Here is a 144,179-nt window from a genome sequence, read left to right as displayed (position 1 = left end):
GTCTTTATTTGTGTGGTCCCAGCAGGCCCAGCCATGTTGCCCATGGTGAGGATGGGCAGTCCCATACAGGGGAGCAGGTGGTGGCCCCGCTCCACCAAGAAGTCAGAGCTTGTCCTGGCCTCTCCCTCCTGACCAAGGACAAGACCCCACTCTCCCACTCCACAGGGTTGTAGTGACAAGCTTAAAAAAAGGGAAGGGGAAAAAATCAAATAGAACCCCCTAAGGAATGGATTCTCTGCATAGAAACCTCGTTTAGTTTAAACTAGAATCAGGGGTGCTGTGGGCGGCTTGCTTCTTCCAGGTGGGCTTTCTGCACGGTGAGGCTCTGTCTTCACCCGGGTTGGGACAGATGGGAATGGGCGTGGAGGTGGACGCTGGGCTGGGGTCAGGTGCGCTCCAACCCCCGCCTGCTCCACCATTCAGGTGGCGTTCTTGTCCTTGTCGTTCAGGTGATGGCCGCTGCCCTTCAGTGGGGCAGCACCAGGGTCATCCTCGTCCAGGGACTGGTCGGGCTTCTGTCGCTTCTCATAAATGAAGATGATAGTGACCAACACCAAGACCTCAGCCACGATGCCCAGGAAGGGCCAGAGGGCGGCCAGACGGCTTTGCACACGCAGTGTCATCCTCTCCTGGACAGTACCCTGGGAGTTGGTGGCGTTACACATGTAGGTGCCAGGGTCGCTATTTATGTCCAGGTTTCTGATGATCAGCTCAGATCTCTCCGGTGTGGATATCACGAGGTACTTGCTCTCAGAGCCATTGGTGATCACCTGGTCCCCAGAGTCAGAGGTCTTAAACCAGGTCCACTGAATGACAGGAGGGTGGGATGAGTCAGACTTGCCGATCAATCTCGCGTTCTCCCCCTCACTAGAATGCTCTGACTTCTTCCCGACCTTGATCCGGGGTGGTCCTTCCACAAAGATGCTGCTCCTCCCCACGGGCTCAGGAAGGAAGATGCAGGAATACTCCCCAGCGCTTTCATCTGTGTCCACCGAGTACTGCATCTGCAGGTCAGGTAGCGTGTCTTCCTGCAGTACCTTGCCACCTCTCATCCAGCGGTGGCCAAGGATGTCGACGGCACTGCTGTTCAGAGTGCATGTAAAGTGTGTCTTGGAGCCGGCTTCGCTGATGGAGGTTAAGATGGTACACGCCGCCGCGCAGGCGCCTTGGTGGTCCAGGAGCGCAAAGCTCAAAGCCAGCAGCAGCGCCGCCGCCATGTCACCTCCTCCCAAAAATACTCATTTTATTTCTCCTAAGATTCTATAGTTTCAGCTCATATGATAATGTTTATGACTATAAGTTAATTCTTACATAAAAAGGAAGTCCAATTTCATTTATTGATACTTGGCAGTCAGTTATTCCAGACTATTTATTAATAAAGATTTTTCCCCCTTGAGTCATCTTGGAAACCATGCCAAAATCAATTGACCACAAATGAGAGTTTATTTATGAGCTCTCCATTCTTTTCTACATTTACATCCTTAGCAGCATGCTAGTATCACACTCCATTGCTCAATGTAACTTCATGACAGGCTTTCAAACCAGGATGTGTGAGTTCTCCAACTTTATTTCTCAAGAGTACTCTGGATTTTCTAGATCTTTCGAATTTTCTTATTTTTTATTTTTTTGAGATCAGCTTTTCCACATCTATGAAATATGCATCGGAGCTCTGAAAAGGATTGTATTGACTATGCAGGTGTGTTGTCATCTTAACAACAACTATTAAGTATTTCCTTCTGTGATAATGGAGTAGCTTTCCATTGATTTAAATCTTTGCTAAGTCTTTAGTGATCTTTTGCACTTTATATTTCGGTCTAAACACCTTGTGTTGTTGTTAAATGTATACCTCACGTAAGTATCCTATTCTTTTTAACAGTACTATAACTAGGATCCATCTTAATTTTATTTTTAGGTTGTTCATTAGAGTATATAGAGCAGATTTGTTTCTGTGTATTGATCATGTACTATGTAATTAATTTGTTAGTTATAGTGGTTTATTTTGTAGATTTCTCAGGATTCTATATATAAGACCAATCATCTACAAATAGAGATAGTTTTACTTCTTACTTTTCAGTTTGATGGTTTTTCCTCCTTTTTTTTTTAATCTATCCTCGTTTGATCTTTCAGTACACTGTGAGATTGAACATTCTTGTCTTGTCTTGTTCCTGATCATACAGACACTCTGTGTTGGGGTGTTTGAGAAAGCACCCTTCCTTTCTTAGGGTTTTTTTTGGGGGGGAGCAGTTATTGAGAAAGTTATTAGATTTTGTAAAATGCCCCATCTCTAGAAGGACTTAGGGTTTTGTTGTTCTATAACCCCTAGTCTATTAACTGATTTTTCTCAATAGCGAAATAATTTCATATTCCATCAAAATTCCTCTTAAATTAACACTTTTTATCTTGTGACAAAAGAAACTGAATTTTTAAATTGAAATTCTTTTTGTGCTTATTTTTGAGATTGTATTCTAATTATATTTCTCTTTTCCCTTTCCTCCCTCCAAATGCTCCCATATGCTCCTCCCTACTCTACTTCAAATTCATGGCCTCTTTTTTCATTAATTGTTATGCATGCATATATGTATTTGTATATTGGACATTATATGGACTCAACAGCTTAAATTTAGGAATATATACATGTGTGTGTATATATATACATATTTAGGAACATATATGTATATATATACACATACATGTATATACACATATATATAATTCCATACGATGTTACTTGTATGTGTGTTGCATGTATGTTTTCAAGGATGACCATTTGGCAGTGGACAAACAATTGGTGTGCTCCTCCCTGGGAAGGACACATCTCCCAGCTTTACTCAGTTGCCCACAGTTCTTTGAAATGAATATCTTTTTTGTTTGTTTGTTTTTGTTTTGTTTGAGACAGAGTTTCTCTGTGTAGTTTTGGTGCCTGTCCTGGATCTCGCTCCGTAGACCTGGCTGGCCTTGAACTCACAGAGATCCGCCTGCCTCTGCCTCCTGAGTGCTGAGATTAAAGGCGTGTGCCACCATCGCCCAGCCGAAATGAATACCTTTTTTATGCTACTGGACTCAGTAGTTCATTGAGGGCTTGTGTGTCTATATTTACAGTGGATATGGGTTTGTATTTTTCTTTCCTGTGGTATGTGGCCTGGTGTTGATGTCTGTAACACTGGCTTCCTGGAACCAGTTGGGAAGTACTCCCTAACATTCCCTTTTTTGAAAGAGTTTATGAGAGGTTCTTGCTAGGTCTGAAATATTAAGAATTTGCTAGTGAAGTAACTTGAATCTGATCCTTTTTTTTTGGTGGGGGGAAGGGTTTTCTTTCTGTAATTTATTCAGCCTTCAGATTTCTATTTCTTCCATCAGTTTTGGCAGCTTATATCTGGCACACGTGTTAAAATAAAAAAGCTTATTTGAATTTCTTTTTCTCCATGTCATTCACTCATTTCCTTTATTAGTTACTCTCGTCTTCTCGACAGTGAAAAAAAGGGAAAGCAAAAATGTTCCATATTACAGATCTGTTTAGGTTAGTTTATTATGGCTTCCTTCCACAAAACTGACCTCTTGAATCCTCTCTAAAATTTCACTATGAAGAAACAGAAATGAAAGAAGGAGAGATATCATTCTGCTGAGATATGAATCCACTTTTCAAGGTTTTCATGGGTAAAAGAAAAGAAGCATCAAATTTCACCAATTGGCCTGGCCCAGGAGAACACTGGAAAGCACTCCTAAAATACAATGTAATTGTTAGTAAAGCTGTGATGATTCATAACTTCAACAGAATTGAGACTATGAAGTTCCACACTTTCTTCCTCATTAGAATTGTTCATAAGAGAAATGCTACTTCTTTGCTGAAAGTTAATTGCAAGTTTCTTTCCTCTATTTTTGAATAAAATGTTTCATATGTTGACGGAGAACCACTTTCACAGAGAACAAAATCAAGATCGCACATCTTTTCATTCAGAGTAACTGAATAGATACAGAAGGTAATTCATCTTTTTATTCTTGCAAGAGAGGTCTCAGTTCTGTTATTTAAAGGGAATACATTAGTTACTTTTCTACTGCTGTGGTAAAACTCCATGACCAAGGCACCTTATAGAAGGAAGGGTTCACTTGCAGTTCCAGAGGGATGAGCATGGCAGCAACCAGAAGGTATGGCAGCTGAAGCTGATGGTTCACATCTTGAACGGCAAGCATGAAGCAGAGAGCGAACTCAAAATGGAGCAATTCTGCAAACTCTCAAATCCCGCCTCCAGTCTCCAGTGACACACCTCTTCCAACAATGTCTCACTTCCTAAGCCTCCCCATACATCATCACCACCTGGGGACCAAGCATTCAAATGCCCCCAGACTATGGGGGACATGTCATTCAAACCACCACAGGGGATAAATCATTTCCCCTAATGTACCTTTAAAAAATCACCACCACCAACAAACGTACTTTGCTAACTTGTATTCAAACTGAAGTGAGAAAATCTAACCCTCTCAAATGAACTGCCCAGTTTGCTCCCTCAGAATGACAATGCTTGTCATAACAGTTCATCTCAATGATTACTTATACCCTGTTATACCAAAATGATTTCAGACTTATACAAAAGCTTCAAAACTAGTGCCTACAGTCCCCACATCCCCATCACCTAAAGTTCCCATATTCCCTTTACCTAGATCCCCCAAATGTTAATTTCTTGCCAGATTCGCCTTGTGTGCATTCATATTTCTAAGCAAGCTGTGATCTCTAGGGTGGATTGTGGAATGTGGGTTCTTTTTTTTTTATTTTTTATTTTGCAATACAATTCAGTTCTACATATCAGCCACAGATTCCCTTGTTCTCCCCCCTCCCGTCCCTCTCACCTTCCCCCCAGTCCCCCCCCCCCCCCCAATCCCATCTCCTCCAGGGCAAAGCCTTCCCCACAGACTGAGATCAACCTGGTAGACTCAGTCCAGGTAGGTCCAGTTCCCTCCTCCCAGGCCAAGCCAAGCAATCCTGCATAGGCCCCAGGTTCTTATTTCACCACACAGTAAGCAACAGCCAGCTCTTAAATGTACAACTCTAACAGGCAGATCTGTTGCTGTTCAGACCTCACCTCTCGCTTTCTAATCCTGTTTCAGAACATCTTAGACACATTATCTCCTTATACTAATAAAAACATTGAAGGGGCTGAAAAGCCTGTTTTTAATTATTTCATAACTGAAACTAAAGCAATTTGAGTATATCAGTCTAATACTGTAAGCCACACACAGGAAGCCCAAGTTTAGTCTAGTTTTAGAATGGTAAGCCAGGTATTGTTGCTCTCTATAAATCAAGGCTGTGACCCATGAATTTGCATCAGTAGCTTAACTCAGATATGAAGCAAATTAAGGACAGTTCATTTCTACCTGTGGCGAAGTGACTGTCTCAACATGTAACATATTAACAAAACCCTCAAAGACTTAGAATGCCATGAAATAATTAATTAATAGCTTAAGAGAAATTATAAAGATAACATATGGACACCACAATTATCTTTTCTTTGCCTAGTTCTTTTTATCCGTAGGCTTCGGTTGCGCAAAATTGGATTATTCATTTTCTTTGGTCCATAACTGGTTTTCACTTTGGATCCATACATGACCTATTTTCATTCATTGTTCTCATTTACTTATTTCCAATAACATAAAAAGACCCATAAACCCTCCCACCAACATAAAAGCCAGGGCTACAATAACTGAATGCTAGTTTACTGGCCTGCCTTTCCTAATCCCTGCTTCTCCCCATCCGACATTTAGAATGGCCACTCTCACCCTGGGTCCTCTGCTCATGGTCATGTTGTTTCTTCTGTTTGAGTCTGGGTGTTTTGCTTATTGGTTTGTTGTTATTTTTGAGACATAGTCTCATTGTGTAGCCCATGCTGACCTCAAACCCACCATCCTTGCTCCTTGGCCTTCCTAGTACTGCACTTATAAACACCATACATATTGGTTTGGTTTTTTTCTCCTCATTTCAGCATTGGGAATCAAACCCAGGGCTTTGTGTACACTAGGCAAGTACTCCATCACTGAGCCTCATCCTCAGCCCACCTCTTTTTTTTTTTTTAACTTTCACTGTGCATCTTTTGATTAGAAAGTTAATTGCCTTATTGACTTCAAGTCTCCCCCAGGGTCCTACCAGGTTGTGCCTTACAGCCTTGCATTTGAGGGAACGCTTTTGCTCATCAGTTTGGGGATGACTCGCTCTACATTTATCCGTATGACTAGAAAAGTCAGAGACTAATCTCGTTTCAGTCATTAATAAAACCAATTGGCATTTCTACGGATCACCTTGGTAACGTCACATTGGGACCTCCATGACATGGTAGCTCTGGGTACTATTTCTGAACAGCATCTGGGTCTGGCAGAGGCCAGTTGGAGGCAGTAGGGGGAGCCCACAGAGACTCCATAGTTAGGCCTTATTCCATCTTGACTCAGGGTCAGGGAGTCTGAGTTTGCTTTGCCCCGCAAGACTGAGTAATAGGATGTTTTGCCCAAAGTTGTGGTTACCAGGTGTCTTATACTTCAAGGCTTAATTACAAGATGCTTTGCCATAAGGCATGGTTACCAAGTGTTTTGAAAATTAAGGAAGGATCTATACTTGTTTGTACTTTGTACCTTGACCTTAAAAGGAGGAGGTCTTTTGCCTCCTCCGTTACTGGTGTATAAAAAGCCTATTAGGATTAAACTAGAGGTGACTGTGGTATTGACCCCGAGCCCTCCCAAAGCTGTGTCTTTGTCTTTTTCTTTGTCTCTATTTTTCATATCTATTATTTCTTAATCCTTACTCCTCCTTTCAAGGACTTTTTGACAGGTCAGGCTGGTCCCTAACAAAGCAGCATCATGAGATGTCCTGAGTGGCAGCCAAATTGAGAATCTGTACAGAGTAAGGAGGCTGAGTAGAGACACCCTGGTTCCGGGAGGCTGTGGGTGCTGATTTAGAGGCAGCAGGTATCCCAGGCAGGTTGAAGTACAGTGGTAGATTAGAGACACAACGAGTGTACTTTCAGTTCTGCCATGAACTAGCTGTGTGACCTTGCAGACAGTTTTTACCTCTCTGGGCCTCAAGTTCCTCTTCGGGGGAATAAATACTTCAAAGTTCTTTTAAAGGTCCTTCTAGATGAGGAACCTAGGGAAAAAGTGGTGAAGAGCCTGTCCAAGGTCCCGCCATTCCTCCTTCACCAACTTGGTCACAAGGTCAACATCCATTCCACAGAGCTCTTCCCTGTGCCTTACCACACCATGAAATACTTCAGTGTTCTTTTCCATCCTACTTACTACTGACTTGCCTGCGTGTGGGCAAGGACATGCTTTGATTGTGAACACCAAAGGCACGTACTGGGGCTAACTTTAGCCGAGGTATGGACTTGTGAGACACAGGGGCAGCGAGTAGCTCATAAAAGTCATTGGCAACATTCCCACTGGGACTCAGCACAGTACCACACCTCAGCTGGAGCGTGGAGGAAAACCAGAAATGTATCCACCCATCTCACTGGCCAAGGGAGGGACACGGCCCTGGATTATATCCCCGGTTCTGAGAAGAGGAGAAGGAGGAGAAAGAAGGCGGGAGAGGGAAGGAGGGAAGAGGAGGAGGGAGGGAGGGAGGGAGGGAGGGAGGGAGAGTTAAAGGAAGGGAGGGGGAGGAAGCTCTTTCATCCCAGTTGTCTCCTTTCTTCTTGTCAGCGTTCTTCATTCTCTGCCTCTGCTCAATTCGCTGCTTGGTAGAACATAGCTTTGACAAAAACATTTTATATGGGAAGAGACAAACCTCCTCTCACTCTCTGTTCTAAATTCCTAAGAAGGGTAAATGACCAATTTTGTACCTGTCCCCTGGACCTCAGTCCTACTCCACTCTACTAAAGCAAGCTAAAGTGGAGGTTGAGGTGGCCTCTGGTCCACCAGACTCAAAGACTGGGATGGGAGAGACTCCTGCCTAGGAAAGATCTGGCCTCCAACTCTGTCAGGGCCCATGACTAATGCTGGTTTACTCCAATCTCTGAGCCCTGAATGAACACTCATTACATGCGTTCTGAGTCAATGCACAAATGACGATAACCAACTAAAAGTGAAATTTCTGGGAAAGAGAGGTTCACCAAGTGAACTCTACCTTTTGGCTTTAAAAAGAAACTAAAAGGATATTAACTGCAGAACGTAATGAAGTGAGGTTCCTAGAAGGCAGTGAAACTTGGCACTAAACACTGACCCACCACTGTGTTAGCCGCGTGCGATGGACAGACAGAAGGCGTGCTCCTGCCTCGGGCCTGCATTATCTCCAGAGCAGATGAGAGGGAACTGACGATGGGATGACATTGTTTTTGACTTTTCAGTGACTTTTAGGGGTTCTTACAGAGTCTCACATCCCTTTAAAAGTTCTGACATCAGTCAGGAACAGACAGACCCCACAAAAAGGATGTTTTAGAGTTTGCTTCCTCCTGGTTACAACGTTAAAGTCTGAAGAAAGTATCTCATGGAAAACGGTGGCATTTAAGAGCTCAAATCAGCCTAATCTGGCAATCAGCTCTTCCTCATTTTACAAGAGGCTCAACAACTCTCTATCAACTGGAGGCAGGGACCCCCAACTTCCTGTTCTGGGGAATATCAATCTTCAGTCGTCACTAATGTTGCATGTGTACAGTGCCTAAGGGCTCACATTCTTTCAGAGCTTAGAGTCGGACCCAAACCAAGTTTATATTAGGACCACTCATGGTTTAGTCACCCAGGCGCTGCTTCTGATCCAATCTGCAGTTGGGCCTAGTGTTCACATATCAAATCATCTGTTGATCATATTTACACTGTTCTTAGGTGGTGATGGTTTGACCTGATTTGTGCTTGTAGCTCTGGTTTGGCTAATGAGTGCTATGTTGAAACTGGCGTTTGCAGTCTGATTCCTCAGTGGATGCCTGATAGAAAAGACAGATGAACATTTGTGTGGACAGCTGTGTAGGCAGCGTGAGGAGGCATAGTGGAAGGAGAGGCATGACATGCTATGTTAAATTATTCACACTTACAGAAATATTTGTATTACATTCATATAAATGTATCATATTTAGTGTCAAGTTATATTTAATATTATAAAACACAAACTCTGACAAATGTTCATTTTCCCTAGATTTCATCTTATTCACGTCTTATGATGCCTTCTAAAGGGAAGAAGTCATTGATGTTATCTTCTTTAAAATTTAAGGTAATCATCTTTTAAAGAAAAATCATCCATAAAATATATTTATATATTTATGGTCCATAAAATATATTTAATCCTGAAAATGTAAATCTAATGTGGAGCTCCATGGCATCCTTCCTGAGTGCATATTCTTACTGTGTAGAGAAGTTTATTGAGTTGTATAGACTTTGGAGTCTCTATAATTTTGGTGTGTGATGTTTTTAACTTATTTTCAAGTTTTTTAATAGTAAAGTTTACTTTAAAATTAAAATAAGTAAAACAAAATTCCTCATGGATAAAAGCCTTTGGGAAAATTTTCAGCACCCAAATTCCACCCGTGTTACTGTAGCATGCCTATTAGGAAAGTCAACACATTTTTCCCTCTAAAGCACTGAAGGTATTCTAGAAAAAAAAATCATACTTTCTGAAACAGTTCCCTTTTAAAAATTAACTTGATCTTCCTCTGACTGCTTTTGGTTGACTAATTATAAGAAATCTCCCCATGATGAAATAGTTCCAATTTTGATCTTATCATAGTGAGGAAAAGGAAACTTCCATTTTTTGTCCCTTAAGAGGCTGCCAGTGCTTTACACAGACAGCCTTTCCCTGAAAGAATACATTTCCCAAGAAACAGAATTGTTTACACTTAGACAACTAGTTATTCAGCTGTTTAAATTATAAAGGTATTTCTAAAACTGATAAAGTGGACATGATTTAAAGATTAATCTTGTAAGATAAACGCTAGCAAAAAATATTGGAATAGAACTAAATGTTGTTGCTATAAAATTATTCCTTATTTTTTTTTAAATACATCCATGGGTTTGGAGGATGGTTCTGGGATGGACCTCTAAGAGATCTTTGTGTGAGCATAAGGGGTGAACAAGCCCTTTAGAAATGGTCCTAGAAATGCCCTTCTAGTTGGTCAGAGATGTATGTGTTAGTGTACACACAAGAAATCTGTAACCCCAAGCACTGTGCACTTCACTGCAGGTAAGTTAGACTTCGACAGAAGAGCCTGTGTAAGCAAGTAGCACAGCACGGCTCTCCTGGCTTCCCCTCAGCCCTTGTGCCTGCTCTTGTTCCTGGCTCTAAACTCGCCAAGCACTCAGCTCAGCCCTTTTACAAGTTTCCTGAGGATGGCTGGCATGTCTCCACATGTGTTTTTGTCCACTCGTGACATTCTCTGCCAAGGGGAGGACTGTCTGTTAGTGGACTGTGCAGGGTGCTCATGTACATTCCATCCCAGCCCCTCACCTGATGAACTTGGAGAAACCTAAATATATAGCTATCCCTCTTCCTTCGTCTTAGTCTCATGAACAAGATACCCACTGGAAGCCTTAGTTCAGTAGAAAGTCTTGTCTGGTCAGATCTCCTCTGAGCTCTATCAACTACCAGGTCTAGAAACAGCTTTGGATTAGTTTTGGATGTGGTTTGTCACTGCCAAGCCTCAAGTGGAAACTGGCCGCTCATGAGGCAGCACTGGATGGTGAGGCCCGTAAGAGGGGATTAAGTCCTTTGTTAAGAGTGATTAATGCTGCTCTCATATGACTGAATCAGTCCTCACAGGAACAAAATAGTGATCTCAAGAGTGGATTGTTACAAATAACCTCCCCTTGTACGTGTCCATTTGTGCTTCCATTGTGAGTTACAGCAACATGGGGCCCTCACTAGAAACCAAGCAGGCATGCATGCTGAACTCCAGAAACCTCCAGAACTGTGAGCAAAATGAACCTCTTTTTCTTGTAAATTACCCAGATAAGGATGTGGTGACATTGCCCAAGCTGAAGTGGAAAGGACATGCTTTTGTGGGAAAGCCTGTGCTTGCCTGTAAAAAGGTCACACCTTTATCACTACTCAGCAACTCATCAGTCTTACCTCTTTCATAGTTCCGGGCAGCAATTAGGCTCCTATAGACCCCAGCATTGGAAAGAATCAGCAAAAATCTCTTTCTTCTCTAAAACTAAACCTGCCATACCTTTCAGCCAGGGGAAAGCTCATTACAGAAGGATATAGACTGGTTTTCTATTTGTTTACTTTTAAATATCTTCCATTCTTAAGGAACATCAAATCCACTGTTGTGGTTTGGGTTTTAGAATGCAAATTCATCATCTCCCTTTCCTGTAGAGGCTTTATAAATTAGTTGAAAAACAAATGCAAAAATCAGATACAATGAATCAAACTCTTGACTTGGATACAGGGGCCAAAAGATCTTAAGGGAATTCACGCAAAGCCACTCTTCACAGGCAAGACAGCTGTAGCCTCCCCCAGCAAGGACAGCACCTGGCTCCTTGGTCTTACGTACACCATGGAGGGGGAGGACAGGTGCTTCCTGTTTTAAAAAAAAATGACTAGAGAGAGGAGGGTGGGAGAGACAGAGAAGAGGGGAGTACTCACCGAAGCGGAAGGGGAGCAGTGACCTTACAGAGCAGCCCCGTCCCTTAGTGAGCAGCAGAATCAGCCACATGTACTGAGGGGGCGGGTACAGTGGAAAAGACAAAAGTTCCTTTTACAACTTCACAAAGTAAAGAGTTTCTTTTCCTGGCTGAAGCAGGAGCAGGAGGGACAGGGTGGTTACAGGTCCTGTAGAATGTTGTGACAAGGCCAAAGCTGTGACCTGACTTGGCTACTGAGGTTTTGTCCTAGGGCACCAAAATCTGAAATCCAAGAAATATTAGATGCAGATTTGTGAAAGTCATTTAATCTCACCTCAGTAAGTACCATACTAGTAATGTTGAGTGACACTGGAGACAGAGGGCCCCTATAGACAGGTAGTTTCCTCCTTTACTTCCTCCCGTTTTCTGCTTGTAGACACTAGGACCTCTCTTGATTTATGGTATTTGCATGTTCCTTGTCCAAATGTCAAAATGTCTCCTTAGGCAGAGAGGAAGTGGAAGGTGGACTTGATCAAAACATATCATATGTATGTGTGAAATTCTCAATCATTAAAAAAAGCAATAAATAAATAAATAAATAAATGAAAGAAAAAGGAAAGGAACTAAAGGCCAAAGGATTTTATTTAAATAAGCTAGAATTCTTTCAATGGGGGTACTGGTGAGGAGGAAGTAGGGGCATATCTCACTTGGTAGGATGCTTGACTAGCATGCACAAGGTCGTGAGTTTAATACCCAGCAGTAGGTAAAACCAGGCATGATAGCACATACCTGTAAGCCCAGCATTCAGAGACAGAGGTGGGAAGATCAAAGGCTCAAGGTCATCCTCAGTTACGATCTACCAGTACGAGACCAGTCTGGACCACATGAGACCTTGTCTCAGAACAAAACAAAACAACACACCACAAATCTCTCAACATTTTCAGTGTGCTATATGCTATTCTAGGATTCTTGTAAGGAAGACTGAACAAAACTGAGCTCACATTCTGATGAGAACTGTGGTGACCATGGGATTTATCGTTAGAGAGAATTTTGCCTACTCACATTTGCTGTTCAAGCTTTCGTGTAAACCAGAATGTCAGCAAGCCGGCTACAGCCACTTGGAATCTACTGAGACAATTGTTCCAAGGGATGATCACTGTAGGGGAGGCAAGAGATGTAGATAAGATGTTGACACAGCAGATTTATACAAGTGACTTGTCCAGGCCTGAGAGTAGCCCTTTTTTCTCCTCACTATATGAGTGATTCTGCCTCTGCCTCCTTGAAGCGGGGATTGCAGGCATGTGTTACCTAGCACACTTGGCTTCAGACACTTTCATTCTAATGCAGGAAACACAGCACAACCACAAATTAACTACTTTTTTAGTGATGAAAAAAAAAAGCACTGAACTCACATCTCTGCTTTGTTTTAATCAGGTAGCCAAAAGGCAGTGTAGCAAAGGAGTTTTAAATATTGTTTGTTTGCTTGCTTGTTTTTTGAGACAGGGTACATTTTATAGGCTGGCTTAGAAATTACATTCCTCTTGTCTTGATTGTTTGGATTATAGGCGTGTACGACCAGATTTGAGGAAAAATGTTGAGATTTATATATTTTATTATTTTATGGGTATGAGTGTTTTGCCTGCATTTATGTATATGCACCATGTACATACTTGGTGCCTGCAGAGGTCAGAAGAGAGCACCAGTGTTGCTAGAGTTTTCCTGCCTGGTCCACAGTCTGGACAAATCTCTCTCACCTGCCAGTCCCACAGCCACTCAGACCCGACCAAGTAAACACAGAGACTTATATTGGTTACAAACTGTATGGCCGTGGCAGGCTTCTTGCTAACTGTTCTTACAGCTTTAATTAATCCATGTCTATAAATCTATACCTTGCCACATGGCTCGTGGCTTACCGGCATCTTCACGTGCTGTTTGTCATCATGGCGGCTGGCGGTGTCTCTCTGACTCAGCCTTCCACTTCCCAGTTTTTTCTCCTCCTTGTCCCGCCTATACTTCCTGCCTGGCCACTGACCAATCAGTGATTTATTTATTGACCAATCAGCAACACATTTGACGTACAGACCATCCCACAGCACACCAGCTCTCCTGGGACTGGAGCTACAGATGGTCATAAACTGCCACGAGTACTGGAAATTGAAGCCATGTCATTAGGAAGAACAGCAAGTGCTCTTTACTGCTGAGCCAACTCTCCAGCCCCAGATTTAAATTTCTATTGTTGTAAAATACTCAGGACATAAAAGCTGCCGTCATAAGCACTGGTAAGAGTAAAGGTTGGCAGCATTAGTTACATTCACAGAGTTGTACTGCTACCGTCACCATCATCCAATGCCAGGCTTTCCCAACTTCTTGAACTAAAATCCTGTACCCACAACACAAACTCCTCTTTCCCTCCATATTCCGATCCCTGGAAACCACAATTCTACTTTCTGACTCTACTGATTTTCACACTCTAGGTAAACACTGACAAGTTTAAACTCATAAGGGGCTTTATTTGTTTAGAAAACTCTCAAGATTCATTCATATTGTAGCATGTATAAGAATTCATTTGGAAGACTGAATAATGTTCCATTGTATTGCTAGACTGTGTTTTGTCTATTTATTGGTTGATGGACATGAGGTTTATTACAGGGCTTATAATAAACACTGGGATCTGAATGTCTGACCCAATGTTTTCAGTTCTTTTGTGGTCCATGTCTAGAAACTGAATAGCCAAATTGTGGGATAATTGTACATTTAACTTTGTAGGAACATCACACTTTTCCACTATAGTTGCAGCATTTTAAATTCTCATCAGCAATGTATGTAGATCCAGGATTACCATGTCCTCACCAGCACTCATTTATTACAGCTTTGATTAGCATGTCCCTAGTGATTAGTGGTTTAATGTTAATGACTCATGACCTTATTGCCCATTTATATATCTTCTTTTGAGAAACATCCTTTGCCTTTTGTTTTTAAAACTCACTGGGCTTTTTGTCTTTTTCTTTCTGACAAAAATAAATAGTTGAGTTCTAAGTTTTTATTTCAAGACTTATTTTTATTCTTTGATATTTTAAAAGATTTATTTATCTATATTTTATGTGTATGAGTGTTTTGCCTTCATGTATATGTGTATACTATGTGTCTTGTGCCAAAGGTGGCCAAAAGACAGTGTCAGGTGCCCTAGAACTGGAGTTACAGACAATTGTGAGCTGCCAACTAGTATTGGGAATTGCACTCAGGTCTTCTGCAAGAACAACAAGCATTCTTAACCACTGATCCATCTCTCCAGCTCACTATTCTTCTCCTCCTCCTTCAAAGTTTTAGGTTCACAGAAAAATTTAGAGGAAGGTAAAAGATTTTCTATTTATTCCTAAGGTCCACCATTATCAAAATCCTTCCACAGGTGATGCACACAGTTTATGAAAGGTAAAAGATTTTCCATATATTCCTAGGGTCCACCATTATCAAAATCCTTCCAGAGGTGGTGCACACAGTTTATGAACTCACATGGGACATCATAATTACTCAAAATCCACAATGTACTTTTGGTATTGTGACTTTTACAGGTATCTGCCATTTCATCTATTTTCAATTCCATAAAACACCTCATTGTTTCTAAGAGTTCAGTGGTTGGGGCTTTCATTCAGTTTGTCCATCCATTGCAGTCAAGTTTGGATGCACAGGAGCCAGAATCTAAGTTCTTTTCCTTGTTGCAGTTGCCCTGGCATCTTTGTGAAAGAAAGTGTTTTCCTCCCATTGAATGAAACTGGCACCTGTGTCAAAAGCAATTGGGATCCTCACCTCTCCTCTGCAAGCCCATATGTCTATCCCTATGTCAGTACAACCTCATTCTGCTGATTGCATCTTTGATGGAAGTTTTACGTAGGAAGTATGAAGTCCTCTGTTATGGTTTGGATGTGAAATGTCCCTCACAGGCTCATGTGTTGGAATACTTAATCCCCAGGTGACAGTGATGTTTTAGAAAGTCATTAGGACCTTTAAGATAAGAGACATGACTGGTACTGGCAGAGATGGGTTATGCTGATGAGTCTTTGAAGGTGGTACCCACTTTTGCTTCCTGCCCAAGCTCTCTGTGTCTTGGTCCTTGACATTAGTTTCTATGGCTCTGTGGGCTGAGCCCATGACAAGGAGGACTTGCAGTTCCTCAAACCACGAGATAAAATACATGTTTCTTCCTTCAAGTTAAGATAGGTTTTTCTTTTTCAAGATCACTTTGGATATGGTGGGCCACTTGAAATTCTCTGTAAGTCTGGGTATCAGCTTTCCCATGTTCTCAGTGGAGGCTGTTGGAATACAGAAAGGAATGGGTACATAAACTTGTGTTGGTACTAATGTCTTCGCAATATTACATTTTCTAACCCATGAGCACAAGATGTCTTTATACTTTTTCAAAAAACTGTTTGTAGTTTTCATACAAATCTTTTATCTCTTTGGTTAAATTTATTGGCAGTCAATTGTATTGTAATGATATGTTTGTAAACTGAGTTGTTTTTTTTTAATGTGGTGATTTTGATTGTTCTTTGCTAGAACGTAAAAACATACTCATTTTTTGCATATTGATCTTATAAACTTCAACTATGCCTCCACCGAGGACATGGGAAAGCTGATACTGAAAATTATAGAGAATTTCAAGTGGTCCACAGTAGCCACAATAATCTTGAAAAAGAAAACTTGCGTTCTAGTAGATTCTTCAAAGCTTTAACTGTATGTGTCGGCTGCCTGGCAATGGTTCACTTCTGCCTTCTGATTTCCTTTTTTCTTTTGTCTGATTTCTCTGACTAGAATCTATGATGTTGAATACAGAGGTGAAAGCAGACATTCTGTCTTGAAGGGAAACGGGCAAATCTAGAAGGGAAAGCTTTTCAGTCTTTCACTATTGAACTGGATTCATCTGCATTTTCCACATATGCCTCTTAACATACTCAAGAAGTTCTGAACAAACTCTACTTTGCTGAGTTATTTTTAATCTTGAAACCATGTTCAATTTTACCAAATTCCCTTTTGAACCAAATGAGATGATCATGTGTTCTTTTTCCTTCGTTCTGTTAATTTTAGTTTTTTAGTGGGATGCAAAGTGATGGTCATACATACATCTCATTAAGCTCTTCCTATTTCTCACACTGCCTGTCTCCTCCACCACCTCCTTCATGTTCTACTAACTTAATAAATTTAATATAGTGATTACTTTAAATATTTTTTCAACCACTTTTGCCCTCTGATTCAATGTGCATTCCTTCTAATATGCCATATGATTTCATTTGTTAGCATTAGATTGTTGCATCTGCATTTTTGAAAAATAGCTGTCTGTAATTACCTTGTGTTTTCTAGTTTCACTATATAATGCTGAAATCCTGCCGCAAGTTAAGATGGGTTTCCTCCTCCTTCGCTGTCTCCTCCCCCTTGACCTCCTCCTCTTTCTCCTTCTCTTCTTCCCTTCCTCCTTATTTTGTAAGAGTTTGTAAAGAATTGGTATTGATTATTCTTAAACATGTAATAGAATTCACTAGTGAAGCTGTGTGGTCTTGGACACTTTATTGAGAGGTTTTTCACTGTTGATTCAAACTCTGGTGACAAATTTGTAGCAATTTTCTATTTCTTTGTATGTCAGTTTGGATAATTTTTGTTTCTAGGAATGTGTCCATTTCATTTAATTAACTTATCTGATTTGTTGGCACACACTGTTCCTAGTATTCATGTATAATATTTAATTTCTGCAAAACTGGTACTAATTTCTCTACTCTCGTTTCTGACTTCATTAATTCGTGTCTGCTATTTTTCCCTTTTCTGTCTCAATACACACTAATTTTGCTGAAAAGTCAATAAACTATGGAGTTTATTGACTCTGTTTTTCTGTTCTCAGTTTCACTTATCGCCACTCTAATCTTGCTAGTTACTTCCTCCCTCTAGCTCTGCAGATAGGCTTAGTTTTCTCTTCTCGTGGTGGATATCCTCAAGATGTAAAGGTGCTTCGTTCATTGATGTTTTAACAGGCACTTGGAGCTATAGAATTGCCTGTAAGCTCTGCCTTTGCTGTGTTCTTAAATTTGGTGTGCTGTTTCCGTTTTCAACCACTTCTGATTATTTTCCCATTTCTCTTCTGATTTCTTCTTTGACTCTGTTGTAATTTAAAAACAGGTGATTAATTTTCACACACTTGTGATTTTCCATTATTCCACCCTGCTCTGGGTTTCTTGCTTCATTCCACTGTGGTTGGAGTAGACATGGTCTATCTTAGAGAATGTTCCATGTATACTTGAGAAGAAAAGCATATTCTGTATTTGCTCGGTGCTTTGTATGACTGTTGGATTTAATTGGCTTTTCATGTTATTCAAGTCCTCTGTCAGCAAAGTCATCTTCTCTCTGATTGGTACATCCATCATTTTAATGAGATATTGAAGTCTACAACTCCTGAATATTTCCTCCTTCAATTTATTAGTTTACTTCTTATATCGTTTGTATATATAATTGTTTGTATTTTTAATTGCTTTTTCATGAACCAACTCATATGTTTGAGCCAACACAAAAGTCACTATTAAATTTTCCATCTGTCCCAATATTCTTGAAGATTGCTCATTATGAAACTATAGATTAAGTGTTTTTCTTCTCTCTAAGCTCTCTGCTCATCTCCTTAGTTTATTTTTCTGCTGTTTTTAAATTGTTACTTTGCATGACCTCTCAGGAGTCACCCGAGGATGGGAACTGGGCAGGGTGCAGCAGGAAGGGAGGGATTTAAAGCATAGCATACTGGACTGGAGAAATGGCTCAGCAGTTAAGTGCACTTGCTGCTTTTACAGAGGACTCAGGGTTTATTTCCCTGTGCCCACATGACTGATTATAGCCATCTGTAACTCCAGTTCCAGAAAATCAAATGCACTTTTCTGATCTCCATTGGCACCAGGAACACACATGGTAACATAGATGCAAGCAAAACACTCATATGCATAAAATAAAATAAATATATTAAGAAAATAAAATGTAGCATGCTGAGGCTTGAAAAAATGGCTCAGTGTTTAAGAGTGCATACAGCTCTTGCAGAAGATCTGAGTTCTGTTCCCAGCACCCACATTATGCAGTCCACAATCATTTGTAACTCCAGCTTCATGGGATCCAATGATCTTTCCAGTTCTGTGGGCACATATACTTATATGTGTATATACCCATTCCTGAACTGATATACACATAATTAAAAATAAAATAAATCTTTAAAAAGAAGTGCTATGAGAAAAGTTGGAGAGTATGTACATATTTATTCATTTCCAGGGCTGTAGAGATGGCTTCAAGACTATACACATACTTACACACACACATAGGTGTAGACATATGTCAAAATGGAAAATTGTACCTTTCAATTATCTACAGGTTATTGTGTATCAGCTATACCTATGTCTGAGAAGTTGTTACTAATACACTGAGGAATAGCCTTTTAAAATAGACGTACTTAGTGAGCATTCTGCAATGGGGGAAGTTGTGGAAACCTCTGACAGAAAGCTGATGCTCATGGTGTTTTTTAATGGCATCTTAAAATTAAATGTAAAGTCAAATGCATGAAACTGATATTGGGGGAATTTCAAAGTGATATCTCCCTGTACACTAGTTAGTGTGAACTATGTAATGTGGATATGAGTTGGAGACACCAGTGTGAACTTATGTTCAGCTAAGAACACATGCATAGATATAGAAATGATTATAGGTATTCACGTATGTCATGACTCTGAAAGGGGGTGTGATTGAACAGAAGTGACTGCGCTCTATGCTGTCATGATTTCTAAACACTCTTCAACAAAAAAAGGGGGGGTAAAGGAGGGAGAGAGAGAAAGGAGAAAAAAGAAAATATAACCAAATGTTTAATACCAAAGGACTACAAATAATTCACCCTGTGAACCCAATACAATCACAAGTAAATATCAGAGAAACCCAAATCAGGGAACAATCTACAAATACCTGATAAATTTGTCTCCCAATTATCAAGGTTGCCATAAATAAAGTCTGAACATCTCTCATAGATGCTTTACCTTCTGGGACATGTGATTATATTCCTTTCTTTCTATTCCTTTACTCCTAATAAGTAGCATTTAGGGAAAAGGAGGGACAATAATACTATGGGGAAACTGGAAAACACTTGTCTGTCCAGTTGCCAAGGTCAACATCATCAGTGATGAGTCATGTTGAAAGAAAGTAATTCCAGGATGATACAATGAGAATGACACTTCACCCCTATGTTCTACTCTTCAGATTCTGTAAACCCAATATAACCACAAGTAAATATCAGAGAAACCCAAATTGAGGAACAGTGTACAAAATACCTGACCAATAGGTCTCCCAGTTGTCAAGGTTATCAAAACAAAGTCTGAAATTTTCTCACAGACCAGAAGAGGCAGCTAAAAGTGATGATGGCATTGTTCATATGATCCTGGAACAAAGACAAGACATTCATAAAAAACCTAATAATGAAAAACCTAATCTAATTAAAGTATGCCATTCAGTTAGTAGTGATAGACCAATGGTAGGTTTTAAGTTTTGGAAGCATATCATTGTATTAGTTATTTGTTTCATTCCTAAAGTCAGATGTCTGATAAACAACTTAAAGGAGAGGATGGACTTATATGGGTCACAATTTGAGAGTGCATTCCATCCCGATGATAAAGGCACAGAGGCAGGAGTAGTTCTCAGCTATGGTGTCAGGGTTTGAGGCTCATATCTGGGTGAATCAGTAAGCAGAAACCAGAAAAGAAATATGGTAGAGATGTAGACTCCAAAGCCACCCAGTAATCCAGTTCCTCCCAGTCAGCACTACAATCCAAAGGCTTCAAAACTCAAAGCAACATCACTAACTGGGTACCACAGTCCACATGATGGGAAAGGCATGGCAGCAGGAAAGTGAAGTGCCTGGTCACACTGGCCTGCAGTCAGGAGGCAGAGAGACTTGAATACTCATGCTCAACTTGCTTTCTCCTTTGCATTCAGTCTGGCATCACAGCCCACAGAATGGTACCAACCACATTTAAGGTGGGTCTTCCCAATTAACCCAACTGCAAAACTTCCTCATAGACATGCCCAGATGTTTGTCTCCTAGATCCTTTCAAGTTGACAATCAGTATTAACTACGTAATTGATTAATATTTCATAGGAGGTTAATATTCTTTACCTCCTATGAAATTTTATTTCAGGTCTCCCTGTTCTACTTCACTGGTAGATATGTCTATGTCCTTGCTGGTTTTTGTTTGCTTGTTTGTTTTGTTTTATTGTCAACTTGACACAAGCTAGAGTTGTCTGGGATGAACCTCAATTGAGAAAATACCTCCATCAGATTGCCTATAGGCAAGTCTGTGGGGAATTTTCTTTACTGATAACAGATACAGGAGGGCCCAGCCAACTGCAAGTGGTACTGACCCTAGGCAAAGATGGTCCTGGGTTGTATGAGAAAGAAGCCTGAGCAATCCAGTAAGCAGCATTTCCCCATGGCTTCTGCTCCAGTTCCTGCCTCCAGGATTCTGCCTTGAGTTCTTTCCATGACTTCCCTCAGTGATGGACTACCAAGTGTGAGATGAAATAAAAAGTTTCCTCCCCAAGTTTCTTTTGGTCATGGTGCTTTATTACAGCATTAGAAACCCTAACTAATATGGTCCATCTTTATGAAATTAGGAAACATTAGACCTCCAACTTTTTGTTTCTTTTTCAAGATCTTTTGGCTCTCCTGGGGTCCTTGCAATGTTGCATGAATTTTAGGATATAGCTTCATATTTCTGAAAAAAATATTAAATTCTGTAGGGGTGGCATTAAATCTGTGGATCAAGTTGGGTAATACTGATGTTTGTATAAGCCAGTCTTTTGTATCTATAACAAAATACCCAAAACCAACAATAATAAGAAAAACCTAAAGGAGGGAAGATTTATTTTGGCCCGTGGTTCCAGAGGTTTTAACCCATGGTCCAGTTGTTATAGGCCTGTCATGAGAAAGAACAACATGGTGCAGAGAGCGTGGGCAGAACAAAGCTGCTCACCTTATATGTCCAGGAAGCAGAGAGAGAGAGACAGAAAGAAGAAGGAATTGGTGACAAGAGATACATTCAAAGATAGGGCCCAGTGACCTACTTCCTAGAGCCAAGTTTATGCCCTAACAATGAGCTCACCAACAGATTAACTCATTGATGGATAAAGCTATCACCTTCAGAATACAATTAGCTCTCAGCAGCAGCACCAGCTGGTGCTTAAGTCTTTAGCATAGGCCTTTTGGAGGGACAAAATATATCGTAACAATATTAAGTCATAGTCCATAAACATGGAATGTCTTTCCATATATATATGTATAGAAATGCACACACACACACACACACACACACACACACACACACACATGCATATATAAACTTCAGCAGTGTTTTGTAATTTTATTTACAAGTCTTTAATCTCCTTGGTTAAGTTACTGATTATTTTTTATGCCTTTCAATGTTATCAATAATGAATTTATTCACTTGATTTCCATTTTAGATTGCTTATTTTAGTGTATAATCTTTGTATGTTTACTTTTTTAAAAAGGTGTAAGTGCACCATGTGCATATCTGCTGTCTAAGGAAGAAGGTATTGGATCCTCTGGAACTGGAGTTATAGGTGATTGTGATCCACTATGTGGGTGCTGGGAACCAAACCCAGGCTATCTGTAAGAGCAGCAAGTGCTCTTAACCATCTCTCCAGATCTCAGCAATCTCTCCAGACTCTATATGTTGACCTTTATATATTACTGTTTATATGGTAGTTCTAACTCTTAGATCCTATTTGGTCATGTTGTGCAATCCTTGAACAGTGCTATTAAATTTGTTTTGATAGAACATTGCTAAGACTATTCGTATCTGTCTTTATAACAGATATTATATAGTTTTCTTATAGTGTTGTTATCTGGCTTTGGAATTCATAAAATAGTGGCATCTCGAAATGAATTAGTTAGTATCCTTTTTTTTTTTTTTTTTTTTTTTTTTTTTTTTTTTTTTTTTTTTTTGGTTTTTCGAGACAGGGTTTCTCTGTGTAGCTTTGCGCCTTTCCTGGAACTCGCTTTGGAGACCAGGCTGGCCTCGAACTCACAGAGATCCGCCTGGCTCTGCCTCCCGAGTGCTGGGATTAAAGGCGTGCGCCACCACCGCCCGGCTAGTTAGTATCCTTTTCCAATGTTCTTGAGGGGTTAGAGGATGATTGGTGGCATTTCTTTAAATATTTGGTAGACTATGTCAATGAAGCCACCCTAGGCTTTTCTTCAATGGGAGGTATTTGAATGCTGGTTCAATCTTATCACGTTATAGAGTTTCTTCATGATTCATTCTCGGAAGGCTTTGTGTCTGTCTGTGGGTGTTTGTCCATTCATCTAGGTTATCCAACCTGTTGATGTCTTGTTCATACTTCTCTTTTATAATCTTTTATCTTTCTGCAGAATTGGCAGTAGTGACCCTGCTGTCATTTCTGATTTTAGTAATCTGAGTCTACGTTCTTTTGTTCTTAGTCAATCTAGTTAAAGTTTTATTGGTTTTTGTTGATCTTTTTGAAGAGCCAACTTTTGGCTTCCCTGATTTTCTCTATTGTTTTTCTATTCTCTATTTTGTTTATCTCTACTGTAATCTTTATTATTTCCTTCCTTCTGCTGGCTTTGGGGTTAGTTTGTTCTTCTTTTTCTAGTTCCTTAAAGTATAAATTTAGGTTGTTGATTTGAGATCTTTCTTAATGTAAGCATTTATAGCTATAAATTTCTGTTCAGCAGTATTTTCACTACATCCTGTAAACTTCAATGTTATATTCTAACTGCTCTTGTCATTTCTTCCCTGATTCATTGTTTTTTCAGAGTGTGCAGTTTAATTTCCACATACTTGTGAAGTTTTCAGTTTTCCTTTTGTTTTTGATGGAATGAGGAACAGCGCTCAGGGTCAAACCAGGGCCTCTCATAAGGTAGGCAAGAATGGTGCCAATGAGCTAGACCCTCAGCACTCTTTTTTATTGATTTCTAACCTCTAGTGTGTCCAGAGGAGACATTTTGCTGGATACAAATATTTTTAAATATATAGAAACGATTTTGGTGACATAACATACAGTCTATCTTAGAAAATATCACACATAGTTTTGAGGAAAATATGTACTCTACTGTTGTGAGGTGAAGTATTTTATATGTCAGCTGTTGGATCTGCTGGATTCATAATGATATTTGAACCTTCTGTCTGAATGTCGTATCTTTATACTGAGTGTTATTACTCTAGAACTATCATTTCTCCCTCACAGAAGCTCATGTTTGCATCACATATTTGGAGACCCTGGGAATGTTTAAGATTGTTGCCATGTACAAACTGTTATTAATATGAAATTCTCTTTTTGCCTCATAAATTTTCAAAATCTGTTTTATATGTTATCAGTATACTTTTTCCAGATCTCTTTGGTTATTACTTACATGGCACATATGTTTCATTATTTTATTATCAGTATTTTTCATTTATTTGAATCTAAAGTGTAGATAGCATATAATTGGATCCTACTTAAAATTCTACTACTGCCTGTCTTGGCATTCAAGAAATAAGTCCATTACATTAAAGAATTTTCTAAACAAAGACTTATTTTAGCCTTTTTTTCTATTATTTCCTATGGGGCTTATGGGGTTTGTTTCTTGTCTTCTTTTTGGTTATTTGGTATTTTTGTTTTTATTTTGTACATAAATGCTATAGTTATATTTTGGGGCTACCATGGATCTTACTCAGCTTTCTAGCATTTGGAGTTGGATTTGGATTTACACCTGTTTAAGCTCTAAAGCATACAAAATTTCTGTTTCTACACAACTGTGGCTCCACCTTTAAGTTGCTGATGTTACAAAGTGTGCATACTCAAGAACAAGTCCACACAATGTTTATCTGTGTGCTTGCCATTAGGCTGAAAAGAAAATGCAAAGGGGAGTTTAAAAAGCAAAATTAACTTATACTTGCTTTTATAATTTTCCATGTAAATGAATTCTAGCAGAGAGATTTATTTCCTCTAATGGCCTCCAGTTCTGCCTAACATTCTTTCATCTTTCTTGAAGGACTTCATTTAGCGTTTCCTGCCAGGGAACACACAGTAACAGATCTTCTGGCTTTTGTTTCTCACAAAGCCTTTGTCTCACCTTCTGTTCTTTAAGAATAGTTTTGTCAAATGCAGACTTCTCAGTTAACTTTTTTCTTCCTTTTCAGTGGTTGGAATATCAATGTCTCGCGCTATACAGGATTTTGGAAGAATGTACACAGAAATTCTTAGCGAAGATCCCTTGCATGTGTTTGGTGATGTCTACAGTTTTCAACATTTTCTTCCTCATGACTCTCAATAGTTTGTCATAGGTCTCTTTGAATTCCTCCCAATGAGATTTATTTTGTGCTGGGGGATGGTCTTTCTGCATGCTATAAATATGTGTTGCTACCATTGATTAATAAAGAAGTCGCTCTGGCCTATGGTAAGACAGGTGATAGCCAGATGGGAAATCCAAGAGAGAAACAGGGAGAAGAAAGGTGGAGTCAGGGCAGGTGCCATCCAGCCACCCAAGAAACAAGATGCCAGTAGACTGGTAATGCCACAGCCACATGGCAAAATATAGAGTAATAGAAATGGGTTAATTTAAGATGTAAGAGCTAACTAGCAATAAGCCTGAGCCATAGACCAAATAGTTTGTAACTAAAATTAAGCCCCTGACTGGTTATATGGGTCCTGGCAGGCAGGGAGAAAAGCTTCCAGTTACAATTTTGGGCTTGTATATTCATATCTTTCTTATATTTTGGGTATCTTAGCCACTGATCCTCTAAGTAACTCTCTCCTATTTTCCTCCTGGGTTCCCATGATGTGCAGATGTGCATGCTGGTCTGCACAGAGATGTCCACCCAAATTCTGGCTCTCAATCTTCTTCTCCAATGTTTCCTTACTCGGTAATTACAATTGTCCTATCTTCAAGTCCATATTTGCTTTTGACTCTTTGTCATGACTTTTCAACTTCAGTACTTTTTTAAAAAATAATCTTTTTTTAATTAAGAATTTTTTTATTGATTTTACATACCAACCACAGATTCCCCTCTCTTCCCTTCCTCTGCCCCCCAGCCTACTCCCCTCAGCCCACCCCCCAATTCCCTCCTCCAACAAGGTAAGGCCTCCCATGAGGAGTCAGCAGAGCCTGGTACATTCAGTTGAGGCAGGTCCAAGCCCCTCCCCCTGCATCAAGGCTGTGCAAGGTATCTGACCATAGGTAGTGGACTCCAAAAAGCCAGCTCATGCACCAGGGAAAGATCCTGATTCCACTGACATGCATACACCTGTTCACAACCACACAAACACAAGTTAATAAATAAATGTAATAAAATATTTTAAAAATAAAAGCTAAATGAACTATATATCTTCTCTTGAGCCTATTAGAGACCTGGAATACACAGAAAGAGCCTGTCCAAGGACAGAAAGGACCTTCTGAGAATGGTGCATCAAATGCATTCTCAACTTCTGATATTCCCCATTTATGGTGGATAGATTGGGATATGACCTCCTTACAATTCTAGGATCATCTTTAACTTAGGACTCTTTGGATTTATTTCTCTATAAGTAGAAAATTTCAATGATGATGTAAAAATAGATCTTCAAGTTTGTGCATGAGAATCTTGCAAAGTTCATAGGTTTCTCTCATATAATACATAAAATATGTATTATTCTATAAATATATATTGGGAACATTTTTTGACCAATAATATACCTGCACAGATGTTACTGTGAGGGAATTTGGGGAGGATTGGGAGCCATCTCTCAAAGAAGCTGTGTCTCCCAAAGACTGTCTGATAGCCATGGTTAGGATAATCAGAACTACCACATATCCAAATTAAGATGGATTGTTCCAAGTTAAGATATTATAAGCCCATTCTCAGGTCATTCATTCATCATACATGGGTATCATCAAATTATCTTTTCAAAGTATGGCATCATATGCTTTACTTTCTCAATATTTACTATTGTTTTGAGCTTACAATGTTCAAACATCAGGCAAAGAGGAAGCCTCCTGTGTGACATGATGATATGCTCTACAGTGGCACTTGGGAACTTTGCCTTCAAGCAGGTCTCATCACATCAGGGCTCAGTTGGGGACATTGGAAAGCACCGTGTTTGCACAGATTCTTCATTTAGCACGTAATCTTCTCTGCCACCATGTGCTAATGTAGGGACGCCATCATCACCTCTTCCTTGTTGACCATCAGATTCACCTTTTTCTCTGACCTGCTTATTTCCCAACACTTATGTCAGTACTGTATAAAGTTTAGAATGTTAATCATGTGTTTAAAAATGAGGAAAACAGCATGCTGTGACCTAGCCATGGTGGTACTTACTCATTGCTCACACCTAAGGGACAAAATAATCACTTGGGGGGCATTCAAAATATAATGATTTTACTACAAGCTACTTAACAAAAGAAGTTGTCATTGAATTTAATGGGTTTTTTTGTTTGGGGTTTTGTTGTTGTTTTTGTTTTTGTTTTGTTTTGTTGCTTGTAACATGTCTACATTTTCCACTTGGAGTTAACCCAGAGGCATCCATTGTTTTTCAACAGAACCTGTTTTCTGTCTTTGGGCATGGGGCCACTATCCATGCAGTTTCCCCAAGCTAAGAACCCAGAGTCACCATTGGCCCCTTCTCACTCTCACTTCCTACTTCCAATTAGTCTCCATACCTAGTGAGTCTCCTGCCTTATCTTCTTCAGCCCCTGCCTTTCTGCCCGACCCCTGCTGTCCATCTTGATTGAAGGCCCTCATGGCTTTTCTGTACTGATTTTCTCACTGATTACTTTCCCTTCAGAACCAATGTCCTACCTTGGTCTCAAGGTGTTCATGCTATAATCCAAGTCTTTGCAAGGTTTCTGGAATTGAGTTTGGGAGCACTGAGGACATGTCCAGGTCTCCCTTCCATCCCTCTCCTGCCTCCATGCTTGATACTCCGTACTTAGACCCCAGAGGCACAGAGTCTCTCTTGCGAGCAGGTTTTTGTAGAGATGTCACTCCTTTTGGAACTGTCCTTTTCTCAGGCTTCCTTACCTAGTTAGTGACTGGCCCTCATGGACTGCAATCTTGACAGGTGGCTCTTAGGCAAACAGGCCTGTGTGTGAATGCTGCCTTGGTCATTTGCTTCCTAGATGTTAATTTTTTTTAATTCATTAGTAGGAGAAAATAATAGCATGATACTGTTAGGAACTAAAATGGTAACTATAAAGGACATGGTAGTTTAAAGTACAACACTATGAGACCTTGAAGATACAGAGAGGAAAATGCCATGTTGCATCAAGTCCTACCCCAATGACCTTGTTTTACCTTAATTACCTAGATAAAAGCTTTGACTCTGAATTCAATCTCAAATGTGAGCAAATTCTTAGGTCCTAGTTTAGAATTTCAACACGTGAATTCAAAGGCACACATCAGCTTAATGTAACACTCCTCAACTCCAGCTTCTACTGGGTGCCAACCCATCCATTCTAACCCATCTATTCTTTCTCTTCTCCCCATGGACTTGGACAATCAGCAACCACTGCTGGTTTGTCCTTTGTCTGCTTAGGTTCTATCAAGCCTGACCCACCAGTCATTAAGTAAATCCTCTCTAAAGTTCCCCAGCCTCTCTGGGTGAGTTCCTGCCTGGATGCTGGAGCATGTCTTTCCCACTCTACTCTAACACTTAATGATACAACTGACTTCTCTATGTTCCTTGTGGGTGAAAAGTTCTTTAGAAGTTAAAACCGTGATGTTTACCTTTGTATCTTTAGGTCAAGTTATATCTGCTGTATGTAGATAATCAATATTTGTGGAATGATTTCCTCACTGACTAAGGCACACCTCTTCATACTAGCCTGGCACTCTCCTCCTCACTGACAAAACTACAGAAGCTGAGTTTAGAGTCTGAAGAGTCTCCAGTGTGTCAGACATTGACCCTTTGGTTGCTATAAAACCAGAAGTGGGAGAATTTCTGAGGAGGAGCCAGTGATGGAGTGAGAACCTGAGAAAGCAAACATTCTATTTCTCCTTACTTTATGTGGCCTGAAAAAAGTCACTTCATACTTCAACAGCCAACAGGTTTAGACTAGACTGTGATGATCTGTAGAGGCCTTCTAGTTCTACAATTTGATTTCTGTTAATGTCTACAAAGGCAGATTTGGTGATTTAGATGATTATTCCTAATCAGATCATAAAGCTGGGTTTTTCTCCATAAATGTAGGATAAAAGTTTCTTTTTAAAAGGCTGAGCACTACCAACTTGCACCTGCATAATAAACTGCTTTTACTGTCTAAATTTGTGATCTCTCTAAAGTCCAATGGTTTTTCTTAGAGATGTACCTCTGAGAATCCTATGAAAGGGAAGGCAAATGTATGAGGATGGGAACCCACAACCCCCCCCCAAAAAAAAGCAAGAGTACGTTCTATACAGCCCTTATTCTTCTGTGCATGACACCTGCCTCACTCCCTTCATTATAGTCCCCTTTGGAAAAGATCATTGATGGACTAAGATCTCCAGAACACAACATGAGGATGTGTCTTATATTTCTGACTGTAAGTCACCAAAGCTGTTGAACTTGAAACACATATGGGAGTGTATGTTTGAAAATTTCCTACATAGAAAAAAATCAGGGCCATGGAGACAGCTTTAAAGCTTGGTCAACTCAAGATACATCAGACTATGTATCTTGTGTACATATTCTTCTTTGCAGTAGACTTAACAATGGATGTATACTAAGCATGGGAGAAGTTTTGTTTTTATTTTTGTATCTCCAAATTCTGACACAAAGCCCAGAACATTAAATATTGGTTGGTTCAATGAATATAAAAGATCCTCAGGTGCTTCAGATGGGCACTGTGCCTGGTGCACTTGACACCAAGTCAGAGAGTGAGCTGTGGGCAGCAGACCCCAAAGAGATGTCAGTAAGGATGATTAATTGAGGCATTTATGTGCTAACCCACCAAACGGTGGCACTATGAAAGCCTGTAGGAGACTGTTAATCTTCTTTTCAAGCTGTCATTTTAAGCACTGTAGTCTCAATTTGACATCATCATGTTCCTGGGCTCTCTCATGCTGATTCAGTGATGGTTTCTAAAGAAAACACTCACATGGAAGCAGATGTGAATGTTGGACTACTTTGACAGTGATAAAAATACATTTCTCCCTATCAACAAATACTGATACCCACTTTCCTAAGCCAGCCAGTGTTTCCTTTCCGGAAAGCAGAAGGGTTCTCAGCACGTGTTCCAGGCCAGTGTTGCCAGTGATGGGCAGTGATTGCAGACAGCCATTCTCTTCCTACATTTTACAGGTAAGATTTTCTTAAATGAAAAGGAAAGTGCTTAAATGATTGTTTTGTTTCTCATTTAAAAATAATCCCCATTTCACCAAAACACACCATAGATAGAAGGAAACCAGCTGCCCTGTATTGCTCAGGACCAAAGTGGTTCCTGGGACATTGGATTTTCAGTTTGAAAACCAGGAAAATGTTTACCAAGCAAGAACAAATAAGTCACCTCACATGACACACACCCTCTATCAAGTCAAAGAGCCAAATTATTTCCTTTTGCAGCTGATAAACCATACATCAAGAAGTATTACTAAGCCGGGCGGTGGTGGCGCACGCCTTTAATCCCAGCACTCGGGAGGCAGAGCCAGGCGGATCTCTGTGAGTTCGAGGCCAGCCTGGGCTACCAAGTGAGTTCCAGGAAAGGCGCAAAGCTACACAGAGAAACCCTGTCTCGAAAAACCAAAAAAAAAAAAAAAAGAAGTATTACTAAGTTTAAAATAATAGGGGTAACCTTGCTAACAAAAACCACATTTACATATATTATAAATATCCATATAAAGCACATGTATTATATATCTTTAAAGAAATACAAAAAGAGTGGTAAGGGATTACTTATGTGAAACTACCACATTTAATAACTAACTAGATGACAGGTGTCCTGTTTAAAATGTTAGCTCTGCACACCACTTCATCAGACATTTGCTTCTGTTGCTCTATGGTGCTCAGATACACAACTGTAGACTTTGAAATCAACACCTCTACAGGCCCTAAAGTGCTAGAGTTGCTATCAATGAAGAGAAAACTAAACTTCCTTTTGTAGCAAGAAGCAGCTGCTTGCCATGGTGTGAGGAAAATATCAGCAATGCCAAGAGCCTGCAGCTGTTTGCTTAGTAGTTATGGACACTACGAAACAGCAAGAGTTCTTCTTACATTATGCTCATTTGTAAAAGCATTGTGGATGGGGAAAGATGAAGCATACCACCTAAGTTATGTACCAGGCTGTCTTCCTGCCACCCACTCTATACCTGCATCCCACCCTGCCATTGGGCTGCCCTTCAACCCCTTGGAAAGCATGAAGGGGAACTGCTACTTCAAAGTCGCAGGTTTTGTGTCTAGAGAGACAGAGATCTTACATCACCTTGGAGACAGGATGTAACTTCATTTGAGAAAAATCACCACCAGAGACCCTTTAGTAACATACAAGAGGAAAGAAATATTCTTTTGTTCATTTGAGTGAAGTAGAAGGGGAATTAAGGGTATTACTAAACCAAAAATGAATGTTCTAGTCTGTTCAGTGACACAAGATGTGCAAGACAAATAGGAGGTCTTTGCCCCAGTCCTCTCAGGTCCTTGTGGAAGTATAAGACAAATCAACAATAATCTTGTGTGACTCAGGAATACCTCAGGCCTCCCTTGCTTAATTCTCTGGGCACCAGCTTTCCTTGTGCTAGTTGGTGTCTGGATAAAGGTTATGGAGGTGTGACAAAGCTACGAAAAATCCAGAGCAACTAGAACTTTAGTGATGGGAGGTCATTTCCAGGAAACATGAATTACTGGTGCTGGGTGGTAGCTCTGGGTGAGATTGTGTCTTTTGGGTCCTATCCTTGAAGTTAACAGGCAGTGCTCTGCTAAAAAAAAAATTCTAAGTGTAGCATAGTGGTTAATGGACTTTTGACCCACCATCAACCTGAGGTGTGTTCACTGTGTGATGAGTTTCTCAAACTTATAGGACTTCAATGATGACTGACTAGTCAAAACAATGATAACTATTAACAAAGGTAAAACCCAAGACAAAATTTCAATAGCAACAGTGTTATTTCATGCTAAATGGACTTCCCCGTCACGGTGAGTGAAATTTCTCTTGGGACATTCCATTGTCTCAGGAAAGCCCCTCCTCCCTCTCGCCCCATCCAGGCTGTGTATGCGCCTTCATTTCCAATTGAATTTTGGTTTCATATAGAGTCAATAATTTTTATAAATGAGCAAAACAAAGCTCAAGCCCTTCTTTTGGGAGGAGTTCCAAAATTATATCAGTAGACAAGTGCAAGGTGGCTAAGGCAGCCAGAACCACTTCGCAGAACCACCCTGAGCCAAGGCACCCTTTGCTGTCTGTACTTCTAGGCTAGCCTCTTGGGCATGTGAAGAAGCAGAAGTGAGCCTCAGAAAGGTGGCTGCCTGTGCAGGTACAGTATGTTCCAATGGATGGAGTCCTCTGACCAGGAACACTTAGAGGGTATCCCACTCTTCCCCACATTGCAGCATCTATGATCAGTTTGAATAGGGTTTGATGAAAGTCTAAGGACTGTGCCTAGTGTACTAAAGAGAGGCAGAGTTGATAAGCCTCCTGGTTATGTCTAAAGCCCAAGTGAGTTGGAGTGGTAGCAGATGGGTGGGTGGGTAGAAAAGCAAGGTTCAAGTTGCATCTTATGTCAGTTCTGTCCTGTCAAATACCAAGATGAAGTCAAATATTCTACAGGGGCTGAGAAGACATCAGTGGTTCAGGTATTGCTAGTTGTTTGGGCATAGTTACCAGCCATAAAATGGTTTTGTTTACACATTATACATTTTAAAGAAACAAGTTCATTGTTGCAGAACCCTTCTGGGCAGGCATAGAGAAGGACTTGGGTCAAACCATTCCCTGCAGGGAAAATAACCACAAACAATATCTAAGATGGAAGCGACTAGGCCAAAGTTTCTCATCCAAAGCTCAGACAACAGACCATCAAGGAGTGGAACTCCAGAAAACCATGGGCTCTGACACATCAGCAGTGCACCCAAGAGGGGAGCCCAGCAGTCCAGGAAAGCACCCTTGCAGAATTAGCAACCTCCTCCCCAGTCGGCCCCTCCTCTTCTCTCTCCCCACCTTTCTTCTGCCTTTCCTTGCTCTCCTTCTCCTCACTAACTCTCCCCCTTTCTCTATTAGAGTCACATTGTATCTGTTTTTTTAAAAATGCAAGTCTATGGGAGTTTGGTGACTACTTGATCATACATCCATCACTCTATGGCTCTAGGGAACTGATATTGCTCTAAGGGGGGGAAAGGCAGAGTTGAGTGTCCTCCACCTGGGAGACATCCTCCCAACACTTGGGAGGCAGAGGCAGGAAAATTATGAATTTGAAGAGAGCCCTGGCTATAGAGAAACTTGGAGGATAGCTTGGACTACACAAACTTTCTCCAATCTTGGGCTATCTCAGACAAAAAGAAGGTAAAAAGGAAGAGGAAAGGGAGGGTAGGAAGCAGAAAGAGGAAGACAGGGAGCTTCAGGGTTGACAGAGTGTCTGGTGTATAAATGCATGAACGATTAGTGAAGCTCATGCCTGGGACAACTGAGCAGCATCCTGGCTATGCTTCTTTCCTTATCCAATGGAAATTTCCCCAGACTGGAGGTTTGAACAAGAAAGGCCCCCATAGGTGTGTGTGTTTGGATACTTGGTTCCCAATTGGTGGAACTGTTCAGGAAGGAGGTATGGCCTTGTTAAAGGCAGTGTGTCATTAGGGGTAGGCTTTGGGTTTAAAAACACCAGGCATTCCAATTAGTCTGCTCTGCCTTGTACTTGTGGATCAAGATGTAAGCTTCCAGCTACTGCTCCCATACCACACCTTCCTGCCTGCTGCCTTGCTCCCCGCCTACCATGAGGTCATAGACGCTACCCTGGAACCGTGAGCCCCAAATTAGACACTTTCTTTTATAAGTTGTGTTGGTCATGGTGTCTTATCACAGCAATAGAAAAGTATCCAAGACAGAAATTTAACATCGTCCTGGCTGTGTTCCTTTCCTTATCTAACAAATTTTCTCAGATTAGGAACCTATTTTGTGCTGGATGCCAAGGTCAACAACAACTTTTCCTGGGAATGGCAGTGTAACTCAGTGATAGAATATGTTGGAGACCCTGGCTTCAATCATCAACACCAAAACTAATAAGTAAATAAACAACTGGTCTCTGCCTTCAAGAAACTACAGTTTTGGCAATGGTTGGTTGTGCTGACAATACCAGACATACAGTCTATGACTTGTGTGTTTAAAAAAAAAAAAAAAAGCATGATTTTCCACCCACTGTTAAGAACAAGTATTCTGTCTTTGCAGGACATTGATTAATAATCTGCTCACCGTTTCATTCCTTCCAGGTCTTGCCAATATTCCTGGACTTTACAGGTCAACAGGTTTTATTAACTCTCAGATAAAAGCCTGATAGAATCTCCCTAGATCCCAAGCCCCCCTTACTGCTCCACCCAGTCACCTGGGAACCAGGCCTCTTGCCCCTCTCCTCTGAATCACAGTGCATATACCTGAAGTTCTGGGATCTGAGCTCTGTAAGCCTCTTGTCAGAAAGAAGGAAACTACATTCGGAAGGCTGACAGAGGGCTGGAAACAGGTGGCCTTCTGAAGGACGATGTCATCCTCTATAGAGGCCAACCCTGTGGCTAAGCTATCATGTAGGCTCAGAGGCCTCAAGTGGCCATCTGAGCATCTTTCCTCTGGACAGAGCTGCAGAAACAGAGAAAACAACCTGTGCTTTTGCTTCTGGAGTTCTGAGCTCTGCCTTGTTTCTTCTTTCCACACTAATTGGTATCTGTCTGCCTTTCCTTTCCTTTTAGTGCTTGGGCCAAGGCCTATTGCGCAACTACTCACTTGAGCAGAGGTTTCTCTGAATTCTCTGAAATTATCATTAGCATACCTAATGATCTGACTTGCTCTCTTGAACTTCTGCTTGTGGACTTTTATACGTCATGACAAATATGGTGGTCACAAGACATTTATTGTGTCATGAATACTTCACACATCCGTGATGTTGGCAATGCTGAGGGCGGGGGAAATGGCAGGAAGAAAGGTTGTGGATGCAATCCTTTCATGGAGCGGAAATCCACTTGGCTCTGGCCTTTAAAGCTTTTATGAATGAGGGAAACCACAAGTGAACAAACACATTCTACATTGGATATGAAATACACTAGGTTGGTTTAGATTTTCCCTCCTTTTCATAATCAGAAGCTACAGAGAGAAAAACTCATAGAATTGCAAGAATTCAAAAACAGATATTAATCATGCTATGATGGAGGGAGGGAGGTTCTAGAATGAAGGTAGGAGATGAAGAGAGACAGAAACTCTTGTAAGGGAACTCTCTCTCTCTCTCTCTCTCTCTCTCTCTCTCTCTCTCTCTCTCTCTCTCACACACACACACACACACACACACACACACACACACAACCACACTGTATTGACTTCTGATGTTAATCATCTTTTCCGCCTCTTCTCAAAAATGAAATTTAAGGATTTGAGATGAGTTCTGGGCATGTGAGTATCCTAGAAAGACCCAAGGCAAGTGCAGGCAAGTGCTAAATCTGTCAAGAGACAGGTTAGCTCATGCTCTAAGCTATAATCATAGTAATATTAATAACAATAATAGAAGCATAGGCACACAAAGAAGTATTCCAAGTGGATGGCAGAAGAAAAAAACATGTTTTGTGTTTGTCGTTTATGCGTGTGTACCAACTTAGGAACTAATTGTGCTTTGAGAAGCCAGCCTTTCTACTGGAAACAATGACCAGCGGAGAGTGAAGGAGAGTAAGCAATTGTCTGGTTGTCTTCATAAACTCATATTCTAGTGGACCCATTTTAAGGAGGAAAATGCTGAGAAAGTGCATCATCTTGCCCAAGGTATTCCTAAGGGCTGGGGATAGAAGGTGGTCATGTGATTCCCCTAGTGGAGTCCATTACCTATGCTGATGCTGAGGGTGTAATGGTGGGATGGAGCAGAGGGAAAGAGGGCAGGCTGCCCCTCGGAACCAGGAGGAAGAAGACATGAGGGGGACAGGACAGCAACAGTCCCATAACAAGGAGCAGAAGCAGGCCACAGTCTCACCCTGTGGGCAGCCACAGTGTGAGTGCACATTATGGGAGGCAATGCCTCTTATTGCCCAGGATGAGAGTGTACAAGAAGAAAAATGACACAAGACTGAGCCAATGAGCTCTTCCCACGAGTTTTTAGCATTCTCCAGAAACTCTTAAAATATTTTTGCATATGTTTGCCCTGTGTGTGCGTGTGTGTGTGTGTGTGTGTGTGTGTGTGTGTGTGTGTGTGTGTGTATACACTCACAGGTGTGGTCGGGGACATCTTACAGAACTTGGTTCTCTCTTTCTGCCATGTGGTTTCCAGCAACTGAACTCAGATCGTCTGGCTTGGTAGCAAGAACCTTTACCAGCTGGGCCAACTCAACAGCATTTCTTTTTTCCTGGTTTTTGTATGTTTGTTTTTAGAACCTTCCCACTGGTTTCTTGGCCAAGAGTACATTAATCGATTTAACAAATGTTTACTCTATTTTGTGCTACTTGCTATCCCGCGGCCATATGGCAAAGTAGTGAATAAGACAGAAAGGCCCTTTTCAGGAGGTTGCTATCTTATGAGATAGGTCAATATTAAGCAATTAGTAATTTCTGATCATAGTGCTATGAAAAAAAAAATAAGATGCAGTCATGTTATAGCTACCTGAAGTATCCCTTATAAATTTGGTGGTTTAGTGGAAAGAAGAGTCTATAAGACGACCTTTGTTCTGAGACCTCAAAAGAAGCTATGTAAAGACTTGGGGATTGAGATGTCAGTAGCACAGGACCCTGGGCAAGATCAAGCTAGGAAGCCGAAGAAAGAGCAGCGCAGCCTCCGAGGCTGATCCCAAGTGGACAGAGGGGTAAATCCCAAGTGGACAGAGGGCCAGCAGAATCGGACCTGTCACATCAGCTTGAAGCATGGCATGTCTTCATTCAACAAGTACTTTCTGAGTATCTACTCAGTGCAGGGCATTGTCAAGAACACAAAATGAAAACGAGAAAACTCTAGCTCAGTGGTTCTTAATCTCCCTAATGCTGTAACCCTTTAATACAGTTACTCATGTTGTGGTGACCCCCGCATCATAAAATTATTTTCCTTACTACTTCATAACTGTAATCTTGCTAATTATGAATCCGAATGTAAATATCTGTGTTTTCTGATGGTCCTGTGAAGGGCAACCCCTGTAAAGGGTTGTTGGACCGCCAGGTTGAGAACCACTTCTCTAGCTGAAGGATTTTTGAGCCTGTTTAAAGGAAATTTAAAATTTAGGATGGATGATTGATGGTCCTCAAATAATTTTATTACATGCTAGAATGCAACCTACTCTAGACAAAACCGCAAAACAGGTATGCGGGGTGGGAGGCTTTCTGGGAACAGTCATTTCAACCCATTTCCCTGAAGGAGACCCTCGACCATTTACAGCCTCCAGCGGCCTTCCTCTCCTAGACCAGCCAGGGTCATATCTCTGCAGAGGTGAGTCACCTAGCCCACCTTTCCCAGAGCGTGCTCCTTCTCGGTCTGGGTTGGGTGGGGCAGGGCCACAGGAATCCCCCGCCTAAAACTGTTGGCTCAGAAAACCCAGACAGGGGAGCCCCGAGCCCAGGCTCTGTTTAGCACCTGATTCACCCAGGGAGCCAAGGCCCTAGACACTGCCCGTAACTGGCATCAGGGAGCCCCAGGGGAAAACGCCTTTGGGGACTTGGGTACCCCCTACCGCGGCGCCCGCCGCCACCCGCGGCGCGCTTGCGCGAACTGAACTGCGGGCTTAGGTGCGCGTGCGCGCTGGGCGTCCGGCCGCGGGGGCGAGGGCCGCTGTCCCCGACGTGCGCAGAGCCGGGGCCGCCATGCCGTGTCTCCGGCGGCGGAGCGCGCTGCGAGCGCCGCCCTGGCGCCGCCTCCCGCCGCCCCGCCCGCTCGCCCAGGCACGCGCCGGCTCCTCCCGCGAGCACGGAGCGGAGAGCGCGGCACGGCCATGGGGAGTGGGATGAGCCAGGTAACGTCCGGGCCCGGCCGCCCCTTCCCTCTGCGGCTTCCGCCGCCGGGCCCGGTCCGCACAGTCTGCCCTTTGAGAGCCAGGCCCCGGGCTGGATGTGGTCTGACCCCCTCCCTTGAGACCGGGCCCCTTGACGCCTGCCACCCACAGCATTGGTGAAGCCGGGCCAGATGGGCGGTTTCTGTAATTTCCTCTCCTCTTCCCCAGATTTGTGTGCGCGTGCACAGATAAGCCGCTCTGGTGGGGAAGTTCACGGAAACCCTAGAACTGACCCGGCTTTTGGTGTCTGGAGCTGCTTGACCCTAGGTTACGGGGCTTCCGTAGGGCTACCTGTTGGCTGGCTCTTGTGCGCACTAGGCCTTTTGGAAAACCTTTCCTTGACCCTGTGGTGGTGCAAACCTTCTGGGCCAGTTTCTTCACCCCCACCCTCTAGGCTGAGGATGGTCTGGCGGTGACAGTCCTCTGGGAGGGGGCGGGGGGGGGTCTATTTGTGTCAGACTCAAGATTAAGGAACTTACTGGTTTAAAGGGAAATCTTACTGTGGGTGTAGATACCTGGGACTAAGACAAGTACTTCTGTACACGTATTTTTAAATATTCTTGGGTTTGGTGAGCTTCTGGCCTTGTGTCCCACCCCCAACCCCCACCTCATCTCCGTCTACATTCGCTGCCATGTTTATGGGCTATAATGGTGTGGCTTGCTTTCTCTGTTCTCTTCCCTCCTCTTCACCCTTTCACACGGGTCACTGCTTTGGGGTGAGGGCACCACAGTGGTTTAGTGATTTCCATGAGAATGAATGTTGAGGCAGCGATCCAAGGTAGGGGACTGAACGTGTCCCTGGTGGAATGGTGTGTGCTCCTTAACTCTTTCCACAATCTCCACACCTCTGCATGTTGTGGACCAGTATCTCACTGAGGTATTTTGGTGACTAGGATTTAGGTCACTAAAAATTTCTTTTTGCCAGTGATCAGAAATTCCCTCTCTTGGATGCGTGCTTGCATTATGTTCCCATTAGCGCGGGGATCCGTCAGCACTATGACTAGTGGAGATGTTAGTTAGTCTGGGGTTGGGGGCTGGTTTGCTTTCCCACTGACTGTGGCTGTGCCTCCACTTTGCTTTGGCATTTCTAGTTTGTTCCAGTGGTCACTGCCCCTTTCTGCACTTGGTTTCTGGTATTTTATATTATAATTGAAAGAGTAGATTTAGGTATGCAAATGATTGCCCAAGGAATATTAATTTCACACTTCATGGCAAAAGTGGTAGTATTCATATCCACATTGTGCTATTTACCTTTCAAAGTAATAGATTTCTTGGCTATTTTATTATCGTAACTATCTTGTGCAGAAACAGTTTCCAGAGAAGAAATTTAAAACTATAGGTACAGAGAGATTTATTTGCTTCAGTGGTTCAACACATACTGTGTACTGAATATGGGCCAGGTGTAGTCCTTTTGGGGACAGAGGGAGGAAGCCAGTGCAGATGACAGAAAAGTCCTTCACAGACCTTCTCAGTAGGCCACTGCTAGTCTAGTAGAAATAAGACATGAACCACATCATTTAAAATTTTCTAGTAACATTTCTTTGAAATTTAGAACAAATGATCATCTTACGGTTATTTATTAAGCTGAGTTTATTTCAAGCATTTTAACATGTAACCAATAAGTAAAATTATTCATGCAATATTTTTTTCCTGCAGAGTCTTAAATTCTCATTAGGTACTTGATACATTTTAAATGCTCAGGAACCACTGGCTGATGGCCACTGCACAACGCAGATTACTGTGTCTGTACCTGTCTGTGCTTGTGTGGTGGTGGTGGGGTGCCTCACAACTTGGAAGACTACAGGCCCTAAAGATAATTTCCAGAGTGTGGGGAAAATAGACATCATTCTAAAAGGTGGATCCCTACTAGAGTAAACATGCTCAATCTGAAGTCAGAGGGAATTACCTGAATTACAAGTCAAGGCAGTGATGAAGTAAGTTGTTGGATGCAGGTAACCAAGAGCTTTAACCAGAGTTCTTCCGTGTATTGCTGTGTAAATTTAAACGGGGTTCCCTTTTTTCCCTAACTGGGAAAAGAAGAAAAGAACAGTTTGTTTACAGATTCGGCAGAAGGTGCTAATGTTGTAGATGTGATTCCAAGAATATAAATAAAATGGGTGATGCCTTAGAATTTAAGAGTGTCACTTAGAAGGTGTTTATCTGAGGTTCTTGGGGCAAAATTTCTCATCCTATACAAATTGGTCACCTTTAGCAAAGAATTACAGACTAAGCAATGTCTGCTCCACTCTGACTCTTTGAGGGACTAGCAGTTTTTAGGCCTCATGGTAGATCTTTGTCCCAGTTTCCTATCTGTTATTCAGAGGACAAAAGGGAAATGGCCTATGTATGCTGTCCAGTTAAAGAGGAGAGAAAATAGCAACGGAGAGCAAGCAGTGGTCCATTCTTTTTTGAGCTCGTAACACGCTCTGAGGAAGCCGTTTTCCTCTTTGTGCAGATTGAGAAAGGAGTTTGAGGAATCTAAATAAGACAACTACATCCTGATGCAAGAGCTGGTAGAACTGGGTTTGGATCCCAGTTCCCATTGACTAGAGGAGAATCTCTAATCAAATCTCTTTCTTTTGACCAGGGCTGCCAGTTTGTCTCAAGTAGATCCTAAAAATATGTAAAAATAACCAGAACAGACCACCACAGATTACGATTCATTGTAAAACAAAGTCACTCTCTTCCTTCATGTTTGACATTGATAAAGGAGGCATTAGAGGCAGGTAGCTCCAACTGTCTTTGTGTAAGTCCCAAGTCGACATTCTGAGCTGGCCAGCACTGCAGTCGCCGGTGACTCTGTGGTGCCTGGGCCCTTTAGTAGTACTTAGCTGCCCTGGAGTGACTTGCTTGTTCTTCACCAGCTCCGTGAAGAAGTGCTGTTCGTTCCAGGCCTGTTTTTCACACGAGGCACACGAAGCTTAAGGGTGCAGGGGCAGGAGTTGGTAAACGGCTCTTACTACGCAGGCCTGAGGATCCGAGTTTGATTCTCAGCACCTGTGCCAAAAGCCAGGCATGGTAGCATGTGCTTAGAACCCCAGCCCTGGAGAGGTGGAGACAGCAGGATCTCTGTCTGGGGCTTGCTGGTCAGGCATTCTAGCTAAATTGAGATCCTGTCTCAAAAAATAGGTGTAGAGTAATTCATGATTAAATTAAAATTAGCCACTTCTGCCCTGCATATCCACACATGTTCACATACCCCCATACACATATACATATATACGTTCATGCACACAAATACACATACATGTACACACGAGGACCTGGCCGAGTTACCCACCCGATGAGTGGCAGAGTCTGGACTCAGAGCCAGTTGGTCTGGCTCACAACCACGAAGCAGAGAGCTCATGGTTTGACTGAGGGGCCAGCCTAGTAAATGTTTCTGCTAATCACACCATTGTATGTCCATGTCTTTTTTGTGTGCAGTCTCTGAAAGTCAGTTGACCCAAAGTTTTCTCAAGAGTTTGGACCAACACGTTTTTTTAGAGGGAGACCTCTGTCCTCACTGTCTCTTAGTAGTCTTAAATACTGCAACACGTCATTAAAAACAAAGCCACAACAACACTCTCTTTATTAGGCATGATAGCACAGAGCACTGCCCCCACAAGCTTCTGTGCGTCCTTTACCTTGATCAGCCTGTGCTAATGGCAGGTGGGCAGAAGCTGCGCCGCTGTAGGTCAGGAGAGGAGGACCTTCTGCCTCTGACGTCTGTCCTCCAGTGACTGCCAGTATTGTTTAGCTCATGAACATTCACCTGACTGGTCTGGTGGCCTCTTCCTCCTCCTGTGCCTTGCCTGCTGGGCAAGGATATTGTCCTGGCATTTCGTGGGAACCCTGCTATGGCGTCCGTTGGTATTTTGCATGAGAAGCCCTCGGTTGCTAAGAGGGCAGGGATGTCAAAAAGCCTGATTTTTCTCTCCCTGGATTTATAGATCCTTAAAACTAAAAGGCCTTCAGTGGTTGGCATAATCCAGTCTCCGTTTTCTCTAAAATGGGTAGAACAGTGCCTCTCCAGTGACTACTCACACTCTTGGGAGAAGCAACAGAGAATTTTGGGGGGACATTTTTTAGAAACTGTGAGGCAGTACGTGAGCTCTGTGATTGATTAGTGTTCTTGGATTTGTCCACTGATGAGTACAGGGATGCGTCAGGCTTGGGTATGACTGACATCTGTTTTAGAATGACTCTTTCTCTGTGAGAAGATAAAGGAGTGAAGGAAGGATTACCGTTCCAAGGAGATACATGCCCCCAGTGTAGAGAAGACTTCCTCAGCAACTGCCCGGTTTCCACTCGACTTGTATTTGTTTGCCATGCAAGCCTCTGTGACTCACAGTGAGCTAAATGGCTTTCCAGGCCTCTACCCAGTGGATGGCATTGGCATCCTCCCCTACACTGGGACAGGCCCAAATCTCCAGTCCCTGATGTTTCTCCTGGGGGCAAACTTGTTTCCAGTTGCCAACCTCTGACCTAGTGTTCTATGTCTTAGAATCCCCTGACTCTCATTTGATCTGGGACTGGGTAGTTATTAGGAGTGGACTTAACCCTGCGGGAAGTACTGTTTCAATGTAAGAAGGGGCTGGAAGTCACACATCTTTGTCCTGTTACAGTGTTTCCATCATTCCCAGGTACCTTGGCTATGTTAGTTATTCATGCATCCATCCATTCACCGTTTAAGTTGTACTACTCCACACCTGCTGCTGGCAAGGCTAAGTGCTGGTCCCTGTAGTGGGGTAAAAAGTACCAAACAGGAAGACGCTCCCCCTAGGCATTGGTTCCAGTCCTGGAGGACACCAGTGTAGAAAGTAAACATGTTTGGGCCTAGTGGTTGGATATAGCACCGTAACAGTAGTGTTTTCCTGTACCCCCTGAATCTTGTCTTTACTCATTTTTTTTTCCAAATCTTTTTATATTGGTTTTTCGAGACAGGGTTTCTCTGTGTAGTTTTGGTGTCTGTCCTGGATCTCGCTCTGTAGACCAGGCTGGCCTTGAACTCACAGAGATCTGCCTGGCTCTGCCTCCCAAATGCTGGGATTGAAGGTGTGCGCCACTGCCGCCCAGCCTTTTTAAATCTCCTGTACTGAGGATTGAACTTAGGTCCTCACATATCCTAGGCAAGTGCTCTACCACTGAGCTTCATCTCCAACCATTTTTTATTTATTTTGATTCAGGTCCTTGCTGTCATGGTCCAGGCTGGCCTTGAGCATGTGATCCTCCTGCCCTAGCCTCCCAGGTAGCTGGGATCAGAGGCATGTACTACGATGCCTACTCCTTTCTGCTTTAGCATTACATTTTTATTTCACATTTCACAGAACAGATGCTTAAGGCAGTGTTGTAAGAATACACAGGTCACAGTTAGATATGTCTTTTTATTACTGCATAAATCCAAAGGACATTGAGAAGTCTGTGATATTTCACTGTTCACGGAATCCACCAGTTTTTCAAATGTCCTTGGGTTTGGAACCCAGAAGTCCTTTGACCTTGGAAGAATCCAGATACCACACCCACTTGAAATTCTGCTTTGCGCCAGCTGCTTGATCAGGAGTTTCTCTCTTAACATCTTTTTGGATGGGGTTCTCAGATTTTGTGGCATCCTAAAATACTAAGAAATGTTTAAAAATAAATTCCAAACAGTTCCTGCCTCTGAAGCAGAATTCATTTGCATATAAGTATGTTTTGAGGCAAAGTATTTGAGATTTTTGCACTTTTGTGAGGCTGATGTTAGAGCTGAGTAATGTATGGGTGTGAAGATACTGATCAAGAGGAGCTTCGAACCCCTGGGATCATGTGATCCCAAAGTGCTTTTGCCATTTAGGGTTCTGCTTTTGTTACATTGTATGTTGTCTGGTGACAGACAAGCATCTTTCTGACCAGGGGATTCCAGAGAGTCAGTTCCTCTGTGGTTTGTATTGTTGTCTTACCCATTCCCTATTAAAGTCCACATGGTGGAAAGGGGTATGCCCTGCCTTTGTTTGAACAAGATTTGTGGCTACAAAAGTATATGTTGAATCCTGGTCCTCAATATATCAGTGCAGAGAGGTGGTGGGTCCTTTAGGAGGCATCTGAGACACAAGGCAGCGCTCTTATCAGTGGATTGGGCTTTCTTCCCAGGAATGGCTTAGCTGTTGTAATTCAGTCTCTCTCCCACATGCACCAGCTTGCCTTCCCACCACAAGCCCTGACGCTGGACAAGGTGCTGGGGCCATGCTCTGGGTTTCCAGAACACCGAGGCAGAATAAACCTCTTCCCTCTGTAAACTGCTCAGTCTTTGGTGCTCTGCTGTAGCAACAGAAATGGAGCAGACTCCTGCCTGGTTCTTCAAGATCAGTCCAAAAGTAAAGAAATAAAAGCTCTGGGTACTGATAGCTATGGTAGAGAAAACAGACAAGACAAAAGGAGAGTATGTGCTAAGGAGTTTGGGACCAGAAGAGACCTCTCTGGAAGGACCCTCTGGTAGATGATAGGGGAAGGCCACCCGGCAGCAAAAGACTGATGTGATGACTCCAAAGGACAAAGATGATCAGGACCAAGTCTGTACTTACTCTTTTAGAGAAGTTAAACATCCAGGTCACGTGATAGACCTTTTTCCGACCTGTCTTTGCTGCCGACCAGGTAATGATGTCTGTCCTTCTCCTGTGCTCTGCGGGCTCCTCTACAAGCCATCTTTCTGCTGGAAAGTCATTCCCGTTGATTGGCTTCTTTCCCTCTTTCTCTGTGCCCAAGGGTTACCGACCCTAACAGTATCAGCCAAGTAGGTGAGTCAGACTTACCGAGTGTCATGTTCAAATTAAACAGCTGACTGCTTGAGAAGTTTGCCCAAGTACTTTTTAATCTGTCGGGGACCAGCCTTCCTTGCTTTTGTTTTGCAATTGTATGTGGAAGAGAGCCAGAATCAAGCTACAGAAATGGGTGGAGACTCTCTAGTGCAGCTCACCAAAGTCTAGCTCACCGTCCTGTCTAGAAAACAAAGTTAAACGATGACTGACGCATTCTGTTCTTTGCTTACAGTTTAGAAATGCGTGTAAAATCCTCATCTTCCATTATGTTCAGTAAACAGCATCTTTATCTACTCTTTCTGATACTCGGCTCTACCCCTTCTCTGGGCCCCTCTGCTCTCTTCCAGGCTGGCCTAGTGCTGCAGATGCGCCTGTCACTGTCCCCTGCATGGAAGCCACCCAGGGCACAGGGACAGCCTTTGATCACTGGCTGAGCCTGCTTTAGGCTTTGTCAGCTGTGACTTTTATGCCCCCTCTTTCCTTGTTTGCTTCTTCCCACCCTATTGATGTTTGTTTATTCACTGAAGATGTATTTACTTGTCTACTTGTGGCAGAAACAATCAGATTTAGAAAACATGTACTCAGCCCTTGGTATCTGGTTCAACATCCATAGAGTAAATCAACCTTGAACTTTTTTTTTAAGATTCGCTATTTTTATTTTTTTTAAGGTTGATAGTTTTTTTCAACATTTTAAACGTTAAACTAGAATTATATCAATTCCCTCCTTTGTTTCTTCCCTCCCTCCAACTCCTCCCATATGCCCCCTCCCTTATTCTGCCTCAAATTCATGGCTTCCTTTTCTTTAGTTGTTACTGTTGCATGTGTGTATGTGTGTGTGTTTGTGTGTGCACACACACCTAAATGTGTAAATACTACCTGCTCAGTCCTTCTAGTATTATATATACATACATATATACATATGAACTAATGATTTTACAGCAGTTGAACAAAATTTCCAAAATTTGTATTTGTTGTACCAGCCTCTTTATGGCCTGTTTAACTTCACAAAGCTTTTAGCAAGAAATGTAAATCTTGTGCCCTGGCAGAAAGACCTATCAGGATTAAGCTCCTCCATGTCTTAATCCTCAGCCCCATACTGATGGGTACCTTCTCCAGTCTCATCCACATCCCAGATGCTGACTGTGGTGTACCTGTTAATACAGCAATCATAGCCTACTGTTTTACAGATTCTTGGTATTTTCGGAGCATTTGTTGCCTAAGCACCATTCACCTGTGTCTTATTCCTACACTATACAGTTAGGCCTGTGATGGTTGCTTTATCCTGAAGATGTATAACTTTCTTCTCAGTGTTGATTGTAAACATCTCCATTTCTGTATGGTTGAATTGTGATGGACTGTGGCCATTTGTTGGTCCAGTATCACAGGATGTGTAACTTGGCCAAAAAAGCCATGTCCTGCAGGTGGCCTTTAGTATTTGTTGTCACATCCCAATAAAGACAGGAGACCCTGAGGGATGGGAGATGGAGATGGAAAGGCTCCAGGCAGCCAAAAGCTGCCAGGGAACCTCAGCTTGGTCCATCTCTGAGGTGAACATGCATTATTATATTGTTTTACAACAGGAATGCTATGGTACCTTGTAGTCAAAAGTTTTCTCCAGTCCCACCCAGCCCTGTGACCCCACAGCCACTTATAAAATAATCACTCAGAGGCTTATGTTAATTCCAAACTGTATGGCCAATGGCTTAAGTTTCTTGCTAGCTAGCTCTGTCATCTTAAATTAACCCATTTATATTAATGTATGTTTTGCCATGTATTCCGTGGCATTACCAATCTGCTGGCATGTTGCTCCTTTGGCGGTGGGGTGGTATCTCTCCCGCCTCTGCATTTCTTCTTCCTGTCTCTGTCTTGGATTTCCTGCCTAGCTATAACTTGACTTGCCATAGGCCAGAGCAGCTTCTTTATTAACCAGTTGTAGCAACACATATTCACAGCATACAGAAAGACTATCACCACAGCAAGTACCTGTTCCCCTCTGCTTCATAAAAATAGGGACCTTGAGAGGCTGACCCTGAGGAGACACGGGACAGGAGGACTGTATGGCTACACCATCTGTGTATGTGCAGAACCAGCAAGCCAAGAGCAACTGGAAATTGGCAGGGAGGTCACTGGAAATAATTTTATTTTTCAGAGCATTATTGTAATGGATTTCACTGTCTTTGCAAAAGACTGAGAAGGATTTGCTTGGTACTTTGAAAATCATCGGGTGTTCATGAAAAATACAGTCTCCATATAGCATCTTACCTTTTGAAGTCTTTCATGGGGGCATGGGGAATTTTCTAGTCCAGCAGAGAGGCAGGGCTGCCATAGCATCACTGAATGGGGTCACAGAACACTGTGGTGCTTAGTGGCATTTGGCAGTGGACACTGTGTACAAAGATCTTGGCACTGAGGGTGTGTTTGCCAAGGCAGTAAGGGAAGTGTAGTGAGGAGAAGGGTGATGTTCTCTCTGAATGTCCAGAGCACCATGCCATCCTGGCCCCAAGCTCAGGGAGCTGAAGGAAGTTGAAAGGTTATAGTCTAACCCTTTGAGTAAATTTCCTCAGTAGCTGTGCTCAGGGAAGTGCTGGGAATTGGGTATGGTAGGTGAGGGGCCCTGGGCCTGGCTGGGAAACCTTGTGAGAGCCTCACCTGTTTAGGCAGCAAAACTGTCCACCTGGCATCCTGTGACAGTCATGCTTGTGTCTCTCTTCCAGATCCTGCCTGGCCTGTACATTGGCAACTTCAAAGGTGAGTGATAACTCTGTGTTTTTTGTGTTTGTTTGGTTGTTTTTTTTTTTTAATGGTGGTAAATACATATCTATCACAAAATGTACCATTGTGACCATCTCCATATACAGGTCAAAAGCTCTTAAGTTTTTTTCACATGGTTGTGTAACTATCATCCACCATCCATTTATAGAACTTTCCTCTCTCCCTAGATTGAAAATCTGAGCCCCTGGCCCTCCAGAGCTCAGTGGGTTGGGAATATTTGACTGGTTTGTGACATGTCTGACACTACCCAGGTGATACCTTTTTGAAGGAGCCCAGGAAGATCTGATTTCAAACTTACAGGCTTTTATGGCTTGTGAGCTACTATACACACATGCACAGCTCACTGCCACAGTGACTATGGTTGTGAGGTTCCATTTCCAATGTCCAGTGATTTGAGGTCAGTAAGTACCAAAGGTCCACTGTCATCATCCAACAAAACTGATGAAGGATGTCGGGCATGCTCACGGTCATGGATGAGCTTCATGGGAGAGAGTAATCCCAGAGCAGGGCAGCCATGCTGACACACTGATGCAGCAGACAGAGGGCATGAGTGGCAGCAGCACTGGCCAACCTTGCTTCCCTGCCTTCAGGGACCCAGCAGCCCATCGGGTCATGTGTGGTAGAGTGGGCCTCTTAATTCACAGATTGACAGTTTTATCACCAAACCACAATTTAAAATGGTAAGCTGTTAATAAAATGTATGTCATGAGTAATGAAAAATAAATTATGGTCATAGTTGCACAACTCTAAATGTACCACTGACATACATGTATCCTCTTAAAAGGGTGAGTCTTATAGTGTGTGAGTCATACTTTTACTTGACCATAGCCAAAAGGCTGAGACACCATTGTGTATTACAGCACAATAAAGCTAAATAACAGTTTAAAATAGACCATTAAGTATATTGTCCTTCAGTGTCTTCTAGGGGCTGGCTCCAGGACCCCTCACAGAAACCAAAACCAAAATCAAGTCCTTTATTTCAAGTGATGCAGGACCCTTGTAGAACCCCAGTTGTCAAAATGGGGACTGGCCAGCCACAGGCCAGCCAGGGGCTTCAAGGCCCTGGCTGGCTGGAAGAAATCTACGCCCCACCTGATACAGTTCTGCTAAGGTGGAATCTAGCCAGCAGGCTAGGCCGTGGCTGGTGGGAAGACATCCATGGGCCCACCTGTGCCTTGTGGCACTGGGCAAGTGGGCCGCATTATGATGAGCAGATACGTGGTGGAGAAATGGGAGAGAAAGAGAAGTGGAGTGGTCATGTGCTGTGGAGAGAGACAGAAAGGAAGAAAGAAAGATGATGAGGGGCAGGCTGATGTTGAAGGCCTGTGTGCCAGCTGGGGCCATGGTGAAGGCAGTGAAGAGTAGGCTGATGGGGAGGTCTGCTTGCCACCGAGAGCCATGGTGATGTCTGGGCTGCACTGCTGCCAAGGGCCATGTCTGGGTCCCTGGTCCTACAGCAGCCAGGGTCTGTGTTGTCTGTAGCTCCTGTTGCCATTGAGGACCATGCTGATTCCAGTGGTCTGGGCCACAGCCTTGGGCTGAGTTGGGGTTCAGGGGCCAAGCTGTGCCAATATGGGTGGCCTTTGCTGCCACCTGGGACCATGGTGACAATCAGACCCTGGCTGCTGCTGAGGACCATGTCTGGGTCTGTGGTCCTGCAGTGGCTGGGGTCTGTGCCTTTTAGCCTAACAACTGTTTGACTACTGTAATTACATCTTTTTCTAATAATAATAAGAAAAAGAGCCCTGTTGTCTTTTCTATACGTAAACCATCTCTAGATGGTTACCTAACATAGGACAGGTGTTATGTGAGAGTTGTACCGTATTGTTCAGGGAACACAGCACAGATGTGTGAGAGTTGTACCGTATTGTTCAGGGAACACAACACAGGTGTTGTGTGAGAGTTGTACCGTATTGTTTAGGGAACAATGATGAGAACAAGTATCTGTATATGTTCAGTCCAAATGGAAGTTTTTCAAACATCTTTGGTCCAAGTTTGGTTGAACCTGTGGATACATTCCTCATGACTACAGGGAGGCAACTTTGTGTGAAGTCAAACAATGATTGCTAAAATTGAAATCTTGTTGTAGTGGGAGATCCTCGTGTTTAGTGAAATAGCCAGACTCAGAAAACCAAGTGTATCCTCTCACAGAGAGAGGAGATGAAAGTGCAGGGTTAGCAGAGACGGGAGGTGAGGCTGGGACAGGAGTGGGGAGTGGGCTGCACACCACTGAAATACTGCGTGTGCATACGTCAGATGTCGGAGATTCAGATTACTTTCTGCAGATGATATCTGCCAGGAAGTTTTCCTAAAATTTAAATCCTGGTGAACTTGGACTCCAGAGGATCCCTGAGAAACAGCAGTGTCATGAAGCTGCTCTATCACAGTCTGTGGGCTTGTCTAAGCTGCATGTACAGGAGGAAAGTGGAAGCTCAGCCTTTATGTGAATGTGTGGGTGGGTGACTGGGGGTTCCTGAACCATTCCTTTTGTTTTTAACCTTACTTATTATTAATATATTTGAGAAGGGTGTGTGTGTGTGTGTGTGTGTGTGTGTGTGTGTGTGTGTGTGTGTGTGTGTGTGTGTGTACATGTGTACACTCATGCCACGGCACTGGTGTAGGGATCAACTTTGAGGTTCAGTTTTCTCTTACCTTTACACAGGTTCCAAGGATTAAACTCAGGCTGCCAGGCCTTCCGAGCAAGTGCCTTTATCCTCTGGGCCACTTAGCCAGCCCTTCTAAACAGTTCCTCCTCCTGCTTGTGTTGGTCAGCTTTTTGTTTCTGTAACAAACACCCGGAGTAATCAACTTAAAAAAAGGAAAGGTTCAGTTTTCTTCATGCTGAGGAGGTTTCGGTCCATAGTCAGTTGATCCATTGCTTTTGGAACTGTGGCAGCATGTCATGTTAGGTATGTGGGGGGACAAAGTGCTTTTCACCTCATGGCAGCGGGAAGGACAGAGGAAGAGACTAGTGTCCTCTTATCTTCTTCAAGGCCATGGCCTGTGTGACTTAAAAATCACCCCTTGAAGGACCCACCACCTTCCAGTAGCACTAAACTGAGGATCAAGCCATTAACACATGAGCCTTTGGAAGGCATTCTACACTACGTTCTGTAGGACGACATGATTCTAAGCTATGTTACCTAACTTATGATAGTGGTGCTGGGTTGTGGTTGAGATTACTGGTAAAGTAGAAAGCTGCTTTGCACACTGGAATTTGAAGCTCAGGGTGGTGAGAATCTTCAAATTAAAAACAAACATTTTAATATTACATTTAAAGACCTTTTTCCCGACATTGCCGAATATTTAGAAAATTGTTTCTTAGTTTTTGCTCTATCCCAGGGCTTGTTGGGAATGTAAATGACCTAGTTTGACTGTAGACCTGGAACTAGACTGGAACCTGGAACTAGTCTTTCTGATGTGCCGCCTAGAAAGATTGTGCATGATAAACCCTTAGACGCACATGCCCGTGCACTATAGAGAAGAGACACTCTCATTATTCCACATCTTAATCAGTGTGATTACTGCTTGCCCCACCATTTGCATTTCTGGTTGTACATGTTTGTGGTGTACAAACTGAGTTTCTAGTGTATTTAAATTTGGTGCCTCCATTGTCCCCTTGCCCAACAGGCCCTGGGCATTTTCCATGTCACTAGACATTCTCGAGGACCACCATCATCGAATACCTGCTTTTTGGTTCTTTTTCTCTTGTATCCCTTTGAAGAGCTTGGCCAAGGCCAAACACTCAGAAGAGTGGGCCTCCTTCTTTCTTGCTGGACTGTTGTAGATTAGCCAAGATTTCTAACTCAGAGTATCCCCAAATTAGTCCTCCTACAGCTGCAAGTACGAAGTGTCTCGGTTCCTTATGAAGATGACTTAATAGCCAGTTGGTAATTCTGTGTGGAATTTCTGGAAAACGTCTGCATTTTTGTCTGTTTGTTTTTGCTGTAATGAGGATATAGATATTGTAAACCATAGTCCTATCTCAGGCTTTACTGCTGTCAGGGTAAGAACTGTCCAGTGTGTTCTTCTGTCTCCTATAGCAAATGGGTCCTTGGATTTTACTTTTAACTTAAGTAAACATTTTTACTATGTTTTTAAAAATATACTTACATGTGTCTCATGTAAAAACATACTAGTGTACTATATTATAATGTCTTGCATTTCCTTCTTTTAACAGTTTCCCAATTATAATATTTTTTAATCTGAGTATTGTACTTGAGCTCAAAAGTTGTATCACTCAGAATTAAATTAAGGCAAAATACATAAAAGCAGTAGACCTAAATTCGTTAATCTAGAGTATTCTGGATATGGTCAGTTATGAAGTATTTAGAAAAAAACTGCAAGCCATGTGCTGTTTTCTGCATAGACTTTCAGAGTGGTGAACTCACAGAGACTATTAAAATGTCTGTCTCTCATCTTTGATGGCAGATGCAAGAGATGCAGAACAATTGAGCAGGAACAAGGTGACGCACATTCTTTCTGTGCACGACAGTGCCAGACCCATGGTGGAGGTAAGAACTGTACGTGCGTGCGTGCGTGCGTGCATGCGTGCATGCGTGCGTGCGTGTTTATACCCTGTAGATGTGTACATGACATTAGTAAAAGGAGCGATATTATGGCACGAGTATGTTCCTGTGGTCACTGGCTGGATTGCTCTTGCACTCAAGTAAAATTTACTCCTGTGCCCACTTGAGGACACCCTGTGGCCTGATGGAGAAGGCGTCCTTGTTGTACTCCTGCTGTATTGCTTGCTTGGCTTTTTTCTAAATGCCAGAAACTAAACTGATGTTCCATTTCCTTTTGAATATGAAGAAAATTCAAAACATAATTTATGGTGGTTCATACCTATGCTCCCAGCACTCAGGAAAGAAGATAGCTTTGAGTTCAAGGCCAACCTGGGCTACACAGTGAATTCCAGCCTGGCTTAGGCTATAGAATGAGACCCTGTGTCAAAAAATAAAGTAAAATTCAGGCTGAGGGTGTCTTGGTGGTAGTGTAGCCTAGCACACATGAAGATCTAGGTTCCATCACTGGAACTATAGGTAAACAGCTAAATAAGTAAGATGTATTGCTATTTCTGTCTTAGTAGGATGCTAACGAATTCAAGTTGTTCATTTCCTGATGCTTTCCACAAAAGTTCTACTACCATTTGTGTTAGGTAAAGGACAAAGAAAGGCAAAGCATCCCTGGGATTCTCCCAGGCCTGGTCTGAGTGGACACCATCAGTAGAGAGCTGTTGTTTTAGGTTAGGGGTAAACAGGGCGTGTCTGCTTGCACACTAATTCCAAAAACATCTTCAATTTTACCCCGATGGCCGGTTTGAGCTGTTGCTCAGGACAAAATCTATTTCTGTTTCTGCTGTGACACAGCCCAGGTTCACCTCTTTTTAGAAAACAATGCCTGTGTGGTTGTGATACATGTTTTTTCTATTTTAGGGTGGGGTATTGGGAAGGGAGGGGTGCTTGTTCTGAAAGGAAGAATCCTGGTTTAAGCTGTTTTCTTTGAAAGTCATATCATGCAAGAAGAGGTAGTATTTATTTATTTTCTTTCCTCAGCCTTTGGAGCATCCAGGTTTTAGCCAGTACAAATCAGTCTAAAATAGACAGATAGAGGAGAATGGAGGCCGAGACGTAGTTCTGAAGTGTGACTGCAGCAGCTCATCACTGCTGCCCAGATCCCGCCCACTCCATCTTCCCAGTCGGAAGCTCACGCTTCCTTCCACTGTTTCCATGGGTGTTTGCTGCGTTAGTTTCAATGAGGGTGACAGAACACTTTTTTTATTTTCAAGTCAGGCATTTACTTTGAAAATAGTTATTCCATTTTTTAATCTGTTAATGATAGTTTGTGTTTAAAATGTAGACAAGTTAAAGTGCAAAGTGGTCATGGCTGACTTCCTCTTAAATCACAAGATGAGGCTTGAGGTTTCCTTTATTTTAATAAATTGCATAGCTGTCCTTCTCACCCTCACCCACCTTGCTGTTGTCTACTCGTTTTAATGGAATACATTGCCATATAAACACTGCTCTCAATCTTTTAACTTCCGTCCACATACAAGGTCTTGAAGTGGTAGATGTGAGACAACTCCAGCCTTTCTGTCCAGATCCACTCCCTTCTACACACAGAAACTGTGGCTGGACTGGAAAGCACAGCAGGTGGGATTGTAACCCAGGTATAAAGAAGACACTGTTTGCATGAAACCTCAGAGCTCCAGGCAGCTGTGGGCCTCCATTCGTAACACACTCCATGTCCGTTGCATTCTGTGTGTTTTGTCTGTAGGGACAGCTTTTGCCTTTACACAGAGAAGAGGGAAATGAAGGGAGAGACAGAAGTCAGTGTGCTCCTTTGTTAGTTTTCATTGTTTCCCCAAAGCATCATCATCTTACACCCACAGTTTGCCAGTCTGTGCTTGCAGAATCCTCAGAATATTCTGCCATAGTCATCGGATACTATTATTACCTCAGCTTGGTAATAAGTACTCCTGTGGGTTTTCATGTTTGATTTTTTCGTTGAGGTTTGGGGACTTTGTTTAGTCATCTTCTCTCTGAAATTCCAAGCTCAGCTCCAGAATCCATGGCCTAACCAATCTGGAGAAGAGGCTGGGAAGTTATTGGTGTGTGGTCTTCCATAGCTCTGTGTTCTGCTGGCCCTGATTCTTGAAAGGAAATGGAGCAGGAATGAAATAGGGGTGGGATTGTGTACTGGGTTACATAAGTGGACTGAGCAGATCCTCTGCTTAGGGAGGACCCCTATCTGAGGGTAGAGGGAGGGTGGGAGAAGAAAGAGGCAAGACTGCATTTTCTGAGAACTTCAAAACCAGGCATGTTTATGAAATGCCCTAGCTTACTCTGGGCAGCCTTTCTCTGGGGTGGACAGGAAGTAAGGAGGTGGTCTCTTCCCCAGATCAAGAAATTTTAGTTCCACAACATGTAGGCAGGACTTCTAGAAGCCTGGCTGCCAGGGAGCCATAGATTGGGCTCTATAGTGTGGGCACTTCTTGGGTCATCTCAATAAATACCTCAAGAGCCCAGCACGGAAGAGGGCTGGGGAGTGGAAGGAGGGAGGAGGGGGGAATCTGTGGATAGTATGTGAAGTGAGTAGAAAATGTCTTAATAAAGAAAAATGAAAGAAAAATAAAATAAAATAAATACCTCAAGAGGTTCAAAGCATTGAAGCTATTGTCATCAAGGACTTTAGTCTTTAGACCAGCTTTTAGTTGCAAGAGAGGCCAAGTGAGAGCATGTGGTCCCATTACAGAACATGCTTCAGGTATTGATGAGGAGATCTAAGAATTCTCTGAGGATAAACTGCTGTGGGTATGGAGTGTGATGCTTTGGGGGAAAAAGTTTAGGAAATTTAGTATGCCATAGGCTCCTGTGAAAATCCTGGTTAGGTTGAGAGGATAAACATTCACAAGTTGCAGTGTAGACACATACTTTCATTCTCTCTGAGCAAAGATCTTGAGTGTATGCATGTTGATGTGACACATGGCCTGCTCCAGTCTTGTGTAACTATATTATCAGAGTGGCCGAAGAGTGCTCAAGCATCTGCCACGCTAAGGCCAGAGAGACAGTGCCCAGACCCTGCCAGCTGAGGCTGCCTTTGCACACATTGCACCTCTCCACACTGCTTTACTTCTGCGGCTGTGAGATCTGCTGCAGGCAGAAGGGAAGGCTCTGTAGTTCTAGTACCTGTTGAACATAGCTCCTCTCTGAATGGAGTTGTCTGTTTTCTGTTGTAATTTCTGACTAGTACAGGCTCCTAGACTACATCCACCACCAGGTCACATGAAAACCTGCTTAGTCATGATGCATTATAGATTTTATTTTCCAACCAAATAAGGAGCTCGTGTTTTTATGATTTTAGCTTGACTACATATAACTCGCCATTATTTGGTTAATTTTGGAGAAAGTTCCCAGCATAACACTTGAAGTATCTAACATTCCTATCAGAGTGCCTGGAGGGAAAGATGGGAAGCCACTGATCTCAGGCCTCCAAAGTGGCTGAGCCACTGTCTTTGGTCATCAGTGTTTCTGATGAGACAAGGTTTGTGTGGCCTCTGGTGTGTGGAATAAGACAGTCCAGGAAAAGAAACCTGGAACTCCAATTGTGCCCCTCAGAAGAGTTTCTGAGCAGGTCTTAACAGAGTGAAGACACTTTACTTGCTTGCTTATTGAAACTCAAGAGCTATCCCAGTTCAGGAAAACTACAAATCTCAGTAACTGCCTGGAGAAGGAGACTGGAAGAGAGAAGGAAAAAAGGCACGCCATTGTGCTGGAGTGGAAGTCAGACACAAGGCAGACAAGCAGCCACAGTTTAGAGAAGTTAGCCCAGTGTCAGGGAAAGCAGCTTTGACCACACAGAAGGAAGACAAGGAGAAGATGGCCTTCCTAAGTAAGTCAGGAAGATGCACAGAGCTCTACAGCTGTGGTCCTGTGAGCTACTGTGCTGTGGACAGGAATTCTGAGAAGGACAGTCTCCCATTAAAGGACTGATTCTTCTGCCTGCTTCTAAGGTGAGCTTGCCTTTCTGAGAGTGGTCCCTTGGCCAAAGAATTGGCCAAGACCAACTAGACTGTTAGGTCTCTACCCAGGCCAGAGATTCTGTTCACTTTACCAGAAGTTTTCCCTTAATGGGCCTTCGTTGCTACTTAACCCCCACCCCTGCGCCCCGTCTCTGAAGAAGTAACCCTGAAATCACTTTGGAACCAGGTCAGGCTCAGAGCAGAATGGAGACCCTCAAAGACATCTAGAAGGGGCTGAGGAGATGGCTGGGTCAGCACAGTGCTAGCTTCACAAGCATGAAGACTTGAATTTAGATCCCCCAGTGTCCACCTAAAAAAAACCAGGTCCAGCAGTGCTTGCACTGGAAAGGTAGAGACAGGAGGATATCTGGTACTTGTTACCAGCCAATTTAGCTGAGCCCATGAGCTCCAGGTTCTCTAGAAACTTTGTCTCAAAAAAGAAGGTGAAGAGTTATTGAGACATCTGACATTGATCTCTGGGCTCTACTTGCACACACATATACATGCACAAACATGGACACACATTTCACACACAAATTAAAAATAAAGCAGCATATAAACTTATGGACATTACTCACTAGGGTAACCCCAACTCCCTCTGGGATTCCAAAGAGCTATAATTCCCTTTCTTTTCCTACTGCCCACCCACCCCCACTCTTGCCGTGTGTGTGTGTGTGTGTGTGTGTGTGTGTGTGTGTGTGTGTGTGTGTGTGTGTGTGTGTTTTGCTGGAAATCAAATTCATGCTAGGCAGATGCTGTAACACTGAGCCACACACCTAGCCTAGCTACTGCCTTTTGTCTGACAAATCCCAGCAGAACTGGGTTGGGTCCTACAGATGATCTCTCCTGACTTCATCACTGGAAAAATAAAAAGCCTGAAGTCGTCCGGGTCCAGTGCCTGGTTTTGGTAGTTTGATGAGAAGCTAGTTTTTCTGTCCTAGGCTAGAGACTTTTTCCCCAGCGTGCTCCCTATCTCAATCCTTTGTTGCCATGGCTGGTGCTTCTTGTGGCAGTGTTTAGAGGTCTTTCCATATTAGGGGAGAGTGTACCTATCGGGCTCTCACCAGCACAGTTTTATTGTTTAAGCATGTATTCATTGTAGAGACTAATGGATTTCATTGTGATAGTTCCACGTCTGACTGTAATATACTTTAACAGCATTCACTACCCTCTTGTGTTCTTTTATCCTTTTCATTTAGCAAAATTTCTGTTTTAATTTTTAATTTTTGGGCCAAAGTCTTATTCCTTTCCAAGACACCTCTTCCCCGTGGAGGCTGGAAGTCAATGGCATATTTGCTCCTTGAGCATCTAGTATGTGCCAGGCCAGGGACAGGCCCTGAAGATACTGAAAGTGTGATCACCCCCTCCCCCGTCTGCCTTGGCAGAACCTTTAGTGCCCAGACAAGATTCTGTTCTGATTATTTTGTGAGTATTCACAGTGACCACAGCCTGGCGGGAGAAGAGCTGTGGCTCTAGGTAGGTGACAAATCAGATAGACAGCAGACCTGAGGACCCGAGAGTGAGTCTGTCTTCCAGCCATGAATCTGCACCGAGCATGCGTTTGAATGGCTCTAAGCAATGACTAGGTGTTGTTCGAATCTTAGGTGGTCTTTTAATAAAAATCCCAGAGCCAGATATCAGGGTGAAAGCTGAAAGATCAGAGAAGCAGAACAGCCAGCCACTAGTTCCTACCTTTACGAAATCCTCAGCCTAAAGAGAATGAGTTCCTGTTTTCTCACGCCTTATATACCTTTCTCTGCCCTGCCATAATACTTCCTGGGATGAAAGGCATGTGTGCTTCCCAAGCAAAGGCATGAGATCTCAAGTGCTGGGATTAAAGGTGTGTGCCACCACTGCCTGTCTCTGTGTCTAATCTAGTGGCTGGCTCTGTCCTCTGATCCTCAAGCAAGTTTATTAGGGTACACAGTATATCACCACAGCTAGGAATTCGTATGATCTGTTTATGGTGTTATGGCCAGAAGAAAGCTGGTAGAGAAAACCAGAATATAAGCCCCTCTGCATGGCCCAGCTACTTCCCTGGGATCTTTTTGATCCTCCAAGACTTGCAAGCCTAGCAAACAGACTGCACAATCCTTACTTTTTATGATGTAACTTACCTGGGTGACTCCACCTGTCAGAAAATGGACCCTGACCAGGGTTAGACTCTGAGGTCTTCTCGCTATAAAGGCAAGGGTCTTTCTCCTGGACACAATCATTTAGGACTTTGTTTTGGTGTCAGTCATTGAAGTACATGTTACTAATACATTTATAGGCAGAAACCATTAACACATAGATTAATTTCAAATAAAAAATCTAGATCTGTAGTTACAATATTTAGGGTATAAAAGTTCTTCAGCTGACTCTGTGCTTGGGCAGTGGCTGGAAATTGTCTACATTTATTGTTTCCTTATTGGGTTGCAGTGATAGTAAGTGTTTGCAGTCAATAAAATGCTTGCAAAAGGAATTGAGTTTTATCCCCTGAACTGATGTTAAAACCAGGCATGGTGGTACCTGTGTGTAATCCCAGCACTAGGGTGGCAGACAGATCCCTAGAGCACACTGGCCAGCTAGCCTGGTCTTGTTGGCAAGTTCCAGGCTAAAGAGAGACCTTGTCTCAAAAAATGGTGGACATCACCTGAGGAACAATACTTGAGGTTGTCCTCTGACCTCCACTTATGATATGCTCAGACATGTGCACCAGCATATATACAAATTCATGCAAACACACACACACACAAGAAGTGTTTCCTTATTTGAGAGAGTAGCATGAGTTTGGTGTCTTCAGAACCTAAAGATTGCTTCAGCATTGAGGAGAGGTGAAAAATAGTAATTTTTTTTCCAATCAGAAACTCAATATTGTTTGTAGATGCTGAGGAAGTAATATTGAGCAATGAAAGGTTTCTCCCTTCCCCTGAGAAAAGAAACAGAACCCTGTCTTTCTGATTTAAAAATTTCAGAGTTTGTTTCATTTTTCGTTCTATGTATTTGACAGAGCACCTGCAGGAAACAACTACTTTTCACTATTAATAGAAGTGCTTTACAAGTGCTCTCGTTCCCCACACAACTTCTGCACAGCAAAAATTTTAATTTTGCATTGATGAACTCAGTAGAGAAACAAAATCTACATACATGTATGTTACATGTTTGACAGGTAGATTATATGAGCTGGAATTTGGTTTGAATGTTTTTGGTTTAAAGCTTGAGTTTTGTATTTTGAACCCTTTTCATATGTATGCATTAAATAATAACCATCATGCTTTCATAGGTAGGCATTCATTCATTCATTCATTCATTCATTCATTCATTGTGTGAGAGGTTCTCACTATGAGTCCTAGGCTGGCTTAAATTCCTTATTCCTCCTCAGTCTCCTAAGTGCAGGGATTCCAGGCATGCGCCACCATGCCCACCCAGGTTTATTCTTAATGGTTCTGTTTTTATTTACTTGAACACTAAAGGTACTTTTGAGCTATCCTTACCCAGCATCTAATTTGGTGGTTTTGCTTTACTTGACTACTTGTGTTTATTCTGACACATTGTTATCTACATGACTCTATGCTGTCTGCATTCACACGCCTCTTTATGAATACTCACCAGGGTGAGGTGCTGCCACTGTTTGGATAGGCCTGTCCTTTGACCGTGAGGCTAGACTCCATGACTGATAGAAAGACACCTGAAGGAACCTGGGTCCTCTGGCCCTATTTCCCTCAGAATTTCTCTTAAGAAGATGTTTTGTTGGCTTCTGAAATATGAAGCAAGCCAGAACCAGTGTTAAATGGTGTTTAAAGTTTAAGGGAAAATGATGCTTCTGTTGCTCCTCTTCTTGCCAGTGTGGTTCAGAATGATAATGCATGAATGGAGCGAATGCTGATGCAGTCTAGTCTCTTTTCCCAGCCTTCAGTAATCACTGCTGTATGCTCACTTCCCTATACAAGAGAAAGAGATCATATGGTACTTCTCTGTCTTCGTCTGTTCTCCTGTCCCTCTAAATCCCTATCTTAGGCTTCCTTCCATTTCTGTAGTGTCTACACTGTATGCCCTTGGTTGGGACATGAAACTTGTCTGTCTGTGACAACATGTGTTTGATGGTCAAAGATCATACATCTTCACTAGCAGTCAGTCCACAGAAGCTTTGCCATGTTCAAGGTGGGCACATGGGGTTGAAGGAGATGGTCTCAAACTTTGTGGAGCCTCCAGTGAGGTCATAGTAACTGAGGTTACACTCAGGGCAGCAGTTGGTGTTCTGGATGAGAAGCTACCCAAGCATCCACTCAGGTGTTACCTCCTCCTCTGCCTCTCTTGCCTGGTGACTACTGCACTCCTGTGTATTCAGGACACAGACTGACCAGGCAGAGTGTATGTGAATGTGCAGGCCTATCCCAAGTTGTGGAAACTGTAAGTCACATTTCTCCTAGCCCAAGGAGAAGAGACTCCCAGAACCATTCCTTTTAAACACAGAGGTGTGAAGATGTGTGGGTGCACTGAGGTTCATGACACTGTTGGTAATGGCATAGCAGTGGAGCCAGTCTCAGCCCATGCATATGTAAAAAATACTTGAAGTCAGTTCCAAAAGAGGGGATGTCTGTGTATTTAAAGACAGCTCATTAAGAAACAGAAACAAATAGTAGCAAAGATCTGCAGTATGATCTCATTTGTATAAAATTCAAAATTAGCATTATATTTCTATTACATGTATAGGGTCTGAAAAGATCATACGAGACTCCCAAGAATGGAATATTGTTTTCTTTATGTTCTCTTACTCCTTAATTTATTTGTTCCAGTAAGAGCAGTGGTTCTCAACCTTCTTAATGCTGTGACCCATTAATACAGTTTCTCATGTTGTGATGACCCCCAACCATAAGATTATTTCATTGCTACTTCATACCTTTAGTTTGCTACTGTTATGAATTGTAATGTAAATATCTGATATGCAGGTGGTCTTAGGCAGCCTGTGATGGGAAAGAAGGTTAGTAAGCCATGCTCTTAGTGCCTGTGATAACAACGGGTGGATTGCATATGCATATTCAGACTTAGCTTGAAAAGATTCTGCACTTTTTTTTTTTATCACTGTGTGCCATGGACTCGTGTGCTATGTGGCATCAAACATCCTTTGTGGTCTGTGGTCAACAAGTACAAAGAAAGTACATCATCTACTTCAAGTTGTCTTAGTCTTCAAAGGCAGAAGCTAGCCCAGGACATGTCTGTAATGATAGAGGCTTTATTTTGAACATTGAAACAGTGTGTTTCTACTGGGTTGACTGGCATAAGAATACATTTATACCCTTCTTTCAGGATTCACAGATTCACTTAGTGCTGCAGCTTAAAGCACTGGGCCAGGATTCCTCTTTAGATGGCTACTGTCTCCACCAACCTGGGTGATTTTGTTTCTTATTAGCATTGCACAAGCACCAAACTACCCAGCTGGCAGTGAAGCCCAGTGCCTTTGGGAACAAGCCCCTGTTTGCCCTGGCATTATTTTCTGACTGATGGTTATTTCTAGCAACCTTAGCGGCTTCTCACTTCTCTAGGAGAATTTCGAGATGTCATCTAAAAATCAGTGGTACCTATTCTGCTCAGAGATTGCAGTGCCTTTCGTGTGTTAAAGCAAATTTGTTTGAAGTCAACTCCAGACTTAAATAGATATGACTCAAATAGAAATAATTACTGTAAGGATCGAAAACTGTCTAGTAATTGCTCTTTCTTGAATCCAGCTGTCTGGGTTTCTTGTACGGGGGCAGCCAAGTAGAGAAGAGATTGACTCCTTTCTGCTACTTATCTTCTCCTAGCAGCTTATTTGTAAATGGAGCACTAGTATGATAAGTCTGCATGAGGCAGAAGGAAGACTGGAGCCCCTGATACCAGACTGATTCTCAGTGGGAAATGGTGTTATTTAAACATCCAGAATGAGGTGATTCGTGTTTGTCTCCTGGCAGTGTAGCCAGGATTTCTGCAAGCACCTTGTCCCTCTTCTTCAGACTTCTCTGGAGTTCTCCTGCTCACTAACCTGCCATGTATAGGGAATGCAGATACAAAGAGAAATAAGAAGGGGTCCCACATTGATACAGGCACATAAATCTTCACAGTGTTTCTGTGTAGCAGATGTAAGGGGCCCCAAGACACCCAGGAGGATTTGGCAGGGGGCAAGATTGTACCAACCAAAAGGTAACAATTTTGTTTGGTCCTAAAGGATAATCAGTTTGCTAGGTAGTGATGGTGAGGATGATTGGTTGAGTTCAGGTGTGATTCCTAGTAAAGAACAGTGCATGTACTGACATGGACATGCAGAGGCAGGGTGTGGCCAGGCCCACATGAAAGGTTCAACAGAGCAGATTTCAAGGGTGGCCAGGCTGGAAAAGCAACCTCAGAGTAGATCAGTTGTTCATCAGGCTTAAGAGTTGTGTGGGAATTAAAGACTTGCCCAAGATTTGTGCACCAAGTCAAGTGACTCAGGCAGACTGCTTTTCCAGTAGTGTCAATGCAGAAGTAGAGTGGAAGGAAGGAGATAGATGTCCTGGAGACCCTTCGAAGCTCTTGCTTTATTCCTACTTAGAAATAAGCGTTTGTTTGAGCTGGAATGCTAGGGAGTCATAATTGTTTTCTAGAAATAACAGATCAAATTGGATCTGGGACTCTCCCACAAAATGGTACAGCAATGTTGAAAATGAAAGAATGGGGAAAGATTCTGAAGCAAATGACCCAAAAGAAGGAGGGACTAATAGTAATCTTATTAGACATGCACATGATATGTATAAAAGCAGAGGTCAGCTACATAAAGAACAGAAGGAATAATCTACCAGAAAGTCTTAACAGCCGTTAACCTATAGCCGCCTCATAAGCAGTTTTAAAAACTACAAAGTCATTTCTCAGGTAGAGTGTGAAGGAATTATCTAGTGTTTAAGTATGAGGTGGGGCAAGGGAGTTGTCAGGGTAACTTACATAATAACTTCATGGGGCAGACATTTGGGCCACTGATGGATATGCATACCCTAGAGCTCTGAGTAACATGCTCCTGCTTTATTTCAAAGTTGTTAGAAATGTAGGTCCATCCATTCCTCCAGAGAGAGTAGAGGTTGGACACAAATATTTGATCATCTTCTCTGTAGAACTATGTAACTACTTCATTGGTTCTGAATAAAACCATATAAGAAAATCCCAAGACACATGACCAGGAAATCATGTTTGTTATATTAGGGTTTTTGACGCATTTGGGGATGTCATCAGTTCCCCAAATTCACACTGTGAGGTAGCTGTGTGTGTGTGTGTCGTTCCTATTAACCCCTTGTATATTCTAGTTGACCTCCATTCTTCTGGTTAGTCTTTGGGGTTCTCTGCAGGTAAGCCACAGGGTACTCTGACCTGGACCAGATATAGGATTTACATTTTGTTTTACCTCAGGCTAAGAGTCTCTAGTTCCTTTGTAATGGACCTTCACCTTAGAAGACCCTTATCCATGTGGCTATTATAGCAACCGAAAGAGAGGAGTTATGTTACATATAAAGCAAATGGGGCATGATTTAATGGGCATGTGATGTCTATTAAGGTGTTCAAAGGGGAAAACTGACTCAGTTTGGTGAAAATAATCAAATAGCATCTACAAAGGGAAAGTGTGTCTCTGGCTCTGGATTGGGACAGTACAGTGTATGGCTGGAAGACACCAGGCACCCTGAGTACTGTGATGAGCAGGCCAGGATCTATCCCAAGGGCTCCATGTGTTGCAGGCTCTTTAGGAGGAGGCCTCAGAGTCTACAATCAGAAGTTTGAGTGGCAAGTGGAAACTCTTCAGTGGTGAAATGCTAAATTGGGGTTCAAGGTTACTATGAACACCATATTGTTCATCACCATAGGAAAGACAATTGTTTAAGTGGATCCAGGTTTACTGAAGAGTAGTTTAAGCAAATCTGCTGTTTTTGGGTTCTCTTAATTCATTGCTAGGTAGTGACACAGGTGGATCAGTGTCTGCCCACACCTGCAAGGGAAGTGATGCAATGTTATTTAAAATTGTGAGTGTGAAGCAATAGTGCCTGCTGGTTCCTCAGTGCAGACCAGGCAAACAAGCTGTGTCCAGATGCTTTTGAAATGTGCTCCCCTCCCTGTAGCCTGACTCCCTGGGATGCTCTGGGGACTTGTGTGTGTTGGGGAGGAAGGCATTCAGCCCTGGATATGCATTGAGACATTGCTGGTCTCCTGTCGGTTGTTACCACAACCACAGCAGATATCAGTTTCCAGCCTTGATCCTAAACCAGGCGAACTGTTGGCCACCTCTTGGCCTCTCTTTGGGAGAGAAAGCAGTGCAGGGTCAAAGTTATAGAAAGTCCAGCTGTAGATGGTTCACAGTGCTGGGCTCACAGTGTGCCCAGCATCTTAAATCTCTTTCTCTTTTCTCTTCCTCCTTCTCTCCTTCCCTTCATCCCTTGCTTCCAATTTTCTTCTCTTGTCTTACTAAGGATTTAACCTAGGACTTCTGCAGACTAGGCAAGCACTCCCCCACTAAATTACTTATCCAAACCCTTTTTAGGCAGAGTCTCATTAAGTAGCCCAGGCTAGACTTGAATTCATTCTAGTTCAGTCAGGCCTTGAACTTGTGATCCTGCCTCAGCCTTGCAAGTAGCTGGGGTTACAGGACTGCACAACCAAGTCCGGCTTGGAACTTCTTTTTCTTCCCCCAGACTTTCTTGCAGTTAAAGTGAGATGAGCCACAAGGCACTTGGTTCTTTTGACAAGAACCTCGACCAGTGCCAGATTGAGGAAGACATAGACGAGAACCAGCTGTCTTCCTTGTCACTCGGTAATTCTAGGGTGAGGTCGTTTGGATGAACAGAACCAAGCCCAGACATTGAGACTCCCCCTCTTAGGAACTTGCTAGCATGGTGTGGCAAATATAACCTAATTTCCATAAATCAGAGCTCCTTTTCTAAGGAGCAAGCTCTGTGGTCCCAGGGAAAGGCAGTTAGTTACTTACTAAGGATAGTGAACTTCAGCTGCATTGTGTTGTGAATTTTTCCCTCAAGAAGAATGTCTCATGGCTAACCCAGTATGAGCAGGTCTCTTGAACATCTCTTTTTGTTTTGTTATTCTTTATACTGAGATTCCCTGCCTCTTCTGATGAAACTGATCTTCCTGCTTCTGCATGAACAATGATGTTACAAGCAGTGTCTCTAACTGGTCATTCTAAGATCCTGGTGACCCTCTGCCTCCTCAGTGGCCACAGTGCTATCTGCCCTGGGGCTTTCCCAATGTGAGCTCTGCCCAAGGTGGCCTGGGGCTTCTGTCTGTGTCCAGTGCTAGAGCATACAGCTGTCGAGATAAAAATAGCCTATCAAACTGCTCACAGTGGAAGAGGGGAGGGGTTTGGTAAAGCACTGCCCCAGCAAAGGGAGGCCCTAGGATCCTGGTGCCTAAGCTAAGAGACGAGGTGCCCTTCCAGGTGCACCTACCAGTTGTAAACCTCAGGCAGTACCATGACAACCATGGCAGCATTCACATTTGACCACATTGCAGAAGGATGCTGCTCTTTATATGGAGTAGAAATGATAGAATGCCACCCCCACCTTACTTCTCCCTAACTGCCCAGCTCCTGAATCCTTCCCAGTCTGAAAGCTTCTTGCCCTGCTCATGTGGTTGCTAAATTTGGCCTCTACTTTTTGGGAGGCTGAAACCCACCTTCAAGGAATTGGTTAGCCCTTAAGAACAACACCCAATTCGAGTCAGTGTTTACCTCCTGAAACATGTCCAAGGTGTGGCCCAGAGAAGGAACAGAGAGCCAGACTAGTGTGTCATGGATGCTATTTAAAACGGGCTTTGACTGCACTGTACACATCCACTCCTGAAACCAGAGGTAGTGACACATCCAGTAACTCAGACCGTCATTGACTGCACGTCCTTCACAGGCGAGGCACTCTAAGAACTCATTGGCTGTTCTACACTGTGCCCTGTGCCCTCTGGAACACTTGTGCCTAAGGGGCAGCCATGTCCCACCGAGAGAGTGAGGCTGGCTGGGCAGGGAACTCTCCTGGGAACACAGCTGCTGGTTCACTTCCTAGTCTGTGTGGTGCTGTTTGCTGAGAGCTGAGCAGATAAGTAGGACCGCCATCAAGTAAGAGCCGCTAATCACACACCTGGTGTCAGCCATTTTTTGAGCATCTCCTGTGTACTGGCCTTTGGGGTCTTTCACATTTTGATCCCATTTCCTCATGTTATAAACCCCCTCCTCCCACTCAGTAGCAAAGTAAGGAAGTGAACGGAGTGCAGCTATTGTTTAAGAAGGGTGCAGTTCTGCCGGGGCGGTGGTGGCGCACACCTTTAATCCCAGCACTCGGGAGGCAGAGCCAGGCGGATCTCTGTGAGTTCGAGGCCAGCCTGGTCTACCAAGTGAGTTCCAGGAAAGGCGCAAAGCTACACAGAGAAACCCTGTCTCGAAAAAACCAAAAAAAAAAAAAGAAGGGTGCAGTTCTAAACCAGCAGTATGCTGAGTCAGATACCATGAAATTGGAAAAGAAAGTGAGCCAGGACAATGAGCTTCATGTCATCTGAATGGGTGTGTGAAAAAGGTCTGCCTAGACCAGGGCTCAGTGCATGTTTGTCTGTCAAGACCAGGAGAGTAAGGATTTGGGGTTTGGAGGTTCTGTTGAAGCGTCTCAACTCTGCTGTGAGCACGGAAGCATAGGTTGTATATAAGGAACAGGTCTGACTCTCTAGGCAAACACAGGCCTCAGTTTGTCCTCCTGGCCTTCACTGTCAGTTCTCAGAGGAGTGGGCATGGCATGATTCCAGAGGCCAGCTGCCACGAAGCTTGAGCTGTGTCATCCCAGTTTAATGGCTTCTGAGAACGTATGAATGAGTGGCTTTGCATTATACTTATGTTGCGATTTTCCATTCTTTTTTAAATTAAAATATAATTACATCATTTTCTCCTTCCCTTTTTCTCTCTCCAACCCTTCTATAATCCTCCCTTTAAAATTCATGGCCTCTATTTCTTTAATTGTTGTGTTTTGTATATACATACATATATATGTTTGTATCCACATGTGTATATTCATATTCCTTAATATAGAAGTGCAACCTGTTCAGTCTGTATAATGTATATTATTTCAAGGCTGACTACTTGGTATTGGATAACCAATTTCAGGCTCTGTCCTGGAGAAACCCATTTCTCATGCTCTCATCAGTCCTTAGTTGCCTGTAACTCTTTGTCTAGAGTTGATGCCCCATGAGATTTCCCCCTCCATGTTATCATGTCTGTTGGTGGCATCCTGTTCTCTAGGAAGCCATGGCAACAAATGGCGACCATTACAGAGAACCACAGCCCATCAAAATGTAGCGAACAAGTGACCATGTTGGACTCTATATGCCCAACTGATATATCGGCAACACATCTGCACCTGAAGCTTGGGGATCATAGCAGAGAAGAAGTAGGAAGATTATAAGAGCCAGAGAAACAGGACATTTCTGTGAAATTTTGTTTTATAGAAATTTCAGAAAACCTAGATCCATGAAGTCTCATTATAATGGCTGCCTAAATATTTCATTCCTTTTTATTTTGTTTTGTTTTTTTCGAGACAGGGTTTCTCCGTGTGGTTTTGGTGCCTGTCCTGGATCTTGCTCTGTAGACCAGGTTGGCCTCAAACTCATAGAGATCCACCTGGCTCTGCCTCTTGATCGCTGAGATTAAAGGCGTGTGCCACCACCACCCGGCAATATTTCATTCTTGATGAGCATGTTCATTCTTAATGAGCATGTTCACCGTATGTCCTGTTGAGACCATTAATTAGCATCAGGCAGTGAAAGCTGAGGTTCAGGCCTTCTAAGATGAAGGCATCTGTGTGGCTGCAAGGAACCATTGATTCTAAAGCCAGCTCCAAGTTTCATAGCCAGCTTAGGGACTGTGCCTTTAGGACATGCAGGTTTAAATTTCTAAAGATGTACCTACCTTTTGAAGCATCCTTTTCTTCACTTAAAGGCTTTTGCTGCTGATTTCAAGGAGCAAGAGACTGAGGAAACAGTGACCACTGTGAGAGATTGGGATAAAGCTACCCAAGCCTGGCATGCTGGGCTAAGGCGTCTGCATTCTGGGGTTTTGAAGACACTCAGAACACAGAGTTGGAGTCTTTGTAAGTCTTCAACACTATGTTGAAGTTCTGCTGAGGAAAGGCCATTGGGAGGAGCCTACGGAGAAGGAATCACAGAGACTATAAACCACAGAGTTCAAGGGAGGAGTGCAGGGACTCATGCAATCCAGTGGCCCTGAGCAGGCCAAGCTGGGGGTGGAGAGAGCAGATTGTGATAGGCTGGGGCTATGGACCCCACAGTTCTTGAAGTTGGATCTTCTTTACTTTTCAGATTCAGAGGTGCTACTGATTATTTTTTAGGCAAACATGGTCAGATAAAAATGTATCTTTTACAGAAATAATGTTTTCCTTACTGATGTTCTCCTACTGGTTTCTAAGCAGTCATTCACAATCACTTTTTGATGTGATTGGATGGCACTACTCTTCACAAAGGTACACTGCAGGATACCTGGGTTTGGAGCCCCATGTTAAACTGGCCCCAGATTTTCTGAGTCACTGCTGGTACATCAACTAACCCTCATACTGAAGCAGACCTAGAAGAGGTGGGGAGGTGGAATAGCCTGGATCTCTCTCATTGCCTTCCTATAATCCATCCTGTGTGGGCCAGAGGAAACCCCTTCTAACTGAGGCCACTTTGGTCTTTCTTTGAAATACCTTGAACAAAAATAAACATCAGAGTCCTCTTCTGTCACTCTGACAAGTCAAATGCATGTTGTCGTTTGACTAACCTGAAAGCAGCAGCAGGTGTAGAGGCTTCTGATTTGCATCTTGGCTCACAAACCGAGCCCAAGGCTAAATCTTACCTCTCCACTCTGACCTTCCCACTCCCCCCAAACCTCACCAAGGACCACAGTGTTCTTGGAAGTTGTTATTTGTAGTATATTGCCTAAATTTAGCATGCAGGAAGAATCAGTGGCAAATGGGTACTTTCAGAAAGTGTCTTTTCAGTTCAGAATCTAGACTTAAGGCATGCATTATGGAGTGTTACTACAAGGCCCTGTTCATCTTCAGTGGTGATTTTCTTTAGTGATTCCATTGACATTTTTGCCATGGTACTAAAAATTTAAAAAGGAAGTAACCAAGAATCTAGACCTTACCTATTCTTTATTTTCTATACTGATTTCTAATTCCTTGTCAAATGACAGAGTATTTTTAGATTAATTCTTCTTGGGGATATAACCTTGACTTATACTTTTCCTTTTAATACAAAGGAATTTTTCAACTGTTATGGGCTATGTGTAAATTCTTAGATTGAAGAAAGACATTGATCCAAACTCAGGGACCAGGCACTGAATTTGGCCTGCATACATACTTGGCACGATAGAGGTGCTGGTTCCCAGTGCCTCTCTGGAATAGATACCCTTGCAAAGAGGAGGCCTTATGAAGGAGACTAAAGTGGTCTCACCTGGAATGTGCATCTCATGGAAGTTTCAAGTCAGCAGTTGTCATCTCTTGGGTCTGTGGCCTCTAAGAATCCAGTTTTCAAAGGTTTTCTTACCTTTCGGTTTAGATGAAATGCAGAAGTACTCAGATCCAGAGACAGAGGTGAGAATGGTCATCTGCAGGGGGAATGAATAGAGAAGGAAAAAGTGTTGGTATTTATGGGAACCAAATCTGATTTGGGAAGAAGAGGAGGCTCCAGATATGGATGATGGTAATGATCTACAACTATGAAGATGTTCACTTGGGAAAGATCAGTGTGGTACCTGGTACAGTGGCTACGTCTGTTGTCATGGGTATTTAGAAGATGAGACAGGGGCTTTCCTTAAATGCACAAGTTCAAGTCCAGCCTGGGTAGCATAGAGAATCTCCACTTCAAACAAATACAAATAAACAAACAAACCTGGTGGCACAGGCCTATGACTATAGCTACTCTGGAGGCTGCGGCAGAAGGATAAAGTTCAAGGCCAATCTTGGCAACTTAGTAGGACCCTGTTTCAAAATAGGAAATAAAAAGAGGGCTAGGGCCGGGCGGTGGTGGCGCACGCCTTTAATCCCAGCACTCGGGAGGTAGAGCCAGGCGGATCTCTGTGAGTTCGAGGCCAGCCTGGTCTCCAAAGCGAGTTCCAGGGGCGCAAAGCTACACAGAGAAACCCTGTCTCGAAAAACCAAAAAAAAAAAAAGAGGGCTAGGAATAATGATTGGGTAGTGGATCATTTGCCTAGCATGTGCAAGGCCTTGCCTCAATCTCCAGTTCTGCCAAAATAATAATAATAACAATAATAATAATAATAATAATAATAATAATAATAATAAAATAAATTTAAGGTAGTAAATTTACATTATGTATGTTTTATTTTGTGGTGCTGATACTGGTGGTCAGTATGAGTCTTAGGTGTTTCCAGGCTCTTGGCTTCTATTCCAAAGGATTGAAAGTGAGTGCTTACACAGATTTGTAAAAGTATCAAGGAAATTATTCAGAACAGAACAGCAGAAAAGATCAGAATACAGTGAAAGAGAGCAGGGCCACGTGGGTACAGATACTCAAGGGCCCTGATTATTGTTCAAGGCTTCTTTTATGGACTGAAGAGAAGAAGAACTTTGGTTCCTCGTGGGTGTAGTTTCCATGGTTCTCTATTGAATGGTAGATTATCTATTTTTCTACAGTGCATGTCCCCATATGCATCTGATTTTAATTATATGCATGTCCAATTTTGCATAGGCACAAGATGGTAAGTAGAGGATTCTCCCTGAAAGTATACTTAAGCATACACAATTTTGCTTTACTGTATATATTCTTCATACTGGACACATTGGGGATACACTTGAATGGAAACTGTTGAAATTTGATTGTATTAGGGTTAGAGTGATTTATACTATTGTTCAAAAGAAGAAATGTGCATGTAGTCCAGTGCAGATGGGGATCCAGTGTTGCTAGATGCTTTATTTAGAGAGGACTATGTGTACATAATACATACAGGTAATGGATCTAGGCTGCCCAGTGCATTCCTAGAGAGTGCAGGTGTGTATAACCCAAACCAAGTAGGGTGCCAGATTACTAAACTATTTCCTTTGCTGCCTCAGTTCTGTGGGTTGTTCTCACCTGTGGAACACACTGTTGCTGTGTGATTTTGGAGTTTTGATTGTTTCTGTTTTGAGACAGGGTCTCTTGTAGTTCAGGCTAGCCTCATACCAGCTAGATAGCTGAAAATGGCCTTGAACTCTGGTCCTTCTGCTTTGGTGCACTAAATACTGAGATCAGAAGCACACACCAGGGCACCCAGCTGGCTTTGTGGGTTTCATAGCAGTGCATAGTCATGGTCTGGCTTCCCAATCAAGTGAGGTCAGTCCAAATTTTCATTTTGCTTTTAATTTTATTTTTTCTTCCTGGGAGTAGAGAATTGGTAGTTGAGAACTGTGGTGAAATTAGTTCTTAGTAGGGTTACAGGCTTATTCTATCCTTATTTCATTAGGACTTGCTTGTATGGGAAAGACCTGCTTACCAGGCCTCCTGGAAATCTGAATGGGCTTGTTTATCAAAGAAAATATGCCATATTTGTAGGAGGGAGACCCTTGGATCACCCATCCTGTCTCTGGTACTAAATTCTAATAGTGACATCTTTTATTGGCAGCTAAAATAACTTTTCTATTGTGTGGATTTCTAGCCCCTTCCAGAACTTACTCTCTTTCGTTTGTTTTTAATACTTCCACAAGGATTCAGTTGTGTTCTTTGTTTTTTAGACAGGTACAGAGTTTTGTACACACTTTGCCACATGTATATAATGTGCAATAAACAAATCCCCCACGTATGGCACCTCCATCCTGTCTGCTGCCATCTTTGCTTCCCTGCCATGTTCTGGAGTAGTTGTCTCCAACATCCCCTTTGCTGTTGCCAGGCTTCTCCACATCCCTGCCTCCCTGCCTAATATCCACTAGGCCACTCGTGTGAGAAGAACAGCTTTAGCTCCTGTGTGTAGTGAGAGCCTCTGTGGGTCTGTAATGCCCTCAGGGCCCAGCCATGTTGCTGTACAGGTTGCTGTACAGGGGTTTTGTTTGTAAGTGCTTCACATTAGCTTCCCTGAGGGAAAGAGAATGACTGTGCACAGCTGGATCTTTTGAAAAGCAGGTCATCTGGATTCTCAGCAGACTCTTACTATGTCTGGGGGGGGTAGTTTTAGAAATTGTACTTGAAACAAGCAAGAGTTTGGCCTCTTTCCTGGTTTTGTGATCAGAAGCTTGGCCCTGCTTCTCAGGTATGTGCCTGTCTGTCATTTTAAGTGTAATTTTTAGTTTCAGTCCAAAGAAAGGCAAAAACCTACCTTTTAGTGGTTATTCTACTTGCTGAAACAGAAAACTGAAAAATGGTGGAACTCTTGAGACTATGACAGTTCTGGCTTATTCAGATCAAGCCTCTGATGTGCTTTCTGAACTTTCTTCTTCCCCAGTGGAGTCTGTTGATGTGATTTCTCTCGGAACTTTCTTCCTCCTTGATGTCTGTTGATGTAATTTCAAAACCCAAATACAAGAATTTCAGCAGGAAGCTTCTCAGGGCAGATCCCTCAGAACTCTTTTACTCCTGTCCTGAGTTTTTTGGCTTTTGTACCATGTAGTTCCTGGGGTAATATGCAGCATGTGCCGTCTCCTACTGTGGGCACCGAGTGCTGGCACCTTCCCTTGTCTCTTGATTATGGTGCCCACCTCATCGGTATCGCTGCTGTTCCTGGTTATGCTGGGCCACTCAGAGGCCGCACAGGACAAAGAAATGAGCTCTCCCTATGTTCCTATGGGGACTGAGACTCTCAATGCACAGGCAGCTCACTAACAATGTTTGTGTTTCAGTGCTCTGGGTTTGAAAAGTTGTGACTTGATATTAAGTAGCTCCATAAATGTTAACTGGCTTCTCACCAGCCGCTATTGAAACACCATAGAAAGTGCTCAATTTTTATTTTTCTTTATTTTGTAAGAATTTTATTTCAAGGAACAGAAAACCAATTTTATTTTTATGTGTTTCAAAATATTAGAGGGAACATGAGGCAGAAAATATGTAGCAAACGCTATACTCCTGGAAATGCTGTTGCTATTTTTACTACTTGTAGATTTTTTTAGATTGTTGGAGATTTTTGGAGATGTTTTCTAAGTTTTTTTAACCTAATTTTTGCTGTCCTTTCCATAATGTAAGTAAATACATCCTACCCTTCATCTGTCCCTCTCCAAAGCTCTCCAGAGCACGATCCTCTATATAGATCATAGAGAGGGAATATCTGTTCCGCTTATTAGTACAGGGTGATTTTAAGTCAGCCCAGCTTTCTGGTGGCACAGGGGTCTCAGTGCTGCTTTCTGAATTAGTAACTAACTGTTAAAAGCTGTGCACATGTGCAGGCATCTGACGCCTTTTTGGGTAGCTGTAGTTCTGCCTTCTGTGGCCTCAAAGATATCTGTGCTTTGTTAATGACTAAGTCACGATAAATAGACGCTCTTGGGGGCGAGCAGCTAAACCTTTTTGACAGTTTTGACTCCTTCCATGACTAGATTTGCATATTTCTTATTGTAGGTCATAGTGAAGTGGTTTGTGTTCTGTTTAAGTGTCACTGGAGCCTAGGTAGACAACGTGCCCTTTGCATGGCCTAAAACCCAGCTCTCCTCCTTCCCTGATGGCACTCACCAGCACATACACACCCTGCCTTCTTCTCCTGCCGTGATCTCTGTGGAGCTGATTAGCACTTATCCTCAGCATGCAGACTTGGAGTGAATGCCTACCACAGCCCAGGCGTCATTCCAGGAATTTAACTGTTCTTGTGGTTATACACACAGTCTTTGATGCTATAGCGTCTTGTCTTTGTCTCTGTCTTCCTTTAACAGCACAGGGTACTCAAGTGTAATAGAGAGCCACATGTTCGTCTTTATGAGTTACGTGAGAAGGAAGCTAAAGCCGCCACCTGCCCATCTCAGCTGTGAGGGCCAGGAGCCTAGAATGACAACGTGTTACTTCCTTGTCCTTGTGGTTCACACAGAGAGAATGCCTTCCACCTACTTCCTATGGCTGGTAGATTTTCCTGAATACCGGGCAGGTTCTACTTTGTGGGCCCAGGCACATTTCCTTCTGTGTGCATCAGGTAGCACAGAGGTAAATGTGGCCCTATCTGGCATAGCATACAGGAAGCACAATGATTCCCACTTACCCTGATAACAAGTGTTCAAGGCATATCCTTTAGTAGGCAAAATGCTCCTGGCCTAAACTCTGTCCATTCTCTTCATTGTCTCTATTATCATCTCAGTACATAGATTCTACTAGAATGTTGTGGCTATTCATCACCATGAGGGAGAGGTAGGCGTTTCTGTGCTGTCCTGGAGGGGCCACTTAGCCCTTTGCCTGACTGGAGTTGCCAGGCTGAGGTAGCGGTAGTGTACTTGAGAATCCTGTCCTCTGTAAGTATGGCCTGCCACAGGGATGGAGGGAGTATGTGGGAAGAAGGAATTCACAAGCTTTGGGCCTGACCACCTAACTGCCAGATCTCACTCAAGAGCAAAAATAAATAAATAAATGAGGCACTCCCATCTAGCTGTAGGAAGCAATGGGTGTGTGTATTCGACAACAGACTTGTTCATCTCAGTGGAAGAGAGGAGGAAAGGACTCTCTTTGGCAGAAGTGCTTTCTTTTCTAGTGTCTTATCCATCAAATTACGCCATGATATGCCACCAGGTTTGGAAGAGCTTTAAGTGTTTAAAATAACTGGTCAGCGTTCCCAGCATAGCACAGCTTCAGGAGCCCAGGAAACCTGAAGAGAGGCAGAACGGGCTGGAGGGCTGGCAAGTATACATACAAGAGAGCCCACCGCCTCCCTTCCCTGTCCTGCCAGCAGATCTTCCTCTCTCGGCAAAGTCCCTTTGCTCTCAGTGAGATGCTCCTATTTGAATAAACAGAGGTAAACCTCATCTTCCCCAAGACTCAGAAGCCTGTACAGAAAGATGCAATAACTGCTATATATAATGATTTTCTTTTAATTCATGATTAAATAATTCAATTCTTTTTTCAAAAGTTGCACAGAAGTGATGAAGGAAAATTGATTTTTATTTTTGAGTTTTTCCTCATGCTGCCCCCCACCCAATAATAGCAGATGGGAATGGAGGGGGTTGTACCATTCAGGTATTTTTTTGCTGACAACATATCACACTCTGAGTCAGTTTCAGCAGAAAGGGGCAGATTAACAGGCAGTTGGAGGCTCGTAGTTTGCTCAAGAGCTGGAGAAATGGGTTCTATGCTGGAGTCCCAGGACCAGTCATCTTTCCCATTATACAACTGTCGACCTGTCGAATGTGCTCTGCCTCCACCTATACCAGCAAAGCAGGAGCTGCCATGCTCTATCCCTTGTGCTAGGTCAGAACTTGCCTTCTGTAAGCATACCAGAACTAGAGGGCCTGGTGCTGCGTCGGCACCAAGCATCAGGGTGGGTCGGCAAGATGCCTGTCCTGTAGCTGTCTGGTTACAGCTCCAGAGACCCTCCCGGGTGACCAGGTCAACACTAAAAATTACAGGAAGTCGTGAAGTAAATCTAAAAAGCAGGTTGTTTTATAACTCCCACTCCCAAGGAACTTGGCTGCATCTGTATCATTATTGTGCATCAAGCTGACCTCTCACACTAATTAGTTCTTCTCTCTGGCTGCCCAAGACAAAGTGAGGAGATTCTGTGACACTTGGCAGACATAAGAGAAAGTTCACAAATGGTTCATCTATCCTTTAGCATATTCCATTCCAAGGTTGCTGTTGACATTGACGATTTTAGAATGACAATGTCCATCTTTCCTGTAGAGAAGTTAACCAGTTCTGTTTCTCTTTCTAAAAATCATCACCTTGGGTAGTTGTTTTCCCTCAAATTAGGGGGAAATAAAAATGTTAGCTTACCACACAAGCTTGTAGTGTTGTTCTGCAAAGCAAGCAACATTGTTTCCAGGTTTCGAAGGCCTACTGGTGGAACTGTAATTCTTACAATACTAAAATTGAGGTGGAGAGCTATGGCATCACATCATGGTTGTCAGCCCATTTGAAGGTGTTGACTAACAGTGCCTCCTTTGGGAGGTTCAGGATCCTAAAGAAACATAGACAGGATGAGAACAAGTGTTATGATGAATTGGGAACTTTAACTCTGAAGTGCTCGACTCCTGCTTTTAGTCCCTCAAGTTTTGTCTAAATTTGTTACATTTGCTGCTTACAAACCAAAGTGTGAATATTGACATGCCTATGGAAAAGAATCAGGAACCTGAATTAAAGAGTGTTTCCTTGGTTCCTTGGCAACAAAAGATGAATAAAAACTTCTCCTTTTTATTTTCTTGTTTTTTGACCTAAGTAAATGGTTCCTTTTAATACTTTATTGTGGACCATTTTTTTAGTTTTATTTATTTATATGTATATTTTTATCCTTCTACAGGGAGTTCAATACCTGTGTATTCCAGCAGCGGATTCAACATCTCAAAACCTGTAAGTTTTTTCTGTATTATTTGGAGAAATGAAAAATAAGTACAGTGTGCATTTCATCAGTATTGGGCCGACTGAAAAGCCAACAGAGGACTCTGAAGACAAATATGTCAACACTTGTGCGAGTCCATGGAGTTGCTAGTGTCCCTGCATAGCTACTGCCCTGAGGAGGGGAGTGAGTTGACAGAAATCAAAACTGGCTGGGCCAGGGCAAACTGAGGCGGAGGCACCTTGTTATTTTCCAGTCTTACTGTGGAACACAAGGCTGGGTGTCCACAGGAAGGCTCTTTTTCAAAAGACCTGAAGTCTAGGGAGATGGCCCAGTCAGTAAAGTGCCTGCTGTGCGAGCCCGAGGGCCCGAGTTCAGGACCCCAGCACCCATGGAAAACCAGCACAGGCATGTATCTATAACCCCAGTGCTAGGGACCTAGAGATAAATTGATCCTCAGAGCTCATTGCTCAGCTAGTCTAGCCAAATTATTGAGCCCCAGATTCAGGGAGAGACTTTGTCTCAAAAAATTAGGTGGGGGATGCTAGAGAAAACACTGGTTATCAACCTCTGGCCTCCACATACTTGTAGCTATGTGCATGCACAGGCACACACACATATACACAAAGAACACCCAGAGTGTAGAGAAGGTGGGTTGGTCAGTAAGATGTTTGCCTTGCAAGCTTGAGGACGACCTCAGTGCTGATCCCCAGAGCCTATGGAAAATGGGAGGTGTTGGCAAATCTCTGGAAACTCACAGGAGAGATTGTCTGGCGTGCATGGTGAGATCCTAGGCCAATGAGAGACTCTGTCATAAACAAGAAGTGCAGGTACGTGAGGACCAACCAATACCCAAGGAAAGAAACTGGCAGCATTAATTCTAATATTTTATTAACCTAATATCTAAAATACAGCTATTATATTTAAAAATATACATGTTAAATCTAGAAATTCTAAAGCTACTTCATACCCGTGCCCACATACTGTCACAGCAGTCTGGTGTATATTTTCTGCCTCGAGAGCTCTTCTCTGTTTGGACAGCTGCAGTGCGGGCGATCTGTGCTCACATGTAGTTTATGTGCTTCCCCTGTCAGATAGTGCAGACCTCAAGCCTAACTGACAGGCACCTCCTCTTTCTCGTTTACCCAAGGCCAGACTGTTGTGTTTTCATAACCGAAAAAATCTCTGACATCATTTTAGTCCTGCTTATTGTTTTTTCCCTCCAAAATATACCTATGCTTTATTGTATTTGTGTGTGTGCATGTGCATGTGCGTGTGATGTGTGCATGGGTGGGGGCATGTGTGTGCCATGCTGTATACTTGGGAGGTCAAAGGATAACTTCCAGGAGTCAGTTTTCTTCTTTTATTCTGGGTCCGGGGATCTAATTTAGGTTTCAGGCTTTTGCAGAAGCATCTTTATCCACCAACCTGTCTCACAGGGTCTTCTCTGTCATTTTAACCATTTAAAAGAGATTCACAATTGTAGCTCACCTCAATGGCAGCATCCACATTGAGCAACGGTACAGCCTTGGTAGGATGGGATGGAGCATTGGAGATCCCGTTATAAGCACAACAAGCACCCTTGGTCCCAAATTAGGCCTAGCATGGATAGGTGATAGTTTCCTCAGGCCTGCATTTGACCTTTGCAGGCTGAGATGCTAGGAACTCCATGACTTCACGCATCCCACTGAACCTGGCCTCTTATTCTCTGGCTGTCCTGACCTGGATATTGGGGGCCAGCATGACAGCCCTCCTGGAACTAGTTGTTACTGTTTTATCAAAAGTGCCCCAGCTTCAAATGGTATTTTTGAGTCTGAAAGATCACAGGGTTCACAAGTGCTGGTACATACAAATCTATGTCAGTGAGGCAGACTACATACATACTTGTGTTTTCTGTCCCAACTGACTGGCTTCTCTAAAAGATACTGGAATGTCAGCTATCCTTAAGTCTTCACTGGCAGAGGACAGAGAAATCATGGATCAGGCTGTAACTTTATAAGACCTACCTATTGCAGGAGGGGCAGGGGCAGGGGCAGGGTAGGTCTCCAGTTCAGTGGGTAGCTGGACAGAGGACAGAGGGAACAGAGTTAGAAGAAAGCACTGAGAAAGTGGGAAGTTGGTACAGACATGTTCTGCCCAGGCCAGGGCTTGTGTCTACCCTGACCCTTGATGTTTCAAAGAGAGGTGAGGCTTTCATACTGAGAGAGGGAGAGGCAAGATTTACTAGGAAAACAAAGTAGTAGCCTACCCTGGAAGGAGAAGCAGCAACTTTAGAGAACTTCCTTGGTTACCAGTCGTGTCAAGAAACAGAAGTGGTTGGAAGGGCATGGTCCCTGCGGAAGGAAGTGAGGCGCTGCCTTTCTCCGAAGACCACAGCAATCTTCTGCCCTTGTTTTGGTGACTATTTTTGGAATGACTGCTTTGCTCTCCTCTCTAACCACGATTCAACCATGCTGTTGAGTGTGTCAATACCTGATTGGCAGGAATCAAGCTGGAACCTATCCTAGGTATGTGCTGTCAAGGCACATGGCCCCTGGTCTTTGAGCAGCTGTAAGATTTTAGCTTTTCTAGGAGCTAAGTGCACTCTTTGTCTTCCACAACAGTGATCTAATACCAGTACTGACAGTCCTGTATTACAGACAACTGTCGGAAAGCCTCCATACTGTGGGCAAGTCATTTGAACTAGTCTACACTTAAATTCTCTCATCTGAAAACGTCCATCTCTAGGATTTGGGGAGGCAAAGATCATATGTACATGAGCATATCTCTGAACTCTAAGCACTTTGAAAAGTGTGGATCTCTTCCTACGACGGTAAGTGTCTTCAGCGTCACAAGAGTGACAGCTGAGATAGGTTAAGTTTTGTTTATCTGCTGCCAGTGAAGGTGGTTGAGTGTCTTCATCTCTTTTCTGTTCCTGTGACAGAACATCTGAGACCGGGTAATTAATACAGAAAACAAGTAAGTTTTATCTCACAGTTTAGGAAGCTTGAAGTCCGAGATTGAGTGGCCACATCTGTTGAGACTTGTACTACTTCCTAATACTGTAGTGGAAAGACAAAAGGAGTGAGCAAGTGTAGGGAGATGGAAGACTCCTTGAGTGGCAAGTGCTTGAGACGTTCATGAAGGCTCTACGTAGGCCCATGGCCCAGATACTTGATACCTGGCCTGTCTCCCAGTACTGCCAGCTTTAGGAATGAAGGTTCCAGTAAACACATGAGGGGGAGAGGCATTCAGACTATAACAGTGAGTGTGATTCCATGATAGAAGCAGTTGGAATGCTTACCTCGGAATGATCTAACTCATTTAGGGTTTCCTGTCTTTACTACTCACTAAATAAATATGAGGAGTTCACAATGAACCTTCCCTTTCTATATCGTCAACTAATGTGGATGGATCAGTATCTTTTTTATTTAAATTTATTTATTTTTAACATAGCTCTTTTTTAGAAAAGTTTTATTTATTTTAATATGATGTGTATGGGTATTTTGCCTGTTTGTGTGTCTGTATACCAGGTACATGCAGTGCCCACAGGCTAGAAAGATGGTTTTGAATCCCATGGAACTAGAGTTGTTAGCTGTCTTGTAGGCACTGGAAATTGAACCCTGGTCTTTTAGAAGATAAGCCAGTGCTCTAACCACTGAGCAATCTCTCCAACCACTAGATGATATTCTTAATGTTTTGGGTAAAAAAAAAAAAAGCAAGAGAAAACTTGAGTAGTTTGTAAAACTTGCTATTGGTAACTCAGACACTTATCAACAGGCAGTCTTCCATCTGACCACATTAGCTCTCTTCAGTGACAGATCAAGTCCTGGAAGTCTATACTACTCACTCTTTGAAACTTAGATGCCAGTTTTTAAAATGATTTTCAACTTTGCATGAAATGCTTTATTTCCTAATTCTTGGACTGGGGACATAGTCAGTGGTAGAATGCTTGCCCCCAGCTGGTAAGATAAAGATTAGATATTTCTTTCTCTGCACAGCCCTGAACAGCAGGAATTCTGACTGATTCTGCTTAGTAAGAAGTGTGTGACCTTTGACACTTCAGAGTCAGTTGCTGTGAACTGCAGAAAAGTTGGTTTTCTGTCTTGGCCTTAATCCTAGAGAATCTCCCCCATCTGACCTTCCATGAACTTAAAATGCAGAAACCTGGTTTGAGATAACATTAGCACAAAATTTTAGATTAGTTCCCCCAGCCACCTAGCCTGCCCAAGTCAGGAAATATAAAAGTTCAAGTTCTTCGTGTCCCAATAACCTCACAACCCTAGTGTGGTATGTTTTGCATGATGTTGTCGTAATTAGAGATATGCTAGAGTGGGTGTTAAGTGCACGCTGTGCATGTGTGTCAAGTGGCCCATGCTGGGGCTTAGTACATAAAGGTTTGGACACCCGTTTGCGTTTGTTTTCTCTATGGGTTCTCTAAAGCAAGTCATTTTAACCTTCTCATTTAGTAATCTGTCCATCTCCTTGGAGACTTAGAGTATTGAAATGATTATGAAATTGGGTATTTTGTTAATTCTCTAGTGTTTGTAAAATAAGGTTGTATTCTGTCTGTATTCAAGTAAGGAATGCTAATGCATTTTGAAAGCAGATGCTTAGATATGTATTCACTTGCATTTGCTTATTCTCTTTTTTATTACCCATTAAGTTGGTGTTTGTACTCAGACAGCACTGAATTGATCATTCTTCCTTCCTTTTCTGTGAGTCTGAAGGAATTCTGACATAGGCTCTGGAGCCCACAGCATTACATCTTTACAGCAGTCTCTAGTGTTCATGGCTTCAGAGCCAAGCAGGTGTCTGTGTTTCTTGAGGGTTTGTGGAGAGGTGAGCATGAGCACTACACAGAGCTCTGTAGGGCGTCCGGGAACACCCTGGTCTTAGTCCGCTTCCTTGTCATTTTGTCTAGGTATAGCTGATTCTCTCTGTATTCCCATTTTTCTTTCATTTTCCTTTTTTCTACTTCTATGGCTAATGAGCAGTTTTTCAAGATCAGAAGTAAGTGAGCCTTTGCACCACTGTAGCTGTACTTCCAGATGGTTCTTGAGGTCTTTACATCCCTCGGTGATGCTCTCCTGCTCTTAGGATAGATGGAGAACTCTGGAAAAGATATAATCACTGTTTGCTACAACCGCCATCATTCTCCTCAAGCAAGAGTCTTCTGGTCTGAGACTGTCCTTGTTACTCTTGAGTTAAACTGGTTTGTGTGTGTGTGTGTGTGTGTGTGTGTGTGTGTGTGTGTGTGTGTAATGATGCCATGTTAAAGGGTAAAGAGATGTTTTTGTGTTCTTGGGGGTTTTTTTTGTTTTGATTTTTGGTTTGGTTTGGTTTTTGGTTTTTTTTTTTTTCTTTTTTTTTTTTTTTTTTCGAGACAGGGTTTCTCTGTGTAGCTTTGCACCTTTCTTGGATCTCGCTCTGTAGACCAGGCTGGCCTCGAACTCACAAAGATCTGCCTGCCTCTGCCTCCCACTGCCCGGCTTTTGTTTGTTTTTTAAACTATCTTTTTAAATTAATTTATCTAGCAAAATGAAAAGTATGGTATACATATCCTCCAGTTCTTATTTAATGGGGACAGTTCCTGAGGCATAAAGTTTGGGAGTCACTGTTACAAGTGTGAGTTGTGTGTGTTTAATGCTGGGGGGTTGCCTTCAGAGTTCTAACTGAGAGATAGGCAGGGGAGCCTGGGGTATCTGGACCAATTTGGCCCCAGGAAGAATATCCCAGCATGGAGTGCTCAACCCCTTTGCTTTAAAAAGGAGGGGGGACCATAAGGTGCTTGCCTTTGCTGGGATTTGCTCTACACACACTTGGATTCAGTTGGAGAGGAGAAACATCGTATATGTCTGTGGCCTTTACTATCGGCACAACCTCATTTGATAACACTGGCCTTGAAGTAAGACCCACCACCATTCCAGGTGGCCAGGTCACTGGACTTCAATTCCAGTAAGCAAAGTGCTGAACCTAAGTACTCTGTCACATCACACTGGTGATCATGGCATCTAAGATTATGGGTCTTAGAGCAGCAAGAAGTCTCCACATCAGAGTATCATGTGGTATGGCTTACAAGCTCCATCCACCATCTTTTACTGAATTCTCAGAAGTTCGGCAAGGCCCATCTGGTCACTCTTAGCCTCTGAAATGGAGAGGAGTGGTTGAGGTACTGGTCAGTGAGAATTAAGAGGACAATGTGTACCCACTGGGCTCCCTGCTCAATCCACATGAAGAACATCTCTCCACCAGAGCTCCCCATTGCCCCTGCAGTGTTCTCTTAGGGCTATTGGCCCTGTTGGGTGAGTCTCCTACACCTGTGGGCATGCTTCCTTCTGCATGTAACACAGACAAGCCTGTAACAAACCTCTGTATGGAAGTACAGGTTCACTGCCAACCAGATGAAGAGCACAAAGAGGGAACTGTGTTCATGGAAACAGCAGCATGTGATGGAATGGTACTGCAGATCTGGGCTTCTGCTTCAGACTGCAGTTGAAATAAAAGAACCCAGACTGTGGGTATTTCCCACTGTGGAGGAGGGTGTTTAATGACCAGAGCTTGGATTTATGTCATTTTTCCCTGGAAATAACCCACACACACACACCTCTGTCTGCTTCACCCAGTTTTAAACCAGAGCAGCATTGGGCCAGCCCACCTTCTGGTCTTTCTTGTAAAAGGCATTTCTAGGAATATCTGCCTGGCTTGGCCTTGTGCCTGATTTTGTGTCTGAGTCAAGTCTCATGGTGGAGTTCTACATCATCTCTCTGGGCATCATTGTGCACTTAGACTGAAACAGTTGGTGTCCCCATTACAGATGCCTGCCCTGGGGCTCTATAGTCCTTGCCCCCAGCATAGTGGTGGCCATTAACAGCATCCTTTGTGCCATCTTTGATTTAGCATCTGTTACATGCAGACATGCAAACCAAAGGAGGGAAAGGCTATTTGGGGGAATAGGTGGTGCCACCTCTCCAGGCCTTGCCATGCTCCTTTACACTATTGTGGGCTTGGTTACAGGTTTGGGTATTGCTCAGCCCAAGCGTGGCAAGGTTGACTCCTGAATCAAAGTTCTACCTCACAGTACATAGGAAGCCTAGGAGTTTGTGACCTGCAGGTGTGAGAAACAAATTTAAGAAGTTGCTCCCAGGGAGGTCTAAGTAGAGGAATTGGCCTGCCCTCTTAGCAAGATCTTAATGAGGCTGTAGACTAACCGCTTCCTGAGGAATCCGAGTCCTGTGTGTACTCAAAGGAGCTCTGCTGCCTTTGCACCACTCAGCTCACCGTGGAACCTTCTGAGGCAGTCTGTGGCTTCTTCTTTGTCTGGGTGGCACTCATTCATTGCTTTCTGGTTTTTCTTTTGTGGCTCTAGTACTCTTTTTCTTTTCCTGCTTATAGACCAGTGATTCCCAATCAGAAAGGAGCCCACCAAAAGGTAGGACCTGTAGCTGGGAGATGGACTCCTGCACACTCCTGACAACTACAGTGTGAACAGCCTGATGGACAAAGGAATGTGTGTTGTTTTTACTCTTTTGCAGGGGCCTGCCACCCAGCTCCCAAATAAATCACACAGAGGCTTATTCTTACTTATAAATGCCCGGCCTTAACTTGACTTGTTTCTTGCCAGCTTTTCTTAACTTAAATTACCCCATCTACCCTTTACCTGTGGGCTAATCCCATCCTCTTATTTCTGTAAATCTTACTCTTACTCTGTTCCTGGTTGTGTAGCTGGGTGTCTGGCCCCTGATGTCCTCCTCCTTCTCTGGCTACTCCTCCCTTCTTTCCCAGATTTCTCCTTCTGTTTATCTTCTCTGCCTGCCAGCCCCACCCATTTCTCTTTCCTGCCTCACTATTGGCCTTTCAGCTCTTTATTAAACCAACAGATGTTTTAGACAGGCACAGTAACACAGCTTCATAGAGGTAAACAAAAGTAACACACCTTAAAATAATATTCTACCACAAATGTGCCATCTGGCCATCCCCTGATGTTCAGCTGGTCTGAAGGGACTTTAGAGTCTGGATAGCCTGTCAAGTCTGAGGTCTGGAATCCAGCTCCTGTTTACTGAAAGAAGGATGGATACCTCTGTATAAGCCATGAGGCAGATTGCAGCTTAGTAGCTTGGGTCTATGCCTTGGTTGGGATTTTATTGCTGTAATAAAACACCATGACCAAAAGCAACTTGGGGAGGAAAGGGTTGATGTCATCATACAGCTTGTACATCATCCTGGGAAGTCAGACCAGAACTGATGCAGAGGTCATGGAGGAACATAGCTTACTGTTTTGTTCCTCATGGCTTGCTCAACCTACTTTTGTATAATACACAGGACTACCTGCCCAGAGGCAGCACTGCCCATAGTGGACTGGGTCTTTTCACATCAATCATTAGTCAAGAAAATGCACTACAAGTTTGTCCACAGGCCAATCTGGTGAGGACATTTTCTCAATTGAGGTTCCCTTTTCCAAAAATGATTCTAGCCTGTGTCAAGTTGGTATAAAACTAGCCATCACAGGACACTTCTGACCTAAGTGAGGTGGCTTGGGCTTTTTTAATTCCTGAATTAGACTCTGATATGAGAGTGCATTTGGCTGTAAGTAGACTGTCTCTGATGGTGTCTCAGGGGGAGGTGATGTGGAGAAACCTGAGTGTGGTACTCCTAGGGCTGCCAGCAAAGTTCTGATATCCTATGAGTACCTGGCTTCCCATTCTGCACTTGACCCTGGAGTTCTATGCTTCTACTACAGATCTTAGCATTACTTTTGTAGCTTTCTGGTTGGAGGCTAGACATAGCACATTTCTTTGCTCAGAAAGAGAGACTTTTGCAGAAATCCTCTCCCTTAGCTTTCTTGTTCTTTCTCTGTGGCCACAGCTGGTAGAAGCAGAGTCTTCTCAGAACCTGAGCACTTTGCTGTTCAAAACTGAATCAGTGTACCTAGCCTGTTTTACTATGATGTCAGAGCTGTGTCAGGGATGTCCTGGTCAGCTCCAGGTACCTGTTTTGGCTTGTAGCTTGGGAGGCTCTACCCTTCTGCTTCAGCCCTTCAACACATGCACCATGCCTACAGACACCTTTCCCACCAGCTGTCAGATTGCTCCTGCACCTACCCTTCCCACCTGATCATGCACTGGACTTCTGAGTACTAGTGTTGCTAGGTGTGTGGTTTTAGCAAGGACATATGTGTGCCCACTTTTGGGCGGTTGAGAACAATGCTGCAGTTCTCTGAGCCCTGTATTTATATCTAGGAGTCTTTTCCCTGGGAAATTATCAGAAACTGGTCTGCTGTGCTATGCTATGCTATGCTGCGCTATGCTATGCTAAGCTATGCCATGCTATGCTAGAGACTTCAATAGCAGTCAGGTGTCCTTAGGTTGGTAAACTTGGAATCTCCACTTCTGTGACTCGTGTAGTTGTTGGCAGGCATAAGTATGTGCGTTGTATGTACATTCATCTCATTAAAAGTTTCTTATCTTTCAAAATTCCTGCTTCTGAAAATGGTCTGGCAGATATTCTAGGCCTGTAGCCAAAATGGATGCCCCAGCAGTGCTGAGAAGCATTAGGTGACTGTCCAGACTGCTAGCTGTCTCTGTCAGTTCTTGCAAATTTTCAGAAGTTGCTTGCTTGCACTTCTTGTTTACTCAGGTAATATTATTTTCCTTCTCAGGTCCTTGATGGGGTTGAAGACTAGATAGTTACAGTTATAATCTCTTGTATCTAACTAAGAACATTTTAGGTACTAGAGTTAGAATCTTCAGGATAGGACACTATTGGAGTTATCTCTGTAGTTTGCCATTTACCTATGGTCTGGACATTTCTGGACATTTAGTATATGTTTCTTGTTTGATGTTGTTCTTGTTGGTTGTATTTTTTTTTTTTGCTTATGTTATTACCTTTCCCGTCTCCTGGACAATACTTGATAATCAGTCCTATTGGATATAATTTTGTATTAGGTTAGAACTTCCTTATTCAGACAAAAAGGGGAGATTTAGTGGGTACCTCTTCCATTTATGACCTTAAGGTACCAGCCCCTATGGTGTGGCCTCAGAGCTAGCTTAAGACCTGAGGGGCACATACACCTCACTCTCTTCTCTCCCTCGTGTGCTTGGACAGTGCAGTGTGGATTGACTCAGGCAGCAGGAGCAGCGTGGGACTGGCCATCAGCCTTTCAGGACTCTGCAGTGATTTTGCTTTATCCTGTTTAGTGAGTTGTTCTTCCCAATTTATATCCTAATAAACTCCCTAATACTCCTTAAAAAAAGGTTTCCTACTTGTCTTAGGGTTTCTATTGCTGTGAAGAGACACCGTGACCACAACAACTCTTATAAAGAAAAACAGTTAATTGGGCTGGCTTACAGTTTCAGAAGTGTAGTCCATTATCATCATGGCATGAAGCATGGTGGCATGTAGGCAGACTTGGTGCTGGAGAAGGAACTGAGAGTTCTATATCTTGATCTGCAAGCAACAGGAAGTGAACTCTCACAGTAGACATGGCTTGAGCATATATGAGTCCTTAAAGCCTGCCTCCACAGTGACACACTTCCTCCAACAAGGGCACACCTCCTAATAGTGCCACTCCCTATGGGCCAAGCATTCAAACACATGAGTCTATGGGGGCCATACCCATTCAAACTACCACATTCCACTCCCTGGCCCCCATAGGCTTGTAGCCATAACATAATACAAAATGAATTTAGTCCAACTTCAAAACTCCTCATAGTCTGTAACAGTCTCAAATGTGTTTAAAGTCCAAAGTCTCTTCTGAGACTCATGTAATCTCTTAACTGTAGTCGTTTGTAAAATCAAAATCAAAAACAGATCGCATATTTCCAACATATGATGGCCTAGGATTTACATTACTGTTCCAAAATGGAGGAAAGGGAGGATAGTACAGAAATACTGGACCAAAAAAAGACCGAAAACCAGCTGAGCATACTCCCAACTCTGCATCTCCATGTCTGATGTCAAAGCACTCTTCTGATCTCCAACTCCTTTCAACTCTGTTGACTACAACACACTTCTTTTTCTTGGGCCAGATCCACTCCCTGTTAGCAGCTCTCCTTGGCAAGTATCCCATGATTCTGGTATCTCCAACATTTTGAGGTCTCCAAGGCATTCCAGGCTTCACTTTCATAGCTTCACACAATGGCCTCTCTGGGCCTCCATGTGAGGAAACCAATGCCACATGCCTGACCTCAGCAGCTTTCCTTAGTTTTGGAGGGAGATTCCATAAACCCTTTCTTCTGTTCTTGACTTTAAAGCTTGCCAAGTTCTGCTGCTTCCTAGGGCTGGAACATGGTCTCCTTGTTCAATTACATCTTCATCAGCTTTCTCTTTTCAGTGGTTTTCTTCACTGCCTAAACTTGGCTGTTCTGCAACTTGCTCTGTAGACCAGGCTGGACTGAAACTTCAAGATCTGCATGCCTCTGTCTCCTGAGTACTGGAGTTAAAGGCACGTACCATTATGTCTGTACCTAAGCTGTTCTTTAATTCCTTTTCACACATTGGAAGCTTAGCTGGGTGTGATCTTGCCCTGAGGTCTCCACTCTCTTTATTTCATTTAACATCAGGTTTTCCTTAAATCTGTTTATTTCCATGAACACAGGATTTAACTCCATTCCACTTTCTGGTGCTCCTTTTCTCCTCAAATTGTACATTTTGTATTTTTCCTTTCTCAGCTTGTTCCTTTTCATTATAGATCTTCATAAGAGTGAATGCTAATAACTGTACAGTGGAGTCATTACTAGGCTGTTTTGAGATTTTTCTCTGCCAATGAAATTAATCCAAAACTCTTCATTTAGCCTCAAGCAGACTTTGGACAATGGCAAAAGGCAGCCATATTCCTCACTAAAATATCACAAGATGGGTCTCTAGGCCATTTACTAAAATTCTGATCCTCTGAAACCTCTTGAGCCAGGTCCCCACAGTTCAAGTCACCCTCAGCACCACTGTCTTCCATGCTTCTTCTAGTATGGCCCATTAGGCCCTACTTAAATCATTCAACTGTTTTTCTAATCCAAACTCCCAAAGTCCACATACTGCCAAACAAAAACACCGTCTGGCCTATCACAGCAATACCCCAGTCCCTGGTTCTAACTTCTGTCTTGTTTGGGTTTCTATTGCTGTGAAGAGACACCATGACCATAACAACTCTTTTTTTTTTTTTTTTTTAGATTTATTTATTTATTTTGTATACAGTATTCTGTTTGCATGTATCCCTGCAGGCCAGAAGAGGGCACCAGATCTCATTACAGAGGGTTGTGAGCCACCGTGTGGGTGCTGGGAATTGAACTCAGGACCTCTGGAAGAACAGCCAGTGTTCTTAGCCTCTGAGCCATCTCTCCAGCCCGACCATAACAACTTTTATAAAGGAAAACATTTAATTGGGCTGGCTTACAGTTTCAGAGGTTTAGTACATTCTCATGGTGAGAAGCATGGTGGCATACAGGCAGACTTGGTGCTGGAGACGGAGCTGAGAGTTCTACATCTTAATCTGCAGGCAACAGGAAGTAAATTCTCGCATTGGGTATGGCTTGAGTATATATGAGCCCTCAAAACTCGCTTCCACAATGACATACTTCCTCCAACCAGGCCATACCTATTCCAACAAGGGCACACCTCCTAAATAGTACCATTCCTTATGGGCCAAAGCATTCAACACATGAGTCTATGGGGCCATTCCTGTTCAAACAACCACACTACCTCTTGCCAGCATAAACCCATTGAGTTCTTCTGTAGCAGTAGCCAAATTTCATTTGCCCCGTCATTCTGCAGGGAGAATTATTCCTTAACAGTTGTCTCGCAGCCTGTCATAATCCCTGGAACATGGCCAGTACTCAGTGTTTATAGAGAAATGAATTGGGCACATAGGCAGCTTTGGGTATTTCGGTGCTTTAGAAACCACCTGAGGGTAAAATACACCTGGTGAAAGGTTCTGGGCCTGCACCTCACAACCTGTACTTGGCCCATGCTCCAGTGCAGATCTCTGTCCATATGGTTCAAGGTAGACACACTGCCCAGGAACCTGATGGTGGATCTCCTGAATAGTTGTATGCTGAATAAATACCCAGAAAAGAAGTGACCCAAAAGGTAGGGTCAAAAGAACGAACTATAACATTCACCATCATTGCAAACTGCAGAGTTTGCAAAGCTTATTGATATTTTACCTTATCTCCTCTGTGAGCCATCATTCTTGCTTTCTAAGTCATGCTTCTAAGGCCACACAGAGTGGCAGAACAGTTGAAACTGAACTCTCCGTTCCCCACAGCTCCAGTGACAAGAATGACCAAGGAGGTCTCTAGGGAGATTATTATAGCCAGTGCCTCCAAGCTCTCCAGGGTGTCAGAAATAAGCCAGCTTCTAGGACTTGGGAAGACCACATAGCAGGGATACCTTCCTCATCTGAGCTCTGAGGCTGTGCAGTGTTCACAGCCAGTGTGAGGGACAGACTGAACATAAGAATTTAAGCAAGAACTCCACGTATCAGTCAGTAGCAACCCCATATGATTCAGGGGTGGCTTGAATATCAATTCTGGAAAATTCTGATGATTGGAGGCCTTCTAAGCCTCAGTATGCCTGTGATCCACTACAGCTGAAGCTGTGCTGGTCCCAGTATAGTCTGGCTCTAGATGGGGCAGACTCTACTCTGGGTCACAGCCCCTTTGGGGTCGAAAGATCCTCTAACAGGGGTCACCTAAGACCATCAGAAAACATCGATATTTACATTATAATTTGTAACAGTAGCAAAATTACAGTTATGAAGTCGCATGAAAATAATTTTGTGGTTGGGGGTCACCACAACATGAGGAACTGTATTAAAGGGTCTGTGTTGGGAAAGTTGACAATCATTGCTCTAAGACATCTTAGTAAATCCCAGAAGATGTTTCTTTTCATCAGATGTTAAATAGTAAATGTCACTTCTCACTTTTTTTCTGCATAGGACAAGACATTTTAAAGAAAGTATTAAATTCATTCATGAGTGCCGACTCCAGGGTGAGGGCTGTCTTGTGCACTGGTAAGTTTGACTCTTTCTTTATAATGTTGTCATAAGTTTGATTTATAATTGGTGTCTTTTTAACTTAGTTGCTTTTCTAATGCTGTAATAAAATACCATTACCAATGCAACTTACAAAATAAAGCATTTATCTGGGGGCTTATGGTTCCAGAAAGTTAAGAGTTCATGACCATCCTGGCAAGGAGCATGGCAGCAGGCAGGCAGGTATACTGCTGGAGCAGTAGCTGGAAACTCCTAACTGGATCCACAAGCATGAGGCAGAGAGCTAACTCTAATGGCCTGGGCTTTTGAACCTTCAGAGCCCAGAAAGAGTCATTGTCATCCCCAGTGACACCTCCTCCAACAAGACCATACTTCCTAATCCTTCTCAAACTGTTCCACCAACTAGGGACCAAGAATTTCAATATATGAGCCTATGAGGGCCTTTCTCTATGCAGTTAATTAGTTCATGTGCTAACAGTACTGTAGATTCTGACTCTCCAATGCATATTGTACTTGCCCTGCTCTGTAGTAGTTCTCATTTCCTTGTGCTGAAAGAACTGACTGCTTTTGCTTTTGTTTTTGCTTTAGGATTTCTAGAGGTTGTTGTCAAGATTAGTAGACACAAAAACACTGTCATTACTAGCTTGACATTTTATTAAAACAGCATCTATGTGTCAGCTGGTCCTGTTAGACTCACACAAGACCCCAAGGTGGCCATTCCAAAGCCCTGCTTCCTCCTGCCAACTCTGGTAGCAACTGTGGCTGTGTAGAGATACATTTTTATAACACCAAAATAATTCCTTTCCACTTTGAGGTTGGCACTTTTGTTTTGAGTGTTTGCCTCTAGTTCTTTAAACTGATCCAAGCAGACTTAGAATTAAATATTTTATTTACAGGTACCCACCTTCAGTCTGCTGTACTTTGTATCATAAATGGAAAGTCAGTGCTCCATATCCATTGGTTCCAAATCCATGATTTCAACCATGACTCAGAAATATTCAGGAAGTGTGTCTATATGAAACATGCACACGTTTTTCTTGTCCTTATTTCCTAAATAATATGGGACAACAGCAGCAGCTGTTAAGCTGGCACTTGCATTGTCGTGTGCTCGGTGTCACCTAGAGATGCCTGAAATGTTTGGGAGGAAATACACCGACGGCACCGAGTACCCTGCCCTTTATGAGACCTTGAACACCGTGGATTCTGGTATCCACAGTGAGCCCTGAGACCAGTGACCCATGATCAGAAAGGTCACCGGCACATGCATGCAGACACACACACTGACAAGAAAGGCAAGCCAGCATGCTTAAGTAGTGTCTGTACAGTGATCTGATTTTCACCTGGTACGTTCTGGGTCAGTATTACCATTGGCGTGATAATAATAGCCTGCAACATTTAGAGCCGTGGCTCTGCATTGTTAAAGTGGAGATTGATCCTATCCCCTCATCTTGAATGATGTGTGATATTAATTAACTGAAAGTGTAAGTCTTTTGACTGAATAGAAGCAGGTCCCCCCTCTCCCCCGCAACCCCCGCAGCATAAGCAATGTGAAGTGGTAGCTCTTGGTGCTTACGCTGGTGGTGGCCCTGCCAGAATACAATAGACAGAGAAGCCACATCCAAAAGTTGTGAGCCAGTAGTCCACGAAAGCGGAAAAAGACATGAGATGTTTCAATAGCTTTAAGAATGGTGTTTTGCAGATTTACACAGATTTATGTTTATATATTAAATAATGTGCAGTATTTTTTTTTTTGCTATACTGTTTTAGAAAGCAGGTAGCATAACCAATACAAGTGATAATTGTTTCAACCTTCCATTACATTTGGGTTAAAGTGCCTTGGGAGTGCAATTGGAGGCAGTTGATAGAGATTCTGAAACCCCAATCCCAGGGACTCTCCAGGCTTCTGTTGAATTCATATCAAGAATTGTAGCCTAAGAGGATATATTTGTTTAAAATTCCCTTGCAGTTCCTAATAAAAAGCCCTGATGATGAGCTAGTGCTTAAGAGGAGGGTTTATTATTGTTGTTGTTAGACTATTTATTCTAGGCCTGATATTCTAAGAATTCCTGTTTAATATATTTGTGTATATCTGAAATTTTTCAAAAAACAAGAATATTCTCTAAGCTTCCCTATGTTTAGTCATTGATAGAGCACTCTGAGGAAGCCCAGTCTTGTGTCTTAACTTACATATGCATTTAAAATTAACCCTTGACAGGGCCAACCAACCAACCACTACTGCTTACAAGCACCTTGGCGATTGCTTTGGAGCATGGAGTGTTCAGTCTGCTTGATTAGATCAAAACAAATCTAGAAGCTAAGGTTTGGAAAAGGCTTCTGTAGTCCATTTTGAAGATGGGTACCCAGACTTTGAGGATGCTAGCCAAGTGATCTACCATTGAGCTGCATTCCCAGCCCTTTCATAAGCTTTGAAAGTCATAGACTTGCCCTTTATGTATGGTAGCTAATAAAGCCATGAAGCCTTCAGGTTTCAAGTGGAATTGTTGCATAGGGTTGGAAGCCATAAGCCACTCACTGTGCTGCAGTTACATTATTGCCAAGGAAATAGAAAATATCCAGGCTATAGAATGTTGGGCTAAAATGCCTCTGGAATGGTTCCACTCCAGTAGAGCTGGAGTAGCACAAAGTTCTTGGTATAGTAAGCCCTTGTCTGCTTCCATGAAAACCTCAAGGAAGACAGACTTTCTAGAATGAGGTCCTTTGAATAGGTGGAGTGGTGGATCTGTAGTTCTCAGACTGTCCTTGCAACATGTAGCTGTCTTGGTTCTGCAGCCTGGCTGGGGTCTCCAGGAGTGTGACACTGGTGATTGCATACATCATGACTGTCACCGACTTTGGTTGGGAGGACGCCTTGCACACCGTTCGAGCAGGGAGGTCCTGTGCCAACCCCAACCTGGGCTTCCAAAGGCAGCTGCAGGAATTTGAGAAATATGAAGTGCACCAGGTGAGTGGTCTTTAGGGAATTTTTCAAATGTAGACAGCCACCCCGGGCCATGCCTTGCACTTTGAGAATTGTGGCGCTTGGACTAAAAGGCCCACAGAAGTTATCAGGTCCAAGGTTTCCCCCTCCATCCCTGAGAATCTTCCTGCGTGTTTGTGCTCCTGTGCGGCAGCTTTGCCGTCGTGTGGTGCCTGGTTCTCTATACCAGCAGGTTGCTCTCCCTCTGGGTGTAGTGACCATTTCCTGGTTTGGCCTACTTTCTTCTTATTTTTCTTTTTCACTTTGACTTCATCTCAGCCTTTAAGCTATTAAAGTTATGATCAGCCAGGTGACAGTGGAAGGGGGTAGTTCCCATACTAATTATGGGAACTCGAGTATTAGGTTGTTGGCTGGAGTAAACAGGATCACCTTTCTATGAGATGGTTCTGAATTGCAAACCTTAACTCTTCCTGTTTTCTACCTGGACTCTTTTCGTCAGTCCTGGCTGTCACAGGCAGATGGCACAAGAACACATTTTTCTTGCATCCATTTTAGATTCCTTAGCAGCAGACACTAACTGCTCCAAGTCTGCTAAGTAGATGGATAGTTCAGCAGATTTTCAAGTGTTGAACCCAGATCATTGAAGGACTAGCTGTTTCTCTTGCCTGCCATTGGCTGTCAATCACAAAGCTGTGATTGCCTGATGCCCTTGATTTCCATGCTTCCCTGTGAAAACTTCACCATTGCTTAAGAAGTGAAAGTCACTGTGAATTCATGTGTGGGTGTATGTGACATTGGAGATTTGTTTCCAACTTTTCCAGTATCGGCAGTGGCTGAAAGAAGAATATGGAGAAAACCCTTTGCGGGATGCAGAAGAAGCCAAAAGTATTCTGGGTAAATATAAAGAGCAAGGGCGCATGGAGCCCCGGCCTAGCACCAGGCGGTGGAGCAGCTTTTCAGCCCTGTCTCCTCTGACCTACAATAACTACACGACAGAGACCTAACAGAGATACCTGGTGTTTTCCTTCCTGCTGCGGGTCTTCTGGGTTGCCTACAGGCTGGTGTGCCTGGTGTGCTGGCTACTGCCTCTGAGGACTACAAAAGGAGATCACAGCGAGGTGGACCACTCAGGGCTCCTTCCCCAGCAACCCTCCCCTGCCCTGCTCAAGGCCTTTTCACTCTGCCCATCTTCACCCAACCTTGGTCTCACCTGAGCTTGCTGTGCCTGGGATGACGCTGGGCTGCAGCGTATTAATTGTATGCGTGCAAGAGTGTGTATGTGCATGCATGTGTGTAAGAGTGTGCCATGTGCCTACAAGTGTATGCATTGTGAAAGAGTATACATGTAAATGTGTCTCGGCATGTGAAAACTGAATGTTTGCGGTGCTGAAAGTTTTAAATCCCCTGCTGACAGAATTGGGACGGCCACATTTTTGTTCAACTCCACATGGAAGTCATTTGAACTTAGCTTTGAAAAGCTACTCACCAAGTAACAGCCTATACCTGTGATCAGTGAGAACTCAGGGTATGAGCAGCTGGAAGCAGTGGTGTTTCAGAACCTGAGATGATGCAGAGGAGGAAGGGACAGGACCCTCCAGAGGAAGGGTGACATAATCCCTACCAAAAATTATGTATGTAGGGACAGGGGAGAGGACTTGTGAGAATTGCCTTGGGCTTGCTAGGAATATCAGACCCTATCCTCTCTGCTGCCTCAAGACATACTCCACTTGCCAGCCAGTCATATCCCTGAGTTCTACTTGGTTCCTGCTCTGTGTGGGACCAGCATCATTTGAGTTCCATGGGGACAAGGAGGACCTGAGCCACAGTAGCCCTGCACCAGAGGTCTAGCCTGCTTCCTGTTTGCTTTTACACACTCCAGCCTCTGGATGGCCTCATGCTGCAGGGACTAAATCTCAGGTTTGTATGTACCTGCAGGAATTGGAAAGAAAGAACAGTTATTAAACACCATAGCAGTTTGTGTTTAAAAATGCCTGAGCATTTACTGAGCTCACTGGTGTAGGCTGTGGACTTGATCTCTAACCTCAGCTACCTCATTAGATTTATTTCTCTTTCTTATTTAAGGCGAGTGTTTCTTTGGTATCCCTGTCAATTCTTCTTCATAGTTGAAAATGTTAATCATGTTGCTTTTGATTTTGAAACCAAAGAGAAAGACATTTATGTCATTGAGCTATTTAAAATCTTCAATTTGGGCTTCCATGAGGTTTTCCAGTGGGTCAAACCCCAGATTCTGGCCATGAGAACTCAGCTTGAAGTTTGTGGCAGCAGGCACCTTCCAGTCCTTTGTGCCAACTCATATTTCATAAGCCATATGAATGAAAAATACACTCAACCTCTCCCTAAAAAGATGCTGCAACCAGGTTTTTCTGAATTCCATCACAAAAAGAGCCCCTGGATAAGAAGGATAATCTTCCTGTGTGTGTAGAGCATGTCAAATTTAAGCCCTTTGGGGCCCAGGGAAAGTGAGGTTGCCAATTCTCCACGTATGGAGGCCCTGTGTGTGTAGTGAGAAAGGTGTCCATGAACTCACATCTTCAGCTATAATAGCCTGCCTTTAAAAAGGAGCATAACTGTGCTGGCTAGAAAAGCAGGCAGGAGGCTGCTAGCGGGCCACAGAGCAGAGCGAGGTCCTGGCACTTGAGAGAAAGAGGAAAACAAAGCAGTAGGGCAGTGAAGGAAGCCTGGATGTGTGTGCACACGTGGGACAGCTCCTTAGATTCCCTAGGTTCTCAACGGTCTTAACTTTTGTTGCCAGTAACGTTCTTTCTCCACAGCCGCCCCGGGAATTCTGAAGTACTGGGCCTTTCTCAGAAGACTGTGACTGTAATGTACCTGAAGTTTCTGAAATAATGCAAAGTTCAGTCTGGTGCTGCCAAAAAGAAAAGTGTCATAGTGTTTATTTTTAAGTGTCCAGTAGTAACTTGTAAACTTGTTTGTTTTCCTTTTAAATTGAATGCATGTATAATCATGTGGAATACATTAAGAACTATGGAGATTCTGTAGCAAGAGAAAATATCTTTGCCTTAACTCCACTGCTGTGGTTGTTCCTTCGACCCAACGGATGCTTGTAGAATAATCTCAAGAGCTCTATCACACTACCTGTTCTGTTTTGTAATAGTAACTCCTTGTCATGAGCACTACCCAGGGAGGAAAGCTGGCACCTCGGAAGTGTGTAGTGCGAACTCTACACTCCTGTTAAGTTCTCCAGCCCAAGATACATCTCTCAGTGTGTGTTTTACCCACGGTTGCTGTTCTCCATGGTAGAATTACCAAAAGCTACTCACTTTCATTAATAAAGAGCAAGTCAACCAAGTCTAACATCATGTGCAGTGTATTCTTATGTGACATGTGAAGGTCACATCTGTTTCTCTGTGGAGGATCACAGTGCACCTGGTCTTGGCCCAGAAGATATATTTCCCTCCAGAAGGCAGATAGCACATGTTAAGAAGGGCACATAAAGCCGGGTGGTGGTGGCATGTGCCTTTAATCCCACCACTCAGGAGGCAGAGCCTGGCAGATCTCTGTGGGTTCGAGGCTTGCCTGGTCTACAGAGCGAGAGCCAGGACAGGCACCAAAACTACACAGAGAAATTCTGTCTAAAAAAAAAAAAAAAAAAAAAAAAAAAAACCCAAAAACAAAAACAAAAAAAAAGGGGGGGGCGCATAACACACTGATAACTAAAAGATAAATATGTCTTAGGATTGTTGGGGCTGGAGGTGTAGCTCAGAGTAAAGCCCTTACCTTCTGTCTATTATCTCCAGCACCAAAAAGAAAACCTCATCATTTGTGAGTGTAAAGAAATTCAGACACAGAAGTGAAACTCCCTGCAGAATGAAGATTGAGTTTTGGTCCTCTGGGCTTAGTTGCATATACCACAGGGATACACTGTCCAGGCAGTCCCCAAACTCATTCCAAATCCATTTTCACTTCTTAATATGAAGGAACTCAAAACTCGCTTACAGAGAAACTTAAGGCCAGCCACTAAATTCTTCTTGTCTAAATCTGGTGAGGGTTAACTTAGAGGAAAGGCAGGTGATATGGAGAGCCTTGGACCTGTCTCCCAAACCAGCTGTGAGACTAGGGGACACTGAGGCAGCAGAAGCCAGGCCCCATCACCATCTCAGGAGAACTGTTGTGCCTACATAGGGTAAGAAAGTACCGCAGGAAAACAGATTCCTTGCCCACAAACCCAGTCCACCTGAACCAATACCACTTGTAGCCTGATGTCCCTTCCTGCCTATTTCTCACCATGTAACCACATCTGATGCTCACACCCACCACTCCTACACCTTCTAAACTTAGAAAAGGAAACATTTCACTCGCTGAAAGCTCAAACCTGAAGCTTGCACCTACCCTCATGGTAAGTTTCTGGATAGCAGTTATCTTTTGTTTGTAAGCTCCCTGTTTAGGATGGCATTGATGTGGTTAGACTATAGGCCCAAGCACCTTCTCCTCATGACCAAACCAAGTACTTGTAGGTAGTACAAGATAGTGAAGATGAGACCTGGGATCTGCACACAGACTGGGGACTTTGGCTTGTAAGATTAGGTGACTCATGGTCCAGTGCAGTTCTCCAGCTAGTTTTCTGCAAACATAGATCTGTTGCAGCCTGTAACTTAGCATCACTATACACAAGGGTAAACATGTAGCTGAAGTTTTCTCCGGTCCTGCCCAGCCCCATAGACCCCACAACTGCTTATAAAGTAATCACTCAGAAGCTTGTATTAATTAAAACTGCTTGGCCATTAGCTCAGGCCTACCACTGACTAGCTCTTACATTTAAACTCAGCCCATTTCTGTTACTCTCTTAACACATGTTGCCACATGTTCCAGCTTTACCTGTGTGCCATTACATGCTGCTCCCTGGATGGTGGGCTGGCATCTCCTGACTCAGCCTTTCTCTTCCCAGAATTCTCCTTGTCTCCTTATCCCGCCTATACTTCCTGCCTTGCTACTGGCCAATCAGCATTTTATTAAACCAGTGTACAAAAGCATTATTCCACAGCATTTCCCCTTTTCTGTTTAATTAAAAAGGAAAGTTTTAACTTTAACATAATAAAATTATATATAACAAAAGAGTTATCAAGCAAGAATTAGTTACAATATCTAGTCTATTTATATTTGACAAATTCAAAGAAAATATCCTATATTTGTGAGTCTAAGGTTTCATATCTAACTTATCTTTTATCATAACCAAGGAAAATTATAACTATCTAGTCTTTAACTACGTCAAAAACCCCAGAAGGATATAATATTACCTAAGTAAACAGGAAGAACATTGTAAGCAACTTTCAAAAATCTAGAATGACAGACAGCTGCCTGCCTGGACAGTCACCCAAAGTTCCTCTGCAGCATTGGGGCATCTATCTTCAGCCTATAAGCCTAGTCTCTCACTCACTTTTCTCTGTGTCCTGTAGAATGTCTGGCAGTTTCTTATGCGAAGCAGGAAACTGAAGGACGATTTTACCTTGCAAAGTTTAGTGGTCACCTTCCTATGGGTCCTGCATGTCCAGTCAATGCAACATTTTGTCAAGCAGTCCAGGCAAGAACAGTTTCTTGCCCAAATGGCTATTTTTGCCAATAAGAAGATAAACTCCATATGGAGTGTCTTCAACACCCATCTCTCTCTGAAGTAAATTGATGCTGCCAGAAGCAGACGTGTCTCACTGTCTAGAAAGTCTTCTAAAATATTTTAAATGACATATTCTGTAGGTCTTTGAAGTGTTTGAAGATTACCTACCTAATTGAATTATATCTATGTATACCTAGAAAACTTAACATGACTATGAGTTTGACTATCATAGATGACTAATTATTAATCTATATTTCTTAATTATCCATTACAATTTTTTTTTTTTTTTTGGTTTTTCGAGACAGGGTTTCTCTGTGTAGCTTTGCGCCTTTCCTGGAACTCACTTGGTAGCCCAGGCTGGCCTCGAACTCACAGAGATCCGCCTGGCTCTGCCTCCCGAGTGCTGGGATTAAAGGCATGCGCCACCACCGCCCGGCTTCTCCATTACAATTTTAAATGAGTTGTATAAACATAATGTCTTAAACAAGAGTAAAAATATTCATACAGTATAACAAAATTAACTTTAAATTTGTATCAATGAACTAAAATCCATATCAATGTAAAACATTTTAAACAAGTTGTTACTCTTTTAAAAGTAGGTTCAGCAATTTACCTTTTTACCCTATCATATTTATAATATCCTATATTTCCATATCATATCCCCCTTTCTTCCTTTAGAAAGATATTGACTATGACCAATAACAATTTGTAATCAACAACCTAAACAAAGACAAACATCCATAATCCATTTTTTGGGAATCTGGGTGTAGTGTTCTAGGCTACTTCCTGCTGATAAAGTGCACTGTATTCTTATGAGGATCCTGAGAAAATTAAGAATTATGGTCAAGCCCTGACTGAAATAGTCTGTGAGGCCTCATTGTTTGAGCCAGTTGCCTTGAAACCCTTCTAGATGTTGGATCATATGGGTCGTGTTGTCATTGGAGACCTTTCAGGGGGTCTTGGTTGGTCAAATCTGATCCATCTTAACCTGGAACAAAATCCATAGCCTCTTGCTTTCTGTAGAAACAAAAGCAGAGCCTCCTTTCCAAAGCAGCATATCCTTAGATTCAAATTTTGAAGTCCAGATACCTTTAAAATATACATATTGCTTTAACTGAGAAGCCTTTACAATCAGATGCCTTTCTGCAGTAAAAAATCCCAAAGAGAATATAATCCAGACTCTCTGTGTGATTTACATCTTTATATGGCTTATTTTTTAATTACTTTTCTTGTTCCTTTAAAGACTTTATTATTTAAAACTTTCTATTTCTTTATATAACTATGTTCCTTTTCCTGTCTCTTCCAAGCCTACATACATTTTTACACGCATCATAAACCATTTAAAGTCTTATTTTATCTGAATCTGCCTTATTGTGAATCTATTGCTTTAAACTGCAGTGGCTAGTACTGAAGCAGAAGCCTTGGCTGCTGGCTCTGCCCATCTCAGATTCCCAACATGGCAGAACTAAGTTTACCACCAGCTCTGGGGGAACCATGCTCACCACTGACTCTGGGAGCAACGAGTCCATGCCTCCATCCAGTAGCATGTAGCCTAGAAACCTCTTCTTCTTCTTCTTCTTCTTCTTCTTCTTCTTCTTCTTCTTCTTCTTCTTCTTCTTCTTCTTCTTCTTCTTCTTCTTCTTCTTCTTCTTCTCTTCCTCCTCCTCCTCCTCCTCCTCTTCCTCTTCTTCTTTCATACTAGCAAAAGCTAAATTGCATACTGTGCGGCTTAGAGACGCCTCTGTGTACCAAGGTGGGAATCCACCATGCTGCAGGTCAAACCTGCACACCACGAACCTGCCACAGAGTAGCTCAAGCCCACAGTCTGCAGCTGGCCTGAGAGACACACTAGTAAGCTGTTTTTAGCTCTGTTTTAGAATCTTTTTTTTCTTTTAAGTTTTCTTGGGTTTTAGGTGGAAACTCTTGCCAGCCACCATGTGTGAGTGCCATTTGTAGCTGAAGTTTTCTCCGGTCCTGCCCAGCCCCATAGACCCCACAGCTGCATATAAAATAAACACTCAGAAGCTTGTATTAATTAAAACTGCTCGGCCATTAGCTCAAGCCTACCACTGACTAGCTCTTACATTTAAACTCAGCCAATTTCTGTTAATCTATATGTTGCCACATGTTCCATGGCTTTGCCTGTGTGCCATTCCATGCTGCTCCCTGGACGGTGGGCTGGCATCTCCTGACTCAGCCTTTCTCTTTCCAGAATTCTCCTTGTCTGCTTATCCCGCCTATACTTTCTGCCTTGCTACTGGCCAATCAGCGTTTTTTGTTTTTTTGTTTTTTTTTTGGTTTTTCGAGACAGGGTTTCTCTGTGTAGCTTTGCGCCTTTCCTGGAACTCGCTTTGGAGACCAGGCTGGCCTCGAACTCACAGAGATCCGCCTGGCTCTGCCTCCCGAGTGCTGGGATTAAAGGCATGCGCCACCACCGCCCGGCTAAATCAGCGTTTTATTAAACCAGTGTACAAAAGCATTATTCCACAGCAGAAACAGAATTCACCTCATTCCATGATTGACCTGATGCATCTGTCTTCATCACAGATGGGCCCCAGAACAGTAGGCTGGGGTAGTGATGGCCAAGCAGTGTAATCAGACCTTCTCATCGGCACCACTGGCTCCCAAATAATGACATGAAGACTTACTATTAATTATAAAAGCTCAGCCTATAGCTTAAGCTTGTTACTAACTAGCTCTTACAACTTAAATTAACCCATTTTTATCAATCTACTTTTTAGTCTCGTGACTTTATTACCTTTTCTGTGTACTGTCCATGCTACTTCCTCTCTGGCTGGCTGGTGACTCCCTCCTTTTTCCCAGCATCCTATGTGCCTGAAAATCCTGCCTAGCTATTGGCTGTTCAGCTCTTTATTAAGCCAATCAGAACTACACATCTTTATAGCATACAAAAAGATTATTTCACAACAGGGTGGACCCAGAGCAGCTGCCTCTGGTGCCATGCAGAAGTAGAAACACTAATCCCATTTTAGGGGACAGAAGTGTTAAGGGGGAGGGAGCATCTTGAAAATAGGCCTCATCTGAGACCTGATATCTTAAGTCATAGTCAGTGTGATGTGAAGAAAGGAGAGCCCAGGCTGGGACTGCACATGTGAGTAAACCTGAAGGTGTGAGAAGTCAGTATTGGGAGCCACAAGCCATCCCCAGTAACCTGAAGGTGTGAGAAGTCAGTATTGGGAGCCACAAGCCACCCCCAGTGACTAGAGAGCGGCAGAGCAAAGGCAGTGTGAGGAGCTGTAGACCAGGCTGTGAAAGGCCTGGCCTGGCCAGTCCAGCACTGGTATAGGCTCACATCCCTTACCTGAAATGCCAGGGACTGGAACTGGTTTGGATTTGGGGGGGGGGGGTTACTGAGTAGAACATTTTCATGAGCATCATGAGCTATCATCCGGACAGGGCCCTCCATAAACCTAAAATAATTTGCTTCATATGTACCTTGAGCACAGAGACATGACGTTCAGAGTCTGGAGGTAATTTCTTTGTACATTATTGTCAGTACATCTGTATTTTGATGTTTTTTTGCTTGAGATATCAAGTCCAGGATTTTCCATTTGTGGAAAATACCAGTGCTCAACAAAGTTGGCTCTGGGATCATTGGGTTTCACAATTTTTAGGTTAAAAGCAGTCAGCCTGTAGTGGCAGCCAGTTGCCCCACTGCCCCCACACGTCTTGCTGGCCTTTTCTCACCTTCTGTGGCTTAGTCCTAAGCTGAGAGCATCACAAGGAGCTAAGGGCTGGAGATTGATTCCCTGGACACAGCAGGAACTCACAGAACAGTGCTGAATAAGCAGGTGTGTGATCTGTGTGCATGTGGAAGGCTCTCTAGTGTCCACACAACAAAAAAGCTTTTGCCCCACACAAATGAAATGTGAAATAGTCTATTGTTCATGGCTCAAGAACAGGTTCAGGTTGTCCTGAATGACATGTTCCAACATGAAGTCAGTTACATTAATGATTTTTTATAGTTAAAAAATGAAAGTCAAATTAGTGCAGCTACCAAACCCATTAGCAACATCAGCTGTGCAGGTTTCAGTGAAGTGGGGAGATCACTGCTGTAGGTCTCAGATGGTATCTGATGATATTCTTAGCTTTGAGTTTGATGGGAGCTACTGATCTGCTAAATCATTTAATCCAGATGTTTTGGCCTGATAAAATGATGTCAGATACAGAGGTGGGTGATAAATGTCTACTATGGGGACTAAAGAGAGCCCAGGATGATTTCAGCTCTGGGTCTACAGCATTCCATCTCTCTGCCATCTGTCACTCAGTCTAGAGAATTTCATTTCACACTCAGGTGTTGTTGAGAATGGATTGGAGGCCCATGAGGAGGCAGCTGTGATCGCCATCCAGGTGAGAGAAGGTGGGCACTCTGAGCCAGGTCATGCTAATGGTGATGAGCACCACTAAGCAAGCAAGTAGGAGTTGAGGGAGATTAGGAGAGACAAGAATTGAGTGACTGTGTGGGGGAAGTGAGGACTTAGTGGCCTGTCTGCTCCCTAGGAGCTTGCTGCCACCATTGGTACTTTAGTATTATGTCTGCATGGTAGTGTGCCTCTGTCATGTTAAGGTTACATGTAGGGGAAATGCCAAAGAAGAAACTGACAGATCTCCAAGGAGGCTCATCCCTGTGTGCAAACAGCTTTGCACACTAAATACTCAAGCTTGTCCACCCTCCCAGAACACAGTCCCAGGAACCAGAATCATTCACCTTCATGTACAAGTCAGTCTTCAAGTTCCTAATTATTGAGAAGGAAGTACTGGCTTTCTAAAGATTGACCTTGTCTCCTGGTCAAGCTATCTCCTGTTGTCAGAACTCCTGGGAGATCAACTTAGTCCTTGGGCCACTGTGCTAGTTACTTTTTGTCAGTGTCACATAAGATGACGTCATCTGGGACCGAAGTTGGAGAAAACTCCTCCACCAGATTATCCCATAAGTAATTCTCTGGGACATTTTCCTGATTAATGTGGGAGGGCCCAGCTCACTACGGGTGATTCAAGCCCTGGACACATGGCCCTGGGTGTATAAGAAAGTAAACTGAGCAAGCCATGGAGAGCAAGCCAGTAAGCAAGGAACATTCCATGGTTGCCTGTGCTTCAGTTCCTGCCTCCTGATACCTACCTCAAGTTCCTGTCCTGACTTCCCAGGATGATGGACAACAAGCTGTAAGATGACATAAACCCTCTCCTCCCCAAGCTGCTTTTGGTTGTGCTGTTTATCACAGCAAATAGGAAACAAATTAGGACAGGCCTGTGCAGTAAGAATGGAGAGTCAGAATGTGAGCTTGAGAGCTGGGGCCCTTGCCCTGACCTGGCTGTATACCCTGGCCAGAGTGCTGTTGCTATAGCCAATACTGTGGAATTGGTTGTAGAAGGGAAGACCTGCAATTTACTGAAGACTCCATCTTCCCTTGCCAGACAAGGCTGCTTGTTCCAGCAAGACATCTCTGATAGGTTGCAGGCAGATCACCAAGTTCATGCCATACACTCTACCAAAGCTTTCGACAGTCGGTCATTTCTCAGTCCCAACCTGAAACTTTGGTATTTGCACTTTTCCCCCCGAGGAAAAGCTCCTACTAGTGGCTTTTTAGTTTACTGAGCAATGATTCTTTCTCACTTCTGTCTTGGCAGGAAACCTATTATTTATCCACAGATGAATTCGGTTGATGGGGTTGGGGGCACACATGCACGCTTTCAAGGTATTTGTTTTTATTGGTGCATTTTTGTTTGTTTATTCATTCCAAATAAATCCTTAACCTCTAGGGGAGTAACATGTGCCATGTTTAGGACATGTCAAGCTCAAATAACTGGACATTCAGGCCCTCAATTGGTTGGTACCTGTCAGTAGCCTAGGAAGCATGTGAGCCCATATCCTACAGCCAGAGCTGGTCACCAACTGTCACTTTGCATGCCAACCTCTGAGGGTCATAGAAATAGGGAACACACAGAGAGTCACACCCTTGCCATCCCACATCAGCTGGCTCCTCCCATCCTGAGCCTGAGTTATTAATAATTTTATTAAGAATGTGCTTTCAACACTCTGGTATTTATATACGTACTTAACAAGAAATCACCAAGACTGCACAGGGTGGTTCCGCTTCCCTTATTGCTAGAGAAAGGGAGAAACAAGAAATGTGCCCTTGACTCCTTACTTGGAAACTTCTTTCCCTTCTTCCATTCAGTGGCATCTCCTGATTCTCAGATGCATCAGAACACAACCAAGGGCATGGGCAGTGTTACACCTGGGCACCATCTCACGCCCTGAGGGCTGGTCACTTAGCTTTTTTGACTCCCTGTCATAGCTCAAGACCTTGAGACTGGTGATGCCAAGTAACAGGGTGAGAGTATTTCAGTGTCACTGCACAGTGACACTGAATCACCAATTGGTGTTGTCTCTTTTTGTAGCTCAGATTCAGGGGGCTGCAGGAAACATCTGATAGTGCTCTGAGTGCTGAGCACTGAGCCCACATCTTTCCATCATGGGAAAGACCTGCCAGCACATGTTTGAACATCTGCAGGTTAAGGTTTATTTTGGCTCCAGGTCTCTATGCAAACTATTGATCATAAGAGTTAGTAGCTCACAGTTAATTTTCCTGAAGCTTTTAGTTCCATATTAGAATCTGGTCACCAAAAGAACTATTTTAGCAGGTGTCTGAAAGTATGGGCAGTTCAATATTCTAATTGTGAGAGGTGTTGGCTGTTGACTTACAGGCTGAGTTGCTGCAGGAGGTGTTTGGAATGGACCGTTCTTGGACATACCCATGTTCAAAAGTCTGTTTTTAAAAATGGTGTCAGGGCCTGGGGAAGGGTCTTACTGGGACAGTTCCTTCAAGAAATAATGCCCTTTGGGCCATTCTGGGGAACCATGCTGACTGGCCCAAAGAACCAAAAAAAAAAAAAAAGTGTACAAGGGCCGCTACTTGCTGCTCAGCACACATCTTAATTATAAACTCCATGTGCATGGAACATGTCAGAAACAGGACATCTGACTGTCTCACCTCTCAGAATCCTCTAGTATCATGTGCCCTGCTCTCAGCCCCAGCTCTTATCCCCAGGAGCTGCTAAGACAGTCTAAACAGGAACCAGACTTTCTGTTGAGATGCTTTGTCCTGAGGAAACCCAGAACACCAGTTGGAAGCCATGTTGGAAAATGGAAAATGAAAATCAGAAAGCTGTATATGTGCATCAGAGAAATGCTACTTTCTGCTTTGCAAAGGGCATGTCCTTCATGGCTCCAAGCCCAAAGGGTATACATTTCCCTCAAACCTCGAGTTAAGAAAGAACCCTGTCATGTGCCTGGGCCCCAAGGTTAGGATCCTCCTTGGTCTTGTGTGAAGCCATACTGAGGTGGTAGCAGAGAGAAGACAAAGGTGTGAGGAGAGGGGAAGTCTGCTGAGCTGTGGGTGTTGGTTGTTTGCAGATTCAGCTCTGTCTGACATTGTGGTGTGGGGTGGCCTGAAATGGCCTCACAGCTTTCTAGTCACTGCCGTCCTACAGAATGCCCTGTTCTGGGCATTCGGAGCCCCCTCCAGTCATCTACCTGCCCAGGAGTGAGAGGCATAGGTCCAGGCGTTGATACAGCATAGTGAAAGTGCTTCCCTAGCAGATGGACTGAGGCTCTTGGGGTTGACCAGATAGGCCTGGGAATCACAGGCCAGGCAGGCTTGGCTGAGGCCCAGTTTGATCCAGTTCTCTGGAACACTTGGGGGAGTCCCAGAGGAGTCCACCCATCCATGTGAGGAACTTCTACCATAACCTGCTACAACAGAAATTCCCTGAGAGAAGAGAGGGGCTGGATGATGCCCTGTCTACTGGAACAATGATGTGGTCAGAACCAGCTTCCTAAGTAGCATTTGCATTTGTGAATTTTCTCATCCCCAGACACCTCCCCTCTAGAGGGCAGGAAAGTCATTGAATAATGGCTAGCTATCATTGAGCATTAACTGTGTACCCTCCGAGCCTTTTCTTTTGAAATATCGTCGTGGCAGTCTTGGGAGACAGGCCTTACTATTATCCTCACTTAACAAGTGAAATTTAGTTCTAGTGTCACGGCCAGAAACCAGTGAAGTCGGGACTAGAGTGCAAGCAGTGAGACTTGCTGGCTAGAGGTGCCCCCAATCCAGTGGTTCTCAACCTGTGGATCATAGCCCTTTGGGGATCAAACAACCCTTTCACATATCAGATGTCCTACACATCAGACATTTACATTACGATTCATAACAGCAGCAAGATTACAGTTATGAAGTAGCAATGAAATAATTGTATGGTTGAGGGTCATTACAACAATGAGGAATTATATTAAAGGGTTGCAGCATTAGGAAGGTTGAGAAGCACTGGTCTAGTCCATTTAAGATGCCAACACCATCTAGGGGGAGACGCTGACTCTTGCTAGCAATGTCCAGCTGCAAAGGATGCCTCCTGATGCGTGCGTGCGTGCACGCTACGTGTGGGGCAGGGGGAGAGGGCTTGCTTGGCTCCAGATGACCAACCAAGCTTTCTGCAACTCGTGCTCCATGGTTACTGCAGGGTAAGGAATGGATTGTAGAAACTTGGAGACCCTTAGCAGGAAACAGTTGCCCTCAGAGAACTCACATGAAGGGACGGTTACCAAGGACAGAGCCAAAGGAAGCAAGGGCTGCTGCAGCTAGAACCTACCTGCAGCTAGAACCTTCCACCCCTGCGGCCAAGGCGAAGAGCTAGGAGACGGTGTCCCCAGAACCTGGTAAGCTCTGGCCCCCATGGAGAGGCGTCCACAGGACACCCCTTGAGAAGTGCAGTGAGGGCAAGAGCTGGATGGGCAGAAGCTTATTGTCAGACGCCTTCCTGTCTGCTTGGTCTGGGTGGGGTTAGCAGTTTCAAGGATGGAGTCAGGGATCTGAGAACAGTCTCGATTGCTGCCAGCTTCCAAGAAACACCTTGGAGTCAAACAACTAACAGTTAAAAGTGACCTGGGGTGGGGTTCTGGTCTGCTACACGTTTGCTCCAGAATGTGCTCATTGGAACTTTTCCTGTAACTGCTTCCAGCTTCAGAAAGCATTCTAGAAGCATTCTTGTCTTAGGTCCTTCCAACCTGTGCTTTTCCTTGTAGCCTATCTGGAGTGGTGACACTCTCCAGGGGAAGTTCATGGAGAACTAAGCAGTGTCAGGACATCTGCTGTGAACCAGACTGCATCTTCCCAGGAAGTCCTCCCCTCCACAGAGTAGAGGATAGGGCAGGCCACTGTCTCAGTCATCCCTCCAAGTCACGCCAGGTGCAGTCTGCCGCAAGGGAGACAGACTTTTTGATCGGTCTGACTGGAGAGTATTTCATGAGGATACACTAAGCTCAGGATGTAAGCACGAGGCCCTCCCGGGCCTGTCTTGGGACACGTGCTGAGCATGGAGGTGGGGAACTTGGAAGAAGGGCCAAGGGCATCCTTAGAGTGGACCTCATGCAAAGGGAGAGCTCAACATCTTGGGCACTGCCTTTGGGCCTGTTCAGAAGTGACAGTGACCATCAGGCAAGAAGGGAGACAATGGTAGGGCTGGGTGCCACCCGCCTGCCTGTGAATTGTGGATTCTTTTGTGTCCCTTAGCATTTGTCTCACTTGTGATCACTGATAACTGTCATACAAGAGGATGTCAGCTGTACCTGCCACACCTCTCCTCCCAGGCTCCTTCATGAAAAACAAAAGAAACATTGTGTGCATATGTATTACTTTCCTGTTAACCCCCTTTCATGGGAAGCCAGCTACTTAGGGATCTTCTGGAATGGCCATCTCCCTGTTTTCATTTGCTTTTATTAGAGCTCTCAGATACCTAGGATTGGACCAGCTGGTTCCCTTGCACTGTTTCTACAGAGAGAAATGAAAATTCTCTGACTCTTCACATGCCCTTTCATTTTCCTGACCCTTCCTCAGAGACAACTGAATATTACCTTGGTTATTATGGAGTGAGAAAGCTGCCGTTGCCCTGTGCAGGGCTCCTGTGCCCTCCCCTCAATGAAGAGAGCAGGCATAGAAACGTCTAGCTCTCACAGGAAGGAAGGCTGGCCTTTGGTCCTTTCTCTTTGTCGAAGAATTCCTATTGCTGTGGCTTAAAATGTCTATATTCCCTTGAACATTACAGGGTCACATTTAGAATCATTCTGTGAGGATATAACTTACTAAGACTATCACTCCCGCCACAGAAATAGCTGAGTTCCTGAGTCTGGAATTGCCATCTATAAAATTACATCTATGGTGTAGGACACCAGCCTTCCCAAAGCCTTCATGCCTTTGAGGGCAGGGCCTGGGTCTTATCCACTACTTAGAATGGCCTGAGAGGAGCTTGAGAAGGAATTCCAGAGCTCCGTGCCCACCTCCCTTTACCTATTGTTGGTTAAGGTGAATGGCGCCCCGCTGTGCACTGATCCCAGTCTGCCAGGTCCCCTCAGATGGTTTATTTATTAATCAGCGGAGGCCCAGGGCAACACCTGGGGCCAGAGGGAAGCCCAGGGCCATGGGCTCCATTTTAACAGCCCCACTCTGGCTTCTCTAACTAATGGCTGAGTTTCTACCAGACCTTTGATATTCCTCTTGGCACCTTTCACTTACTTTGTGATCGCCTCAGCTTCTGGGTTGTGTTAATTGGTTGCCTCTCTCACAATCAGTGCTTAGTCCTCAGAAGAGCCTGTTGCTATGAAGTTAGCTGGGAACAGAGTTCACTGTGCCAGTTCCCAGCGTTCCTTGAAGCAGCTTTTCCTTTAGGAACGGCCTGAGTTCTGCTCTGTTGGGGAACTGAAGGAACATGGAAGCCAACACAGACAACCACACTGGCTCCTGAAGTGCCTGGTCACACAGCAGGGTCACAGGTCCCCCACAGACAGAGCTGTGCCCACAGTGTGTTTCACCCAGGGGTCTTTGGGAAAAAGCCTGAATTCTGAGTTTCCTGCCATGAACGTCTTTTTGAGACTCTATTTTTTTTAATTTTCTAAAATAAAAGAATTCCATTTTGAGACTGAGAAAGCTAGTTTTATTTGGTCCATTCTGTATGCTCTGTTAACTCTTCCGTCTGTGGAGCACATTCACATGTAACATGTACTGATTGGTCCTTTTCTCCAGCAAGCCTGTGAGCACCACACAGTTACACCTGTGATCTTCTGTTTGTGGAGCACATTCACATGTACTGATTGGTCCTTTTCTCCAGCAAGCCTGTGAGCACCACACAGTTACACCTATGATTTCCAAGTCAATAAACACACACAGTAGATGAAGCCACAGATTGCTCATGCAGAGTGTGGGTGAGATCCCAGGCTGAGGAGCTACTCAGACAGGAAGATGGAATGTGACTTGGGTCAGACAGTAACCCCAGCTTCAGGATGCCTGGATTACCCCCACACTGTCAGAGAGAACAATGCCCTGACTATATTTTCAGAAATGAAAGCTATCCTATCTAATGCAAAGCCATCAAACTTAACTAAAAATAATTGTAAAACCGCAGTGAATGTCCTCCAGCCTCAGAGGTGACATTGTTTTGCTCAAAAACAAAAACCTCGAGTCCCTGAAAAAGAATGCCTTTTTTAGAGAAATTCTTGGGTAAGAAAAGGAGCAGTGTCTCCAAGTGAGTTATGACATGAACAGTTTTAAAGAGAAAATGGCTAAGAATGGAGAATCTACCCCTGACACTTCTCTGGGATGGCCCTTGCTTATGTTATGCTGGTGACCGAGCACCCAACATGCACCTCTGCCCCCTGTAAGTGTCCACTCAGTGCAGAAGGCAGGAATCCATGAAGGGAATATGGTACTTGATAACTGTCCATGTGAAACTCTTCCCAATGTGACCTCTAAAGCTTACAGTGTGAGTCTCATGATGTTTCTGTGTTTTATGAGACCTTTGCTTCTAAACCATTTGAATCCTGCCCAAGAAAACAGCCATCAGCAGGAAATCGAGGTACACATTTTCAGGCAATGCGTGGGAGAAGCCCTGCTGTGTGGAAATCATAGTGATAAGTCTTTGCACCCTGAAGGCCTCTCCGCTGATGCAGCAATTCAAATTAAACCAAATCAGACGGAATTGGAAAAGCCCAGGTTTAATGGGTAAAACATTCCCGGGTGATTTTCCGGCCCCTCAGAGGGGAGAACAGGATGAGAGACTGGAAGAACCACATGTCTATTTTCTGGGATGCAGCTTATATACCCTGTGGGAGTGGTCTTGAGCCTCTCTCGGGGAAGAGCTGTGTTTGGCAGGCTTTGAAGGGGTAGGTTTGGGGAAAGAGATATGGGAGGGGAGTTGAGGTAGATCTTCCACCAGAACACATAGCAACTGCTGATCAATGAAAATAAGAAAGAACACCTTCATGGCATTTTCCCAGGAAGCTGATGGGATCTGGTGACTTAGCCGATGTCCTCCTCTAGATTTCCTAATCAGGCCTAATCAGAAATGTCTCGTACTGCATCGGCTTTTTCTGAAGTGGTGCAGGCACTAGGTGGGCTCTGTGCCTCTCTGGCTGCCTCCTCCTCCTCTTCAAACAGACCCAGAGCTGTGGGCCTCAGTTTGCAGAGCCAAGGAATGGGGCCCGCCTACCTCAGTTTTAGTAACGTATCAGATAGACAGCAAAAGAAGAAAGGGTCTTTCTCTGTGCGACGGTCAGAGCTTCCTGACTTACCCTTTTCTTCAGTGTCCACAATAGCTTCCAACTAAAGGGATGAAATGAATTTTCCTTGGTTACCTTTTTTTTTAAACCTTAGAGTTTACCAAAGTGAGGTCTTGGGGAAAAAAAAAAACCCTAAGCCCCAATTGCTAACTCATTTCTCACTTGGTTTAGGGATCAGGCCGAATATGCTAAAAATACTTAATGTTCCCTCTTATGGGGAACTTCCCTCTTATGTGTCTTCAATCAAGTTAGTGTCTATAAGGAGGATAGGAGAAGGCCTCCCAGGAGAAACACAAACACACACACACACACACACACACACATACACACACACACACACACACACACACACACTCCACTAGCATCCCAGCTATCACTCACACTTGAATGTTTTTATAATAATTTTGACAACAGCTGACATTCTCCAAGATGACCTGTGCTGCACCGTTTATAGGGAGAGTCCCCAGAGTTTCTTTGAATAATGACAGCAGCTGCCATTTAAACCAAAGGACAGAGAAAGAGAAAACAACCATGTTTGGGGTTTGGTTTTGGTTTTGTCTGGCTATGGCGAGGTTCGAATGGGCAATGGGGAATTCTGCATGGCTTCTAACCCTTTTTCCTCTTCAGATAGCATGTCATACCAGATAGACTGGATGACTGGTTTGAGTTAATTCATATCCTAACAGAGAATACAGGCTGCCTGTAAGACACACCCATGCTGCTTGCTTGCCACCTTCCTGGCTGTGTTGAACATGAGTGGCCATGCATACACATTATTTTCCATAGAAAGATGCAGGCCAGCGCTAATTAAACAGCCCGTTGGGTTGCATCAGGTGCTAACAGACTGCAGCTGTCAGACCAGCAAAAATATTGTGAGCTTCTTTTAACCGTCTTTGGGGCCGACAGAAACACAGGGAATCTGACCCCTGGTTAACAGAGACAGTTCATCATGAATGACGTCCCTGTTTTGACCCTCTCCTTTTGTGGTCAACCTCCTGTTCTTCTTACTTAAAAGAGAAAAACTATTTAGTAGGATTTTAAATACCAGAAATTTCACCCATTTAAAGTGTAAATTCAGTGACTGCAGGAAGTCCGCCAAGGTCCTTGGCCATCTTCAGAGTCTGATTTCTGAACACATCCACCTAGCGAGACTGGCCTGCCCCCTTGCGCAGGCCAGTCTCCAATCCTCCTGCCTTCCCAGCCAAACTCCAACTCTGTCCCCATGGAGTTGCCTTTCAAGGACATTGCACTGCCATGGAATCACACAGCACACAGTGTGCAGTGTCCCTGACTGGCATCCTGTCTCCCATGTGAAGTTGTCGAGATTTTCCCTGCTGTGGCCTGTAGCAGCAGGCCTTTCCTTTGCCTTGATTAGTCTGCTTTTTACTTGACTCAAGATTCATGATGAGTGGGTGGGACCAGTGACTCCCTGCTGGGGCTGATCTTGCCCCCTGGGAGGACATGTGGCAATGTATAGAGATGTGTTTGCTTGTCACACCTGGGCTAGGGGATGCTCTTAGAGGCCAGGTTGCTGCCGATTTCAGGAGTACAAAGAACAGCCGAAAGTGAGCAGTACTGAGAACTCCCTAGCCAAATGTGAGCAGCACTGGGATCCGTGAGCCTCCCCTGGATTCCCAGTCCTCATTAGGGCTACGTCTGTAAAATAGAGGGACGTGGTGCTAACCTTCCCATTGAGTGGACTTATGTGTCATTGCATTGATGTTCTGTCCGATTTTGATGTGTATCTAAAACACAGATGCTTGGGAAATGAATCTCTTTAAGCCATTTGGGTAAGTTCTAGAATCCCTTGACATATTATTCTATTGTATATACTCTTCACCAGAGAGGGAAATGGGGGGAGGTATGAATAATTCCTGTCTTCTGGTTGAGATGTTAATATTAAACTATTAAAAATAAGATATAAAAATATTAAAAATACCAAGTATTGGTTGGTACAGATAAAACCCCAAGATGACATGGGACAGTGAGAATTTTGGATTCATGTTATTCTCAATGAGAAAAGATAAAGTCTGCACAGGGGTGGAGTTGGAAAGAAAACAGATCTAAGAAAACAAAACTAAAGCTCTTATCACCAAGCATTTGGCAGAGCATAAAACCCTCTGCGAGCAAGAAGAAATCAGCCAGAATTAAAATATTTCTTTTATCTGAGACCAGGGACTTGCTGGCTGCTTCAGTCTTCTCTCTAGGGTGGCTGAGATGCCAAGAGGTGGAATTCTATCTCCCAGTTCTTTGTGGCTTTATGCAGTGATGAATTAGCAACAAAGTACTGTTTGGAGCTCACTAACGTAAAAGGAGGCTGATGCGAGTGAGTCAGAACGCTGCACAGGGACCTTTGGGAATCTGACTGGTAAACAGCAGCCTTTCAGCTACCCTGGGCAGCTTCTCCTCGCTTTGACCCCTCTTTTGCTCCAGTGGGCAGCTCTACCTCAGCCCTGAGAGGCTCAGTGGTGACAAGAAAACACAGGCAGCCTGGAAATAAATGTGCTGCAGAGAAGCAAGAGAGCATGGATTGGAATGACCTTTACCCCCCTCTCCTGTCCACAGCAATAATAAGCCCTGTCAGAAGCAAATGCTGGAAAAGGGTCTAACTCAATGGTGACCATTTACTTAATGTATACAAGGCCCTGAGTTCTAACCCCATCACCACAAAGAGGGAAAAAAAAGAAATATATATATATATATATCCTGGAAGTAAACTGAGGGCAATTCTCTTTCTGTCTGTCTGTCTGTCTGTCTGTCTGTCTGTCTGTCTCTCTCTCTCTCTCTCTCTCTCTCTCACACACACACACACACACACACACACACACACACACACTGCAGACACCAGCTACCTGTGCTAACACATGCATATACATACACACATTCCTACATTAGTGAAGGCAGTATGCACACTGTCCATCTTGGCCACACACACACTGCATCTGTGTTCTGTTGAGAAAGCTTTCTCCAGCTGCTTACACAGCCTGAAGACACAGAGTCTGAACTGAAACAATTTTTCTCTAAATCCAAACTCCAAAGGAAGAAGCAATACAAAAGAAACTCTTGATTTTAAAAAGATGTGGAGGAGCTGAGGGAAGGGAACCTGCAGTGGGTATGTATTGTGTGAGAGATGAATAAATAAAAAGAAAAAACGGGGGAAAAAACCTTCATTAAAAGTAAGATTTTTAAAACAACAACTAAAAAAGCAGTATTCTTATTAAAAGGTGCATTTGACATACATGTAAAACATATTGAATCATAACTACATCCCCATAGACCAGGCTGAAAAATAAAATTATAATCCACATCATTAAAAATCAGAAAAAAAGGAGATGTAACTCTGGCCTGGAGAAAGGACTCTGTGGGTAAAAGCAGAGGACCTGAGTTCTGTTGCCAACACCCATGTCAGGTGGCCCACAACTGCCTGTAACTCCAGCTCAAGAGGATTTGAGGGCACCTATACTCGTGTACCTACACACACACACACACACACACACACACACACACACACACACGCACGCACAACTTAAAATGTATAATTCTATCAAACATAGAAACACATTCCAGCTGTGGTTTGAGGAACTTTCAGGCCTCCTTGGGCTGGCTGCACAGTGGGCAGGAGGATGATGACCTAATCCTCCATCTTCAAATCCACACCTCTTCTAAAACTAAAAATAGCAGGTGTGTATTGTCCAAGCAGCATGTGTGCAAATGCAACACGAGAAGAAAGCAAGCACTTTCTCCATCCTTCCTGAGAGAGAAGCAACCTCACCATCTCGTCAGCCTTCCCCCAGCAGCTTACCAAGCAGTGCTTGGACAGACGGATACAGATGGACAGGTGCACACAGAATACTATCATCGGACACTGTCCTATGGCAGGCCGTTCTCACTCACCAGTGCACGTTGGCATTCTATGCCAACATGTCTAATTCTGTGTCATTATAATGGCTGTGTGGATTCACAACCAGCATCTGCTCGATATGTACTCTCTTTGAGGTTGGAGCCATTTTTCTGGCATCATGGATTCTTCCAGCAGGTGTTGGCTGTAGCGTGGCGTCTTCTTCAGCTTGCGGGTGGGCCAGCTGGTCCCTGACCCGGTACCTACATTCGAGGGGAAAGAGAGCGGAGATGTACCACCACACAGGAAGTAAGAGTCAAGGAGGGACTGTTGTTTGGGTGGGCACTGGCCCGTACCCTTCTTGGGAAAATAGCACTTTCTTCTTCAGGTAATTTTCCAGACAGGAGCTGCACATTTAACTGTCCTCCAGAAACGCAGGACAGGATGAGACTGTGATTAGTGTGTGACAACAGAGCCCAACAGGCTTGTCCCCTCCCTCCCCTCTCCATGATCGTTCTCACTCCCTTCTAGCCTCCCACTGAAAAACAGAAATGCAGGTCGGCTCCCTCCTCCCTCCTTCCTTCTATACTTTTGCTAGGAATCTGCGTTTTGATTGTGAGGACAGGCCACAGGTGTTGGTGGGCGGGGCCGGTCTGAGAATCCTCAGCGCCTCTCTTTCCTCCAGAGTCTGCGGGTGGGTGAATCTCTGAGAGCCCCATGAAGGAGGCCCTGTTCTCTGCAGTTACTCTATTCCCTCAAGAACTCTGTCCCTCTGTGACTGATAGGGGCAGCCTGTCTCCTTGGAAGCCTTTACTGCCAATGGAGACCGAAAGGATCTCTGAGCCGGAACCCACCTCAGCCCTATAAGAAGATGATTACCTTTAAACCCTCCCCCCAAAGCCTGGTTCCTGTCCCCTGACCTCACCCAAATTCATAGATGAAGCCAGTCATGTATTCCACTTCTTAACCTTCCTTCCAGGGTGCCTTTCTTCTCTGGAGACATTTGATTTGAAGATAAGAGGGTTTGGGTTACTATTATTTTTAGGTGCAACTCTAGCACTCAGGAAATGTTTTTCCCAGCTTTAGAAGAGGCCTACATTGACCTAAAGTACAACTGGGGGGGGGGGCAGGCATCATTCAAAATTGGCAAACTCCCACCTGGCTCCAGCCCTTGGCTGAAGCTGGTTCCCAAGCTGCCAAGTAAGAGGATACACTGTCCTGTGTTTATAAACGTATCTCTCCTGCTGGAGCACAGCACACTTTAACCTATGATTTCATTTGTTTGTTTGTTTTCAATTTGACCAAAATATTGTGTTTGAGATGTTTTGAAATATGTACACACCACGGAGTTCAAGAGATTGATCACATATCATGTGACTATAGTTAATGTACTGTAGACCTAAAAAGTAAGTAGGTGAGGCGCCATGTATGCCAATTAGCTGGAGTGACCACTGCACAGAGCATTCAGAGGGCAGTTTTTGAACTCTTGTCCCTGTCCTGGGAGATGTTTTCCTTATCTCTGGAAAGGGAAAGAGACTGGTCTCCTTTTCGTCTCATCAGAAGGAGGGCATGACCGCGGAGGAAGACAGGAAGACGGTGCCTCTTCCCACTTGTTCCTGCCCACTGCAGGCTGAGGACTTTGGACCTTAAATCATCCAGTATGGTTCTCCAGCTTTGTCTCCTCTCCAGCCAACAGGAAACATGCTCAGGGCCACTTAGTTAAACCTGACAGAGCAAGGACTCTACCAGAGCCTTGATGCAGAAGCTGCCCATGAGATCCTGCAGCACAGCGCAGGCATTTGTGGTTCGCCTGCCCATGGAAGGGGCCCCGGGACGTCTCAGAGGAGTGGCTGAGGAGTTCTGTGTGCTGTCTTGTCTCCAGAAAGTCAATAGAGCAGCTGGGGGCCCACACTGTCTGCCATCTGGGTTCTCAAGCTCTATTGGATTTTTTGAAAAAAAAAAAAAATGTGTAGAGTGTTTTACCTCCATGTGTGTATGCATACCACATGTATACCTGGTTTCCTTAGAGACCAGGAGAGGGAGTCAGATCCCCTGAGATTAGAGTTATGGACAGTTTGAGCCATCATGTGTGTGTTGGGAACCAAACCCACGTCCTCTGTAAGAACAGCCAGCACTCTGAATCACTGAGCCATCCAGCCCCTTTACTTGCTTGTTTTGATGAAAGGAAATATAAAATCTGTAACGTATACTATTACAGTCAGGGTCCTACTTTACTCACTGATCATATTTTGTCATGTTCGCTCTTTTTGTAAAAGTAAATGTGTATAATATACAAGTACAATTACTGTCAATTCCAAATATATTCTCTATAACCATTCCTGTTCATGTTTGGTGTTTTGTGTTGTGTTTTGAGATAAGCCTCACTTTACAGCTATGGCTGGCTTTGAGATCAGGGTCCCCCTACCATGGCCCCCGAGTGCTGGCATTACAGACATGTACCACCAAGCCCAGTGAATGTCCATAGACTCTTCAAAACAAGCAAAAGAAAGCCATATCTTCTAGTTTATAAGTGCACATATAAAGGTTAACATAGGAGGTGTAGATCAAAGCCACTAGAGTGGTGGGTCTCTTGGGAGGCCAGAGCAAGGCCCGGGGTAGGTTAAAGGAGGAATGAGACTGCATGCCACCGCCCCTTCATGAGGCCTGGCTGGACAGTGCACACTGTGGGCTCCCTGTGAGATTCCGTTACAAACCCCAAAGTCCGCAGGTAATTATCTAAATGAGTTGGCTTGTGCTTGTGACAGGCTTTCAGTCCCTTGACACAGGCTGCTTAGGACAGGACAACAGGCTGCATTGTGGCATGATGGAGCAGTGCCTGGAGCCCATCCTGCTGAGCTCCAGGGCTCCAGTCTCCATGCTGGAACAGCTGCTGTCTCTTTAGAATGCCGTGCCCACTTAGATGCCCCCCAGCTAACACTTGAGCTGGCCCTTGGTCTGGAGTCCTGTCTCATAGGAAGCCTACTGGCTCCCTTTTCCCCAGGGCTGAGCTTTTCAGAACTCTCTCTCTCATCCCCAGATGCATTCTTTGTTGCCCCACAGACCTTCATCTGTGTAGAAGCAAAGAAACTCTTCTTGTATGATACATTACCATGCTGAAGGGGACGGGAGAACTCAGTATTGGAAGGTAGGGATGGTGTCTTCCTTATCAGTGCCAACCTCCCAAAAGATGCCTGTTGTAAATGCTGTTGAAGAGATCATTCATGGCAGTGAATGTGGGGCTTTCCTAAGTCCATGGGCTCTGAACCTCTACACACGGCAGACTGTGTGTGTGCATGCATCTGTGTGCATGTGTGTGTGTGTGAATGCATGCATGTGTCTGTGTACATGCATCTGTGTGCGTGTGTTTGCATGTATGTATGTGTGTGTGTATGTGCACGTGTTTGTGTGTGTGTGTGTGTGTGTGTGTGTGTGTGTGTGTGTGTGTGTGTGGCAAGTTAAGCTCCCACCCCTATCCTGTGAGACAGAGTCAATATCAAACAGTTATTTTGAGCATTTCAAACATAAGGATTGATTTCTCTTGGCTTGAATAGTTCATTTGGGGATTGTTTGCTTAAAACTGGACCCCACAGCTCCACTGAAGGAGGGTACTTACAGTGAGCCATTTTTGTCCCTGGGGAAGACTCCACAGCCACCTGCAGGCCTTTAGAGGTCATCTCCCTATGGAACCTTCTCTTGGGACACATGATACCTCACAGGTGCCCATGTGAGGCCACTGTCTCTGTCTAGGCTAAGGATTACTTCAGTTTACATTTTAATACTTAACATTACAACAGGGATAAACAGATGTGCAGATTTTGAGATACCTCTGCTCACTCAGATGCAACCTCTGAGGGGCTGGTCCTAGCATGGTACGGATATTTGGCACCTGCTTGCTGAGGAAGTGAAGACTTGGGGCCGAAACCAACTTTCCATGAAGCCCAGGCTGATGTGCTGGAGGTAACACAGGCTTATATGGAGTCACTGTCTTCTAGTCACTTGAGGCCTCCAAAGTGGGGCTTCCTAAGGCCAGGAGACAAGGTCCCCTTACCTGGGTTGAAGCACCTTCCCTGTAAATTATCGGCAGAGTTAAGGGGTGTCTAGGATCTAGTCTTCAGACATGCAACAGGATCCCAGATAAAGGACTTTTCTTGAGTAGAGATTAGTGCTGAGGACAGAGAGCTGGTGGGCAGTGGCCACAGCAGGAAGCTAGGACCAGCAGGCAGCCTCAGGAATGCCCTCAGGAATGCCAGCGACAGACAGCAGAAACAGCAGCAGGAGAGAACAGCATTAGACAGAGGCAGCAGAAGCAGAGGTGACAGTGGTGGCAGCAGCAGGGACAGCAGCAGCTGTGGCAATGACAAAGAGCAGCATCCCTTTCTCAACACCTCCTGCAGGGCAGTGGCCACACCAACACTAGATTATCACCTTTACATCCTAAACCAGCCAGGTCCAAAGCCCACACAGGCTTCCACTCCCTTGAAAGGCATCCCAGTGCCTTCCCTTGCCCCAGCCTCTTGCAGCAGTACCCACTGAGCCCCACCTCCTCAGCGCTTGTCCACCGGCACAGCCTGTGGCTCTTTCAGTTCCTCAAAGGCAGCACCCTCTCCCCTCTGCAACTCCATTCCACCCCACAAGCCTCTCTCGCTCCCCTGTGGGCCCTTCCCGTCCCACCGTCTCCTTAGGTCAAGCTTGATGAGTCCCTGCCTCTCTGTCTGTAGAACCATCGGGGAAGGTGTGCTCACTGAAGGTGAAGAGCTGGCCAGGAGGAGCTCCCATTGGCAAGAACCAGGCCAAGCAAAAATGATACCATCCCACTGGGTCTGAGCTGGTAGTGTAGAAGTTCCTCAAGATCACATTGCTGTGGAAACAAATGGGCTGGGGTGTGGCTCAGTGGGAGAGCACTTGCCTAGCATTCACGAGAAAAAGTGCAAAGCCTGTTCGGGCAGAGGGAGAGGGGTTTCATCTGTCCTGCAGGCTGCTACTTATGGTGTCTCCACTTAATAAAGGAGTGTGTGGCAGGACTGTATTAGCGTCATGTTAAACAGATGAGGACGGAAGAAGCGCAGTGCACAGTAGAGCAGGCTGTACCTTCAAAGCCTGATTTCCCATAAACTTCCAGAGGGAACCCCCCCCCCCCCGATTCCCCACATGCTTCCAGAGGTAACCCCCTGGTTTCCTATAAGCTTCTAAAGGTAACCCCCTGATTTCCCACAAGCTTCCAAAGGTAACCCCGAGTCTCCATAGGCTCCTGAGTTCTTGTACTCCAGAGTGACTCGGTGGAGCACTGGATGATTTTATAAAATCCGGAAACCTATGGCTTTTTCTCATAAAATATGAATTTATTCACACTTTGCTGTGCCACACTTCAGGAATTTTTGTGACTCCAGCAGAACATCTCCTAGTGTCAGCAACGCAGTAACAGCAATTGGAGAGAAGGGTTCAGACCAATCTGAGAAAAGTGCACTCACCTGCTTAGAGTGTTTTGCCAAACGATAAAACACGAGATGCTATTTTCAGGTGCTTAACTTAAACATGCAGCCAGCCCGCTCCAACATTTATTGTCCCCAGCCTCCTTAGCGCTTCCCTATCTGGCCCTCAGTTATTTGTACATGTATTTGGTAAATACATGCTGACAAATTCTTACACGTTTGTGTCTACTAGTGCCACCGCTGAGATGGATGTCCTGTCTTCTGACTCCCTGCACTGCACTCAGCTGTGTGAGTGGCTTGCGTTGTCCTGGACCTGTTTCCTTAAGAGCTAATTTTAGAAAAATGAGGACAGAGGTCTGACTCCTAGCTCCAGGCTCCACAGGCTGGCAGGAGCTGGAATTGCCTCACGGTCCTTTCTCTGGCCATTCTCCAGAACTTCTTGCTGAGTGATCAAAAGCCACTAAAGGAGATGGGAGTGGTTGATCTTATTAAGTACTGTGGGAGCTGCTCTAGGTGGTGTGTGGATTGTGGCTGGGTCCCAACAGCCAACTCCTTGCCCTTTGGCGGTCAGCATTTCCTACAGAAGGTAATGACAGAAACCAATGATGATGTTAAAAAAGCTCCAACACAGGATGGTTTTCAGGGAGGAGTGGTTGATGCCAGGGCTTGAAAGGGAGAGAATATGTGATGAGCCTGAGACGTTTTTTGCAGCCAGGGAATCAGGAAGGGCTTCAGAAAGAAAGGGCCATGTCAAGAGACTGCAGAGCCAATCAGGGTCAAACTGGTGCAATTTGAACAACAAACTATTAGAGCACTATAGTCTAACCCAGGGAGTAAAATAAACGGCCGTGAGTCCCAACTGACATGCAATTGAATGAATAAGCAAGTAGGAAGGTGAAGCATTCCTGCTTGTGGAAGTACAGACGAGAAAAGGACAAAATCACCGTTGCATGTGACAGTAATAACTCTAGGCAGGCCACCCACAGTCACTGAATCACTAGGCACAGCACGCGGGAAAGACTGTATTTGCATAGTCTGGACTTATCTCTCCCAAGAGAGAGACTGATTAGAAAGAAAAACCCATCACTGATCAGTGGGGAAACCCTTCAGTTATAACCCTAATTGGACTCTGAAGGTCGACAGTGACACTAATGACCCCGTTACTGTCACATGTCCATGGCCAGGATACACTGAGAACACAGCATCCCTTCTGTGGGATTTTGGTCAAAAGTGCACTGACCTCAACGGAATCAGAACAAACATCAGGCAATGGAGAGGCATTCTGCAAAATCGCTGACTAGTGGTATCAAAAGCTTTGGCTGCACGGATGACAAGAGAGGACCCAAAACCGCCAGAGGGACCAGCCGTTAAAAAAAAATTCTACTGCTCTGCTCCCCTCAAAACCAAAATGAGAGCCATGCACAGTGGTCCTCAAAAGGCTGAGGCAGAAAGATCACCATGAGTTCAATGAGGCCAGTCTGGTCTACATACCAAAATCTTGTCACACACACACACCACACACACACACACACACACACACACACACACACACACACACACACACACACACACACACACAATTAAAGTCATCAAAATAATAGAGTTTGGGATGCTCTGAAGTCCTGGAAGAAGCTAAGCATCACCTAAACCTCTGGATTGGTGTCGGGAATAAAGCAGAAAAAGAGAAGGTACCCAAGTGGAGCCACTGTATGATAATGAAACCAAAAGAACATATTAAAATTAGCCTTGTTCATCCACAGGGCTACAGCCACTTGATCTTCAAAACAGTGCCCAAAAGGTATAGTGGAGAAAAGACAGCCTCTTCAACAAACTGTGCTAAAGAGAATGAGTGAGTCACATGTATAAGAATGGAACTAGATCTGCTGTCTCTCTCTACCAATAGTAATAATAATAATAATAATAATAATAATAATAATAATAATAACAATGATATTATAATAAAACAATTCAAAGATCTTAATGTAGACCTGAAAAATTTTTAGAGGGAAACACTTTAGACAGAGGCACAGGCAAGAATTTTTCCACAAAGGACTCGGGTTGCACAGGAAATATGCCCAAGGATTGATAAATGGGCTTGAATTAAAAGCTCCCCCACAGCAAAGGAAAGAATAGAGTGAAGAGGCCGCCACAGAACAACAGGACAGCTCTGTCAGCTAAGCATCTAACACAGATTAATATCTAGAATCTGTAAGGAACTCAAAACAACAAACACCAAAGGAAAAAAGATCAAGAAAGAAACAAACTATCCATTTGAGCAATGGGTTGAAGGTTGGTTCTCAAAGAAGAGCAGAGGACTGTGAGGTACATCTTCAACTGTCCACAGCTTTAGCCATCTTGTAGACGCAAAACAAAGCTCCATTGGGAGTCTCTCTCGCCCCACTGAATAGCTGTCATCAAGAAAACACCACCAGATAGTGCTGAGGCTGTGAGGAGAGAGAAACCGCTATACATTGCTGGTAGACACGTAAACTGGAACTGGCACTGTAGAAATGAGTATGCAGTTCTGAAAAAGGAAAATGTAACCATTATATAATCTAGCTGTTCTACCCTGGGGTACGCACCTGAAGGAGTCTAAGTCACCATACCATAAAAATACTTCACATTCATGTTTCTTTGCTGCATTATTCATAACAGGTATAGTGTGGAGCCAGCCTTGAAGCTTGTCAGCAAGACACAATGGGGTTTCATTCAGCCATAAACAAAAACTAAATACATTATTTGTGGGAAAATGAATGAAACTAGAGATCATCTCTTAAACAAAACAGAAGACTCAGAAAGAGAAATATTGCATATTTTCTTTCATATGTAGAATCTAGATTTCACACACACGGGGGGGGGGGGGAGAAGGGCAACTAGTGGGATGAGGTGTGAGGAGCAAAAGAAGTAGTGGTGAATGAATGATGTGGGGGGTACGTTGATATACATGCATGGAGATGTTATAATGAAACCCATTATTTTGTATGCTAATTAAAAACAATAAAGCAGATTTTTAAAAACTGGCTTTATTTTTAAAGCAGTCCACAACTTTCTACCCTTTTTTTTTTTTTTCTTTTTTGGCAAGTAGCTTTCTCTGTGCATGATACTATTTTAAATCTGCTTTAAAAAAAAAAAAGAAATAAAAAGTATGATCCTTGCTCTTGGAAGTTCCCAGAGGGGTGGGATAAGATATAGTAAGAGAAATACACAGATCGAAGATTTGAAAGAATTCCTGGGGCTGGAGTGATCCCTCAGTGGTTAAGAGCACTGGCTGCCCTCCAGAAAACTGGGGGTTAGGTCCCAGCATCCACCCTACACTTACAACCACCTGTAACTGTAATTTCAGAAGATCCGATACCCTCTTCTGGCCTCTGTAGGCCACCAGGCATGTACATGGTTCACATGATGCATGTAAGCAAACACTCACATGCATAAAATATAAATAAAGAAATTTTTAAGAAAATAAGAAGAATGCCCACAGGAGGAAAAGACCCCCTGGCCCACTGATGGTGGGAAGTTAAGTTAGCACAACCACTATGGAAACTAAGGTGGAAATTCCTCAAAAAAGAAAAAAATTAAAGTATGTAAGAGTCAACAATCTTGTTACTTAATATATATGCAAAAATTAAATGACCATGACAGAGAGATAGGTGCACTCTTATGTCTGTTTTCAGCATGCACAATAGCCAAGATATTGAGTCAAATTATGTGCCCACCAATAGAGGACTGGATGAGGAACACAGTGAACATACATGATAGAATAATATATAACCTTCAAAGGGAAAGAAATCTGGCCATGTGTGATGATGTGGACGAATCTGGGGGACATTATGTTAAAACAAATGCCCAAGGATAGACAGATAAATTTAACACTCTTAGAAACAGATGGTGGATACAAAGATTCAGGGGAGAAGGAAATGTAGGCGAAGGGATACAGAATTTCAGTTACACGGGGCGGGGCGGGGGGATTTTTGTGTCCTATTGCACAGTGTGATAAATATGGTTAACACTCTGCAAAGCAAGTCTTACAAGGTGGGCTCATAGGAGAATGAAGTCCTGCTGTTTGTAACAGCAGGGATGAATGTGGACACCATCATGTTGTGAAATAGACCAGGCACAGAAGGGTAACACTGCAGAGTCACATTACATGCAGAATCCAAAGACATCCAAGTCAGAAGCAAAGAGCAGAAGAGTGGTTACCAGAGCCTGGGGCTGTGGGTGGGGAGGAATTGGGGAGATGTTAGTTAAAGGACAAAAAATGTCAGTCAGAAAAGAAGAGCAAACTCATGGGAGCTACATGGTGACTACAGTTAAAGACAGTGAATTACATACTTGAAAATTGCTGAAGAGTAGAGAAGTGTTCTTGCTAAATAAGTAAACAAATGAGGAAATGCAATGAGCCAGTTTAATTCAGCCGCTCCACAGTACATGCACACAGCAGAGCACACTACTGTGCACCGTAAATGCTGTGGTTTGGAATGTCTCCCAAAGCCAATGTGTAAATGTCTCCCAAGTGTGTAAAGGCTTGGTCCCCAGCTATTGGAAGGGAGCAGGACCTTAGCAGGTGGGGTCTAGAGGAGGGAAGTTGGGCCACTTATAGTTACAACCACTCGAAGGGGCTATTGACACAGAAATCTTTGTCTCTGTGCTTCCCAGCTGCCGTGAGAGGGCCACCTTCCCCCTACAGAACTCTGACATGGCATGCTTTGCTATCTCAGAATCAAAGAAACAGGGCCAGGACCTATGAACTGACTCAGAATCCAAAACAAATTTTTCTTCCTTCGAAGTTAGTTATATCATACGTTTGTAAAAGAAATGGAAAGTTTACCAAACAATAATAAATATGTACAATTTTGCTGGGCGGTGGTGGCACACATCTTTAATCATATATATATATATATATATATATATATATATATATATATATATATATATATATATATATATGGAGAGAGAGAGAGAGAGAGAGAGAGAGAATTTTATTCAGCCAGAAAGAACAATGAAATTCTGTCATTTGCTGGAAAGTGAGTGGAGCTGTAAAGTATCATGTTAAGCAAACTAAGCCAGACTCAGAAAGAGAGATAACATAATTTTCTTTCATATACTCGATCTAGATAATATTAATAACTCTATATGGATAGAAGAAGAAGGGATACTGTGAGAAGGTGGAAGAAGTCTAAAGGGAGCAAACAGGAGAGGTTAATTCAGAGAAGGAAGAAAGACAATATAGCATGTGCTTTTAAATCATTTGCAAGATACACAAATGAGCAAACATATGTATGATCACATGAAAACAGAATGGGAGGGAAGATGGGGAATGGGAAGAGGCTAGTGGACTGGCAAGGTAAAATGATATATATAAATCTATAATGGAATCCATTATTCTATACAGTAAATTTTCAAAAGAAAAAAATTCAATTTGGCTAGCAAATATTTTTCAGAGTACCCATAGATACGACATGCTCTATAAATGTTAACTTCAGGTGACCCTTAAAGGTGAGTGGGCTAGGCAGCACTATCCAGAAAAAGGAAGCTGTGGTAGAGCCTGAGCTGGGTGGTAAGAGGCCTGCCTTGTGCTCTGCAGAGAGCGTTGACTCTCCAGGAGGTGGAATGGCTGGAGGCAAGAGGCAGAAGTGAGGTTCTGTGGGGCAATGATGAGCAGCGAAGGTCAACAGACATGAAGACAGCATGATGGAGACAGCAATCCTTCAGGTACTGATTCAGCTCCCTGGGACCTACTGGACTATCTGGTGAGGCCTAGAGGTCTGAGAAGGAGGAGAGGATGTGTGGTGCTCGGTGGATTGTGACGTGAGCGCAATTGAGGGAGCAAAACACCCCAGTGACCACAGTGGAGAGATGTCATGAGGGGATGACCACCTTGGCAGAAGCGCTGAGAGGCCTAAAGGCTTAGAAAAGGGATGAGGCCACTGGAATTTTGCCAGAAGAATGTCACTGGTGGTTTTGGTAAATACAGTTCCTCCAAGGTAAAGAGCAGAAGAGCCACTCATCTGAGAGTGTGCTCCGGACAGGAACCACGCTCTACTACATCTGTGTTTCCCCTAACACCTAGCACCGAGCAGGACAGTAGGTTCAGCCCAAGCCAGATTTCAAGAAATCCAGAAAAAGACACTCATATGAAGATAGAAGCATGGCATCTTGACGTGTTTCAGGAATCAACTATCCAACAAAAAGGAAGAGAAACGGGTTGCCATAGAAGAGGGTTCTGTTAAAACAAAGGTAGAGAAGCTGCCCTTGGGCTCCCTGTAAATCAACCTGAATAGTTAAGCTTGCTGAGAACTAATTTTCTGATCTGAAGAAATATCTTTATAGGTTTAATGACATTGTGTGCTTATCCTCAAAGAGCGTTAAACTCGGGGGGGGGGGGGAGAAAAAAATTTATATAAATACTGTGTGACCCCCAACCATGTCGGTAACATGTTGGGGATTCCCCTAACTGCCATATCTTTTTCTCAGAGTTAAGATCACACCATGCATGCAATTTTGCATCTGCTGTCTTCCCTTCACCTCGAATCATGAGCTTTTCCCCAAAATTAACAAAAATTTTCATAAGTATAAGTTTCCAGCTTGTGCAGATGTGCCGATGCATATTTAGTTGTCCCCCCATGATTTGGTATTTAAAGTATCTTAGTGTCACCTCAGCCAGTGCTGGGATGAGTGTCTTTGAAGACACTGAAAGAAAAATGCCCCTTTCAGCCACATGGTCATTATCTCCTCTCATATTAATGCATGTGAATTTGCTGTCTCTTTTCAATGACCAGTCACTTGTTCATTCATTCAGAAAACAGCCCTTCCACATCTCCACATTCTAGTTGGAGATGACTCCAGAGAACATGACAATCAAAGACCCCTGTGTTCTGGTCAGAGGAAGTGACTGCGAAGCATCCTTAGAGTGACTGAGGCAGAATGTGACCAGCAACCAGGGTTTTGTGGAAAAAGCAATGTGTGAGTGCTGGGAACCCCTAAAGACTCTCTCGGAAGTGGCCTTTGAGTAAAGGTCTGAAGGAAGGCAGGGGGTAGGCAGCATTCCAAAGAAGTTATTGACAATGAGAGTGAGTGTGTTTTTCTTTATTGCTCAAGTGGGGGGATTTCTTAATGAGGCATGTGGCTGGCAGAGGCTACCCTCACTCCCCCAGATGGTTCTTTTGACATTGGAGAGCTTGACCAACCCCCCTTCACCTCACTGGACTCTCTAGGATGGAATTATAATGTTCAGTTATATGAGAAATTACTGAGGTTTGGTGAAGAAAGCCCCATATCCTCAGACCAGCTATCAGGTTGATCCTTGTGCAGGTTGATGCCAAGCCTGATCCAAGATCCAAAGTAGTTCAAGCTGGTACATGGCATCCTCCTGCCTCCCAAGATCTTTTCTCGGTGATGGAACCAGACCCCAGGCTGAGCATCAACTTCAGGTTCCCTTTCCAGAGCTCAATGTCTCAAAGCCAACTCAGGGAAAGAATGCTCAAGTCACTCTCTTCCTAGGAAGACTCCTCAGACAGTGGCCCACACCCTGCACACCCAAAGAGGATCAGTTTCCCTTTCTTCAGGCTGCTGCCCTTGTGCCTTCCAGACAGGCAGTATTTCCTTCCTGTGCACAGGAGCCTGCTACAAGCTTCAGAAGGAAGTGACCTTTGCTGTTCCCACCCTGAGTGACTCCAAAGCCATGATGAATAGACCTGCAGGGGTGGGGGGAAGTGATCGGTGTCCATGGTCATACGGGACCTAGTTCCTCCTGACCTCCCCCTGGCCCCGACCTAACCAGTCAGAGGCAGGAAAATAGAGAAGCTGGCTGCTCACCACAGTATCCACTGTGTTCAAGATCCTTCACCATCCTCGCGTTCTCTCTGTGTGTACAGATACATCCTAGATGTGTGTGTTCAGGCTCACAGTTTCAGGGTATTCTGGGAAGTCAGGATGGCAAGAGCTTGAGGCAGCTGGTCACAATAGCAGCAGCCAGGGAGCAGAGTAATATGCCTGTTAAGGCTGGGCTTCTTTTCTCCTTTTTGCTCAGCCCATGGAATGATGCCATTCACATGACCCAAGGTGGGTCTTGACATCTCAATTAACCCCATCTAGAAACTTCACAGATTATTTTCATGGTAATTCTTTCTCCATCTCATTGGGCTGACAATCAATATTAACTTTCCTGCTTCCAGCCTTCCATGCTAAATATCACCTTTGTCATTATTTCCTTCCTCTGGTAATGACACCACAGTCCCCAGCACTCAACATCCTTAATGTCCTGCCTCCCCTTGCTTTTGCCCTCTGAACCCCAGGCTTGTCCTCCTTCAGCATTGTGGGTGCCCAGCTGGGAGACTGGCCCCCACATTTTACCCCAGGGTTCTTTTGAGGAGTGAGGGATATGAGATTTAGATAGAATGATAGAGGGGAGAGAAACAGATAGAAACACAGGATAGCCTCAGGAGGGCCTGGATCCTTATTCACCAGCCCCTTCTGTCTCTTCTAAAGGGCATTTTAAAGGAGTGCCAAGAGGTGGAGCAAAAGACCTCCTTCTATCACAGCCAAGTGCAGACCCTTCCAATCACCTAGAAACCACACACGTGGTCAAGCAATCGTCTAATGCAGCCCTGTTGGGTAAAGCAAGCTCACATCTCACTAGGAACCCTTTGTGGGCCTCCACACAGCATGTCCTACCTTCCCAAAGTTTGCACCTCTATCCAGGCTAGTTTTGCAAATCTGCCTCCCTAAAATTCCAGTTGAAGTGTGTCACTTAAAACCACAAACTTACCACTTCTTTTCCAACTGTGTTGTTTGAAGTATGTGGTCCCTAGACCTCCTGAGGCAACTTCCCACACTCCTGTCCCCTTACTGTCTAATAGAGACAACTTCCCACACTCCTGTCCCCTTTCTGTCTAATAGAGACACAGATCCCAGAGTCTGAGCTGGCCCCTGAGTGTATCCTATGACTGTGACGTCGAGGAACTAATGTCCTATCCAAAACAAGTGCCTTAAAAGTTTGGAGTTTCTCCATGGTCTTCCATTTCCAGTTCCTCAGACTGTTTACTCGTCTACTAACATCCCCTGTCATACTTTAAGATTTTCCACCATGTTAGTCTCAACTGGGAGTGTTCTTTTCCTTCATATATTATATTGAAATCCTGTGAGTCCAAAGTTCAGAAGAGAAGTCTTTCTGATGTTTTCTTTGGTTCTTTCAATCATCTCCACTTTTCCTCTACTTGGTACTTTTCTAGAGAATGATACCTTTTGGAGATGAGTGATATGTACCCAGTACCAAGCTGAGTCACTGTCAGCATACTCTTTTGGGCAACCCTGGGTCTTGGTCATACCTCATCGCCTCCTCTTGTACCTCCCAGGAGCTAAAGAGCTGAGAGAAATCACAGAGCCTCCGGAGAACATCACAGTGTCCCACGCAGGTGGCCGTTCTAACTTGAGCTTTAGACCTCAGAGCGCTGTAACAAAGGGAGGCAGACCTCAAAGATACGGAGCTTTGGAGTCCCAGCAGCAGTGCCACCAATTTTAGGACTATGTTTTTGCAAGAACTACCTCTGCAGAAGGCAGCCAAATATGGTAGACTGTCTCATTGACCTATGAAACAATGCTAAGCCCCACACAGGGCAAGGGGCCTCTGCAAAGCAGGGGCACGGCCAACAAAGAGGTGCTCACTAGTCCTTGAGAAAGATAATTCATGGCATCAAGGAGAAGAGAAGAAAGAATGAAAGGTAAGCAGGATCCTGAAATCTAAGAATGCAGGCACCTGCTTACTTGTCTTTTGAAGGCCTGCTACCATAGTGAGTCGGCATGCCCCGGAAAGTTTCTTGGAATATTGTGGCATGTTGAGATATCTTCCCCTGCTGGACAGATGGAAAAGCCAGCAGACAGCTCTCTGTCATTTTCAAGTTTCATTTGATAACAGATGCCCCCAGGGTGCCTGAGTCCTGAGGATGGAGCTACAGTGGCCATTTGTTGAATGCATCAGTCTGGTCACAAAAGGCTGACAACACTCATGTCAAAGATAGTGCCACCTCATGCTAAGTCTTCGGGGACAAACTGTGTTCTGAAGACTCCTCCAGGCTTATGAATTAGCACCCACTGAATGCATACTGATGGAGTGAGTGACTGTCTAAGACCGGAGTCAGAACGAACACATCCTGAAACTTAACTTTGTTGGGGGGATTTGTACTTGATTTTCAATGGGAAAAAAAAAAAAACTTTGAAGGAACCAGAAAGTTTCTATGGGGAAAATGTTGATTTACGGTTTATAAATGATAGAAGTAAATAAGCCAATGTACAAGTGACCATTCATTACAGATTCCATGATAAAAAGTAGGAAGGAGTATGAACCTGCTCAATAAAAAAGGTGCTATAAAATTAAAAGTTTATACAAATGAAGTATTAAAATTCAGCATGTTAAGTTTCCTCTGTGCAGCTCATTCCCTCTGTGCATGCCCACATGCCACTTAGAAGAATCCATTTTTTTCAGCTGATCACACTACCAGGGGCTACATTGCACTATGACTGTTCCCAATCCAGTAGCATGCATCTGCTGAAGAGGATTCATAGGAATACTCATAACTGGCCCTCTGGGGACTCTTCTTCTGAATGAATTGATTTCTTTTACACTTAGTGGATGATATCAAATAAGAACAACAATATTCTGTAGCCACAAGTAGCCAAGCCCATGTATCTATTCATAAGAAACTGCCTTTGGATGACAATTTTGCAAAGAGTCAAGGGAAAAGCACAATGTTTAGAAGAGAAGGCGATTTCCAGGTGGAGCGTCATTACCTCAGCTGGTCTGAGCTGATGAGGAGCCAGGTTTCCTTCAATCACACTGAAGACTTCCAACAGGCTAAGCAAAGAGACCCTTCCAAGAAGATGCTTCCCAAGGCACATGGAGAAACAATACAAGAGACCCGGAAGGTGTGGAGAGAGGAAAAGAGTACCAAGTTGCTCACAAGTTCAGAATCGAGGAGGACTCCATCTCACAGGGGATCACAGGATTATTTTTTTTAACAAATTTATGCTGTCAATACTGCTTGTGGCTGCTGCTTGGTACAAAACAACACATTTTATATAAAGTAATCTAAATCACATGTTCCTTTAGAGATTGGCAAAATGGTTTGTATAGTGTCTAAACCTCTGCCTATGGCCACATCACTATTAGTACTATCACTCTGTCTTAACATTTTGTATAGTGTCCAAACTGTTCCTAAAATTTGAATGTCCCCAGTATGATCTCTGTCCATGCCCACAGCACCACTGATATTATCACTTTGGGTTTCCAGAATTCCAAAGGCTTGAGAGGAAATGCCTAAGCAACATCAAAAATGTGAATCTTGCCGAGTACCCGGCCTGACTGTAGCGGCTTCAAGGGAGACAGAACAAGCATCACTTGGTGGACTCCATAAGTCTTTTATTCACTCTTGGATCATGGGAACAAGCTACAGACAGGCTGAAGGCTCCTTGGAGAAGGGGAGCGTGAGAGGGGACACACGGGATGCTTGCCCCTCTCGTGCTTGTTTTTCTAAGGAGGAGGTCAAGGTGGGTTGTAGGTAAGGCAAAGCATTGGTAATTGTGAACTGTGGGAAGTCAATCAAAGAGGAAACCTAAGGGGACATAATACTTCTCCACAAGCCAGTCCAAATGGGTGGGCTTGGGTGGGCCTCCCAAATACCGGGGAGAGGAGCAAATGAAGGTAGACAAAGGATCCCTGGAGGTGACCCCAGAGAGGTATCATGGGCAGGCCAAAGCCTAGGAGCACAGGGCATCTTCCAAGTTTGTGGTGAGGCTGTCCTCAATTCCAGCTAGTTCCATGGTCTTCTGGGCAACGCCAGGTAACCTTCCTCCTGTCAACCTATTCCTCTCTAAAATAGGGCCATAATCCCCACTTGTCTCCCCCACCTGGTCATAGTAAAAACTGACTGAGGAAACTGTAGCCTGGTGCTGCACAGCTCTTGGGAGTATCAGAGATGAGGCCCATCTTCTGCAAGCTGCTACTGGGCTGAGGGTGTGTGCTATGGCCACCCTGTGAGATTAGAAAGACAAGGGTTCTCATCCAAAGCCAGGGCAGGTCTGTGGAGCAGGCCTCAGTCCAGTTAAGAAAAACTACACATTTCCCAACTGCTGTGGAAGGTCTGTGGAACTGCCATACCACACTGCCTTGGGGGCCTGCCCCTAGAGAACAGCACAGAGCTGAAGAAATGTCAGCCCTTCACTCAAGTTCAAAATTCAAAGTGTGAATTCAACATTTAGCTCCCAAAGATGGTTTTCTGGAGCTACCACTGGCCCTGCATAGTAGATGCCCCCCCCAAAAAAAAGCTAAGGTCCTGTCCTAAGAGAGCCCTGGCTGCCTTGCCTATGCAGCCCTCTCTACTTCAAACAGGGAAAATACCAGCTATATTCATAAGTGAGAGCCTTAGGATCCTGAAGAGAAAGCATGTTCAGATGCTTAAATGTACATGGAGGGCAATTGGAAAAGAATCTGCTCTGGGTCATCTAATGCTGACATTGAAATAAGCCTTTCAACTCTCTTGCTAAAATTGGTTTGTTGTGAAAAATCATTTTAAATGTTTGTGTTAAACAGGAGTACAGCATGGACTAAGTTGAACTCCAACAGTGTCCACATTAAAATTGCCTCCCTGAGGCCTCACTGAGAACCAAGCTGGGAAACTGGGTTGTTAGCCTCCAATGCCTCTATCTGGAATTTTTCTCCACCTGCCTGGTCTGGAGAAACCCAATCAAAGTTCTGCTCAAACGTGGCTTCTTACACGAGAGTTCTTTTGTGCTCTCTGAATAGCCCTAATGCCAGTGTCCACTGTGTGACACATGGGGCATTTTTCTACCTAAACCTCAGCGAGGTATGATGGTCTCACACAAATCATATGTCATGTGCTGGTACTCACTGGCTTATCACAGCATGTATAAAATAACACTGGGCACACATGTATCAAAACACTGTACAGCACCCTAGTAATACACACAATTTTCATGGTTCTTTTTTTGTATCACCTAAAAGATAAGTTAAAATTGAAAAATGTTGATTCCCCTAATGTGGGAAATAACTTCAGTTTATTTGAATGACATGAGAGCTAAGAATGCTTTGGATCACAAACCACATCCTTTGCCTCTCTGCCTCAGCAGGACCAAAGAAACTCAAGAGACCTATTTCTGTGTGCTCACAATCATCAGATATAAGCAACGAAAGTTTTAATGTAACAGTTTTTTAGTTTCTCTTTCTGTCCCTTGTTGTAGAATAATCTGCATTAATACACTGTGTCAAGATTTTAAAAAAGAGAAGTGGAGGAGAGGGGGGGAGAGGGAGAGGGGGAAGAGGGGAGAGAATGGGGAGAGGGGGGAAAGGAGAAGAGAGGGGGAGAGAGAAGAGCGGGGGTGGGAAAGGGAGGAGAGGGGAGGGGGGGAGAAACAAGCAGGTGAGCCCCACAGAGAAGACAGGAATGAAGAGATGCCCTGTACCATCCTGCATGGATGCAGGAGATACTGCCCAGGTGGCCTCGGGAAAGAAAGGCTCGATCTTTGGTCGCCATTCCCAGGGCTCTCAGCTCTCCCTACTATGAAAAGGATAATGACACTTCCCTTGTGCAAGTCACCATGCTCCCTTTATCTGCACCTCTCCCACACCATCCTTGTGGATATGCAGAGACCAACAGCCAGGGTCAAGTGCCTAGATGGTACATAGTAGGGAGGATGGGGCTGCTTCCAAAAGGAAGCACAGTGTGGATAATCTCCAATTTGTCTTAGTTTGACTTAACAATTTTTATAATGGCATGAAAATTATACACATCCAGTAAAATTATCCTTTGAATTCTGAACTCTGATCCTTTCCCAGGTTAGCCACAAAGAGTGGATTCTATCTAGGCAAGCTAGGCAGCAGCAGGGTTCTCGACTCCCAGTCACGGCACTGTCAGGAGGAAACAGCTCTGCACCATGTGCTGTTCTCTGAAGCTAGGATGTTTGGAAGGTTAGCTGGAGTAATGCATGCGACTTTTGATATTTTCTGATTATGATGGGCTTGGTCCAGCACCAGCAGAAGTTGAGCATCTATACCGACCTGGAAGGAGCCCTCGTGAGGCTGGTTCTGGGGAAGTGAGGCCACAGGCTCAGTGGAGAGAAAAATCACTGTGTGGTCTTCCTCCGAGGATACATGACACACTCAGAAAGACCCCTGGAGATGCTAGACACACACCACTCTAGGGGTCCCAGAAGAAAGATCAATGGCCCACAACAAGCAGTGAAGACATCAACAGCTAGGCTGTGGGGGAGAAGGGAGCAAAATCTTTCACTTCCTAGTCATCTTCAGAAAGCCAACTCGAATGACTAGCAGCCCTGCTCACCAGCACTGCCCATGCTCACTGGGTAGTCTCTCAGATGTGGACTCTTTGGGTTGGAGGTCCAGAAGACACAGAGAGGTGCACTTGGCTGGAAGCTGAGACTGACATTTAAAAGGTTCCTCTCGTGGGGGCAACAAGACGCTATCAACATGCTGATTATTTGAAGACACAGCGTTATTGTTCATATGATGTACAATGCAGAGGGCCAAGGGGACCCACTTGGATACCCTTAGTTCTTTGTCAGTGTTGATGGGCAACTATAAAGGGAGTACAGAACCTTTGGACCAGGGAGGACTTGGTAACCAGCAATTCAGGCTCATCATGGTCAAAGGCTTGCTTTGTCTGGTGATCTGTTAGCCCACTTTCCATGATTTCCTTAAAATGTCTGAGTTTGGAGGTGTGTGTGTGTGTGTGTGTGTGTGTGTGTGTGTGTGTGTGTGTGTGTGTGTATGTGTGTATTTCAGTATGTTCTAAGAAGCTACTTGTCTGAGATTCATTTGCATACCTGGTGCTGTGATTTGAATGTCTTCCCATATATGGATATATACATATGCTTTATTTACCCTAACATTTGGAGGTTATGGCATCAACATCAGTTTCAATTTATCCAAACAAAACTCTTTGCATGGTGAGGACCTCATGGCAGATGGTGTCACAGCAGCAAGAATACATGAAAAAAGGACAGATCCCAGTGTGACTCTAAAAGCCAGAGATGAGTTAGGCTCACTGTTGCTCTTTACAGTCTTTTCGTGAAAACTTACCAGAGAGCTACATCAATTCCTTCCAAGGGCACTTCCCATAATGGGAAGTTACTTTCTGCTAGACCTTTCAAAGGCCCCACCATCACTCACCTTCAGGATACTGAAGACCAAGATTCCAGTACATGAATCTTGAGGGGCACCAAATCTGAAAACATATCCAAACTACAGCACTTGCGAATGATGAAAATGTCTGGAAAGGACAAAAGGAGGACGCTCTTGATGAACCAGGGCTGGAATTTACCCCACTTACCTCCTTCTTCTGCATTCCCACCAGAACACAGTTGCCAGAAGTCTTCCTTTGTCTTCTGCTTGTAGAAAGAATACTAGGTGATTTAAAAAGAAGAGGTTTTCGTAGTTCACAGCTCTGGAGGCTGGAAAGGCTGGGAGCTGGATGCTCACATCTGGAGAAGCTGTTTTGTTGACATAGGTCACCAGGTGGTGACACACAGCAGGCAGCTAGTTCAGGCATCTCTTCTTGTTCTGGTAATGTCTCTTCTACCGGCATGGAGCCACACCTAGGGCCCCACTAATTCTAAGCACTTCCCAAAACCCCACCCCACCAAATACATTTTCACTGTGGAATTCAATTGCCAATCCACCACTGAGAGAGGGCACATTTGAACCACAGCATCTGGTACACATTTGAATCTCAGACAAAGTAGCTTCAAATACTGCATGGAGCATACCTATACTAAATAATTACTCACATTTTATCTGAAATCCAAGTTTAATTCTGAATTGTGCATTTTTATATGCTACAATGGGCAAACGTACTCTAGGCGGAGAGGTAAACAGATGTCTGGAGGTGCTACTCCTGGGAGGCATGAGCAGAAATGGATCAAAGCAGATCAAGGCATGGACTTTGGAGGACACTCTCCCGTGATGCCCAGATTTGCATCGGGGGAGTGGTAGCCTTGTCCCCCAGGCCCTGAGAGGTTTGGTGGGGTGGTACTCTATAGAGATTGTACCAGCTGAAGAAAACACTATGTTCAGGTCATCCCTCCATCCAGGGGCAGCACATAGCCACCCGTGGATCTAAGCATCCTTCCCCCACTGTGTAGCTGCCTCCTACTACATGAGCTCTGTAGCATGGACTGAAGTCATCTTGGTCAGCAGCTGCTCAGTTTCTCTCTCTCGGCTCTGCTTCTCTCCCCTCAACTTCAGTGTTATTCATCCCGAGCACTTTCTAACACAAGCTGAGCCTCTGTAGTCTAAAACCGTAATACTGTAAGTGGAAAACCGCAGACAATGAAGCCTCGGTTTTTGCACGGAAGTATTGCATGAAATTACCTTTTGGCTATGAGTCGAAGGTGCATATAAAACAAGGGATCACATGTTTAGAGTTGGGTCCTGCAGTAGTTATTTTCCATGTTGCTGTGATGAAATGCCTGACTAAAGCAACAGAAGGAAGGGTTTATTTGGGCTAAAAGTTAAAATCAAACTTGGATATCCTCAAATTAAAAAAAAAAAAAATCGGCCTAATACAGATAGTCCCTCACAGGCATGCCCAGAGGCTTGTCTCTTACATAATTCTAGATGTCATCAAATTGACAAATATTAACGCAGGTTCCAACCATATATTGGATATGAGACACTCAGCCCATAAAGTGAGCCTCCAACCCTGAGTCACACTTCCTCTGTGCAAGTCTGGGAAGTGGATTCTCGGTGGTACCATTTCCTAAGCTCTGCACCTGGATCTTTCGATCCAACCTCATCAGGTCTCATGTCCTCTTCCTTACCACACGCGTTTCCCATGTGCCTGCTCTGTCTGAGACCTCATCTCTTTCTGTAGAATCTTCCCAGGACTCCTAGTCATTCCTCTCTGTCTGCCATACCCAACCACAGCCAGACAATTAATTCCTCCTTTACTGTGGCTCTCAACTCCTAACAGGGGATATGGGTGATGGCACTATAAATACTGCTCATTGCCAGCATGACAAGCCAGTGCATGGTTCTTCCTGAATCTTTTTCCTTGCCAGTGATCAAGGATGCTCTGAACTGACTGGTCTGGAGTAGCCCAATGAACAAGAAAGAACTCACGTCCCTAAGCCTGAGGTTGACCATACACAATGTAACATTCCCTGAAAGATATGCTCCACCACCCCAAATGCCCCAGCATCAGAAATAATGGCACCTCCGTGACAAGTGATGGCACACTGCTTTGCAGTGTTCTGCTGAAAGAATAGCAGATACGGTTTAGAAGAATCCGGAGTCAAGCCATGTTACAAATGGGACACGAGACAATGCCATTTGCCTTTCACCCACTGCTTCAGGTTTCAGAAAACTGTCCACAGCGATTGCACATCATTGGCATTTCTGTTGGCCTGGGAACAGGAGTTGGCAGAGTCAAGTGGTTCCTTGCTTCGAGCCACGTCACTGTTTACGCAGCAAGCATAGCGAGTCAGAGGGAAAGGAGTGTTCCAAGGAAACTTCTTAGAATGCTGATGACAAAAGGCGACGGGAAGGGAACAGTCCGCTGTTTACAAACGTGACAAAATAGAGGAAAGGGCCAATGCTGCCCTGGAGTCATAGACTTTGCGACTCCTTATTACATCATTGATTGAAATGACAACTCTCGTTTGTTTTCTGCACAGGAAAGAGCCACATATATCGACTCCTGGCATCAACTGTATTCACAGCAGCTTTTGCTTCTCAATGGCTGATAGTCTGGGGGATGTTTGAAACTGGAGATCGCATTTTGCGATTTCAGTTAGGAAGGTACATTCAGGGCTGCATAAAAAAATAGTTGTATGAATTATTGCCCAATAATGCATCGCTTTATTAAGAATGTTCACTTCAGCTCTTGGGGTCCACCTCTCTCAGCCTTGCAATTCTGCGGTTATACATACACAAAGCTATGCCCAGCCTTTTTTACTTGGGTGCTAAGGACTTGAACTTAGTGTGAATCCTTATGCTCACAGAGTAAGCACTCTTACCCACGGAGTCATTTCCCCATCCCTAACTTTAACCCCAGGGGCAGCAGACAGATGTATAAATGGGAAAGGCTGGTTCACAAAAGCTGAGTTCATGGGCAAGTCACAGAGATGGCCAATAGCCCTTTGGGATCTCTCTCCTCATGTGCACAATTGAACTGACTCTGTGGTGCCCTGAGCATCACGCAGGTATGGTTGAAGGATAAATGTCACTATGTCTGTGACACTTCTCAAGTGCTGGTATAGGGTACAAACAGCCACAGTTCCAAGTGAGTGAACACTAGTGATGTAAGTAATTTCACTGTCAGGACACTACAGAAGCGGTTGTCATCACCCTTGAACATGGGAAGTTAGATCACTATCCACGCCTTCACTCCCATGAGCTCTAATCACCTCCTCCCTGCCACTTACCATAGACAGGTCAGAGGTCATACCCAGCATTCCCTGCCACTTACCATAGACTGGTCAGAGGTCATACCCGGCATTCCCTGACACTTACCATAGAGTGGTCAGAGGTCACACCTAGCATTTCACACATGTGGAGTCAGGATACCAGATTTTTTTTTTAATTAGAAGCAACCTGCATCAAAACAATAGAGCATTTAAAAAAACTTTCCTATTTTAATTTTTGGTTTTTACAAATGGTTAAAAACAGTTACATTAATTTTTTTCCAAGGACAGAATTTCATTGTTTTTTTAAAACAAATTGTTGTTCTCATTTTAAGGAATGAATTCATGAGAAAATACATTTATCCAAAAGAAGGTCTCGGCCTCTTGGAAGGGTGACTGCTTTGCTTTGGGTTGCTGGGTTGAACCCAGTGCCTGTCATGAGCTAGCAAGCATTCTACTGCCAAGGTACAGCCCTGGCCAAATAATGACTTTTGGGGTGTCTAATATGGGCTCCGTAAACCATTTTCCTTACATGTGAATGTATAATTTTAAAAGCTCAACTCTTAAAGTACTGAATTTAGGTCTATTCAGCTTTTCTCACAGTCTCACTCCTCAGGCTTTCTCCTTTGTCCCACATCCTTAAGGGGTAAGTGTGAATGAAAAGTTGACCCCTTTCAGACCTGCTTCCCTGCTCAGCGGCTCTTTAGCCAAATAACCCAAGTAATCTCCATGTGGACTATGGAGTTCTGCCTTTGGGATGGGTACTCAGTGAACTAATTTCCTATGACATTTTAGAACGACTGTCCACTACTTCATTGTGGAATGTATCGGTTTTTCACGCCTCAGTGGGAAAGAGGATGAGGATCTCTTACTCTCAAAACTGTCCTTTTTCTGTCAACTGTGACTTGAACCTAAGAAGTTCTCAGTGGGTAGCTGGCAGCACCTACGTGGTCACTCCTTTCTCTCCCCCAGTGACGATGTGGACACCAAGAACTTCAGTGCTTCATAAGGAAATTTCATTCAGCCAAAAAGAGAAACAAAAGCATGCTGCTTACAAGGAATGGTTGAGAAGGGACCTCAAAGTATTGTGTGAAATAAGCCAGTTTCTCAAACATGTGTCTCACATGCTTTCACGTGTTGGGGCAAAAGTATGAAAGTAAAAGGGGGGCCCGCTTAAGGATGTGGGACAAGCAAGAAAGCCTGAGGGGTGAGTGGTAAGAAATAGCAATAGAGCTGAGTATTCTATATCTGTGTATGGAAATGTCATAAAGAAACTCATTACTGTGTGCAGTTAAAGGGTGCTAAGAAAATAGAAAGTTTTAATGGTTCATATAGTTTATTGTTTGCACTCACCTCGTCCTTAAATTATCACTTTTAGGGCATCCATACAACAAACGAGTAAACCAGAAGATGGCGTTGAAGATTAGTAATCATATCTTTAAATGCGATAGCCATGTGAAGTCTCAAAAGGTTTCTTGTAATGACTGTTGTTCAAACTTCTGAAAACAGAGGATGTGGATGGGTGAGGAAAATGTTGAAACCGTCTAAGCCAAGGCAGAGGACACGTGTATGAAAGTGCAGAAAAACCTCTGGCTTGCTGTTTTTGCTCTCAGCAGTCTCCTATTTGTGCACTCTTTGAAGAAAAGTAATTCCCGAGCAGCAATGCAGTGCTATCTGAAGGAGCAATCTGCTTTGCTCCGAGATGGGTCTCCAGCAACCAGGACAGTTCCCAACAGACAGAAGGTGTTCAAAGAATATTTTTGAATGAATGAAGCTGTGAAGGAAGAAGAGGGGAAAATGGGTGTGACCAAATTTTTCTTTGAACGAAACTCTGTTGTTTACTACCCAGGCTGTGACAATGGAAAACTGGCTGGGGTGCAATCAAGACATAGCATCCTGTTAATTTCTGAGAAAGCCTGTTGGTATCAGGAAAAAACACTACCTGTGGGCATCACTGTGTCTGTTTTGCAGTGGCTCAACTCAGATGTTTCTTCTGCAGTCCAGGACCCATGGTAGAAGATTAAAGGAAAAACCGAGAAAGAAGCGAAATGAAAAGGCTTTACGGACGTTCCAAGTTGCCCTGTGGCGGCTGTCATCTAAAGTCATATAGAAACTGGGGGTCTGACTACTTACCTGAAAATACCAAGTAGACAAACGCAGTCTTGCAGGCCTCCAATCCAAGCTGGCCTGGAGAAAGCCAGAGGTGAAAACTCGTGTTTGGGCATTCATATCCCACCGGGTAACTGCCTCTCACGAGGCTGAGGTTAAAGCTATCATTTTAAGGTGAACTGACATCCGGAAGTGCTAACTACCTGACTACTTAGGGATCCCCCATCTCTTTTATGTTGCCATAATTGAAACTTCGGGGGCTGTGCGTTGTCTGAGTCATCTCAAGTCATCGGTTTCATACATCCTAAGTGTGTAAGCGTTTCAGACACAGTATATGGACCACGGTTTATGGACTTGCCTTTCTATTTTCTTTTTAATGAGCGTGATATTCTCTCAACACTGCGGAGACACGGGGCTCCCGGTTGCCGGTTCCAAGGATGCCCCCCACCTCTCAGTCTATCTGTTCTGTCAGGTGCTGTGAGAACCAAGTTGCCTGGGCTCCAGACCCTCCACCACTCCCCGCCCTGGCCACGCCGGTAGAGTTGAGCGGTTTCTAGTTATCAGCTAGTCTTGGCACAAGTTCTAGTATCGAGCAGAGATTCCCTTGCAGAGATTCCCTTTGGGAGCTTGGTCCTCCACTGGAACGGGCCATAGTGACTGTCCCACCGGGCTGAGGATTTTCGAGTGTGTCAGAGTCCCAAGCTCCCTCCACTAGAGGGACTGGAGAAAGTCAGAGCTTGTTCGCAAGAGGACAGCCTCTGACCCTGTGGGCTACAGTCCGAAGCTCCTGTCCCAGCCGGATACCCTCTTTCGGCCTGGCACCCGCCAGGGATGGAGGGCGGGTCCTGGTTTAGGCTAGCCACGCCCTCGCAGGCGGAGCCGCCCCGCCCCGCCCAGCGCCGAGACCGGCCCCCCGCTCTATAAAGTTCCTCTTTCTCACCTCGCTTTCTGAGTTTCACCACTTGAACTTGGGACCCTTTGCTGCCCTCAGCTCAGAGTGCGGGTGAGGTAAGACCTGGAGTCGGGCAGAAGGAGGAGTGTGAGGCTTGTGACAGAGGACAGGGCGGGAACGAGAAGCCCATCTTCCATCTCCAAGCCCAAGCTCTGAGGGAACGTGGCAAGATAGGGGGCCCCTGCTCCCCCAATCTGCGCTGGCCCGGGACTTGTGCACTGTTGGTTCTGTGTGAGGCTACTTGAACGGGCGTTCCAGAGCATCCCCACGGGCAGGGCGGGACGAGCTAACGGGACTGTCCTGAGATCAGAGGATCACCCACTGGCAGCAGCTTGTCCACAGGGGTACTGCCATTGACCCTGTCTGCTCCTGTTGGAAGCTTCTTTCCCAATACTGGTTCATAAGGGACCCAAGCTCATAGAGGGCTCCAGCGCGCGATTCCTAGGTCGGATGGCCAAGGAGAGCTGGGAGCTCCAAACTCGGGGCGCTGAGCCCCTTCCCCCATGCCCTCCTTCGCTTCCCGCGCAGGGGAGCTGATGTTGCTGTCCGCAGCACCCAGTATTTCTAGCCACCTCTTCATCCCCGCCTGGGGTCGCGCTGACCCTCTGCAGACTGGAATCTCCCGCTTCTTGAGCCCCATACCCAGACTTCCACTTGTTGCTTCCAGGACCCATTTAATTGTCTCTGGCTGGGTAGGTAGGCCTGGCGTTATCCCGGGGACAGCGTGAGGATGTCCGAGAAAAAAGCCGAAGGAGAGGAGAACTAGGTGCTCCACACCTACAAGGCATGGGCACAGGACCTGGACAAGGACTAGTCCACGTGCCAGGTCCTTCGCGCCCGGGGCCACTAGGGCAGCCTGAACCCAGGAAAAGGCGAGATTAGAAACAGAGTGAGGTAAAAGTGGGGTGAAAACAGCGTGGAGCGGGCAGAGAGGGGTGAGTAAGCAAACGGGACGCCCAGGGTGGCACAAGTCTTGAAGTGTGTCTAGGAGCTTGCGATAGATGGGGTGAGAGGACCGACCTCGAGGACGGTGCGTGCCAGGGATGCTCCCCACACCTTCTCCAAAGTACCTTCTCTTGGGGGACCCTGGCGACATTGGCACTGCAAGCGAGCACTTCGCAGTCTCAGGGACTCCGGGGCCTCGTGGTCACTGCAAGAGTTTGGGACAGGGCGCCCCGAGAGCGATGCGACGGTGGCTGCAGGGAAGTTTATCTCCCCGCAGCGCGCGAGCGCGGGAGGAGGTTGGCACACGGCATGAACCTGGAGGCGGGCAGCCGGGGAGCAGAGTTCGGCATGAGCGCGGTGAGCTGCGGCAACGGGAAACTCCGCCAGTGGCTGATCGACCAGATCGACAGCGGCAAGTACCCCGGGCTGGTGTGGGAGAACGAGGAGAAGAGCGTCTTCCGCATCCCGTGGAAGCACGCGGGCAAGCAGGACTACAACCGCGAGGAGGACGCCGCCCTCTTCAAGGTTACCAGCACTGGGGATCCCAGGGCCGGGGAGAGCGGGGAGAGAGAGGGGAGAGGCGAGTCAGACCGCTCTGGACTCACTGTGCCTCCAGAGCAAGGGACCGGGAGGTCGGGGCGGGGGGGGGGGGGGGGGGGGAGGTCGGGGAGGCAGAGGCCAGACCGTCAAGCATCGGGTCCTGCTTGACAGAAGCCGCGGGAGAAGGGAAAGAGGCTGCAAGCTCTCCCGGGATCACACAAACGGAAAATCGGGTCCCTACACTAAGTTTGTGTGGAGGAAAGTACTTCTAGCTCCAGGAGCATCCCTGGGGCTCAGCGGTGCCCTGAGGCTGGGGTCCTGTAGCACAGCCCATTAGGCTGTTTCCTGCCACTGCCACCACAGACTACTAGGACCACTCTCCGCTTCCCACTCCCTACTTCGCTACTTTTCTGAGTTTCTCTGGGTTTTGTTTCTTTGGGCTCCCCTACTGTCTGGTTCTAGTTCTGGAAGCTTCCATTTCTGTTTCTGTTCTTTGGGTGATTTGGTCTATTCCAAGTCTTCCTATGGGAGCTCCCCGCCTCCACTATGTGAGTCCCTTAGGACTGATGTCCCCAGAGAGCTGGCTCACTGGA

The 144,179-nt window shown here is 44.0% G+C and overlaps 3 protein-coding genes across 4 annotated transcripts in view; 2 read left to right on the top strand and 1 right to left on the bottom strand.

The window, feature by feature from the left end:
* Positions 1-419: 419 nt before the first annotated feature.
* LOC128103848 (basigin-like) lies at positions 420-1,217 on the bottom strand. Its single transcript, XM_052728492.1, has one exon. It carries the CDS (start codon positions 1,215-1,217, stop codon positions 420-422), a length of 798 nt encoding a protein of 265 aa, XP_052584452.1.
* A 36,313-nt stretch (positions 1,218-37,530) lies between these two features.
* Dusp22 (dual specificity phosphatase 22) lies at positions 37,531-96,459 on the top strand. Of its 2 annotated transcripts, XM_052728657.1 has the most exons (8): positions 37,531-37,650; positions 47,177-47,210; positions 51,666-51,748; positions 76,184-76,233; positions 90,129-90,203; positions 92,976-93,147; positions 93,945-94,017; positions 95,916-96,459. In XM_052728657.1, exons 1-8 carry the CDS (start codon positions 37,630-37,632, stop codon positions 95,960-95,962), a joined length of 555 nt encoding a protein of 184 aa, XP_052584617.1. In that variant the 5' UTR covers positions 37,531-37,629; the 3' UTR covers positions 95,963-96,459. The 2 variants fall into 2 exon arrangements, with proteins under 2 accessions (XP_052584617.1, XP_052584616.1); XM_052728656.1 differs by having other exon boundaries at positions 93,945-96,459.
* Positions 96,460-143,292: 46,833 nt separating this feature from the next.
* Irf4 (interferon regulatory factor 4) overlaps positions 143,293-144,179 on the top strand; it is a 15,764-nt gene continuing 14,877 nt past the window's right edge. The window contains exon 1 of the mRNA XM_052728153.1: positions 143,293-143,571. Coding sequence (XP_052584113.1) covers positions 143,356-143,571 — 216 coding nt within the window. The 5' untranslated portion in view covers positions 143,293-143,355. The remainder of the gene's footprint in view (positions 143,572-144,179) is intronic.

The sequence above is a fragment of the Peromyscus californicus genome, unplaced genomic scaffold (assembly GCF_007827085.1).
Source record: "Peromyscus californicus insignis strain IS unplaced genomic scaffold, ASM782708v3 Scaffold_8__1_contigs__length_139910024, whole genome shotgun sequence".
Classification (NCBI taxonomy): Eukaryota; Metazoa; Chordata; class Mammalia; order Rodentia; family Cricetidae; genus Peromyscus; species Peromyscus californicus.
Note: the sequence above shows the minus strand (reverse complement) of the source record. Positions and strands in the feature narration are given on the sequence as shown.

Coding starts and splice junctions, on each gene's coding strand:
- LOC128103848 (XM_052728492.1), bottom strand. CDS start 1,217: ATGGCGGCGGCGCTGCTGCTGGCTTTGAGCTTTGCGCTCCTGGACCAC.
- Dusp22 (XM_052728656.1), top strand. CDS start 37,630: ATGGGGAGTGGGATGAGCCAG. Junction 37,651..47,176: donor TGGGGAGTGGGATGAGCCAG/GTAACGTCCGGG, acceptor TCTCTCTTCCAG/ATCCTGCCTGGCCTGTACAT. Junction 47,211..51,665: donor GTACATTGGCAACTTCAAAG/GTGAGTGATAAC, acceptor CTTTGATGGCAG/ATGCAAGAGATGCAGAACAA.